This window comes from Pecten maximus, chromosome 1 (assembly GCF_902652985.1).
Source record: "Pecten maximus chromosome 1, xPecMax1.1, whole genome shotgun sequence".
In the NCBI taxonomy this organism is placed as follows: Eukaryota; Metazoa; Mollusca; class Bivalvia; order Pectinida; family Pectinidae; genus Pecten; species Pecten maximus.
The window spans coordinates 14,418,626-14,545,373 of NC_047015.1; the positions used below are offsets into that span (position 1 = coordinate 14,418,626).

At 35.8% G+C, this 126,748-nt stretch overlaps 3 protein-coding genes and 1 long non-coding RNA gene across 7 annotated transcripts in view; 1 reads left to right on the plus strand and 3 right to left on the minus strand.

Annotated features, from left to right (window-relative positions):
• The window catches only part of LOC117325689 (cytokine receptor-like factor 3), a 14,479-nt gene extending 13,648 nt beyond the window's left edge, over positions 1 to 831 (plus strand). For both annotated transcript variants that reach the window (XM_033882118.1, XM_033882110.1), the window contains exon 8: positions 1 to 831. This exon is cut by the window's left edge and continues 2,432 nt beyond it. The gene's annotated coding sequence lies outside the window, so the exon portion shown is untranslated.
• Positions 832 to 4,910: 4,079 nt separating this feature from the next.
• Positions 4,911 to 61,776, minus strand: LOC117325704. Of its 2 annotated transcripts, none has more exons than XM_033882129.1 (9): positions 61,345 to 61,776; positions 43,884 to 44,012; positions 42,633 to 42,741; positions 26,075 to 26,188; positions 23,803 to 23,879; positions 23,098 to 23,303; positions 19,442 to 19,505; positions 17,104 to 17,139; positions 4,911 to 11,620 (listed from the first exon to the last, which is right to left on the minus strand). In XM_033882129.1, the coding sequence occupies exons 2-9, from the start codon at positions 43,891 to 43,893 to the stop codon at positions 11,532 to 11,534; spliced, it is 705 nt and encodes a 234-aa protein (XP_033738020.1). In that variant the 5' UTR covers positions 43,894 to 44,012; positions 61,345 to 61,776; the 3' UTR covers positions 4,911 to 11,531. The 2 variants fall into 2 exon arrangements, with proteins under 2 accessions (XP_033738020.1, XP_033738028.1); XM_033882137.1 differs by having other exon boundaries at positions 11,505 to 11,615.
• Positions 61,777 to 65,909: 4,133 nt separating this feature from the next.
• On the minus strand, positions 65,910 to 82,124 carry LOC117325717 (recQ-mediated genome instability protein 1-like). 2 transcript variants are annotated; one of them, XM_033882150.1, is made up of 13 exons: positions 81,932 to 82,124; positions 81,178 to 81,324; positions 80,846 to 80,956; positions 78,645 to 78,764; positions 76,288 to 76,421; positions 75,490 to 75,641; positions 70,869 to 70,933; positions 69,509 to 70,439; positions 69,204 to 69,286; positions 68,157 to 68,270; positions 66,991 to 67,032; positions 66,710 to 66,763; positions 65,910 to 66,087 (listed from the first exon to the last, which is right to left on the minus strand). In XM_033882150.1, exons 1-13 carry the CDS (start codon positions 82,040 to 82,042, stop codon positions 65,923 to 65,925), a joined length of 2,229 nt encoding a protein of 742 aa, XP_033738041.1. In that variant the 5' UTR covers positions 82,043 to 82,124; the 3' UTR covers positions 65,910 to 65,922. The 2 variants fall into 2 exon arrangements, 1 of the variants encoding a protein (XP_033738041.1); XR_004532367.1 differs by having other exon boundaries at positions 65,913 to 66,087; positions 66,991 to 67,004.
• Positions 72,873 to 74,711, minus strand: LOC117325728. Its single transcript, XR_004532370.1, has 3 exons — positions 73,923 to 74,711; positions 73,220 to 73,890; positions 72,873 to 73,187 (listed from the first exon to the last, which is right to left on the minus strand). It is a non-coding gene; the product is annotated as an uncharacterized LOC117325728 (long non-coding RNA).
• Positions 82,125 to 126,748: the final 44,624 nt, after the last annotated feature.

Sequence of the window (126,748 nt, forward strand, 5' to 3'; positions counted from 1 at the left end):
CAAGTAATGTCTGCAGTGCTTTGGGTATAAATAAATGAGCTTTCAACAAGTAAAATTATCATTAATAGCATTTACCCTCTATTGCATGCTTGTATTTTATTCCTCACTTAGCAGTCTTCCACAATATAAAGCAATATTATTGATGTCTTACGTTTCATAGGCAATGAGAATCTCTTGTAAATCCTTATGCAGTGAATACAGTAATGTACAAGTACATTTATTTACCATAATACAAAAATGATATTATTGCAATATTTACTTGAGTGTATAAATGCAAGTAAATTATGTACATGTGGAACCAGGATTTTGACAAATAGACTCGGATATACATGTATCACATCTTGTTTATTTCAAATTCTAATTTTAATCAGTACAATTTTATGAATGTATATTAAATGATGTCACATTACTAGTCAGGACATATAGAGTTCTAAATGTTTACAGTTTTCTCATATTTAATTAAACAAGAAATCAAGAATTTGATTTGCCAGAATTTACAGAACCTGGTGATGGAACGTGGTGCTTTTCTGATTTACGTATTGATGCAGTATTTAGTTTGATATATGTTTTGTCCCTCTTTGTTCCATGTGCAAGTCTGTCATTTATATCCGTTTTCTTCTGAAAATGATTGTTAATTATTTCTTTAACAATTGTTTATATTTTGTTTACACCTGTAAAATCTTCACCTGTAGATTAGAATGACCTGACCAGGTGCTGCATAATCACGATTACTATAATAATTATATGTGTACAGGTCAATCTCATTTGAACCATAAGGATCATTACATTTCCTACAAAATGTAGTTTGTGAAGTTGCAAGAAATTGTAGGTTTTTAGCCCACCATCATCAGATGGTGGGCTATTCAAATCGCCCTGCGTCCGTGGTCCGTCGTCCGTCCGTCCATCCCTCCGTCCGTCCGTCCGTCCCTCCGTCCGTCCGTCCCTCCGTCCGTCCGTCCGTAAACAATTCTTGTTATCGCTATTTCTGAGAAAGTACTGAAGGGATCTTTCTCAAATTTCATATGAAGGTTCCCCTTGGTGCCTAGTTATGCATATTGCGTTTTGAGACCAATCGGAAAACAACATGGCCGACAGGCAGCCATCTTAGATTTTGACCATTGAAGTTTGTTATCGCTATTTCTGAGAAAGTACTGAAGGGATATTTCTCAAATTTCATATGAAGGTTCCCTTTGGTGCCTAGTTATGCATATTAGGTTTTGAGACCAATCGGAAAACAACATGGCCGACAGGCAGCCATCTTGGATTTTGACCATTGAAGTTTGTTATCGCTATTTCTGAGAAAGTACTGAAGGGATATTTCTCAAATTTCATATGTAGGTTTCCCTTGGTGCCAAGTTATGCATATTGCGATTTGAGACCAATCGGAAAACAACATGGCCGACAGGCAGCCATCTTGGATTTTGACAATTGAAGTTTGTTATCGCTATTTCTGAGAAAGTACTGAAGGGATATTTCTCAAATTTCATATGTAGGTTCCCCTTGGTGCCTTGTTATGCATATTGCGATTTGAGACCAATCGGAAAACAACATGGCCGACAGGCAGCCATCTTGGATTTTGACAATTGAAGTTTGTTATCGTTATTTCTGAGAAAGTACTGAAGGGATCTTTCTTAAATTTCATATGAAGGTTCCCCTTGGTGCCTAGTTATGCATATTGCGTTTTGAGACCAATCGGAAAACAACATGGCCGACAGGCAGCCATCTTGGATTTTGACAATTGAAGTTTGTTATCGCTATTTCTGAGAAAGTATTTGAGGGATCTTTCTCAAATTTCATATGTAAGTTTCCCTTAGTGCCTAGTCATGCATATTGCATTTTGAGACCATTCTGAAAATAACATGGCCGACAGGCAGCCATCTTGGATTTTGACAATTAAAGTTTGTTATTACTATTTCTGAGAAAGTACTGAAGGGATCTTTCTGAAATTTCATATGGAGGTTCCCCTTGGTGCCTAGTTATGCTTATTGCATTTTGAGATCAATTGGAAAACAATATGGCCGACAGACCGCCATCTTGGATTTTGACAATTGAAGTTTGTTATCTCTATTTCTCAAAGTACTGAATGGATCTTTCTCAAATTTCATAAGTAGGTTCCCCTATGTCCCTTGTATTGCATTGTCGGACCAGTCTGTCCTGAAAACAACCTGCAAACAAACAGCCATTATCGTTAAATCTCAAATTTCTTATATAGCTAGGATTCCCTTGTTTGGAAAGTACTGGAGAGATGTCTCAATTTGCACAGATTAGTAAAATGAAGGGAAAAGTAGAGAAAAGATCAATCTGACATGGAACCTATGAAGATCATTCAATGGTGGGCGCCAAGATCCCTCTGGGATCTCTTGTTAGATATTCCTAAGAAGAATTTTGTAGACAGTCATCAATCTGTTTTTTATGCAAAATACAGATCCACTTCAATTCTTGTATAGTAGCTTTAGAGATTGTAGCCATCAGTAAACTATACATTCTCCCATGAGGACCTTGGGATGCTACGCTTTGAATTTGAAAATTTGTTAAAACTGTGCAAATAAAATTCTGTAATGTGCTGTTGGATATCTGCTGTGTTAGCTTTGGAGGTTACAAATACTACAATCAGGGAGATTGATTTGAAGTCTACTGATACAGTTGTATTTACCACTATATCTATCTGACAATAAGCCCAGTAATGGTTTTTGAAGTTCAGTAACAATGCTAACAAATGATATCAATTATCCTGCATTAAACGTCTATATGGAGTCCAGAGTTAATTGATATGTCGGCTCCCTAGGCACATTACAGGATAGGGTAAAAAGCCAGTTGTCAAACTAGAGATTTAAAATGGTCATGTTTAATACTTTTGTGTGGATTGTGAGTGCATATATATACTCAAAATTAATGTGTTTGGTTTGTGTTTTTCGAGTTTAAGAGTAGTTATAAGTTACTAAATTTAAGAATTGGCCCTAAAGCAAGACTGTATACCGTATTTATCTGCAAATAAATCCCTTTCTAAATTCTGGAAGAATCATTAATTTTGAAAAGAAAGATAAATGTGGTTCACAAAAAGCTCTCCACAAACTCTTACTTCACTTTAACACTAGGGGAAAAGGCTAATTTGAGGATAGATATGGAATACTGGAAAATTTAAGGTTAAGTATACGTTATACTGGAAAATTAGTGGTTGAATATTGTATACTGGAAAAATAAGTGATGAAAATGATATACTGGAAAATTAAAGGTTAAATATGGTATACCTAAATTGTTTAAGTACGGTATAGTTAAAATCTTGGGTTAGATTATGGTATTGAGGAAAATTTAGGTTGAATATGATGAAGTGGAAAATTTTATGATGAATATGGTATACTGAAAAGGTCAGTTTTACTTTATCAAAAGCAAAAATGCTATTATTGGCACAAAATGTGAGAAAAGTGTTTTCTTTCAAGGTACACTTGCTTAATTTTCATGACTATCACTTTAATATATCCTCCAAAATTAAAAAAAAATATGAAGCCAAGGAAATATTCAAACTTTACAGTATTACATTTATTTCATTATAATAATTTTTATAGGATTGGTAATTGTTTTTTGTATAGATTCACATACTAGTTTTTGTAGGTGTGATTTTCATTATGTACACTATGGATAGTAATTGTGTTTTCTTGGAAATGCTTGGTTTATAGATATCATAATCATTACACATCACATCGAAGTGCCATTTTATCATAATGTTGGAACTAAGACTCTAAAAAACATTAATAAAATTTATGGAATGTTCTGTTGGTTATCTGTTATATATTTTTAGCTTGACTGGTGGAGATCTCAATACATGTATAGATTAAGGTCTCTAGTCCCCAGGACTGGGGCTAGGAGAGACTTGGCACAAATTCTCAACTCATGGTCCATATTGTATGTATCGTAATAATGTGAAGGAATTCATGCCAAGTCCCTATGGTATATATAATGTATGCTATGGGACAGCCTCCGTCATCTCTTAAATAATTCATTGACATAAGCTTTTCAGAGGGTGTTGAAACATAATAATGGAATGAATATAATTTAATAATTTCCATTTGACATGGACAGAAGTTTAAGATCATATTTATCCCTTAACTCACATTAAATAAAATAATATTCAAATAAAGCTGATTGATTTCGACACCTGATGGATTTTTTTTTTCTTGATAGAGATGAAATGTGCTATATATGACATGGCCATATTGCATGGTAGAACAGACCTTAGCTTTAATGGGCACAACTAGGGACCAAGGGGAGCCTACATGTTAAGTGTGAGAAATATCTCTCCGGTACTTCTCAAGAAATAGTGATAACAAACTAACCAAAGATAACTGCCTGTTGGCAATTTTGTTTACCTGATCAGACTCAAAATTAAATGGGCACAACTAGGAACAAACAAAAGAGGAATGTATATGTGAAGTTTGAGAATTTCACCCATCCAGCACTAATTTCAAGAAATTGTGATACAACGTAACAAACTTCAATAGTCAAAATCGAAGATGGATGGGTGTCTGCCATTTTGTTTTCCTGATGAGACTCAAAATTGAATGGACAGAACAAGTGAACAAGAGAAACCAACAGGTGAAGTTTGAGAAATATCCCTCTGATACTTCTCAAGAAATAGTGATAAGAATTGTTTATGAAAGGACAGACCATGGATGTAGGGTGATTTAAATTAAAAAAGTCCACCATCTGATGATGGTGGTGGGCTAGATAATAATGTACATTATTTACTAATGGATGAGTGATAAAGCTAGGTTTTAATAATATCCTCATAATAAAGGCCTGTTTAACTTTTCTTTCTTCTTTGTTTGAGGTGAACGTTTTAGCTGAAATTAAATGTTAAAAGAAAGCAATGACATTACTTGTAAATTGTACAGTAATCAAAAAGACACACAATCTTTCTCATTTTATACCAACATTTACTTCCATCTGTAATAACATATTCCAACAAAATCCTGTATACAAAAATATGCTAAAAATAGTCAAAATAGCACACAAATACTCTAAAACATACACTAACGGCAAAGTACATTCTTTACTGGTATGGACTAGAATGGTCTATTTGTACTAGAAGGGACATAACTCTACTGACCATACACCAAATACCAGGTATTATATCAATTTATACCCATTCACTATAGACCTTCTGAATCAATAAAGTAAATCTACTAACAAATACTTTTTTTCCATAGAATTTCTTCCAAATCTTGGCCACAAAATGTGCATAAAAATAATGATACATTTAATTTGTAATGTACATTTACAAAAATGCTACACAAACATGTATTGAAAATAGCATGCCTGTTTCATAAACACCAAACTAATATTACCCGAGAACTATTTAATTTCTAACCATTATTAGCTATATAAATTGTACAAAATACTTCACCATAAAAATTGAAATTATAAATAACTAATGTGTAACTGATGTAATATATCATAGTATAGATTTATCACTCTAAGGAATTTTCAATAAACAATGAATTGCAGACTTCGATGGAAAATTATGAATTGTTAAATGACCTTGTATTTTAGCAACAGGCAGTCTATGTAATAATTTAGTAAAAGGTGTGATTTATTGTGATATATATTTTATTCTCGAGCATTTTGTCATTATACATGTTTGTTAAGTACCGTATTACAAACAAATATTAGAAGTGGAAAAAATTCAACCCTTTTTGCAAGCTTTAATTTTCTAACCTAGCAAATCTGGTTAATACAATGATACATTTAGATATCTTGTGGTCATGATTTCTAGTATACACATGTATTAATTACTGGAAAGACTTTTTAATTGTACAGTGTGGGTAATGCAGAATTAATCTATACAACATACTTATTGACCCAACATACATAATTTTCCATACCAGTTAGTATTCACATTTATTGAATGAAAACCAATAACTCTAATGTAAATTTAGTTAAGATATTTTAATAATTCAAAATTTCTTTTAAATTATTGAAAACAATTATTTGAACTTGTAGAACTTTTGAGGTACTGAATTGATCACTAGACTGTAAAGCCATCTCTACCATAAGCCTATATAATACAGACTAGACGTGATGTATCTGTAGTGTTGGTTATATTCTTAACTGCTGTAGTAGTGCTTTACAAAAAGTTACTTTTACAGAATTTAAACATTTAATGGATTTCAGTGAACCTGTGTAGAAATACTTCAGACTAACAAATACATATACTCCTATCTCATTACATCAGAGACAATATAACACCTATAGAGTGGTATTGAAAAAGCACCTTCAATAAAACAATATAAAATCTTACACTTTATTTACACTCTCAGTGTACCAGACCTTAATTACAAGTCATTGGTTCAATACAACCCACCCACCAGTGTAACCTTGTGTACCCTCACTAACAGTTCTGGTTCACTGCCAACTGAACCACTTGATAAAGAGTACTAATGTCTGAACGTCTTAGGTTTAATTTGCTGTAACCTGTACACATCATATATACCTAGAATAAATTGTTCACTACAATTTTCAAAACATTAAAATACCTATTATACGTAGCCATGTAACCTGAACTTGGTCATCTAATGTATACCCAAAATGAAGGTTTCTGTACGGCTCACACACATCTGAACCATGGAACATCTAGTGTATACCCAAAATGAAGCTTTCTGTATTGGTTCACACACATCTGAACCATGGGACATCTAGTGTATACCAAGAATGAAGGATCCTGTATGACTCACACACATCTGAACCATGGAACATCTAGTGTATACCCAAAATGAAGCTTTCTGTATTGGTTCACACACATCTGAACCACGGGACATCTAGTGTATACCCAAAATGAAAGTTTCTGCATGGCTCGCACACATCTGAATCATGGGACATCTAGTGTATACCCAGAATGAAAGTTTCTGTATGACTCGCACACATCTGAACCACTGGGCATCTAGTGTATACCAAGAATGAAGGATCCTGTATGACTCGCACACATCTGAACCATGGGACATCTAGTGTATACCAAGAATGAAGGATCCTGTATGACTCACACACATCTGAACCATGGGACATCTAGTGTATACCCAGAATGAAGGTTTCTGTATGGCTCGCACATATCTGAACCACTGGACATCTAGTGTATACCAAGAATGAAGGATCCTGTATGACTCGCACACATCTGAACCATAGGACATCTAGTGTATACCCAGAATGAAGGTTTCTGTACGGCTCGCACACATCTGAACCACTGGACATCTAGTGTAAGTTATCCTGTACACCACCAACCCAGTAACTTTAAATGTGTAACATTTGTATTTCTTCAATGGGAATGATGTGTGCAAATTCCTGAAATCAAAAGTTATACATACCATGTATACACAGAACACTTAACTCTTCTGTCTGAGTCGTGCAGTACATTGGGCATAAATATATTCGTTAAAATTGAACTAAATCAAAACTCTAATACAAGAGACCAACTCTCATTTAAGTGCAATTCCAAATCATTCCCTGCAATGTAGTATTTTTGAAACTTAATTAAATTAGTTTGTTATTTTTGCATAATGAGTGATTTCCATATAAGGATAATTAATATAATTAATTTCCTTGTATGGTGTTTATGGATTATAGTAACCAGAGTTTAAAAACAATTAACAAACAAGTATAACTGACTGACATTTGGTACAGGGCCTGGTTCTCTGTGACTGCCTAGAATTCCAGTCTGTTGTGTACAAATTCCAAAGTAATAAGATCAATAATAGCTGTGGATACATGTAGCGATGACTCAAATGACCAAGTTCTCATCATGAGATGTCGTAATCTATATAAATAGCACAGGCTTCAGGATCACATGCAATGCTGGTTGTACATATATAACTTTGAGAATTAATTATCATACAATTAATAAGTAACTGACAAGTTAAATCAATATGATTATAATCTTGATACACATAGCAGTGAGGTTTGTTTTGTTTAATATGTCCTGTTTATTTGCCTCAATCTTAATTAGCCTTGTGTTGTTGCCATATACTTTTGGATTCCCTTCACCAAAAGACATATACATGTAATTTTAAAGGATTATTATGGATCATCTACATTGCCGCACTGTTAATAGAATCATTTGATGAATTCACTAAAACAAACCTTTAATTTAACCTACAAAATTTCAAACTATTTAATTTGTTCACCAACTGCTTTATTGATCAGAACATAAGTTTCTGATGGGTTAAGAAAGTTCAAATTTTGCTGTTGTTGCTGCTATTAATTAAAAAATAATTTACACGTATAACACCAGAGTAGAACAATAAATATTAAACAGATCTCAAAGCAACTTTGATATACATATAAATGTACTCCAATACCCTACTTTGATATACATATAAATGTACTCCAATACCCTACTTTGATATACATATAAATGTACTCCAATACCCTACTCTGATGAGTAAAATACCATGACACCAGAATTTATTGTCCCTTTTAGGTTAAAAACGGAGTCTATTACTGTACTTCCAAAAACATTTAATGGGCATAGTGAAGTGTGAAGTCAATCAAAATATTGACGTTTTGTCACATTTCAATTCCCCATCTGAGCTCAGGTACATATATATAGTGTGTTTTATATACAAGTTGAGATTATTTTTGCCAAGTCTTTGCCAGTCAATTACACATTCATACCCTACTTGTACTTTCATTCAATAATATGGTTAAATGGCAGGTGAAATATGTTTGACTAAATGTTATCTCGACTTCCTACAAAACAATTCTGATATTTTTTTCAATCTTACATGTAGGTACCAATTATTTCTGTTGGTGTGGTCATTTAGGGAAAAGTGAAATTTACTTTATTTGTTACAGATATATAATAAGGGTACATATATACAGTATGATTAAGTGATAATGATAATATAAATTGACAGAAGTTATAAAATCAATATCATCGTTTCTACTTTACTGTGTCACTATAAAATTACATTGTACTGTCACTATATATCTGATACATGTATATATTGTCTGCTTGACTGCGGCTCTAGATCACTGACAGCTAGTAATTTAACTAATTTTTCGGATATATGATTATTATCAATGTGTATCCCAGTAAGTAACACTCAATCCGGAACAGGAATATGATTTTCTATCTACTGATTTAAACTAATTACAATCATATACATTCTGGCATGTTTTTACCAGAGAAAAGTTGGGTCATTGACTTAACTTAAGTGGGTGGTCTGACTATAAGAACACCTACCCTTCAATAACAAGATCAAAGCCCATTAATTAGGTCTTAATGGTCATCTGACTATCGATATCCAAGTACAATGTACTCAGGTGTGGCATACATACTCAGAAGCAATACAGTGGGAGTTACAACAGTTGTTCAACTTGGTCATGAACATCATGGGATCATTGTGGTACGTTTTAACTGTCAGGTTCATCCCATTGGTGGAACTGCATGAAATATCATGTTGTTTATTAAAAGTATGGTTGTAAAATTATACTACAAAAATGTCTGCTGTACTGTCTACTGCTTAGTGATGGACCTTGGACAGGGTCGAAAAATAATAACTCTTCGTCAGAACCATATCAGAATTGTTCATCATGGCAGATTTCAACTAAATCCCATTGATGGAACTGAAGAAGACATTTAAAATGTTGGTTCTACATAAAAGCTAATAGGACTGCACAATCATGTCACAAAGTAGCCACTGTGGCTGCCATGTTGAAGTTTTGATGAAACCAAATAAAACATCTGCTAAATGGCACCAATGGGAGTGGAGAAGAAGTTTAAAATGACATGTGTTATTCAAGCTAGAGAACATACCAACAATTTTGGAGGTCAGACTCACTCGAAATATAACTATATTCATTGTCTGGACTATCTCAGAATCATTGCTGGTAAGTTTCAATTAAATCTTGGCCCCCTGCTGAAGCTCGAGAAATGTTTGATATGCGTGTTTACAAAATAAGATGATTGTTCAATAACTGGCCAGTCCACCATAACCTCCATGAAGATCCAATTAAGAAAAGCACGTTTTCAGCTTAGTCCTTTAACATTCCCAAAATGTTTTGCCTTAATCAGACTGGCCACCATCACAGCCATCGTCAATTTCTATTAACTTACCAAAAAATTATAGAACGTCTTGGGACCGTAACCCTGGAAAGATTAAGTTAATCCGGACAGTGTGACTTGGGAATTTAAAAATGTGGATGATTTCGGAAGATGAGGGATGAAACATGCATGATGACAATTAGTAGTTCATCTTTTCAAAGGTCTGAGGTAACCTCGTAAATCAAATGTTCTAATTTGTCAAATGTTACAAATACAACCTTAATACATACACATAGTCACATGTTCTTATTATGGATTCACGAGGAAAATGGAATGAAAATTGAGTTTAGATCTTTAGTAGACACGCATTCAAATCAAAAACAAAATTTAAATTTATTTTGTAAATTAAGAACTTGAAAAATGATGATACTTGTCAATATGACCTTAGAAGTCTATGACAACAATATCATGTAACACAAGAATATCGAAGCATTCCTGACACTCAAAGCTCAGTGATTATGACTTACATATACATTGTATATATAGGTTTTTCATATATATTCTATAAATGTTTGTATATATACATTATGATTATATCAGTTCAATCATATTTTTATCCTGTATAAATCACATGCATCCGATAGCCTCATTTATTTTGGCAGTCATGAGGCAGGCAAGAAAATACTTTATTTAAAATTCAACCAATATTAATATACATGTACATTTGTAACACTGTAAGGTAGCCTTCAAATTTGGGCATATATTCCAAATAATGATGACATACTATCTGTGTATGTGCATGTTAACACCTAATGAGCCAGTGATGCCATCCTGAGTAGAGATCCAGCCATCTAAGTTTCAGCATCAGTCTGTAGATCTGACCCTGATTATCATACACTGTACTTGGTGTAAGAAAAACATATCAATTTTAATTTGACCTTTCCTAACTATACAACCAACCACTTTATTGAAATTTAATCTAGTAAGTTTCTATAGTTGCTCCTTCGTGTATACATCGCAATTCATCTATTGTTTTAATATTATTTTCCAAAAGAAATGAAGATGGATTTTCACCCACTTTTTTATGAAGCCTTCATCAAGTCATTTGGCAAAAGAACTATTTTTTTCCCTAGATTATTCATTTTTCATTTATATGAACTGCTATTTTTTCACTCAAGAGCTCTCGTCTCTAAGACTCAGTGTTGATACTGTCGACATGCGGTGCCTTGACTGATCTCTAACTCTGCAAGATGGCTGTATGGCATGCATAAAGGCCATGAAGTGTGTATGAAGGATATGCACATCTCACTGCCCAGTGACCTTTCATGGTCAAGGTTGACTGCCTTATGACCTTTAAGAGTTGACTGTGTCCTCTCTGGGTAATGACTGAATACCTTGTGATGTATCAAGGCTAAAAGTAACTGCCTTTTATCCTTGTTTGTGGTCATGAGTACAACTGTAAGTGGGTTGTGACCTGTTAGGGTCACCGGTTTGATCTGTGTTAGTGCACGGCCTGAGGCTGACTGCCTCGCATCCTCCCGAACAGCCTTCGTATGGATGACCTGAAGCCTCGCCCTTCATCAGGCTGTGCTGAAAAAACAAGATAGGATACAGACAGTTGTTCTTGTGACAGTCAACACAGCTAAACAGTTGTTCTCTTGACACTCAACACAGCAAGATAGTTGTTCTCTTGACACTCAACACAGCCAGACAGTTGTTCTCTTGACACTCAACACAGCTAGACAGTTGTTCTCTTGACACTCAACACAGCTAGACATTTGTTCTCTTGACACTCAACATAGCTAGACAGTTGTTCTCTTGACACTCATCACAGCTAGACAGTTGTTCTCTTGACACTCATCACAGCTAGACAGTTGTTCTCTTGACACTCAACACAGCTAGACAGTTGTTCTCTTGACACTCATCACAGCTAGACATTTGTTCTCTTGACACTCAACATAGCTAGACAGTTGTTCTCTTGACACTCATCACAGCTAGACAGTTGTTCTCTTGACACTCAACACAGCTAGACCGTTGTTCTCTTGACACTCAACACAGCTAGACAGTTGTTCTCTTGACACTCATCACAGCTAGACATTTGTTCTCTTGACACTCAACACAGCTAGACAGTTGTTCTCTTGACACTCAACACAGCTAGACAGTTGTTCTCTTGACACTCAACACAGCTAGACAGTTGTTCTCTTGACACTCAACACAGCTAGACAGTTGTTCTCTTGACACTCATCACAGCTGGACAGTTGTTCTCTTGACACTCAACACAGCTAGACAGTTGTTCTCTTGACACTCAACACAGCTAGACAGTTGTTCTCTTGACACTCAACACAGCTAGACAGTTGTTCTCTTGACACTCAACACAGCTAGACATTTGTACTCTCGACACTCAACACAGCTAGACATTTGTACTCTCGACACTCAACACAGCTAGACAGTTGTTCTCTTGACACTCATCACAGCTAGACAGTTGTTCTCTTGACACTCAACACAGCTAGACAGTTGTTATTTTGACACTCATCACAGACAGTTGTTCTCTTGACACTCAACACAGCAAGAAAGTTGTTCTCTTGACACTCAACATAGCTAGACAGTTGTTCTCTTGACACTCAACACAGCTAGACAGTTGTTCTCTTGACACTCAACACAGCTAGACAGTTGTTCTCTTGACACTCAACATAGCTAGACAGTTGTTCTCTTGACACTCATCACAGCTAGACAGTTGTTCTCTTGACACTCAACACAGCTAGACAGTTGTTCTCTCTACACTCAACACAGCTAGACAGTTGTTCTCTCTACACTCAACACAGCTAGACAGTTGTTCTCTTGACACTCAACACAGCTAGACAGTTGTTCTCTTGACACTCATCACAGCTAGACAGTTGTTCTCTTGACACTCAACACAGCTAGACAGTTGTTCTCTTGACACTCAACACAGCTAGACAGTTGTTCTCTTGACACTCAACACAGCTAGACAGTTGTTCTACTCATCACAGCTAGACAGTTGTTCTCTCGACACTCATCACAGCTAGACAGTTGTTCTCTTGACACTCAACACAGCTAGACAGTTGTTCTCTTGACACTCAACACAGACAGTTGTTCTCTTGACACTCAACACAGCTAGACAGTTGTTCTCTTGACACTCAACACAGCTACACAGTTGTTCTCTTGACACTCATCACAGCTAGACAGTTGTTCTCTTGACACTCAACACAGCTAGACAGTTGTTCTCTTGACACTCAACACAGCTAGACAGTTGTTCTCTTGACACTCAACACAGCTAGACAGTTGTTCTACTCATCACAGCTAGACAGTTGTTCTCTCGACACTCATCACAGCTAGACAGTTGTTCTCTTGACACTCAACACAGCTAGACAGTTGTTCTCTTGACACTCAACACAGCTACACAGTTGTTCTCTTGACACTCATCACAGCTAGACAGTTGTTCTCTTGACACTCAACACAGCTAGACAGTTGTTATTTTGACACTCAACACAGCTAGACAGTTGTTCTCTTGACACTCAACACAGCTAGACAGTTGTTCTCTTGACACTCAACACAGCTAGACAGTTGTTCTCTTGACACTCATCACAGCTAGACATTTGTACTCTCGACACTCAACACAGCTAGACAGTTGTTCTCTTGACACTCATCACAGCTGGACAGTTGTTCTCTTGACACTCAACACAGCTAGACATTTGTTCTCTTGACACTCAACACAGCTAGACAGTTGTTCTCTTGACACTCAACACAGACAGTTGTTCTCTTGACACTCAACACAGCTAGACAGTTGTTCTCTTGACATTCAACACAGCTAGACAGTTGTTCTCTTGACACTCAACACAGCTAGACAGTTGTTCTCTTGACACTCAACACAGCTAGACAGTTGTTCTCTTGACACTCAACACAGCTAGACAGTTGTTATTTTGACACTCAACACAGCTAGACAGTTGTTCTCTTGACATTCATTCATTTGGTTTGCCAGTACCATCTGTCAAAGTGACTGAAAACCTATATGACAACCCCTTTGAGTGTTGTACAAGTTCGGGATTTACAAGCATTACAATGATTCCAATGACAAATGACAAGTATAATTTGTATGAAAACATTATATAACTTTACCAATATCTGCTCCAAACAATATCGTATAGCTCACCTACAACACAAGTTATGGTTCTGGCCAAAGGAAGTAAATCATTGTATCCCTCTACTATGCCAGCTAGGGTTTACATGTCAAATCCCAGAAAACTACATGACTGGGCTGGGACCCTTGATTTTTACCTTTGACCACCTGTTCCTGTATTTCTGAGACTTGAAAGTTGTATGGAAATATATTGTTCACACATGATATGCAAATCAAATATGAAATCCTGATTTATTTTTAGCAGTGGTTGAACAAGTCCTATAGTTTTTAATGTAAAACTGGAAAAAGTCTGAAAGACATACCCTATAGATGTTCCCACAGTCACACTAATTAAAATTTAGTGTCATTCTTGTTTTTTTCAATAAGCAGTAAAAATGACCATTAACTATAGAACCCAGATACACAGATTTACTCATTGAAGTTAATATGATCATACTTGTCTTCATTATAAAGTTGATAAATGTCCCTAAAAACAGCATCAGAAACACTTATAATAAGAAGTTAGCAGATTAACAGAGTGGGTGTGCTGGCAGAGTAACAGCTATAGATATTTTGTTTGGTGCTGTCCTTATAACCTTGTGTACTGCACTACACAGATCAATGATCCCGGACACCAGAGATTTGGGAGCAGGCCCAACTCAAGCTAGTCTGGTGTGCTGAACTGATGCTCTTTCCATACCAAGTCTATACACAAAGTGGAATTATGTAAGGAGTGCTTCCGTCCCACACAGGTAGTGTTAGTGTTAACTTCACACTATTGAATGTACATGCAGTGGTTTCTATCATGGAGCCACCTTATCCCACATTGAGTGTACATTTGTTACCACGCATGGAAACACATACCCCCCACTTGTTGAGTAGACACCTCATCCCACAGTACTGGTTAAATAAAATGAGTCACATTACCTCACATTAATTGAGTGTACAGTGGTTCCCAAGGAGACACTTTACCTCATACAAGTTGATGAGTGTACAGTTGTTCCCATGGAGACACTTTACCTCATACAAGTTGATGAGTGTACAGTGGTTCCCATGGAGACACTTTACCTCATACAAGTTGATGAGTGTACAGTGGTTCCCATGGAGACAATTTACCTCATACAAGTTAACAAGTGTACAGTGGTTCCCATGGAGAAACTTTACCTCACATTAGTTGAGTGTACAGTGGTTCTCATGGAGACACTTTACCTCACATTAGTTGAGTGTACAGTGGTTCCCATGGAGACACTTTACCTAACACTAGTTGAGTGTACAATGGTTCCCACGGAGACACTTTACCTAACACTAGTTGAGTGAACAGTGGTTTCCATGGATACACTTTACCTAACACTAGTTGAGTGTACAGTGATTCCCATGGAGACACTTTGCCTCACATTAGTTTAGTGTACAGTGGTTCCCACGGAGACACTTTACCTCACATTAGTTGAGTGTACAGTGGTTACCACGGAGACACTTTACCTCACACTAGTTGAGTGTACAGTGGTTCCCACAGAGACACTTTACCTAACACTAGTTGAGTGTACAATGGTTCCCACAGATACACTTTACCTAACACTAGTTGAGTGTACAGTGGTTCCCATGGAGACACTTTACCTCACATTAGTTGAGTGTACAGTGGTTACCACGGAGACACTTTACCTCACACTAGTTGAGTGTACAGTGGTTCCCACAGAGACACTTTACCTAACACTAGTTGAGTGTACAGTGGTTCCCACAGAGACACTTTACCTAACACTAGTTGAGTGTACAGTGGTTCCCACGGAGACACTTTACCCCATACAAGTTGATGAGTGTACAGTGGTTTCCACGGAGACATAAAATTTACCTAACACTAGTTGAGTGTACAGTGGTTCCCATGGAGACACTTTACCTCAGAAAAGTTGATGAGTGTACAGTGGTTCCCATGGAGACACCTTACCTCAGACAAGTTGATGAGTGTACAGTGGTTCCCATGGAGACACTTTACCTCATACAAGTTGATGAGTGTACAGTGGTTCCCATGGAGACACCTTACCTCAGACAAGTTGATGAGTGTACAGTGGTTCCCATGGAGACACTTTACCTCACACAAGTTGATGAGTGTACAGTGGTTCCCAAGGAGACACCTTACCTCAGACAAGTTGATGAGTGTACAGTGGTTCCCATGGAGACACTTTACCTCATACAAGTTGATGAGTGTACAGTGGTTCCCAAGGAGACACTTTACCTCATACAAGTTGATGAGTGTACAGTGGTTCCCATGGAGACACCTTACCTCAGACAAGTTGAGGAGTGTACAGTGGTTCCCATGGAGACATCTTACCTCAGACAAGTTGATGAGTGTACAGTGGTTCCCAAGGAGACACCTTACCTCAGACAAGTTGATGAGTGTACAGTGGTTCCCATGGAGACACCTTACCTCAGACAAGTTGATGAGTGTACAGTGGTTCCCATGGAGACATCTTACCTAAGACAAGTTGATGAGTGTACAGTGGTTCCCATGGAGACACCTTACCTCAGACAAGTTGAGGAGTGTACAGTGGTTCCCATGGAGACACTTTACCTTATACAAGTTGATGAGTGTACAGTGGTTCCCAAGGAGACACTTTACCTCATACAAGTTGATGAGTGTACAGTGGTTCCCATAGAGACAATTTACCCCACACTACAGTTCAGAGTTTATAGTCATTACTATGGTGACTGTTTAAGATACCCCGAACTAGTTAGTTTAGTTATCACTATGAGGATGCCCTTCCAAACACTAGATTTAATCTGCATGTACTTTACTGACATCATCAAAAGGATGTTTTAACTTTTAATCTCTGTCACTATTCTCACTTATTCTAAATCATATCTATCATTTTCATTACATTACAGAAAAAGTGCATTGATAATAATTTCTTTTCCTTTTAGACCCTGAGATAAAACATGTTCTTACCTGCCTCAGGTGATTCACTGTTGAGTGCAAACAGACCTGTTAATGGAATCATAAAAAAACTGATGTTATTTGGACAACAGGAAATAACTTGTAATATAACATTGATTCAGCTAGAAGAAACCAATCATATAGTTGCATGAAGTAAATACAACATTGTATAAATTGCATTCTTAAAGGAACTGTTCATGAATCTGTCAACTTCAACCAACTTTGAAGTTTGCAATTTTCAACTATACATTTGTACAGTATGTATCATGTACATTTTTGAAGTTTTTCTTAATTCCTTTCTATACTATCAATTTGATTCTTTTAGTATGTCATAGAAGATTTGCAGAGAGCTTAAATTGCTAGGTTGGAGCTTTCCCGATCACTATGAAGAGGTCTCTGGCCTGTATCCTGTGATATTTTTACCGTATTATACACTGTCTTGAAGATATATTTAATCATCTCTTGTTTTAGAAAGAATGACCAAGTTTATATATGTTATGTACTGGTACATGTAATTTACAGAAACATAACTGATATTATGACGGCACTACAAAATTGCATCACATTTTATTGTATAATGTGTCACATTATCTCGCCTTCAGTGGTCAGCAGGATACAGGTAAGAAGCCATTGCCATTGTTCAAAGATATTACTAACTAGAACTGTCGTCCAGAGGGCCAACTCATACCCCCCACCCCTCCACTCTGGTGATGATTTTCCAACAAAAACCTATTTCTAGTGAACGGGTTACCATGGCAACCTAAATTTGTGGGGTAAAAAACCTGCATGCATATGTACACATTATGAGTCCTTAGCATTCCTGTGTATTTCAAATGAAATCGGTTGATAGCTATATAGGAGTTGTCCGAGTTGTCTTGACAAAGTTTTCCACAAGAATATGGGTATTGAAACCTGGTAACCATGGAAACCAAAAGTTCTGTAGAGAAATATCATGCATGCACATTAAATACACATGGTCCCTATCACTTCTGTGTAGTTTTACTTGAAGCAGTTCACAGGTTTATGAGGAGTTGACTGGACAAAATTCCCCCTCACCCAAAAAAACGAAGTATAGTTACCTGGTTACCATGGTAACCACAAAATTCCAACATGGTATAGATTACACACATCTACAATGTATAAGGGTTATTGCCATAATGTTTCGTTGAAATTCCCTCAGTAGTTTAGGAGCAGCTGGTACATCGTTGTGTCTACAGACAGGCAGACGGACAGATGGACGACTGATGGATGAACGACGGACGCTAAGGTATGGACAAGGTGAGCTAACAAGTGCCATTTAATGTAAATACGAGTGCCCATGAGTGTTAATTCTTATCACAGGTGTCATGTATTTTAAATAATTTATGGGTGTCCATGGGTGCTAATTACCAGTGTCCCTATAATGCTCATTACATGTGTCATGTAATGCTATTTAGGACTGCCCAGAAAAGTTTATTACTAGTCTCCTCGTAAATGACATAATGCTAATTACAAGTACCATTGAATGTAAGTACGAGTGCTAATTACCAGTGTCCCTATAATGCTTATGACAGGTGCGACCGTGCCATGAATTGCTATTTACAAGTGCCCAGAAATGCTAATTATATACCAGTCTCCTGCAATGCTACTCATTCAAGTGTCATATACATTAATAATGCTAATCATGATTGACCAGCTTGCTAACTAAATAATATAAACCTCCAGTGTTGCTCATTTTGAGTCTGAATTCTTGTACAATGTAGTTATGAACTTCCTGTTGTGTTAATTATGAGTCTTCTTGTACATTGTAGTTATAAACCTCCTGTTGTGTTAATTATGAGTTTTCTTGTACATTGTAGTTATAAACCTCCTGTTGTGTTAATTATGAGTCTTCTTGTACATTGTAGTTATAAACCTCCTGTTGTGTTAATTATGAGTCTTCTTGTACATTGTAGTTATAAACCTCCTGTTGTGTTAATTATGAGTCTTCTTGTACATTGTAGTTATAAACCTCCTGTTGTGTTAATTATGAGTCTTCTTGTACATTGTAGTTATAAACCTCCTGTTGTGTTAATTGTTGGTCTTCCATGAGTTTACACATTTGTGTACAGGCAGCCTTTTTCACACGAGAAAAAGATTTTGATAACAAATAAGATCTGTTTTGTAAATCACAATTTTACGTTCTGATGGACATATACTTATCCTATATTTCCCCAATGTTTATTATTGCAGTGTTAATGGATGAATGGACAAGCAAGCTGATGGAATTGTCAGCTATATGATGAATTGCCCCAATGGGAAGCATAGGAGATGTGATTAGCTATTCATTTGTAACTTTCAATAATGGGAAATTCCACAGTAATTGCCTTACCTAATATAGCTATAATTGCTTTATCCTCATCATCTTTTATCAGATTTCTGATGAAACCAGCAACCTGAAATAAACACAAATTGGAATGAGTTTGTTAATAAGAGTGAACAAATTGTCGTGGAGAATACAAGGTGTATCTGGTAAATAAAGAGCTCATAGGAGTAATACATTGTAAATCTTTTAACCAGAATTTGGAACACTGGTGGTCTTATATTACAGTCATTTTGTAAATAAAGAGATTTGTATTTTGCCACAGATAGTTTTTCTTGCTGAAATCTGAATCTGCCGAAAGCCAGGTTTTAACATATTATATGAACTAATGTTATGGACTTAGTGTCACATGTATGTTTATTACCCTTGTAAAATTTCAGGATGATCCGAGGGTACCTCCCTCAAAATGAAAATCATTCTGGGCCCATCAATATTGTGTATGCACCCCATGAGCTGTACTGGTTATATGAACTCCATTTTGCCTGGAGTTGATCAAGGTGTTGACCCTCCTCAATGGTATACAATTCAATTTTTCATCGTGTGCAAATGTCAACTGAGGGATTTGGCCTAGATATTATTATCCTTCTGTCCAACTCGTCCCATAAATGTTTTATCGGGGAGAGATCAGGGCCATATGGAGGCCAGAATAGGGTGAGGATATTGTTTGCTGTGAGATAAACAGGACAAACTCTTGCTACATGTGGCTGGGCGCTGTCTTTCTGGAATGTCACTTGCTATATTAGAGGAACAACATGCAGCCCTAGAACTTGATCTCTAACCAGCTGCTGTGAGATTTCCTTCATTAGTGACTATAGTCTTGATACCATGTGTAATCTTTCCCTACACCAAGACCAATCCTCCACCAAAATGATCATTTTCAATCATGCAAGCATCCACATACCGCCGGTGGGCACATCTATATTCACGATGTTGGCCGTCTGCTCAATAAAGCCAGAACCCTGACTCATCCGAGAACAAGACCCTCCTCTAACATTGCATTGATTCAAGCGATTTATGGAATGTGCATTCAGCCAGTGCATTTGTGTGACGCGTTGTGGGCCGAGGTATGGCCATCGTGGTCTCTGACCGAATGCATGCAGTTGATTACGAACTGTTTCTGGAGAAAGCGGTTGCCCAGGTGTGAGAGTTTCATTCCCTGATCCTGCCAATGCGACATCACCGGAAGCTCAGAATGGTTCGGAAACGGTGTGCTTAAACCGGGACCTTGTGTCTCCGGATAAGACAACAATTGCAAGTGAGCGATAGATGGACTCCAAATTAATTTTTGATCTGATCTTATGAAGTGCAACAGTACACCCCTCTCAACTTTTGAAAGTCGTGGCATTTTTGTGTTTAAAATATAGACAGACATTTCTTAAGAGTTGCGCATTGAAATTTAAAACCAATTCTTGGCTGAGGATATCATGTTTTTACTTTTTTATATTATTTGAACAGTCAAAATGAGTATAGCTTGTGTTAGGCATTAGTGAATTCAAATAATGTACCCTTAAGCATGCCTAATGCTTGGCAGAACTTTGTCAAGTTTCAAGGAGTTAATCTGCAATGCAGACTTTTCGTTAGTTGCATTTCTTTATCCTTCGAGTATACTTTATGCAATGCTACTTAACACTTCATATAATGCCACTAACACTTCATATAATGCCACCAACATTTTATATAATGCCACTTACATATTATATGATGCACCACTTAACATTTAACACAATGCCACTTTAACACTTCATATCTAATGCCACTTAACATACTATTTAACACTTATATATAATGCTATACATTTTATAAAATGCAACTCAATATTTCATGCCATGCTACATAGACATTCTCTTAATTAATAATACATGTACTTGATAACAATTAACATTTAAAACATTGCCACTTGACAACATCAGCTTCGATTACAATGCCACCAGACACTCCGTGTAACTGGGCTACTCGATGACAGTTAAATAGATCTCTTGACTTTGATAGTACATACTTTATCACTCTGTCACTTCCTACAAAAACACTTTAAGTCTGACACTTTTTACAAAGCCAGAAAAAACAATGCCAGTGTGACTCATCAACGTCTTCAGCATAGTAAATCACGCACAACATGTATTGAGCTTAATTAGCTTGGCATGGAGCACTAACAGCCAAGGCTTGCTGCAATGCTGGTAGTAAAAACACGATTGATTGCAAAGCCAGTGACAGAATGGGATATCGGTATGAATGGGGTCATGCTACGGAGGGAGGATGAAATTGAGCGACAGAAGAAACTGTTTCTCCATCTTTTTTTTTTTTTTTGCAAAGTTATGATAGTCTCAACATTTTGATTGACATTCATGTACATAAACTGTAATCAATTGTAATCAATTGTAAAGTATGATATCAGGATCCAGAAACAGATAACGGTACAAACATATATAGAGGTTACACAACGAGTGGTTGTTGGATATGGAATTTATTTCACACGAGGCAGTTATTTTTTTAAAGTTACAAAAGACACGAGCTTTAGCGAGTGTTTTTTGCAACTTTAAAAAAATAACTTACGAGTGGTATAAACAGATTGTTAATCAACAGCTGTAATGATTAACTGATGGTCTGAGAGTTGAATAACACATGGTATTGTGGTAGAAATAGGTTTCTACCACAATACCCTGCGTTATTCAACTCTCAGATCATCAGTTAATCATTACAGCTGTTGATTAACAATCTGTTTATACCACACGTGGTATAAACTCTGTACGCATTTCGATTGGCTAACACGGTGAACTTTGACCCAAGCTGCAATTGTTATTGACGTCATCAATAATCTAATGACGTCACATCACCGGGTCCCGGACGTCACCGGTACACGTTATTTGCATACGCGAAATTATACTTGGCCACGTTTCCCTTTGATTCAAGCCGATATTATTGTGGTAGAAACAGGTCACACGACTCGAAATTGTTGGATATGGAATTTATTTCACACGAGTAAGTTATTTTTTAAAAGTTGCAAAAAACACTCGCTAAAGCTCGTGTCTTTTGTAACTTTTAAAAAATAACTTACTCGTGTGAAATAAATTCCATATCCAACAACCACTCGTTGTGTAACCTCTATTTATATAATGCATTCCCCCAAATCTACCTTGATTTACAAATTTCTCTTTCTTTAAATGAAAGTAATGGAAACATCCAGTTAGTACAAAAAATGGGGAAGAGGAGAATCACATCTGATTAAAGAAAACCTAGATGAATGTGGTCCATTTAACCACACCACAGCCTTATTGAATGATGATCTGATTCCTTTCTCAGCACATATACAAATCTTTGCTGTTATTCTTAAACCTACCAGTAATTTTTTGTCTGTCCGTCTTACAAACAAATTTCACCATAACATAACATACCATGTTCACTTCTTGGGTTGGATACAAATATGATATGACACTGGTATGATTTTATAAGCTCTGATGAGAGAAATTTGATTTTATTAATCCTCAATGAATTATGGTCCTAATGATTCAGAAGAAATGGCTTAAATTTAGAGATCTTCTATTTGGAATGAATTTTAGGCTTTATATAGGGTTTCTTCCTGTATAGGTAAAAGCAGATAGATCTTTCCCAGTGACAGAAGCAACAAATTAGATATGTTAAAGTATGTGTTCCAGACCGAATAAATCTACCTGGTTTTCTATCTGTGTCCTCATGGCACGCAGTAAAAATTTGGACACAAAATGACAGAGTCCTGCTGATCCTCCATGGAACTTGGCCTTAATTTTGCCTATCTTACACTCTATGCGTCCTTGTCGTATAAAGGCCACGATCACATCCTGGTCTACATCCCCTGGGTTTATGGCTGCTTGCTGCTGTGATGTTGAATTGTAATTTCCTAACAAACAAATTTTAAAGTTAATGATGGTTTGAAAAGCCAGAGTTTTAATTTTTTTTTCTATTTTTTTGGATAACTCAATAAAATTAAGGTATAAACATTTGAAAGTATATATTTCTTTATTTAAGACCTTTCAAATTCACAGAGCAACATAAACAAATATATGAGCTAGATGCAATATGAATTAAAAAAATAAACACTTTTGTTTTCCTTATATCTTATCGGATCAAATTCACAAAGTTAATATCGAAACTTGTCATAAAGTTTTAAGTTACAAGGTTTCATTGTTCTAACTGTCTATTGTCATTACACTTTAAAGGTTACATATCAGTTAAAATCACCGTCCTGTAATTTTTAGCCTGATCATGCTCCTAATTTGAGAAGTTATGTGTTGGCCTGGACTTATTTCAAGGATAATCATCACTGCACTGGTGAAAATAAATATCCCATATCAGGACACCTGTACCATTGATCTCAGACTCTCGAGAGATTTACTTACTTGATGAAATTTGTCTGAAAATGATAGACAGCTCTGTCATGTGCACTTCAAAATCTCCTTCTGCAAAGTGTGTCATGCTGTAAAACAAAGTGGGATCATCTAATTAACAAACTTGATGGACAACTTTTAGAATGAAGAATGTAAAGTCCAACAAGAGGCCAATGGGCCTTAACGGTCATCCGACTCTAAAGGCACCTGTACACAGGTACACATTGAAGTATACACTTGTACATGTACATACTCATTAGCAAGTATAGTGGTACTGTTGGCCATGGCAGCCATCTTGAATTATGGACTGACCAGAAAAATAATAACACTTGGTCAGGACCATCTCAAGATCATTGTAGCCAGGTTTGAGGTGAATTCCACAGGTGGAATTGAGAAGTTGTTTCAAGTACAATGTAGGTGTATGTTGTTCAAGATTGGTTTGGTTTGGTTTATTTTGTTTAACGTCTTATTAACAGCTAAGGTCATTTAAGGACGGCTTCCCGTGCGTGCGACATGCATGTGTGTGGTGAGTGCGTATGTGTGTTTTGGGAGGCTGCGGTATGTTCGTGTTAGGTCTCCTTGTGATAGGACGGAACTTTTGCCGATTTATAGTGCTAACTCACTGGAGCATACTGCCAAAGACACCCAGCAGCACACCCCACCCGGGCACATTATACTGACAACAGGCGAACCAGTCATCCCACTCCCAATATGCTGAGCGCTAAGCAGGAGTAGCAACTACCATTTTTTAAAGACTCTGGTATGTATCGGCTAGGGGACAGAGCTCAAAGCCTTCCTCACAGCGGCGAACGCTCAACTAAAGGCCAAAAGTGAGGCAGTGTCAAGGGAGACATTAGGAAGAAGAAAGTTGTTCAGAAAGAAAAGAAAAGATAAGATCCCAAGTTTAGTCGCCTCTTACGATCATGCAATGGGGGCAGCAGGTACAATTCTTACGCCCTACCTGCAGGGCAGTGTTGTTCAAGAAAACCATGATTGCACAATCATGTAACAAAACGGCTGCTATGGCTGCAATGTCAAAGTTTTTACCAGGCTGAAAAATAACAACACTTCGTTGGCTCCCATATCTTAACATCCTCACCAATTTCCAGCTCAATGGCACCTGTGGACCTGGAGAAGAAGCTTATATTGTGTTTTTCAAGATAGCTGCCATGGACCATCAGGACCATCTCGGGATCATTCTAGGCAAATTTTAGCTAAATTCCACCTCTGACATGTACAAAGCATAATGACTTAGGTCAATCTGACAGCCAGCTAAAGATCTGTCTTCAATATTGATCGGAACACAAATACCATGGTTTTTTTGCAATATATCAAATATTTCTATAAATTGAGAGCATTAATTATTCCACGAAAGAAAATAGGTTTTGGGTGGATTATTCTTATACATGTATTTAAGTAATGTATTACATATTCTCATTGTTTGGTATGCTTACACAACAAGGTCATATAAGGATAGCAAAATTAAATGATTTAATGATTAAATGATTAGATGAATACAGCAGTATATAGTGCTGTCACAATGATATGCCATACCTTAATGGTATCACAACACCCTATTATAGTCACATTATACGGACTCAGGCCAACAAGTCCTTTCCAACTTCAAAACTACATGTACATGTTAAGCAGACAGCAGCATGTCTTAGCCTCTTACTAATACATGAGGCAGTGTCAAAGTCGCCTCTTACTAATCATGTAATGGTTCTTACCAGAAAGTTAGTAGGACTGAGAAAGAAAATGAATCTGTTCAGACTAACAGATATTTTCATGAAGCTGAGTGGCAAAATTGCTAAAATGTACCTTGTATTTGTCATATTGACGAGTCAACACTTTTTAAGACACTGGTAGATTAAATCTATTAAGCCAAGAGTGAGGTTCTGTTGCCCTTTAAGTTGATAACATTAACACCCAAGGCTGACTGACAGGCCGTTAAGAATTTACAAGTCAATGAAGCAAAGGTATACTAGATCTAAAAACAATTGATTTGTTTAGCAATACTAAGCAGTGATGGTTCTGCTTCTTTCATTAATCTGTATATAAGCATTGCTACAACCAAAAGCTTTCAGCACTCGGAAATGATACAACAGACATTTCTATAAATCCTACAGAGCACGTCAGCGTCTAAGGTTCCTATGCTTGTTCAATACTGACTATGGTGCCAATGGTATCCGCCATCCATACTGTGACATGTCCTGAGCTCAGCCAACTTGAGCAGCCTCAATGGAGTGCTAATCCCTGATTGATAGAAAGCCAATACACTTACAAGGAATTGTATTGGAAGACATATTTTCCTATAATCGTCAGCGCCCCTCTCTGCGTGAACAGTGCCTCCGGGTAGAGGGACGCTCTTGGCAGCTTCGCACTGGTCAGACGCATCCTGTTGTAAATAGAAATCCAATTAGGTTTACGAGATTTAATGGTATACTCTTACTTGGTCGGTGATATCACTGGTGTAAGTGCTAAAGTAATGTGATAAAAATCAGTTCTGTATTGTCTAAAATGTTTTCTGTTGTCACAAAGGTAACAATCTATTTATCTAAAACGTTTTTGTTGTTTGACCTTTTGCTGTAATTGTAAAGTGTGTATTTGGTAATAAAAGTGGAGATTCTATTCAGTATACTATGGATAGACAACATTAGAAGTCCTCTTCAGAGGGAATAATTATGTTATTGATTACTAAAATGTTGTTGTTGTTTTTTTACAAAATGATGCATTGTAACTTGTGAGGCAGGAAATATATTGACTTTTCACAATAAAATTTCAATTAGGTTCTTCAACAAGACATTTAATTCTTAATACTTCAGACTACATATACCCAGCTGTATAAAGAAGTACCAAACATAATTGGGAAGTAATTCAGTACAAGATCTAAAGATTGGCATCCTTCCATATGTGTATTATATACTCTTACTTACTCTTACAGAGTGTCAGACATCAATATATGTCTTATTAAAAAAATAAATAATTTGTATGTAGGTCATATCTGTTTAAAACTGTTGGCTTTTATTCTGAAACTCCAACTCAATAGAAAATACATCTCATGAGTTAATGTGGAATGTACAGCATTTATTAGAATTATCTTCTAGTACAGACAACAAAAATACGTTGCAACACTATAGGGTCAATATTCATTAAGGTATACGATTAAAATAACTTATTTCAAATAGCTTATTGAGATAAATACTCAATAAAACGCTTACATACTCCATTATATATTTAATCGGCAGTATCAATGTCTTCCTTTGTCAATCTATCCTATGTAAGTAGCTGATGGACCAAAGGAATGAGAGATGAGGGAATAGCATGCACTATATATATACAATAAGCTTAAATAATGTAGGTACATTTCTCCCCCTTTGCTTAACCTACACATTAAATGTGAATGTTGATATATGGGCTGGGTTGTTCAAAAGCTTTGGTAGCTTAAGCTTTAAATTTACAGCATGCTATTTAACTTTTTTAAAAATGATACAGCGTTGAATTTTTTTAAAACTAATTTCTATTATTTTTTAACATTCTATCTTTTAAATGACAAATATAGTTTGAAGGAATAAGCTAAGTGATTTTTTTTCTTTATCACACCTGGAAATTTGTGGGCAGATTTATCAAGCTATTAAGCCATGAAGAATAGAGACCAATGATAGATGCTAGAGGTATGATATGAGAAACACAGCTACCATAAATAGTCAGTGTGTAACCTAATGGTAGCCAGGGATTATTGGATTAACTTGTCAACCCTGGTGTTGAAATCATCCTAATGATCACCTCCTGGCCCACATGGTATATCACCACTAACCAAAGCTAGCCTGATTGATGATGCATTATGTGACCTCACATCAAACATTTCTCTGATTTGTGGACAAAGGATTATGGTGGTGGGATTCTTGCAACATTGAAGTTATGATAAGTCTATTGTATCTTAAAAACACATCATGTACTTTTGTGATTTGTCTAATAAGATTAATTTTGATATTTTATAAAAGACTTGGTGATGCAGGTACATGTATAATTGTATCAAAGAATCTGTATACTAAAATAATACTGTCAAACAGTAATGCACCGGCCGTTTAGACTGTCATAATTACTGAACAAGTTAGAAACTAAACCATCTTTGTGAAACAGTTATATGCCCCTGCCCAGGCCTGCTGGGATGGAATGGAAATATTTCATCCCAAAATTTAGCCAAAGTCCAATCTTAGAGGTTTTTTCCCCATAAAACTGTCATCCTAATAATCATATTCATGAGCGCTTGGCAAACTCTGCAAAGCTAATGTGTCGTTATTACAGACAATAAACCCTTCAACCTACAGACTAAGTTTAAAATGATAAGCCCAACAGGAAAACAAAACGGCCATGTAACGAGTCTCTCTCAACTCATGAATTTTACGTACCAGTAATATAATGACTATATCATTAATGCCTCTAATCTAAACCAAAGTAAAATCATCACACTTCAATCAACTATTTTCTAGAATTTATCCAGATTTATTTTTATTTGTTTTGATTGTGTAGGAACTACATTCATGTACATGTAGGTATGACAGCCAGTCCTAATTATTATGAGTATTTTATTGTTGTGGTACATCAACAAGTCACCAATATGAATGGATCGAGGGCCCGCAAAAGCATTTATCTAATGTTAGGGAATGATCCATTAAAATACTTCAGAGAAACAGAACAAGGAAACTTATTTTGTCCTACAGTCGCCAGTCTTTTCTAAAGTGGTGGAATGGAACTGAAGACATATATAACACTGTGCCTATAACAGATACAAAGCCATTTTGAAATTACTATATCTTGTCAGAAATCAAGCACTGACAAAGAAACATGAAAATATGCCAAAAAAGTTTAAGTTAGTAGTCTGTTACAAAGACAAATTATTACCATGAGGCACAAAAAAAAAAAGAAAAAAAATGATACAGCGTTGAATTTTTTTTTAACTAATTTCTATTATTTTTTAACATTCTATCTTTTAAATGACAAATATAGTTTGAAGGAATAAGCTAAGTGATTTTTTTTCTTTATCACACCTGGAAATTTGTGGGCAGATTTATCAAGCTATTAAGCCATGAAGAATAGAGACCAATGATAGATGCTAGAGGTATGATATGAGAAACACAGCTACCATAAATAGTCAGTGTGTAACCTAATGGTAGCCAGGGATTATTGGATTAACTTGTCAACCCTGGTGTTGAAATCATCCTAATGATCACCTCCTGGCCCACATGGTATATCACCACTAACCAAAGCTAGCCTGATTGATGATGCATTATGTGACCTCACATCAAACATTTCTCTGATTTGCGGACAAAGGATTATGGTGGTGGGATTCTTGCAACATTGAAGTTATGATAAGTCAATTGTATCTTAAAAACACATCATGTACTTTTGTGATTTGTCTAATAAGATTAATTTTGATATTTTATAAAAGACTTGGTGATGCAGGTACATGTATAATTGTATCAAAGAATCTGTATACTAAAATAATACTGTCAAACAGTAATGCACCGGCCGTTCAGACTGTCATAATTACTGAACAAGTTAGAAACTAAACCATCTTTGTGAAACAGTTATAGCCCCCTGCCCAGGCCTGCTGGGATGGAATGGAAATATTTCATCCCAAAATTTAGCCAAAGTCCAATCTTAGAGGTTTTTTCCCCATAAAACTGTCATCCTAATAATCATATTCATGAGCGCTTAGCAAACTCTGCAAAGCTAAACCCTTCAACCAACAGCAGACTAAGTTTAAAATGATAAGCCCAACAGGAAAACAAAACGGCCATGTAACGAGTCTCTCTCAACTCATGAATTTTACGTACCAGTAATATAATGACTATATCATTAATGCCTCTAATCTAAACCAAAGTAAAATCATCACACTTCAATCAACTATTTTCTAGAATTTATTCAGATTTATTTTTATTTGTTTTGATTGTGTAGGAACTACATTCATGTACATGTAGGTATGACAGCCAGTCCTAATTATTATGAGTATTTTATTGTTGTGGTACATCAACAAGTCACCAATATGAATGGATCGAGGGCCCGCAAAAGCATTTATCTAATGTTAGGGAATGATCCATTAAAATACTTCAGAGAAACAGAACAAGGAAACTTATTTTGTCCTACAGTCGCCAGTCTTTTCTAAAGTGGTGGAATGGAACTGAAGACATATATAACACTGTGCCTATAACAGATACAAAGCCATTTTGAAATTACTATATCTTGTCAGAAATCAAGCACTGACAAAGAAACATGAAAATATGCCAAAAAAGTTTAAGTTAGTAGTCTGTTACAAAGACAAATTATTACCATGAGGCACAAAAAAAAAAAAAAAGAAAAAAAAAGATAAAACTGTTTGGTTTGTATGTGACATAGAAATCCTCTAGTTTGCTTACAATTGGGAGCCATTCAAGGCCAAATCTTTCTCATACAGCATCGCTCTATTTGAGACTGGCATGAATGCCATATTTTTCAGGAGGTACATGTTCCCAATGATATCATTGCATAGAGAACTGGGTAAATTGTCTGCAGGTAAAACTACAGAGGGATCTTGGTGCCCACCATTGAATGATCTTTATAGGTTCCATGTCAGATTGATCTTCTCTCTATTTTTCCCTTCCTCTTACTCATCTGTGTAAATTGAAAAACATCCCTCCAATCCTTTTCAAACAAGGGGAACCTATATATGAAATTTAAGATTTAGCGAAAATGGCTGTCTGTCGGCCAGGTTGTTTTCAGATTGGTCCCAAAATGCAATACAAGGGACCAAGGGAAACCTACATATGAAATTTGAGAAAGATCCCTTCAGTACCTTCTGAAAACAGCGATAACAATCTTCAATTGTCAAAATCGAAGATGGCTGCCTGTCGGCCATGTTGATTTTAGATTGGTTCCAAAAAAAACATGCATAACTGTTGGGATAAGGGCAACCTACCTATCAAATTCTAGAAAGATCCCTTTGGTATTTTCTGAGAAATAGGGATAACAAACTTCAATTGTCAAAATCCAAGATGGCTGCCTGTCGGCCAGGTTGTTTTCTGATCAATCTCAAAATGTAATATGCACAACTTTGGATCAAGGGAACCTACATTTTAAATTTCAGAAACAACCCTTTAGTACCTTCTGAGAAATAGCGATAACAACTTCAATTGTCAAAATCCAAGATGGCTGCCTGTCGGCCATGTTGTTTTCTGACTGGTCCCAAAATGAGATATGCACAACTAGGGATCAAGAGGAACCTGCATGTGCAAGTTGAGAAAGATCCCTTCAGTACTTTCTGAGATCTAGCGATGACAAACTTCAAATGTCAAAATCCAAGATGGCCGTCTGTCCGCCATGTTGTTTTCAGATCGAACTCAAAATAGAATATGCACAACTAGGGACCAAGAGGAAGGTGCATGTGAAATTTTGTAATGATCCATCAGTACTTTCTGGGAAATAGCGATAACAAGAATTGTTTATGGATGGACGGAGAGACGGTCCACGGTTGCAAGACGATTTGAATAGCCCACCATCTGATGATGGTGCACTAAAAATACGGTATGTGTACATACAATAATGTATTTTAGCACAAAATTATGATTGTGCTAATACTTTCTGTGAATTATTTTCTATAGTTAGAATTTTAATATGTCAATTCATTACCACACTTACCTTTTTCTTTAAATTCATGCAGTTAAGCAAGAAAATTTCTCAGACAATTAATGGAATGGTTCTCAGACTGTAGGTAACTATAATGGAACAGTGTTCAGATTGTAGGTGAACTATAATGGAACAGTGTTCAGACAGTAGGTAACTATAATGGAACAGTTCTCAGACAGTAGGTAACTAATGGAACAGTTCTCAGACAGTAGGTAACTAATGGAACAGTTCCCAGACTGTAGGTAACTATAATGGAACAGTTCTCAGACTGTAGGTAACTATAATGGAACAGTTCTCAGACTGTAGGTAACTATAAGTGAACAGTTCTCAGACTGTAGGTAACTAATGGAACAGTTCTCAGACAGTAGGTAACTATAATGGAACAGTTCTCAGACTGTAGGTAACTAATGGAACAGTTCTCAGACAGTAGGTAACTAATGGAACAGTGTTCAGATTGTAGGTAACTTAATGGAACAGTTCTCAGACTGTAGGTAACTATAATGGAACAGTTCTCAGACAGTAGGTAACTAATGGAACAGTGTTCAGATTGTAGGTAACTTAATGGAACAGTTCTCAGGCTGTAGGTAACTAATGGAACAGTTCTCAGACTGTAGGTAACTAATGGAATGGTTCTCAGACAGTAGGTAACTAATGGAACAGTTCCCAGACTGTAGGTAACTATAATGGAACAATTCTCAGACTGTAGGTAACTATAATGGAATGGTTCTCAGACAGTAGGTAACTAATGGAACAGTTCCCAGACTGTAGGTAACTAATGGAACAGTTCTCAGACAGTAGGTAACTAATGGAACAGTTCTCTGACAGTAGGTAACTATAATGGAACAGTTCTCAGACAGTAGGTAACTAATGGAACAGTTCTCAGACTGTAGGTAACTAATGGAACAGTTGTCTGACAGTAGGTAACTTATGGAACAGTTCTCAGACTGTAGGTAACTATAATGGAACAGTTCTCAGACAGTAGGTAACTAAAGGAACAGTTCTCAGACAGTAGGTAACTATAATGGAACAGTTCTCAGACTGTAGGTAACTAATGGAACAGTTCTCAGACAGTAGGTAACTATAATAAAACAGTTCTCAGACTGTAGGTAACTAATGGAACAGTTCTCAGACAGTAGGTAACTAATGGAACAGTTCTCAGACAGTAGGTAACTATAATGGAACAGTTCTCAGACAGTAGTTAACTAATGGAACAGTTCTCAGACAGTAGGTAACTATAATGGAACAGTTCTCAGACTGTAGGTAACTAATGGAACAGTTCTCAGACAGTAGGTAACTAATGGAACAGTTCTCTGACAGTAGGTAACTATAATGGAACAGTTCTCAGACAGTAGGTAACTAATGGAACAGTTCTCAGACTGTAGGTAACTAATGGAACAGTTGTCTGACAGTAGGTAACTTATGGAACAGTTCTCAGACTGTAGGTAACTATAATGGAACAGTTCTCAGACAGTAGGTAACTAATGGAACAGTTCTCAGACAGTAGGTAACTATAATGGAACAGTTCTCAGACTGTAGGTAACTAATGGAACAGTTCTCAGACAGTAGGTAACTTTAATAAAACAGTTCTCAGACTGTAGGTAACTAATGGAACAGTTCTCAGACAGTAGGTAACTAATGGAACAGTTCTCAGACAGTAGGTAACTATAATGGAACAGTTCTCAGACTGTAGGTAACTAATGGAACAGTTCTCAGACAGAAGGTAACTATAATGGAACAGTTCTCAGGCTGTAGGTAACTAATGGAACAGTTATCAGACAGTAGGTAACTAATGGAACAGTTCTCAGACAGTAGGTAACTAATGGAACAGTTCTCAGTAGGTAACTAATGGAACAGTTCTCAGACTGTAGGTAACTATAATGGAACAGTTCTCAGACAGTAGGTAACTAATGGAACAGTTCTCAGACAGTAGGTAACTAATGGAACAGTTCTCAGACAGTAGGTAAGTAATGGAACAGTTCTCAGACTGAAGGTAACTATAATGGAACAGTTCTCAGACAGTACGTAACTAATGGAACAGTTCTCAGACAGTAGGTAACTATAATGGAACAGTTCTCAGACTGTAGGTAACTAATGGAACAGTTCTCAGATTGTAGGTAAACTAATGGAACAGTTCTCTGACTGTAGGTAACTATAATGGAACAGATCTCAGACTGTAGGTAACTAATGGAACAGTTCTCAGACAGTAGGTAACTAATGGAACAGTTCTCAGACTGTAGACAACTATAATGGAACAGATATCAGACTGTAGGTAACTAATGGAACAGTTCTCAGACTGTAGGTAACTATAATGGAACAGTTCTCAGACAGTAGGTAACTAAAATGGAACAGTTCTCAGACTGTAGGTAAATAATGGAACAGTTCTCAGACAGTAGGTAACTAAAATGGAACAGTTCTCAGATTGTAGGTAAACTAATGGAACAGTTCTCTGACTGTAGGTAACTATAATGGAACAAATCTCAGACTGTAGGTAACTAATGGAACAGTTCTCAGACTGTAGGTAACTAATGGAACAGTTCTCAGACTGTAGGTAACTAATGGAACAGTTCTCAGACAGTAGGTAACTATAATGGAACAGTTCTCAGACAGTAGGTAACTAAAATGGAACAGTTCTCAGACTGTAGGTAAATAATGGAACAGTTCTCAGACAGTAGGTAACTAATGGAACAGTTCTCAGTAGGTAACTAATGGAACAGTTCTCAGACAGTAGGTAACTAATGGAACAGTTCTCAGACAGTAGGTAACTAATGGAACAGTTCTCAGACTGTAGGTAACTAATGGAACAGTTCTCAGACTGTAGGTATTTATAATGGAACAGTTCTCAGACTGTAGGTAACTAATGGAACAGTTCTCAGACAGTAGGTAACTAATGGAACAGTTCTCAGACAGTAGGTAACTAATGGAACAGTTCTCAGACTGTAGGTAACTAATGGAACAGTTCTCAGACTGTAGGTAACTAATGGAACAGTTCTCAGACAGTAGGTAACTATAATGGAACAGTTCTCAGACTGTAGGTAACTAATGGAACAGTTCCCAGACTGTAGGTAACTAATGGAACAGTTCTCAGACTGTAGGTAACTAATGGAACAGTTCTCAGACTGAAGGTTACTAATGAAACTATTCTCAGACTGCAGGTTATGAATCAAATAAAGTCCAATCAAAACTATAAACTAACCAATTTTTGGAATGATCAGGCTTATCTCTGTTGGCAAGAGAATCAATATCACTTTTTTATGCATATTCAATGCAGTTAATTACATGATACTTGAATAGACTTTCTGATGGACAGTAGCTCTTAAAACAAATGAAAGGGTTCTGGCATAGTTATAACTAACTGCATTGTTGCTAATATTTCTTCAATATTGTGGCTTCTGTCAGATTTTGTATTCAAATTCTCTTTGTGGTGCTATATTATTAGGCTGTACAAAAGCTGTTCATTTTGCATCATGATTTGTTGAGGTAATGATGTGACATGAAGGTTGTACATTTTTTTTACTACTGAAAATCACTGCTCTGCTTTGTGTTTGCAGTTTAGCAGAAAATAACTTTTCTGGAATCTTGTATTTTTATATCAGCCATTTATTGTCCTTTTCTGACCTTTGAAAGACCATCAGATATATGGTAATGTTTATGGTATACAAATATTTTATTACGTACAGCATCTTGGATCTTTCAGTTATATTGAATAAATGGGTAATTATTGAATTTTTACCCATGATCTTGGACCCTGTCAGGAGTGCAGCTTAAGAATGATATTGTACTTTGATGATCTATATACAATTATCAAGTACTTAAGCCTTGTTAATCCATAAGAAATGGACTTTTTACAACATACATGATGCTAGACTTTACATAGAAATTAGATTTAGACAAGTTGGAAAAGACATCAGTCACCTGTCCTGAAGTGTTTCTTTGTTGTACAGCAGACACCCACCATCTCAGTGAGGTTAGTCAAATGTCAATTGAAACTAATGCCAACCTTGGTCGTAGATCTGTATTGAACCACAATATCTTTTCAAACACAGAGAGGAAGATGAAGCAATCAAGCGCGATAGTGGGCAGTCTTTGCACGGAAACACATAATTTTTCTCTCTCTTTGAAAGGTCAGAACCCTGCTGGAGTATTACCAGTAATCCTTCCACCATTAACAGAATGGTGCTACCCCATTTATCAAATCTAGCAAATTACTCTCTCATAATTAACTCTGCAAGAGACCTGGTGCTTTTTCTACATTTGTACCACAATTCTCCTGCCATGAAACCTCATCCACACTGATTTATGCTGACAGAGGTGATATGTTTTTCATGAATTATAAAATCTATCACAAATGAATCAATATACTCTAATTCAGATTGAATGGTTCATGCTTTTAGTGCAGAATGCTTTTACTGTTAATGTGTATATTATGGCATATATATAATATGATACACAACACATTTTAGCATAGGAAGAATTATTTACAGATAACGGCCTAGATGAATTGAAACCTCCGTATCAAGGTAGTGGAGAACCTAAATATAAACTAGAACACTGACACGTCAGAAAGGGCCCCGCTATGTGTCTGACCCTTCAGGGTAAATGTAATAATTATTGTCAGTGTTTTTCCTGCCTATATAACTGGGTGCGCCAAACGACCCCATTCTCAATGCGTTTTAGCCTGATTTTTTCCCAAAATCAACTCGAAAATTCCAAATAACATTTGTATGACGACTTTTCACAATCAATGAAAAAATTCCCAGTTTCGTTTTTAGGAATACACTGTGCACTGTAAAATTGGTTAGCATAGAAAATTCAATGTGTGTGTTTGGGTGTCATTTACAGTTTGCGCTCAAATTTTCCCAATTTGGCATATTGAAGTTTTCCCAAAATACCCAGGAAAAACACTGATTGTAATATATTGACATGAAACTATTAGATATATGTTTTTGATTAACCTTTGCTATTGTTTCATTAATGTTAGCATTAATAGGGCCACGGACAATACTGCTTATTATTATTGTATGGAAAAGCTAGCTAAAAGAATTCTACAAGCATTACACTTTTCAAATTTGTTTCAAATCTAATATCAAGGAGCACACAAACTGATATAAACTCAATGCAGTTATTCTAATAAGGTAAACTTGAGAGGGTTTTCTGAAAAACAAAACATACCAAATGTGAAGAAAAGGGGAGAAAAAAAGGATTTTTTTAAATATTTTAATAATGTCTTTTTTTTGTCATTTGAGGTATAAGAAGTACTTTTTTCACCTTTTTTTGTTTTAAAACTTTTTATATTTAGACCCAATCAACTTCAAAATTTGGTCGCTTGACACCAACTTACCTTCATAATGTCATAACAAAATCTTTAATACCATTTAAAAAATGTCAATCCGACCTTAACATATGACCCATTGACTTTGAACTTTGGTCAGTTGATACCTTGTTTGATTGTGACCAACTTAAGATTTACCATTTAAAAAATGTCAATCCGACCTTAACATATGACCCATTGACTTTGAACTTTGGTCAGTTGATATCTTGTTTGATTGTGACCAACTTTGCATAAATCATAAATTATGCTAATGGAAGACTGTAATAGTATTGTATATCATATGTATGTGTGTATTGTGGTTTTATGTCAATATGTAAAATGTTACATCATCGAAAATCGGCTTCCCTCAATACCTGTATGTACCAATTTTCGCCGCAATCAAATAATATCAAAATTTCTACCAATCAGAAGCCTCTGTTTCATTCCCATGACAACACAAGTTTTGGAAAGGTGAACCATTGTTCCCTCAAAACCCCTATATACCAATTCTCTCACCAAAATCGAACAATAACTAAATTTTGACCAATCAGAAACCTCCATTTGTTACCATGGCAACAGACGGTTTCGTAAGTGGTACCATTGTGTTTGGCTTCCCTAAATACCACTATGTACCAATTTTCACCGAAATCGAACAATATCGAAATTTCAACCAATCAGAAACCTCTATTTGTTACCATGGTAACAGACGGTTTCATAAGTGGTACCATTGTGTTTGGCTTCCCTAAATACCACTATGTACCAATTTTCACCGAAATCGAACAATATCGAAATTTCAACCAATCAGAAACCTCCATTTGTTACCATGGCAACAGACGATTTTGTAAGTGGTACCATTGTGTTTGGCTTCCCTAAATACCACTATGTACCAATTTTCACCGAAATCCTCCAACTCTTGTCAATAATTTGGCGCAAAAGAAAAAAACGGACAGACGGACAGACAGACGGACAACCTGATTACTATAGGGCACCCATCTTTGATGTGGGGCCCTAATAAACAATTCTGCAATCTGCTATAACTAATGTTTCATATTTATATAAAAGCATATCAAAAACAAGATCATTCATTGATAAGAAAATGTCAAAATTGTTTTGACTGCTAAAATCCAAAAGGGTCGATTACCTGGCATTTTGAAGCCGACCCAGGATGACCTTGACCGTTGACCTTTGAACTTGTGACCTTGAACTATGAGTTTGATCATTCTGTCAGTTAACTCTTGGTTTATTTCTTGACAACTTTGCATAATCGAATAGTGAACAGTTAAAAACAACAAAGATCCAGTATTTTCATGTTAATGTTAAAATCCAATATGGCCGCCTAACAGCCATTTTGAATCCGATTTGCATGAAATACTACACATCTGATCTAGGATGCATGAGGAATCATCAGTTCCAATTTGATACAAATTCTTCATCTCCTTCAATCATTTTTGTGCAGAAGAAAAAAAACGGACAGACGGACGGACGGACGGACAGACGGACAACCTGATTACTATAGGGCACCCGCATCTCTCGATGCGGGGCCCTAAAAAGATTACCTGATCAGAAGTAAGTGTAATAATCTTTAAAATTATAAAGTCTAGTTGAGGGAATCTCATGGTCTAATACTAGAAGAGGTCCAGATGACCTTTGAACTATGAAGGTTATGAGTTGTTGCCAGAGGTTAAGAACACTTCTGTATCCCTGATTTCATGTTTATTTTAGGGAAGGATTCTGAAATTCAAAACCTTAAGGACTTAGATTATGGTATTCATAACTTTATAATATCACTACAAATACCTTCATAACATATTATTACAAATAATATAAAGTTAGTCTATTTCCAATAAAATGTTTTATTCTATAAAATCCCAGAGGGATCTTGGTGTCAAACTGTGAATAATACAAACTGGTTCTATATGGTAGACTGATCTTCTATTTTTCTTTTCCTCTAAATACTCTGACAACAAGAACAAGTAGAACCTTCACATGAAGTTTAAGGAATATCCTTCCTGTACTTTTCAAGAAATAGCGAAAACAAACTTCAATTCTCAAAATCCAACATGGCATCATGTCGCCTACTTTGTTTTTCCGATCAAAAAAACAAAATTGAATTGGCACAACCAGGGCCGGAGCAAGGGGAACCTTAATTGAGAAATATTAACCTCCAGTACTTTTCAAGAAAGAGCGATAACAAACTTCAATTCTCAGATACTAAGATGGCTGCCTGTCGGCCATTTTGTTTTCCTGGTCAAAAAATCTAAATTGAATTGGCACAACTGGGGACCAAGAGTAATCTTCACATACATAAAATTTGAGGAATATCTCTCCAGTACTTTTCGAGAAATACCGATAACAAACTTCAATTCGCCGATTCCAAGATGGCCACCTGTCAGCCATTTTGTTGTTTTGATCAAAACCAAAATCAAATTGGCACAACTAGAGAGCAAGGGGAATCTACATATGAAGTTTGAGAAATATCGACTTCAGCACTTTTTAAAAAATAGGGATAAGAAGGACTGTTTATGGCTGGACCATGTGCCAATTTTAGCACACCATAATCAGATGATAGGCTAAAATTGTTCTAAAAAAATTAAAGTTTTACCATTCCATGTTGATGTTGTGTATCTTGGACATGCACGCATGAAGGGAATTAGAATCCTTATTTGCTGAAATGATGACCCCCTACTGCTTTAAGTATATTGAATTTAGTCTCCAAATAAAGGATTATATCTGTGAATAACCATGTGTCATGTGTGATAGATTAAGGAATTCACACTGGGCTGCTTAGGAATGCATTGATTTTCTCTCCCCATCCCTGCGCAAGGCCAAAGATGAATGGCCAGGGTGAAGACATGGAATAGCCAGACAAATTAAAGGCCATATACAGAACACTGAAAGGCCATAGAGACATCAATCAGCCCTGAAATAGGATCCTCTGACATTCAGGGGACATTTATAGCAAATATCATACTTATCGGAGCTATGGGCAAACATATACATATAAACTAATTACAGAGTCACCAATGACAGAGTGAAATAGGATACTCAGACATTCAGAGGACATGTATAGCAAATATCATACTTATCGGAGCTATGGGCAAATATATACATATAAACTATTACAGAGTCATCAGTGACAGAGTGAAATAGGATACTCAGACCTTCAGAGGACATTTATAGCAAATATCATACTTATCAGAGCTATGGGCAAATATATACATTTAAACTATTACAGAGTCATCAGTGACAGAGAGCACATAATTAGAGAATGAACAGCTAGAATATTACAAGGGTAAAATTAATTAGACAAGATGAGAAGAAAAAAAACACCCACGTGGGTTATTAGGCAAAATATGAGACCACACTACCAAGGTAGACTATTTAGACCAAAGATGATACCCACCATCCAGTATGCAGGTGCATTTTGAAATCACCCTGGTGGACTATTAAAGCAAAGATGAGATAACATCATATGCATGAGGCCTATGCAAGGCCAAAGATGAGAGCACACCACCCAGGAGGACTAGAGGCCAAAGCTGAAATACATCATCCAGGTGGATTGAGAACACACCACCCAGGTAGACTATTAAGTTGAAAGATGAGAAAACACCACCCAGGTGGTCTATCTGGCCAAAGATGAGAACACACCACCCAGGTAAACTAATTAAGGCCAAAGATGAGAACACACCACCCAGGTAGACTGATTAAGGCCAAAGATGAGAACACACCGCCCAGGTGGTCTATTTGGCCAAAGATGAGACATTCAGTATTGGGAAGGTGGTTAACCATCTATTGTCTGGAAATCTATTGACACTCCAATAAGAAATTTGGACCTACATTGTAGGAAGGTTTACAAATCTCTGAAGGCTCTCCGGGATAAAAATAGAACTCTGCCTTAAGTATGTACCTCAAGGGATGCCAGTGCATGTATTTGGGATGTTAGATCTACAGAAACGAATTATGAACATGTAAAATAAATAGCCTATCAAGCATTACAGCAATGCTCCCCAAATTTGTTGTTACTCATGATCAATAGACTTTCCAATTTACATTGTGTAAAGGTCTATACATATATTTAGAAATATCTGTGAGGTCTTACTTCTAAATTAATGAGTTTAACAATATCAAAGCATCAAATGTTTGTATATATAACTTTCTTCAAAGAACAATGATAAAACATTCTTTGTTTGTTTCTTCATTAAACTTAAACATCAAGGCAACATTTGCACTACTTTGGTACACTAAATTAAAAACTTTCTTGTTTCTTCATTAACAAAAACAACATGCGCAGTTGCATGTGACCTTGTAAGTCTGATATTATCAACTTTATTTCTTCATTAATGACGTACATTCCAATTGAAACTAGAACTGTCTCAGAATGGCTGATGAATAACTTAACCAACTTGCAAACTTATCCTGATCATATTCACCTTTTATTTTCAGACTGAGCATTAAAACTTTCACAAATGTACACTGTGTATATATGATTACTTCTATATTGTAATCCTTCACTCAGTTCTTTAATGTCCCTATAAAGCTGGCAGTCTGTATAGTTCCCATTTTTACAGCTGTGTAGACTGTAACAAGTATGTTTATCTATACCATTTACAAACAAGAGTCCCAGAGAGCCTGTATCGCTCACCTGGTTTATTTGAGCAAACATCAAAATAATTATGTTCCATTTGTTAATAGCTTTATTCGTGATGTCTTACAGTGCTATAATAAAAATGATTATGGGGTAGATCTAGAAATGTCAACTGCTTCAGAGATATAACCCAGAAACGAAATCAAGATTCAACACGGTTGTGTTTGTTTAAAGAAACTATCAGTCCCTCAGGATGGGGAAAGACCCCTGGTCCTATTTTTACATCAGGAATGTGTTCATCTCTTGATGCCCAGCAATGCTATATACGGTTGCGAGGTGGGGATCCACCATTTGTACAATTTTGAATCCCCACCCCATGAGGATGCTACTAGCCAAATATAAGCAATATCCATCGCTCATCATCAGAAGTTGTTTATTTCAATATAGCCAAATGGACCACTTTTGCCCCGCCCCTCAGGACCCTGGGGATCAGCCTCACTATTAGTACAATTTTGAATCCCAGTCCCATAGTGATGCTACCAGGCAAATAGGAGCAATATCCTTCGCTTGGTTTCAGAGAAGAAGTCGTTTATATCAATAGAGCCAAACTGACCCCTTTTGGCCCTGCCCGGTCGGGGGGTCAGCCCCATCATTTGTACAATTTTGAGTCCTCACCCCACACAGATGCTTCTGACCAAATTTGGTCAAATTCCGATCGCTATTATGAAGAAGAAGTCAATGGTGACGGATGGATGGACGACGGACGTACGACGGACACTACGGTATGGCATAAGCTCACCTTGGTCCTTCGGACCAGATGAGCTAATAATTAAAGATACATGTACAAATGTATATGCTACATATTTTCAGTCAGCAACATCAGATTATATCAGCCATTTTATTCTGGAACATTTTTCTTTGGGTTCGTAAAGTAAACATTATAGAAGTTATAAGTCTATTTTAATTTTACCATCTTGTTACACTTTTTTCAAACTTGGTGTCAATAGGATCATGATAATGATGAAACATCATTTTGAGTAGATTAAATCTTTTACCATTTCTGACACTACATAAGACAGATGTATATACCTTTAGTGTCCTATAAGTAACCTTCATCTTGGTCATTATAGTCTGATGAAGCTGACAGTGTAGTCAACAAAACGTCACATTCTTAAATATCATATTGGTTGTGTCATATAACTTCTATCATATCAGCCATTTTAATTAGTCGATTCTAAAAATATTATCTGTTATACTTCGGACATAATTTTGTGAAAATCTTACCCTGTGAGGCTGTAGTTGAAGTTGCCATAGGCCCCTTCTTGGTCTGGGATGTTCTGTTGAAGCAATCGCTCCACCAGTTGTTTCAGGTGAAAGCCAATACCTTCGTATTCTGGAAGGAAACAAATTATTGATATGTAACAGCTAGTATTTCTATAACCATTTTATATGCAAGAGACAGTCAATGTTTAACTAGAAGGAATAATTCAATAAATAGTTCAAATCCTAATATGGAAGGACTCTTGATGTAATTCATAAAAAAAAACTATGAATACATTCTCTACATCTATATGAGGAATTCAATATATTAAATCTGTAGTCTTTAAGCATGCATTATTACAAAGACACATTGTCAAATTAACCATGTCTTAAAATGTTGCAAAATTTAATGTAGAAATAATATTCAATAATCAAATTCTGCCTATATTGTCTCAAACAGGACTGTTGAATTTCCATATTATCTTGGTTCAAAATTTAATGAAATTCCTCATCAAACAAGAAGCGCAGAGGGTCCTCATGGCTCACCTGAATATTTCAGTAAGTATGGCAAAATACTAGCTCTCATTTAAGTTATATTTCAAATATTTACTATCTCTTCCAACAATTTTTGGTTCAAACTACAGGTGGACTAAATCCTGTCATTCTTGAAAAAGAAAAAGATTTTAAAGGTTTATTTGCTTGATCTACCCTATTGGGTCCCAATCTGTGAGTGTAACATCCTTCATTCATACAACATTAAATCTCATTTGCCCAAAAATGCTACAGACCAAATACCTCTTTTTGCCCCTGCCCCCTAGCCCCAAGGGAGCCACACCTTCTATCTATACAACATTAGATCTCCTTTGCCCAATAATGGTCCAGACCCAATTTCATCAAAATCCATTGAGGCATTCAGGACTAGTAGGGATTTAAAGTATTTACCTCAATTTTACTTTTGGGCCCTGCCTCCTGGCCCAAGGGAGTCACATCCTCGGTTTATACAACATCAGATGTCCTTTGCCCAATATTGCTCCAGACCAAATTTCATCAAAATCCATTCTGACATTCAGGACTAGTAGGGGTCTAAAGGATTTACCCTTGAGGTTGGGTGAGTCAAAAAGTGAGATTTGAATTCCACATTCATTCCACATTTTTCTAGGTTCACTTGAACTATTGGCAGCATTGTCATCATGAGATGAGATGTTTTATTTCAACCACTGTGTCTACTGAATTTCACCAACTGATAACATAATGAAAATAATTACAAGTACATACCTGCTGTCATGTTCCCCTATAAAACTGCCCAAACACAGACCATAATTCCACAACTAGTGTGCCACTGCTTACTTCGGGGTCCAAACTCCCTACACCTGATCTCTTTTCATTGCCAAATTGTTATACCACCTGAAAAAATTAAATAATCATTCATAATTAGCAATCAGTTAAAAATATTTCTCTCAAAAGATTTCTGTTCTTACTAGATGGATTGAAGTGTGAAATCAATTTAATATCATGAAGTGACTTGTACATGTAGCAGGCTGTGTTTGTGATCATTGCAGACTAAGGTAAAGCATTTAAATGATCCAGGGCAACAACTCTGTTTGTAGTGCAGCAAAGATACTTCTGAATCAGTTAAGTAACCATCCTGCGAGAATAAAACAAGATGATAAGTTCTGGGCGACATGACTAAGGTTTGAACAAAGGGCTATAACTCTGTGTATTGTTGATCGAAGACCCAATTCAATATAACACTCCACTATCCCAAGAAGTAACTCATATACCTACAAGTCACTACATTAATGGATAGGGACTTAAGTAAACCTTAATTTATAGACCTCACATACTAGCTATCGCTTCCAAACAGCCAAATAGTTTACCAGCCTCTAGTATTTGGGATTTGGTTTTCAAGAAAGAAATCATCTCACTGTCAAAGCAAATCTATTGAAAAGATTTCTAATTACAAAACTACTTCATTTACTCTTAATCAAAGCATTTCTCTTTTCTGTTCCATATATAATGTTGCTAGTTCTAAATTTAGCTGCTAAGTGGTGATTTTGTGTAGTCTTCATTACTGAACTTATTTCCAAAGTCACCTAGCTAGTAATGAATTGTTAGGAACCTCAAAACTGAAAAGAGCTATGTGTAACTAATTCTTTCATCTTTAGTAATCAGCAATGCCCTAGATAATGTACTGAGTATTCAAGTCATTATAAGAAATATGAAGACAAATAAACAAGATGATAATTTATTTTAGTAATATTGGGTATGTTGCATGGGCATCATGAATTCAACTAAAAAAAATCATTTCAAAGCATATATGACAATGAAATAATGGCCATGATTAAGTACATCTTAGCATGGCTGCATGTGAAGCCTTGAAATTAATACACAGCCTTACAATTGATACACTGGCTTCAGTTTATACACAAATGTAGTTATTTTTCATAAGTTATCTAAATAAATTCTGGTTTAAAACTAATTGTTATTAAAAATAAGCTCCCAAAATAACACTCCAAAGTCCATTCAGTAAATCGGAGTATTTTCATATATCACACTTGCAGATGACACTATAAGGCTCCAAATACCAGGTAAACTAGAACATACTGTCTTCATGCAAGAGGTGATTCTACACAACACCGTTAATTAATTAATTTGTATGAGATGGAGGACAGTTCATCAGGTTCAAGTTGTCTGCCTACCATTGATTTTTGAGGATCAATGTTAATTTCCTTATGGAACAAAATACATTCCATTCTTCTACATAAATCCACTAGTTAACCTTGCATGTACACCTGTAGTCAAAAAGTCCAATTTTTTCCATGAAATAACATTATCATTCAGATTGTAAATATACAGTACACTCAACCTTTTTCATCTTGTTTCAAAAAAAGAAATATTTAAGTTGATGGTGGGCCATGCAATTGAAAAAAACAACATTGCATATACAGCAAGTGTATTGATCATACAAAGTACATCTTGAAACACTATAATTCAAATATCCATCAAAAGACTACACTATCAGCTAAATACCAATTTAATACAGGTACAGGATGAGTGTTACAGAAGTATAACAAAAAATTACTCAAAAATCATTATCATGATCAATATATATATGTATATTGTAATAAATCCCCAATTCTAGAATTTGAGAACACACAATTGTAACGGTATATTTTAGAACACCAAGAAAAGTAGGAGGAAGGGGAGGGCGTAACCCTCTTCCATATGAATCTCCCAATGGATATTATGTGACTATGGCAAGCTAATGTTTGATATGGAAATGGAACTGATTCTATAATCCCTTCAGTAAATGACATCATGGATAGTACAAGCTGCACTTTCTCTGGTTATAGGACTTTGTTGGTATGAATAATTCAGTATTTTAGCTTTCATTCAAGAATGCACATATTGTACCAAAATAAATCAATCGATTTTTAGTAGATTGCACCATCTAGGTACTCTAATCACAAACATCTATATTAAATGGTGTCTATTACACACAAGTCTATGGTATAGGTAGCTACACAGTATACAGTATTATATACCAGTTGGTCTGACAATACAACCCACAGGTGATTAGATCTGAGGCATGTGCATGGTATTCATTGAATATTCCCACCCAAGACTGGTTTTTCCTAGAAGATTACATCATGAACCATCCAGTGTATCAATTTACAGATACATGTATAAGATTACAATCTAGGTGTTCTGTGAACATAGGTGTCCATTTGATGCAGGTATTTATTCTATCAGTTGTTCATTATACCACATGATTATTCTTCTATTAGGTGTCTGGTGTACACCAGTGATTATTCTTCTATTAGCAGTCAATTGTACGCAGGATTTTCTCTTCTAAGGTGTCCATTGTACATAGGTGTTATTCTTCTCAGGTGTCCATTCTAAACAGGTGTTTATTCTCTAAGGTGTCCATTATATACAGGTGTTTATTCTTCTCTTCTCTAAGGTGTCCACTGTATATAGGTGTTTATTCCAAGGTGTCCTCTGTATACAGGTGTTTATTCTTCTAAGGTGTTCACTGTATACAGGTTTTTCTTCTCTTTTCTATGGTGTCCATTGTATACAGATGTTTTTTCTTCTCTTTTCTAATGTGTCCATAGTATACAGGTGTTTATTCTTCTAATATAAGTTTGATAACTTGTGCCCAATTCCCATGTACACAGTGTTTGAAAGTATGTATGAAAATTCCTTAGACAATTGGTCTACAGAAAATTTAAATCCCTTAGCCCCAATTCATTTTTCGATAGACCTATTTTGTAAACATATATTGTTTAAAGTAGCATAACTGCATCACGCAAAAGCTTGCATCATCAAGTTCATACTCACTTAAATGTTTGAAGCCAATAACGCGCTATTCTAAGTAAAAACACCTTGATTGTAAACTCTGATTTCATATGATCGTTTGTCAGAAAATATAGGAATGTTGTTAACATGAATTAAAATGTATGTCAGGACTCAAACTTTTCATAGCCATTGGGGCCAACACTAAGAAATTTTACATAGACCGGCCAGGTTTTCTATAGCCTCGGGCCATCGGACCACCTTTACTTTCGAACACTGTGTACAATGTATATATTAAGATACAATAAAATATGTTTAAATCAAATTCTTTTAAGGTGTCCACTGTACACATGTTATTCTTCTCTTCTATAAGGTGTCCACTATACACAGGTTTTTCTTCTCTTCTATAAGGTGTCCACTATACACAGGTTTTTCTTCTCTTCTCTAAGGTGTCCACTGTACACATGTTTTTCTTCTCTTTTCTAAGGTGTCCACTATACACAGGTTTTTCTTCTCTTCTATAAGGTGTCCACTATACACAGGTTTTTCTTCTCTTCTCTAAGGTGTCCACTGTACACAGGTTTTTCTTCTCTTCTATAAGGTGTCCACTGTACACATGTTTTTCTTCTCTTCTATAAGGTGTCCACTATACACAGGTTTTTCTTCTCTTCTATAAGGTGTCCACTATACACAGGTTTTTCTTCTCTTCTCTAAGGTGTCCACTGTACACATGTTTTTCTTCTCTTCTATAAGGTGTCCACTATACACAGGTTTTTCTGCTCTTCTCTATGGTGTCCATTGTATACAGGTGTTTTTTTCTTCTCTAAGGTTTCTGTTGTACACAGGTGTCTATTTTACACAATATGTATCAAATGTGTGAGTACTGTGCATATATAGATATACAACAGAGATCAAACCCGTGATCAGGACATTAGCACAAGTATAGCCACTCAAGTGTAACCTTAGTTACTCAAGTGTGACCTTAGTTAAACAGTTGGGTTTTGTTTATTATTGTTTGAGGTCCTATCAACTGCTATGGTCTTTTATAGACGGCCTCCCATGCGTGCAACACGCATGTGTGTGGTGAGTGCGAATGTGTGTTTTGGGAGGCTGCGATATGTTCGTGTTAAGTCTCCTTGTGATAGGCCGAAACTTTTCCCCGATTTATAGTGCTATCTCACTGAAGCTTCCTGCCAAAGACATCACATTATACTGACAATGGGCAAACCAGTTGTCCAACTCTCAAAAAGCCAACTACTATTTTTAAAGACTCTGGTATGTCTCAGCCAGGGGACAGAGCCCAAAGCCTTAAGCTTCCTCACAGAGGCGAACGTTTAACCAAAGGCCAAAAACTATCAAGGGAGACACTATGAAAAACAAAGTTGTTAAGAAAGAGGAGAAAAGATAAGACCCCAAATTTAGTCACCTCTTATGATCGTGATTATGGCGACAGCAGGTACAATTCTTACACCCTACCTGCAGGGGCAGTAGTTAAACAAAAAATCCCTCTAACAAAGCTCTATAAGGTGAGTAAATATACATGATGTTCTTACATGTATTTAGATTTTAACAGTAACAAGTATTCACTTAACACATTAATCTTCATCACAGTCAGACATACTTCCATAGAAAATTCCAAAATGATTACAGAAAATATCTGAAACTGGTAGTCTAACTTTAATTTGTTCATCACAAACCACCTAAGGATGGAGAGTCTGTTAGTGAAATTGTCAACATTCAACTAGTAATATTGCAAAAAGAGAAGTCAGGTCGTTCACTATTATTATAAAAGAAGGTGGTTAATATATGATTTTTAGCAAAATGGCCATTATTATTTTGTTTTAGTATAATCAAACAAATACAAAATTTGTAAAGTACTTATAAATCACACTTCTAAATCATATATAATATGTATTATGAATACGGGATGTACTTTGTTTGTCAGACAATGTCTATTTCAGTGTTAGCAATAGTGTATCATGTACAATAACAAATACACCGGATGCTGTACAATAGAAACACAAGAGGTGATGTGGTATGTTTTATTAACCCAGGTGTGAAGCTGACACATGTCTGTTATAACCCTATACTGCTAGAATCCATTACCACCACCTCTTTGGCCTGATAATAATGATTACCTTCACCTTCTTTGAGGAATCTGGTCAAGAACAATTGAGTCTGTTGTTATCAGGACACCCAGCAATTAGACATCATGATCTCCCAGCACACAAAAATGAATGATTACTTGCAGAATAGAAAAACAAGCAAACAGATATCACATACCGAACATGATCAAAAAGCACCTGATCATTATCTTTATATCAAACAATCTTCATCAGTACATGTACCAATCAGTGAAGTCGGTCATTTAACAACATTTCTTCATCAGTACAATGAAGTCAGTAAAACTCCACTTAACTTCATCAAACATTAAAACCAAACAGATCTAGTTGATTGTGAACTATTACTTGGTCATAAGGTATAATGCTCTATTGATTCTAATCAAACAGAAGAGTAGACTGTCTATATATAACTTCATCATACACAACACTAAAGTCCATCAAAGGTAGACAGTCACAGGCGAGTCTCCGTAAAGGACACTTGTTAGGTCACATATATACATGTATTTCTTTGTAAGCAAGTGTCTGCACACATAAAATTATTAGATGTATAAAATGATATTTTTAAGTCTCTTAGCTCACCTACTCTAATTCCTTTTATTATATATATTTAGATATGATATATCTTTTAACATAAAATGAAAAAAAAAACAAGCATATGTTACATATTTTTCATATATCAAAATGCAAAATCAAGGGATTATGTAGTTTTCTTAAACTTACTATTACACCCAATATACCGTCAATATATACAGGTATCCACATTTAAATACTTACCTACTAATTTCAGTGCAACGCATTTGCAATGAACCGTTTACCATTAGATCTACAGCCTACAACATATAGTTTCTATAACAGTATAACATATGTCTAAAACGTCTATTCAAAACTGTTAACATATAAACAATTATGACCTACCTGAAAGCCGTCGGTCTGTACCACAAGATATAACCATAGCCACATTTATCTTTTTAGGATACATTATGTATATACGTGTGAGTACCAACATAGTTTATGTTGTGTTTCCGATGTTGTTTCATTTAATACCTTTATTGCTCACCATTTATTGGCTCTAATGACCTGTTGATATAAAAATATAATGACAATAATAGATACTAACCTGTTCCTCTATTGGTGTTTATAAACGATTATCCCTAAAATGTCTTTAGATCCTGGTATATTCACCAAACAGACAAGCAACAACCTCCTAAACCATTATCCTCCTAATATCCACAGAACCTATTTCTGCTACAAGGTGTACATGGTTTCAATCTCTTCCATATTACATCAATATTCCTATATACATTTGCGTGTGTTTTAGTCAATTTCTAATTATAAAATCAGTGTAACTTATATGAGCGGCTGTTTAACGAGACTGAACTATTGTCAATGGGTAAAAATCAATCCCCCACTTCTAGGTATGCAAGGCAAAACATTATTAACCCTTTATAAACAGAATGAGGTGATGTATAACAAAACCATCCATCTGTCAAAATCAGCAAATCTACAAAAGAATACATATGGCTAGACCCAATAGACATTCAATAGAATGTACAAACAGGTCTGCAAATATTGGGTATTCCCTGGCTCAAATCAATGCTTGGATCATCTAATGTTCACTGGGCAACGCCATATTTCATATATTCAAGAACAAAAACCACAATTACATCCATATTTGTTAACATAGCACATCATTTCTACAATAGCTTTAATGACAGCCATTATCTTATATTGACAGTAACCATGGGAACGCCTGGAGAGTTTATGGATACGTTTTATTGGTCTGTGATTTCAATTTCATTACACAGAAATATGTAGGCGTTTTATACTAATTGTGTTGAAAATTGCATGTATGTACATAATTAATCAGGTTTGAAATGCCAGATAATATACTGTTTACTACTTCATTATTACAATCAAATAATTTGTTTTCAAAGCTCATCTGCAGTCGTTTATATACAAAAATGTATAATGCATGAATCAAGTATTTTCCTGTAAATTTTAGTTTTTGTCTAAATGTAAGGTTTTAGGTAATGTTGCTATGTATAGACTACATGTATAGTCAATATAAATCTCTCAGGGGAGAAACAGGATTAGGCTCAGGTTAATAAATTCAAAATTTTGGAGTTTTTATATTGAGATGTTGAATAAGAGTTATCAGAATAGCTTGCAGATTGGGGCGAAAGTCAGAATTATTTCTTTTTTAAATCGTTGAGGTCTGTCAATGTCAGCATGTCTGCAAATATAGCACCAATGGAAATTAAGGTGCATGTTGTCACAAGGAACAGGCATGTCAAATATAAAGGCCCCTATCTCATACTAACACACTCAGTGGCCAAGGTTTAAGTTTTTAAAAAGTAAAGGTCAACAGGTCCTGAGTATCTCATATGGTTAAAATACAGTGGCCAAGGTAAAAGCTTTTTAAAAGTAGGTCAAAGGTCACAGTCAAGGTCATTTGATCCACAAGTACCAATGGAAATGTCTTGTCACAAGAAACACATGTCAAATACTTTGAAGCTGTTTTCCTCATTCGTATTGACACAATACTCTATAAAACTTTCACCTAGCCGTCTAGCGACACTGATTGATGCCAGGGGTACAGCAATTGTTCTCCTGGACTTTATCCTGGCAGATAGATGACAGCGGGTCATCCTGATCTAACAATGCCAGTACAATTTATACTATTTCATTGTCCTGCAATATAAGCAGTCATCCTGATCTAACAATGCCAGTACAATTTATACTATTTCATTGTCCTGTAATATAAGCATATCCTTACTTAACCGAATCTATAAGCTGATGTACTGTTCCCCCTAGTTTATTTATATTTTAAACACAATAGCATAAAAATGATAAATTAAGGAATCAAAGATCAACATCTGTGAAACACGGACACATGTCTGAAATTTGAGCTACTGCTGCAGGATAAACTAAAATTCTCATTAACAGTTATCTCGATCTTTGGCCTTAATTGATCTAAATTGTAATTGAGATCTTGGAAAGAAGAGAGTCATGTTTTAAACTCGCCTTCAGCTCCTGCAGCAGACTACTGACAGTACATGTAATTGTGAACTTTTCAGGTTTCTTCGATCTCATTGCTCTGGTGCTTTTTCTCTGCATCGGCCAAATGAGATTGTCACATACTTCCTAAGTTGTGACTTTTAACCAGTGGAGAGCTGATATACAGACAGTGTGTGCTTAACAATTTAAGTTCATGTCTTTTTAATGATTCCTGAAACACAACAAGGAAGTAGGTCTACATTGTGTATGTAGGACACACTAATAGATCTGATAATTCATTTACCTACAGAAAATTAGATTTTATACAGTTTAAATTGCACAGATGCAGTTAAAGTGTCCTATACAATAAGCTTTTCATGATAAAAGTACCTGGGAAAAAACTGAAATGTTATAGACATTAAGTTTAATAGTGCTAAATTCCACAATATAAAGAAATGTATTAACACACTCAGCCTTGCTATATGGCAACTCAACTGATTAAGAGGTAAGTATTTTTTGTAGTACATTCTTTTTAATTGTTAGTTTATACGGTGGCATTTCCCTTCAAATGCTACTTTCTAATTTCAATTTTTTTTATTGATTCAAAGCAACCATTAACATATAAAATACAATCAACTAAATGCATCATCTGAAAGCAAACTTGCCTCCAAGAAAGAGCAAGTTGTGCCAATCCCATAACAGATCCATTACACTGATGACAAGGTTTCAAATCAACATACGCCCATTCAGAATACACTTGTGTCTTGTGTTGTCCATATTAGATGGCCTTTTACAACAGCTCCCAGCCATACTCTGTCAACATCTACTGCTGAAGGCAGAAATATATGAAAGCTTGCCTCAGATTTCAGTAATCCATACAAGTAAAATAATCAAATATCATTTCATTACACAGGTATTATGAATGTAACTTGAGGTATTTCCTCTAGGTATACTTAATTAATTAATCCAGGTGGAGTTTTAAGTTATAGGAGCATATATATATCATTCTGAACAGATTCAGATTGGGGTTTTGGTTTTTACAATAATCAGTATTTGTTTTCCACTTGGTAGGATGGGTATAGGTCAATTTTAAAAGATTAGTTGACTTTTGTTCCAGGGAAATTAGGAAATTACCCATGGAAGGTACACAATTTAACCTAAATACACTGTAGATCAATCAAGTCCTACATTTTGTTCTGCATTATTAAGCATTGTTTAATTTGCTGAGATTATACAAAATCAAAAATTAAAACATCTTAACTTGTGCCACTCACTGTTATTTGAAAAAAAATGGGTTTCCAAAGGTATATCAATTTGAATGAGCTAAATGTAATATTCCTGACACTTGACACAAACTTGAAGGTATCTAGACTGACATCACTTACAGAAACACAGTCAGGCTAGAAAACAATTGATCTATTTTCTAGCCTCATGCTTTCCTGACCTTTCCATGCAAATCTAGCTGTCTATTATACACATTGATCTGGATTTAAACTGTACAGTAGGGCACTTTGATCTTTGAAACAAGATACTTAAGGAAGTATATATGTACAGTGAAACACCCAGCCATGCTTTGTGGCCTCTGTGAAACCAATGGTGACAGATATTGATGCACAAGACACATCCACACACTTAGATATATCAAAGCTGGCCTGATCATGCAGCAGATTTACAATCAAGATAAAACAAACTGATACTGTATGTACACGCTATATATAGTCTTTGCTTGTACCAACTGAATCAAAGACATTCCCAAAAAAGGCCCCAAAAAACATATATCTAAAATTTAATAAGACAATTTTTTTTATTTGATAGCTCATCTGGTCTGAAGTTGCTGACAGCATCCATTCTTCATCAACTTTACACTACTCATAATGAATCTATGCATGACTGAGCAGATTTCAACCAAATTTCAGAAGAACCAATCTTGTATAAATGATGGGCAAGGGCCTGAGTCAAGGCAGGCTCAACAGAGGAAATATGCATCAAACTGGCTAAAAATGATGCCCCCCTCCCCCCAAAAAAGGAGAGCCTGAGGGGCTGGACCCAAATAGGGGAAGAATCCGTTTTCTTCTGTTGGAACGAAAAGATTTGGTCCATATTTGGTCTGAAGTATCATTGGGTGTAGGGAAACCAATTTTGTATAAACAGTGGGTCTCCAATCTTAACCACATAAAGTGTATAGTGTCCTCAATCTTAACCACATATGTCGATCCTCAATCTTAACCTCATATATCCTCAATCTTAACATAGCCTCATATATTATCAATCTTAACATAGCCTCATATATTATCAATTTTAACCACACATTTCCTCAATCTTTAATAACCTCATAATATGTCCTTAATTTTAACCAATGACATTTGCCCTCAATCTTAACATAACCTCATATGCCCTCAATCTTAATGCCAGCTTTGGGTACAGATTACACGGAAATAATTTTTTGTTTTTTGCCGATTTTGGTAATTTTTTCTTTCTGAAGACTGAATAATTCACACTGCAAATAGAAAAATACAAATGAGAATTCTCTGTATTTTGAACATCTCTCCAGAAATTTCCTGTGATAAACACAACACATCCAATTATGTCCATATAGGAAATTGCAGAATACAGGATGTCCACAAACCACCATGTTGAAATAAACATTAACCTGGTGTAGCAATCAATCATGATCCATTTTCTGACTGTCAGCACTACAGCTGAAACAAGGAAGGTTTTTTTTTGAGTATTTGAAACAATGTGTATTGGCCTGCAAATAGCTTTTGAATTCACAACTGGAATTTAATTTGTTAAGAGTGCAGAGGATGTATAATCATTTAATGTGTGGCAGGGTATTAAACAGCACAATCTGAAGCTCTCAGCTTATCAGCTTGACAAAATGATTGAGTATTGCATGAACTTTAAGATATTCTAGGTAGTTTCTCATATACTAGTAGAAAAAAGAAACACAAGTTCGGTTTTTCAAATATAACTTTTAGACACCTGATCTAAAATCAATTATATTTCACACTGTGCTAACTTCTTGCACTGGGAAAATGTTCTTAAGTTAAAAATTCAGTTGACTATGACCCTTATACTTAATGCTGCATGCTTTCAGCAGATGTTTTGGTAAATCACTACAAATAGAACATTGGAACAGTACAGATTAGTTACACAACATTTCTTTTGAAGCGATTACACAGCAAAATGCTTTGTTCTGACAAGTAAAGTTGATAGTGGCTAGGGCCATTGCTCTTATAATGCAGGGCGATTTGCAACGTCACGTAGCAAAGAGGCAACATGAGACAACAATATCCCCTTTAGTTGGGTGCCTCAGCCTCAGTAACAGCGAGATTGGGTGACCGTCCCAAGAGCGGATGCCTGCACATTACATTGCGATGTCAAGATAGAGGAATACTTCTCTCGGACCTCCTAAACGATTTCAGACGGAGACAGCACATTAAGTTGTAGGAACTCATGGTTGGCCAGTGTGTTGAAGAAGGGTTAGAAATTGGTAGCTAGAGTTTCATTTAAGGTCACAGCATACCTGTGTTGGTCTACCACTTACGCAAAGGCGACACCAACGTCAAATGCAGTGGTTGCTTGCACAGGCACGTAATCTGTTTCATTTGGCCCACTAGAGATGTGTGTTGTTCACTGACAAGTCTCGCTTTACAGTTCAGATGGACAATAACTTGTCTATCTATGTCGTGGTGAGCGATATTCTGACACATGCCTAACGGAAAGCGACAGATTTGGGGAGGGTAATTGTTTGGGCAGCACCTCTTGTGGTCATAGGTGGTAATCTTAGCAGCAAGATATTGGGATCAGGTCTTGAGACCATATGGTCTTCCTCTTATCCACCAACGTAACCTTAAGCTGCAGCAGGACAATGCAAGGCCCTGCATTGGAAGGTTTTAGTCATGACTTTCTTGCTCAAAACAATGTTCTAGTTCATGATTGGCCACCATACAGTCCAGATATGCCCCTAAACACCTTGATTGGGTCAATGTTAGGGAGAGTAAGAGCAGCGACTGATGCCAGGGTGGGACACACGCTACTGATTAGGATCAGGAAATGGCGTATGGTACCCTTGTTTTAACAGTATTCACTCAAACACCATTTATGATAGGACAACAAAAATCATCAAAATGTATCCAGTAATGATGAAGTAATCAAGAAATCCACATTATGAACACATCATCGAGGAATCATGTAAAATAATAACTATCGAAAAGAACTTTAGTTTCTGTTTTCTGCTAGTATAATCCTAGGCTGCTGTTACATTGAGCTTACTGATATAAAGCGGAATCTACCATGATTGCAATATATAAACCTGCATAAACATGTATACACTAACTGTCAGGTTCCATTAATTAAAAACCTTTATTTGTTTGGAGAAATTGTGTTGAAATGTGAACTATATTCTAGACCATTTCATACAGATAATTAGAACCAAATTCAAATTTATCCCAATGCAAATTAAACAAATGCTGATAATTTTTTTTAAAAGTAAAGTTAACCTTATCCCCATGGGGAAATGTGAGAACCTAATGTCATGAAATTCAAAATTTTAGTAAATTAAAAGCACTTAAGACCCTTCAATCTATAAGACAAATTGTAGGCTCAGATGACCAAAAGTTGTACAAGTTATGCAAACAACTCGAACTGGCTTTATTCTTAAGAAAAGAATATTTTGAACAAGTATTTTTTCAAGTTTTTTAAGCTATATGGGATGAGTTATATGTTTATATATATTGTCTCGACACATTTTGGGCAAGTAGCATTTTTGAAATTGTCTCATGATGATTATCGGTATATAATGGGACCGTATTTAAAATAAGTGTCAAGACTGTCGAGTTGATTATTGATCTAGGGGCTGAAGTTTCATATTTATAATGGTCCAAATGGTCAATGGACCTGGGTTGTTTGTTCATGAAATAACAAAACAATTTCAGTGGAATATGACACTATCAAATGCAGCCTTTGAATTCGTCCTCATCACGTTTTTTATGTGACCTTAACCATTGATTGTATAACATGTACATTCTGTATACATGTATCATACTGTTGGTTCACCAAGAATTTAGCAAAGACAAACAATTTTCTGTCTTCCTCCGAGTATTTTACCAGCCATTTTATATTGTATACAATACAAACGTATATTATTCAGGTTGTTTACAGTCTCTAGAGATCAATACATCAATAACTAAGTGATGGATATTCACTCCCTGATGTCCATTAATATCCATATAATATAACAACCCAATAATGTATCAACAACTTAGACTAATTCCCAAACGTCCATATCAGGTCAATATGCCATTATTAGTTTGCTCAATTCCCAAATGTCCACATGAAGAAATGATAACATGGCCTGTATCATTAAAATCCAAATACTGATGAGGTTTAAGGTATAAATCTGTAGCAGAAGAGAAATTCTATTTTTACTTAATAAGTATAATCAACAAGAACAGATTTGAAGGATGATAATTTAATATAATCAATCAATATTTGTTTATAGGCAAGGTTGATAGCAAATGAGTTACGAATAACTTCCTTGTGTGGGGGACATGTCACTGTATCAGGTATAGAGTGTGTTATGCATGTGTGCGGGACATGTCACTGTATCAGGTATAGAGTGTGTTATCTATGTGTGGGGGACATGTCACTGTATCAGGTATAGAGTGTGTTATCTATGTGTGGGGGACATGTCACTGTATCAGGTATAGAGTGTGTTATCTATCTGTGGGGGACATGTCACTGTATCAGGTATAGAGTGTGTTATCTATGTGTGGGGGACATGTCACTGTATCAGGTATAGAGTGTGTTATCTATGTGTGGGGGACATGTCACTGTATCAGGTATAGAGTGTGTTATCTATGTGTGGGGGACATGTCACTGTATCAGGTATAGAGTGTGTTATCTATGTGTGGGGGACATGTCACTGTATCAGTATAGAGTGTGTTATCTATGTGTGGGGGACATGTCACTGTATCTGGTATAGAGTGTGTTATCTATGTGTGGGGGACATGTCACTGTATCAGGTATAGAGTGTGTTATCTATGTGTGGGGGACATGTCACTGTATCAGGTATAGAGTGTGTTATCTATGTGTGGGGACATGTCACTGTATCAGGTATAGAGTGTGTTATCTATGTGTGGGGGACATGTCACTGCGCATGTGGGTTAATGTTGCATTTATAATTAAAAAGAACAAAAAACATCATGTTTTAATAGAAATTCAATATTTAATGATTTCCCGGTTAGTTCTGTTTTTTTTTTTTATCGGATTTTAATGTTAGGTGTCCAACGTCTTTATCGGGATGTTTTCGTCGTTCCTCGTGTTCTCGCGTGGTCACGTGACCGGCACGAAGGACTACATTAACACTTGGTCGGTAAATATGGCCAGAGCACCCGACCAACGTATTTTGTCATACAAACAAATATGATACACTTATTCATCGTGCTAAGAAACCGATAAAAAGTGCTGTACATTCTTCTATTTATTCAAGTATGGTTACATAACGGCGTTATAAACTGGTGTTAATTGAAGAAATGCCGATTAATTGACTGCTTTTTAAGTAATTTTGACGATGTTTGTCATTTTCGTAAGAATGTACAGCACTTTTTGTTGCTCTCGTACAATTACCTTCACGCTCGTACCTGTTTCATCAGTATTGATTTAGGGTAGTCGGGTGCTCTAGGACGATTCATAGAGCAAGTGTTAATGTTCATTCTCCAATATTGGAACTCTTCAGTGTTTTAAGTATCGAAATCGGCATATAGAAACGAACAAACGTTAATAAACGAATGCAATGGATCGTAATTAATTTAATTAATTATTTACAGATGATTCCCAAAGACATAAGGTATAGTTAGAAGTTTTCGGCTGTACACATGCAAGTTTGTAAATTCGTCACTGTGATGAAACCACCGTCCTCGTCGTTGCCATGACAGCCGATCGAAGCTGCGATCACGAATGCACTGACAAAGTGAAAGTTGAAGTATTTTTCGCAACATGAGGTTTAAACTTAAAATTACAATCACACCTCGTGTTGATTGGGGTTGTTTAATCATACCTGATCAATTGAATTATCAGAAAACTAACAAAAACACTAAAAATCACAGAATGAAGCCTTCGTGTCAGGCAGTGCAGACACAACGCCGGATCTGTAAACAATGTGACGTCATTGGAATGTAGAAATTGCAACAATGTACAACAATGTATATTTTACATGAATACACTAATGAGCAACAAAACGGGACGCAACATTAACCCACATGCGTGTATCAGGTATAGAGTGTGTTATCTATGTGTGGGGGACATGTCACTGTATCAGGTATAGAGTGTGTTATCTATGTGTGGGGGACATGTCACTGTATCAGGTATAGAGTGTGTTATGTATGTGTGGGGGACATGTCACTGTATCAGGTATAGAGTGTGTTATCTATGTGTGGGAGACATGTCACTGTATCAGGTATAGAGTGTGTTATCTATGTGTGGGGACATGTCACTGTATCAGGTATAGAGTGTGTTATCTATGTGTGGGGGACATGTCACTGTATCAGGTATAGAGTGTGTTATCTATGTGTGGGGGACATGTCACTGTATCAGGTATAGAGTGTGTTATCTATGTGTGGGGGACACATCACTGTATCAGGTATAGAGTGTGTTATCTATGTGTGGGGGACATGTCACTGTACCAGGTATAGAGTGTGTTATCTATGTTTGGGGGACATGTCACTGTATCAGATATAGAGTGTGTTATCTATGTGTGGGGGACATGTCACTGTATCAGGTATAGAGTGTGTTATCTATGTGTGGGGACATGTCACTGTATCAGGTATAGAGTGTGTTATCTATGTGTGGGGGACATGTCACTGTATCAGATATAGAGTGTATTATCTATGTGTGGGGGACATGTCACTGTATCAGGTATAGAGTGTGTTATCTATGTGTGCGGGACATGTCACTGTATCAGTATAGAGTGTGTTATCTATGTGTGGGGGACATGTCACTGTATCAGGTATAGAGTGTATTATCTATGTGTGGGGGACATGTCACTGTATCAGTATAGAGTGTGTTATCTATGTGTGGGGGACATGTCACTGTATCAGGTATAGAGTGTGTTATCTATGTGTGGGGGACATGTCACTGTATCAGGTATAGAGTGTGTTATCTATGTGTGGGGGACATGTCACTGTATCAGGTATAGAGTGTGTTATCTGTTGTTGTTTTTATTTGGAGGGGGTGGGGTCACTGTATCAGGTATAGAGCGTTTGATATCTGTGTTAGGGAATATCCCTTTATAAGGTATATAATGTTATCAGGTATAGAGTGTGTTATCTCTGTGTGGGGGACACGTCACTGTATCAGGTATAGAGTGTGTTATCTATGTGTGGGGGACACATCACTGTATCAGGTATAGAGTGTGTTATCTATGTGTGGGGGACATGTCACTGTATCAGGTATAGAGTGTGTTATCTATGTGTGGGGGACATGTCACTGTATCAGGTATAGAGTGTGTTATCTATGTGTGGGGGACACATCACTGTATCAGGTATAGAGTGTGTTATCTGTTGTTGTTTTTATTTGGAGGGGGTGGGGTCACTGTATCAGGTATAGAGCGTTTGATATCTGTGTTAGGGAATATCCCTTTATAAGGTATATAATGTTATCAGGTATAGAGTGTGTTATCTCTGTGTGGGGGACATGTCACTGTATCAGGTATAGAGTGTGTTTTCTATGTGGGGGACATGTCACTGTATCAGGTATAGAGTGTGTTATCTATGTGTGGGGGACACATCACTGTATCAGGTATAGAGTGTGTTATCTATGTGTGGGGGACACATCACTGTATCAGGTATAGAGTGTGTTATCTGTTGTTGTTTTTATTTGGAGGGGGTGGGGTCACTGTATCAGGTATAGAGCGTTTGATATCTGTGTTAGGGAATATCCCTTTATAAGGTATATAATGTTATCAGGTATAGAGTGTGTTATCTCTGTGTGGGGGACACGTCACTGTATCAGGTATAGAGTGTGTTTTCTATGGGCGGGGGACATGTCACTGTATCAGGTATAGAGTGTCTTATATGTTGGGGGGGGGGGGGGGGGGGGTCACTGTATCAGGTATAGAGCATGTTATATCTGTTAGGGAATATCCCTTTATAAGGTATATAATGTTATCCGAATGTGGCAAATGGGACACATATCTGTTCGGGGTTGAACAGAGGACATATTATATGCCCTGATAAATAGTCATTCAGCCACCTGTGTGGAAAAGATAACTGCTGCTTAATCATCAGATAAGCCTATTTAGTATCAAGCATACATACCCCTATATCTGCCACGAAGCGCTAATATAATCCATTTTCCCTCCTCTGTCAGTATTAGACTCTGATCAAACGTCTTTCATGATAACAATATACCACTGATATTTCCCCATGATATTTCTTAGAAAACTGCCAGATGTAGGTCTTTGAAGATGGAACACGGCGCGATTCCTTTCACACAACGTGTCGTCTGCTTGTCTCGTTTGGCGGCAGACTGCTGCAGTCTCCACATTTCACATTTACACAGGAAATGCACACTCCAGAACGCCACATGCCAAGCGTTCACTCGCTCATCGGAAGGAAGGGACTTTTTTTAAAGCTCAAACTGGACCACGCCAAACTGATCAGTGTTACGTTTCCAAACCACCTTGGTCATTGGAAGGCCATCATGTGGGATTTAATTACAACCGACAAAAATACTGAATAAATCATGTGTACTGTTAGAGTAAAATCGATAGTATCGATCAAAACAGCCCGTGCTGTAATGTGCGAGCACACTTGTATGACAGTATAGAACTGCAAGGCCCAACAATGTATAGCATCACCCCAGTCTCCCACCACTAGACTGTCGATCAGCCTCCCTACCCTAGCGACTCCTCCAAAACGACCCGACACGATAACGTAAAGTTTGTCGTGGAACTTCGTTAAAGGGAAAAAATCGAACAAAATCTGCAGTCCAGTTAGACTTAAACGAAGACAAGTTAAAACGAATTATCCTGATGATATCTTAGTCCGTTATCATTACACCGATGAGGTACTAACATGTCATTGCCGATTATATAGCAGGCCAGTATGTGGGATGTACATAGATATAATTATACAAGTTACACAGCGAAATGCAAGAGGTTGTCAAAACTTTATTTGCTAGACTGAGCTATCTTTCAAAAGTGACAAGGACACGAGCTTTAGCGAATGTCTTTGTAACGTTTCGCATGAAAATCTGTTCTTAACTAATGATAATTTTAAACAAAACCATTTAAGATGTGATATTTTAAGTCTTATGATAATTACATAGTTCGTGCTTTTGAAAAAAAAATATCCTCGGGAACTATTGAATCAAACACACACATGGCGTTATCAGTTCTTTCCTGATGTAATAAAACTGACCATATAAAGTGGACATCGGCCAAGTGGTATAGTGCCTGGCCAATTTGAAAATCGTAAGTTGACTAAATAAATTATTGTCCATTGAAATCGGTTAAACGTGTTCCGATATCAAATTACACAGGTGTACTAGCTACGATTTGTTTCCTATGCAGGATCGGCTACTAAATCATATACATGTATACATAGGAAAATAAATTGTGATATGTTACTGGTACGGTGTTAACGAATGAAATGTGGTTTCTTCAGACATTCACAAATAAGAGGAGTCTAATTCTGTCTAAACTGCATGAAACTAAACTCAATCCAATTCTCCTCAATAAATGTTAATAACCACATTTCAACAGCAAATTGGAACTACCATAAGAACGTATCCTCACCCTCGGGTCCCAAATAATACCCTTCTGGAGTATAACCTTACACCCGATGTCGTTCCCAATTCTTTTCCCATTTAATTGACCAGATCGGTTTTCAATTAGGCGCGTCATTCAACTTGCCTCCATGGCACTGTTAAATGTAATTAACGATCACGGCACTACAAATTTGTCAACAATTCCCAAATGTCACCAAATCTCGTGTCAAAATAAGACATAAAACTTAGCACAGACACGACCAGCCGATCACAACTGGCTCGGAGCGTCTATATAATGACGCGCCATAAAATGTGTTCCCGACTGCATCCTATATCATCACCAAATGATTCACAAAGAAATGGTATAGTATATATATATGTACATGGAGCGGAAATAAATAGGTTACGTTGATCCTGATACCAATTAATATTCCCAGCCCTGGTGCCATAGTAACTAGATCTATATGGTAAAAAAAAAAAAAAAACAAGGGAGGAAACTCGGCGAACTTTTCCCTATATGCTTTACGATGTAGAATATCTAAATACATATAACCATTTGAACACCCCAAACATAGTGTTCACGAGTCCCCAGGGAATTGCTACCAATTCTACCAGTCCCAGTCCATATGTTACATTTGATACATTTATGGACCATGCACATAGGGTAGGAATGGCATGTGTGCCAAGCCCATTTAGATGACACAAAAGGTATGTGGTCACCTGCCCGACCACGTGGGTTTTCCCTGGGTACTCCGGTTTCTTCCCACAGTAAGACCCCTTGCGCGCTTCCATCCGGGCCAACAAAACCGTGATTGATATAAATAAGTTAATATAACTTGTTTCGCAATTGTTGTAAAATAAAGTTCTTTTATACGACACCAATTCTTACTTGAATGTTCTGTAATGGTTCCCTTACCATGAATAGTACACACGTCATATACGGCCCTCCGTATATTTTACAATACACATGACTATGTCTTCTATGGGCTGTCGTATTCTATAAGCATATAATGTCTTGTAGGGCCTCCGTATTTTATACACTACTGAATGTCTTGAGCCGACCTTCGTCATACAAGAGGCCCACAGGGTCTGCATCGCTCATCTTGATATTTCGGTAATTATGACAAAATACTCTAATTTAAGTTTATTTAAAATATTTTCCTACTTTTGAACTTTCACTCCCTATAATTGTTGAAACTGCATGGACTAAATCCTGTCATTCTTGAAAAAGAAAAAATACCTTAAAGTCTTGTTTTGCGATATTTGCCTCATTTCTTCTGTCCAAGGGTGTCACATCCTTTATTTATACATCATACCACAATGCCAAATACTTTTCCAGACCAAATTCTATCCAAATCCGTTTAGTTGTTCAGGGCTGGTAGCGTTTTCAAGATCTACACTTCAGACCAGATGAGCTATATAAGAACTGTTGATGATATATTACAAAGGGCAATAACTATGTAAGTTACTGTTGAATCATTCCCATTCTCGAACTCGTTCGTGATATTGATGATATATGGCTACATACAAAGTTTCATCATCCTTGGTTGATGATTATTTTCTACTGTTATGGTGTTCACAAGGTCATTGTTGACGGACTAATGGATGCCGTACGCCATGGTATGGCATAAGCTCATCTTGGTTCTTTGGACCAGGTGAATTATACACAGCATTTGAGTGTCTTCTACAGGTTTCAATATTTTATGGTTTTAAATGTTTTCTACATGCATCGGTATTGTACAGGCCATATTTTACAAATGATTAATGTATACAAGCGTCCATATTTTACAATTATTGTGTTCAAGCACAGCATATTTTTCATGGTATTTGGATGCAATTCTCTTCAGAAGGTGTTTTCTGATAAAGATTTTTCTCCCTTGCATATTCAAGTAAAGGTAGCTGTTTTTTCTGACTAAGTTAGTTTTCTTAGTAAGAAATTTATCTTTCATTTTAATACTCTCCACGGGAACAAAATTTTGGTACATGAAGGAGTTAAGATTTTGATCCGAGTTTAATTATCTTCAACAAGAGTTTAGATATTAATAAGTAACCCTCAATAGGTATGTAAGTAATACATGTAGTACCTTAAGTTATCCAGATATAGACATCTAAACTAAAGGTTGAATTCCACAGCTCCAGCTGTATAAAGGACACAATTAAAGAAGTTTAATTTGTTAAAAGTTTCAAGGTCAAACATTCAGAAAATGAAAACATTTCATTTTAAGTAGAATCAACTAGAACTGTCGCCAGGATGGCTGACTAATACCCCCGCAATCTGCACGAGTCAATGGTGAATTGGAACTGTTAATTAGAGGCTAACTAAGATAACGCAGTAATAAAGTGACCAGTTGCCATAGCAACTATAATTATGAAAAAAAAAGAAAGTGGCATGCACATCTACACATGGTCCTCTATATTTTTGTTAAGTTTCATTGAAATCGGCCCTTCGGTTTAGGAGGAGTTGTCCGGACAAACTTAAAGATATGTTTCTTATTGGAAAACCTGTTTATAGTGACCAGTGCTACCAGTCGCCATAGCAACCATAATTTTGAGAAAAATAAAGTGGCATGCACATCTACACATGGTCCTCTATATTTGTGTGAAGTTTCATTGAAATCGGCCCTTCCGTTTAGGAGGAGTTGTCCGGACAAACTTAAAGTTATGGTTCTTATCAGAAAACCTGTTTATAGTGACCAGTTGCCATAGCAACCATAATTTTGAAAAAAAAGAAAGTGGCATGCACATCTACACATGGTCCTCTATATTTGTGTGAAGTTTCATTGAAATTGGCCATTTAGTTTAGGAGGAGTTGTCCGGACAAACTTAAAGCTATGTTTCTTATCGGAAAAACCTGTTTATAGTGACCAGTTGCCATAGCAACCATAATTTTGTGAAAAATAAAGTGGCATGCACATCTACACATGGTCCTCTATATTTGTGTGAAGTTTCATCGGAATTGGCCCATCGGTTTAGGAGGAGTTGTCCGGACAAAATGCGTCTACAGACAGACGGACGGACGGACAACCTGATTCCAGTATACCCCCCCCCTAACTTCTTTGCGGGGGTATAATAATGTTATACATTTATCAGACTAAAAAGCAAAAGACATATGAACAGATAACATATTATTTATTGTCGATGACTTGAGTGACCCTTGTCCTGAGAGCATTGATCCTGCTAGGGGTCATCTCATGTAGGGCTATGACCTCTGGCCTGGCTTTAGAGGGATCTGTCCGTATCTCCATGATACAGAGAAGCTCTATCAATTTCTGCTGACACTGTTGAATCCCCTGGAACAAATAAAATAAATCTTCATGTTATCATGTGTAAAACAGGCCATAGGTAAATTTCTCTTGGCAACTGGAAAACAGAATATTCAGAATCTAGATTATGCTACAGTACTGTAAACTTTATGTAAATCTGTTTCGTCCAGGATTTAACATCCCAACAATAGATAGAGAGGTACTATGACAACAATAGATAGAGAGGTACTATGACAACAATAGATAGAGAGGTACTATGACAACAATACATAGAGAGGTACTATGAAGGTAAGTCCCTTGGAAGAAGCCACAAAGAAGGACAGACTAGAGACAGGAGAGAAAAGACGAACAGAATACATGTATCTCGTCACCCTGCATTTTGTTATAGATAACGGGATAATTTATTGCTCCAAGAGCTTGTTGAATTTGTTCTGAAAATAACATATCAAATCATGGTTTTATTTGATATCAATATACAATAATGCATATATCATATGGTGCCAGTGGATGATGGGGCCTTCCAACGGCTGCTTACCAGACTAAAATAACACAACCTTATATGCCCCAAAAGCTAGCCATTCCTTACCATTACTCATGATACATTCACTCAGAGAAGACACACAAATCATTTACTTGAGCGAGTACTTACCTCAACAAGTATATCCTTGATACTGGGGTCATGTTTAGCTCTTTTCTTCATCACCTGCCAACATCAAATCAAAATGTCAACAGAATTATATTGCACCTTTAATATCAATAGATAACATTTTCATTTACAGAATAAAATATGCAAATAAAATTTCAAATTGCTTGGTCTTTTTCTCAGTTTAAGGAACAAAGCAACTCCAGGTTAATTATTTCCAAAGAAATTAATATATCTTTATTTTTAAGCATCACAATCATTTTTGAAGTCATATGTTAGCTTCTTACCATGCTGTCAGGAGCTGAAAATCCAATAAGACTTGTTAAGACCTAAACGACAGAAAAAGGAAATGGCTTCTTACACATGAACACCTGGGTACATATAGCATTTTCTGTTATAATAACGTGATATCAGCATGAAAATGACTACCATTAATACCTCACTAAACTCAACCTATCATCACTTGGATTCATAATTAAATCTTGGCTAATGTGGTTAACATCTAAAATTCATTTTATTTCATATGAGATTGTGTAAATATCCTGAAAGTTTCACTATTTCATATGAAGTGGAAATTGAGTCAAGATCTCTTACTGATAAAATGGGGCCAGAACAGATTTGAGTATGAAGTGGAAATTGAATCAAGATCTCTGACAAAATGGGGCCAGAACAGATTGATTCAATATCTCTTACTGATAAAATGGGGCCAGAACAGTGTTTATCACTCCAGCCTTCCACGAACACAAATGTAGAGGTATGTATAGTTTGGCAACATAGTCCCAGATGTCAGTACACTATTATAGTACACATGCACAGAATGTATTGACAAAAGAAAGAGGTTTGTAAAAGTAACTTTACAATAATACAAAAATAGTTCATTGTTCAGTCCATTATCCAGGTATATTCTATGATAGTTGTACATTTCAAGCTGGATTCTCAGTTAACATCTAATACATGGAACCTCACACATCCAAACACTTCCTTTCTAATGTTTTAATACAAAAATGACTGCATGGTATTCATGTATCAAAAAAAGAGAGTTAGCATGGCAATTTGACCATTGATTGTCAGATTTTGTGCGATGGGAGACAACTCATCTTCGGGTGAATTATATTATGTAATCACAAGATGTCTAGTTTAATCCAAACTTAAGTAGTAATGTTACCAAGATGGTTATTAACTGTAATTAGTAGAAAAAACATGTTTTTCTCCTTAATATATTTTATATACATTTATATGGTTTCCAAATCCATTTTCATGAATACAAGACTTTTCGTGCAAGTACACTGACCGGAACTATGCAAAGACAGATCACATGCCGTTGGTATTGATGATAAGACATAGTTAAATTTCATGATCAGCCTAAATATATTACGGAAAACAATTACTTATTTGTTATCTTCTCGAGATCTACATTCATTACATTATATTTTTGCAAGAATCTGTAACCTACACCACCGGAAAGGTCCACATCAAGACTGTCTGATCCATCGTTGATCTTACAGGCCAGTTTCCATACTATCCCACCAGAGCTGTCCAGTCGACCAATCAGAGTTGAGATGTAGGCCTATAGCAAGATTTTGAAATAAACTTCCTGAATCACTTTTAATTTGATGTACATTTTTCTAACATTAATTTCACTCAAATCATTCCCTGAAGGATACTGTAAACTTTGACCTTGCCTCCCCACAGTACTGATACATCCGCCCCACCCCCACATATTGATTAGTAAATTATACCCTATCCGCATGGCACTGATACATCCACCCCACCCCCACACATTGATTAGTAAATTATACCCTATCCGCATGGCACTGATACATCCGCCCCACCCCCACACATTGATTAGTAAATTATACCCTATCCCCACAGCTAGAGCATTGATAAGTAAGCAGGAGGAAATGAAATCAACACTTTTTTTATAATTCATTTTTGGACTTCATGTTCAAGAATATAAATTGATTATCAGATTCCTATGTTGTTAAATTTTATTTATTTATTTATCTATTTTTTTTTGGCAAAACTTTGACAAATAGAATTTCAATGAATATTTTTTATGTAAAGTACAAGTGCCATATTTTGAAGCTGTCTAACACATTCTTGTAAAATAATTGAAATTCTACAATTTTGAAAGGCGATAACAAAAACATTGCACAGAGGAATTCACTTTAATATATCGGTGTTTTAATTTGGGTTTGCCTCCCTTGGACCATGCATCAAACTAGGTTGTGCTGCATGAATCATCATTTCAATCTAAATGAATGCTATGCAATTTTTCGATATGGAAAAAAAATGTCATTAGATCAACACACATGGAATCCCTGAAGACTTTTAAACAATGTAAATAGATAGTTAGAAGGGTGACATCATCACAGAGGTTTGACACATACCTATGACCCAGAATGAAAAATTAACACTAAGTGATCTACAAGCCTCTGCAATTTGATATATATTCTATTTATTGTAGAATTATTATATTAGTTCAATACATTGAACTGACCTTGACTTTGAATGTAACACTGTCCAGTGGGGTCAGTTGTTTCTTCACAATAGCCAGGTAGGTAAATGGTTCAGCATCAACCCCTGAATTAAGTATGAAATTAACTATACTGTATATTCACCAATCTACACAATAAATTGATAATATAGTACATAAATGGTTTTAATCTATTGTATTGATCACAACATGTAGCAATTATAGGACATGAATTTCTGGTAATCAATGAAATACAAGATTAAGAAAGCTTGGGAATGAATGGCTAGTAGTACAACTGAGAAAAAAATTGTGTGAAAATGTATATTTACCATAACAAGGTTTTACCAAAGTGAAGTCTGTTAATTTTTTCTGTCCATCAATTTTTTTTGCCAAGTTTCCATTTTGACCAACGGGGGATTTGTTACTCCTCTGACCAATGGTGGGTGTCCTTACAAACTTGTCCATAGTAATCTGGTCACTTCTGACCCTCTTATCCACACCAGATATAGGACATACTGTACTGACCGGCGAGGGAGGTTCTACTTTGACTGCTACATTTTTTGCACTGTCAATAACTGATGTTCCAGTTGAGTTTGAAAACAAAGACTTTTTACCACTTATCCCAACACCTATGCCCACTGGGCTCCTATGAATATTTTGAGAGTTTGTTTCAAGGGGAGATAACAATTTTTTAACCTTTTCACCAGCATTTTCTCCAACAGAAATTCCACATGAATCCGATTCACTTTTACTTGCTGGTTTGAGTATTGTATTTGAATTCTTAGCACCTTTACTCTCAACAATTGAAGATGGAATATCTTCAAAATCATCCTCAAATTCATCATTAAACATGGAATCATAGTTTGATAGCACTGAAGCCTCTTGTACATTAGAACTATCACTAAGTTTTTGCCTCTTCCTATTAGGCATTTCTCCAGAAGACTTCCTACTTCCTGATCTCGATTCATAAATCAGATTCCTCAAGGTAATATTTTCATTGTGATTTGGTTGACTGAATTTTTCCTCTTTCAGTCCATTTGTATACAATCCACTGTGGGCCGAAGAGTTCCTGTTGTGTGGGACAGTGGTGGAGACATTATTATTTCTGTTTTGTGCTGTAGTGGAGGACTGACCGCGGCTGGTTGTCACTTTGTCTGGTATGACCTTGCTGGTATTACTGTTGAGATTACCAGGTTGTGTCATCTCCATACTGTCTAGTTCATCCATCATCTCATCCATAGCCAAATCTTCCATGTCCCACTGTAACCAAAAGTCCTCAACAGATACTGTGTACACTAAACATCTACAGCATGATATATGTAACCAATAAAACATCTACAACATAACATTGGTGACAAATAATATATTTACAGTGCTGAGTAATCCCCGGAGAGTAAAATTTACATCTTGTAAGAATTCCATTTGAGCTGGAAAATTGACAAATGATTCTATTTAATATTACTTTTCTAATTATAACTAAATCAATTAATTAATAACACTTCATTTTTTGTTTTTGAGAACGTTCATATTGCAGATATTAAAAATCTTTGATAAACAAGAATAAGTTAGCTTCAAAGAATTATCTTTGATCTTACCATAAACAGGGTCAGTTCAGTTGCTTCTGAAATTTGACTTTTACATATGAATACAGATTATCAAATGATCACACATTAGTCATTTGCCACCTACCTCGTCTAGGACAGCATCATTGACTGATGTTTTGGTACTAGAGACAGGTCTAGCAGTCGAAGAGCCTATGAAATTATAGTGTTGACAACATAAGAACTTATTTTGAATACTGGTATAAACAAATGATATATATCCCCCAGCTCTCACCTATTTCAATATTAAACATGTAAAAATTATTTTTCATTTAGTATCAAAAAAGCCGTTTGCATATAAATATGGTATTATCATTACAGGGAAAGTGCGTATACTGTTTTACAAGATTAGCTAAAAGTTATAAGACACAAAAGCTACAGCAAATATGTGAAGAAATTTTCTGTGACTTTAAATCACATACAGTATGTATCACATAAAGTAAGTTACCCTGATTCTCTGTATCACATAAAGTAAGTAACCCTGATTCTCTGTGGCTCCATATCACATAAAGTAAGTAACCCCGATTCTCTGTGGCTCCATATCACATAAAGTAAGTAACCCTGATTATCTGTGGCTCCATATCACATAAAGTAAGTAACCCTGATTCTCTGTGGCTCCATATCACATAAAGTAAGTAACCCTGATTCTCTGTGGCTCCATATCACATAAAGTAAGTAACCCTGATTCTCTGTATCACATAAAGTAAGTAACCCTGATTATCTGTGGCTCTGTATCACATAAAGTAAGTAACCCTGATTCTCTGTGGCTCCATATCACATAAAGTAAGTAACCCCGATTCTCTGTGGCTCCATATCACATAAAGTAAGTAACCCTGTTTCTCTGTATCATATAAAGTAAGTAACCCTGATTCTCTGTATCACATAAAGTAAGTAACCCTGATTCTCTGTGGCTCCATATCACATAAAGTAAGTAACCCTGTTTCTCTGTATCATATAAAGTAAGTAACCCTGATTCTCTGTATCACATAAAGTAAGTAACCCCGATTCTCTGTATCACATAAAGTAAGTAACCCCGATTCTCTGTATCACATAAAGTAAGTAACCCTGATTCTCTGTATCACATAAAGTAAGTAACCCTGATTCTCTGTGGCTCTGTGTCACATAAAGTAAGTAACCCTGATTATCTGTGGCTCTGTATCACATAAACTAAGTAACCCTGATTATCTGTGGCTCTGTATCACATAAAGTAAGTAACCCTGATTCTCTGTGGCTCCATATCACATAAAGTAAGTAACCCTGATTCTCTGTGGCTCTGTGTCACATAAAGTAAGTAACCCTGATTATCTGTATCACATAAAGTAAGTAACCCTGATTATCTGTATCACATAAAGTAAGTAACCCTGATTATCTGTGGCTCCATATCACATAAAGTAAGTAACCCTGATTCTCTGTGGCTCCATATCACATAAAGTAAGTAACCCTGATTCTCTGTTGCTCTGTATCACATAAAGTAAGTAACCCTGATTATCTGTGGCTCTGTATCACATAAAGTAAGTAACCCTAATTATCTGTATCACATAAAGTAAGTAACCTGATTATCTGTATCACATAAAGTAAGTAACCCTGATTCTCTGTGGCTCTGTGTCACATAAAGTAAGTAACCCTGATTCACTGTGGCTCTGTATCACATAAAGTAAGTAACCCTGATTCTCTGTGGCTCCATATCACATAAAGTAAGTAACCCTGATTCTCTGTATCATATAAAGTAAGTAACCCTGATTATCTGTGGCTTCATATCACATAAAGTAAGTAACCCTGATTCTCTGTGGCTCTGTGTCACATAAAGTAAGTAACCCTGATTATCTGTATCACATAAAGTAAGTAACCCTGATTCTCTGTGGCTCCATATCACATAAAGTAAGTAACCCTGATTCTCTGTGGCTCTGTGTCACATAAAGTAAGTAACCCTGATTATCTGTGGCTCTGTATCACATAAACTAAGTAACCCTGATTATCTGTGGCTCTGTATCACATAAAGTAAGTAACCCTGATTCTCTGTGGCTCCATATCACATAAAGTAAGTAACCCTGATTCTCTGTGGCTCTGTATCACATAAAGTAAGTTACCCTGATTCTCTGTGGCTCCATATCACATAAAGTAAGTAACCCTGATTCTCTATGGCTTCATATCACATAAAGTAAGTAACCCTGATTCTCTGTGGCTCTGTATCACATAAAGTAAGTAACCCTGATTCTCTGTGGCTCTGTATCACATAAACTAAGTAACCCTGATTATCTGTGACTCTGTATACCATAAAGTAAGTAACCCTGATTCTCTGTGGCTCCATATCACATAAAGTAAGTAACCCTGATTATCTGTGGCTCTGTATCACATAAAGTAAGTAACCCTGATTCTCTGTGGCTCCATATCACATAAAGTAAGTAACCTTGATTATCTGTATCACATAAAGTAAGTAACCCTGATTCTCTGTGGCTCCATATCACATAAAGTAAGTAACCCTGATTCTCTGTGGCTCCATATCACATAAAGTAAGTAACCCTGATTATCTGTGGCTCTGTGTCACATAAAGTAAGTAACCCTGATTCTCTGTGGCTCTGTATCACATAAAGTAAGTAACCCTGATTCTCTGGGGCTCCATATCACATAAAGTAAGTAACCCTGATTCTCTGTGGCTCTGTATCACATAAAGTAAGTAACCCTGATTCTTTGTGGCTCTGTATCACATAAAGTAAGTAACCCTGATTATCTGTGGCTCCATATCACAAAGTAAGTAACCCTGATTCTCTGTGGCTCCATATCACATAAAGTAAGTAACCCTGATTCTCTGTGGCTCTGTATACCATAAAGTAAGTAACCCTGATTCTCTGTGGCTCCATATCACATAAAGTAAGTAACCCTGATTATCTGTGGCTTCATATCACATAAAGTAAGTAACCCTGATTATCTGTGGCTCTGTATCACATAAAGTAAGTAACCCTGATTCTCTGTGGCTCTGTATCACATAAAGTAAGTAACCCTGATTCTCTGTGGCTCTGTATCACATAAAGTAAGTAACCCTGATTATCTGTATCACATAAAGTAAGTAACCCTGATTCTCTGTGGCTCTGTATCACATAAAGTAAGTAACCCTGATTATCTGTATCACATAAAGTAAGTAAACCTGATTCTCTGTGGCTCTGTATCACATAAAGTAAGTAACCCTGATTCTCTGTGGCTCTGTATCACATAAAGTAAGTAACCCTGATTATCTGTGGCTTCATATCACATAAAGTAAGTAACCCTGATTCTCTGTGGCTCCATATCACATAAAGTAAGTAACCCTGATTATCTGTGGCTCTGTATCACATAAAGTAAGTAACCCTGATTATCTGTGGCTTCATATCACATAAAGTAAGTAACCCTGATTATCTGTGGCTTCATATCACATAAAGTAAGTAACCCTGATTCTCTGTGGCTCTGTGTCACATAAAGTAAGTAACCCTGATTCTCTGTGGCTCCATATCACATAAAGTAAGTAACCCTGATTATCTGTATCACATGAAGTAAGTAACCTGATTCTCTGTGGCTCCATATCACATAAAGTAACCCTGATTCTCTGTATCACATAAAGTAAGTAACCCTGATTCTCTGTGGCTCTGTGTCACATAAAGTAAGTAACCCTGATTATCTGTATCACATGAAGTAAGTAACCCTGATTCTCTGTGGCTCTGTATCACATAAAGTAAGTAACCCTGATTATCTGTGGCTCCATATCACATAAAGTAAGTAACCCTGATTCTCTGTGGCTCTGTATCACATGAAGTAAGTAACCCTGATTCTCTGTTGCTCTGTATCACATAAAGTAAGTAAACCTGATTCTCTGTGGCTCCATATCACATAAAGTAAGTAACCTGATTCTCTGTGGCTCCATATCACATAAAGTAAGTAACCCTGATTCTCTGTGGCTCCATATCACATAAAGTAACCCTGATTCTCTGTATCACATAAAGTAAGTAACCCTGATTCTCTGTGGCTCCATATCACATAAAGTAAGTAACCCTGATTCTCTGTGGCTTCATATCACATAAAGTAAGTAACCCTGATTCTCTGTGGCTCCATATCACATAAAGTAACCCTGATTCTCTGTATCACATAAAGTAAGTAACCCCGATTCTCTGTGGCTCTGTGTCACATAAAGTAAGTAACCCTGATTATCTGTATCACATGAAGTAAGTAACCCTGATTATCTGTGGCTCTGTATCACATAAACTAAGTAACCCTGATTATCTGTGGCTCCATATCACATAAAGTAAGTAACCCTGATTCTCTGTGGCTCCATATCACATAAAGTAAGTAACCCTGATTATCTGTATCACATAAAGTAAGTAACCCTGATTATCTGTGGCTTCATATCACATAAAGTAAGTAACCCTGATTCTCTGTGGCTTCATATCACATAAAGTAAGTAACCCTGATTCTCTGTGGCTCCATATCACATAAAGTAAGTAACCCTGATTCTCTGTGGCTCTGTATCACATAAAGTAAGTAACCCTGATTCTCTGTGGCTCCATATCACATAAAGTAAGTAACCCTGATTCTCTGTATCACATAAAGTAAGTAACCCTGATTCTCTGTGGCTCTGTATCACATAAACTAAGTAACCCTGATTCTCTGTATCACATAAAGTAAGTAACCTGATTCTCTGTGGCTCCATATAACAAAGCAACCACAACTTCTGTACTGTATACCTAGATTTGATTGGTTCCTGTTTAAGGTTGCAGATCCTCCGACATTGTTGCGAGGTACGACTGAATTTCTTCCAGACAGCTTGCTAGGTTTGATGTCCGTGTCACTAAACTCCTGTCTATGTGTACTGCCAGTGCTCTGCATACTTGAATCCCTACAAGTAGAAATCCTACACAGTGTACTAAATATGTACATTAGAAAAGGAGGTAAAGTGACATCTATTTTAACAATTTTCTATTGTATAGTCAATTTATTTTTGAAAAAAATGTATTAAAAGTACTGAATATATAGAAACTGTTTTGCGAAGATCTTACCTCTGAAGTATCTTTCTTAATACTTGAAAGCTTATACATCATTTGAATTTTTTTCCTTTTAAAGTGACCCGACAGTGACCCCATACCTCAGTTTGACCCAATGACTTACAGTGCCTCCTGTATCCGACAGTGACCCGACAGTGACCCCATACCTCAGTTTGACCCAATGACTTACAGTGCCTCCTGTACCCGACAGTGACCCGACAGTGACCCCATACCTCAGTTTGACCCAATGACTTACAGTGACTCCTGTATCCGACAGTGACCCCATACCTCAGTTTGACCCAATGACTTACTGCAGTGCCTCCTGTATCCGACAGTGACCCCATACCTCAGTTTGACCCAATGACTTACAGTGCCTCCTGTATCCGACAGTGACCCGACAGTGACCCCATACCTCAGTTTGACCCAATGACTTACAGTGCCTCCTGTACCCGACAGTGACCCGACAGTGACCCCATACCTCAGTTTGACCCAATGACTTACAGTGCCTCCTGTAAGACTTTGATCTTGGTATTTTCCTCAATGAGAGTGTCCACTTCACCTCCCAGCACTTTTAGATTATTGTTAGTCAGAAACAACACCCCTCTCCTACACAGCACGGAACCATTGACCATCACCTAGGTGTAGACAAGTCAAAGTTAATTAGTAACTCCTAACTGATTGTTTTGCTCTCATACTATTTTTCTGAAATGCTGGATTACACTGAATCAGCATCAGCACCCATACAAAAGCAAATGTGTCATCAGGATGGCTGACTAATGTGTCATCAGGATGGCTGACTAATAACTAATATTCTAGTCAATTTGACCCAAAACATGGGATTTACATCCATCTGATGGTTGCTTTTATACGCTATACCTATGTTTCTTTTCACTTTCTCTTCACTTCAGTTCTTTGACCAGTCATCTGATTACTATGACCTTGAACTTTGTTGGTCAAGATCAATGATCACAGCCTCATTTGACCCTGTGACCTAAGGAAAGTTAAGGTCAAAGATAAGCATAACATTTGTAGCCAGTGCTATCAAAGTGCCAAAAATCAAGCCTTCATATGTATACTAGATAAAGGAGCGGAAGCCTTTTATGTGCAATTTGCAGTGATTTTTGAATTTTGGCTGGAAAAACTTCCAAGTTTTTTTTTGAAAGTGCCATATCTCGGTCATTTTTCATCTGAGGATCACAAAACTTGCTTATTCTGTTGCAGTAGTTCGTGTTTTTTCATATGCAGTGATTAAAATTACTCAATTTGAGATTTCTCTGATAACATGTCACAAAGAAAAATCAACCCTGACCAAATGCTAACCAATTTCTAATGAAAAGAAACACATTATGCTAAATACATGAGTTTCCCATATACATTGTAAACTATAGTAAAATTTAGCCCGTCCTCAATTTTAAATTTGATAAAGCACCTATGAACCTTCAATCCAGAGTATATCATTCTGCCATATCTGGGTATTAAAAAGAAGACTTTTGAAATATCAGTCAATATCAGTGTAGGATAACTACATCCAAACAGTTTTGATAAGTTTGGCTGAAACTGTAAAATCTGAGACAATTATATTCTGTCAGTTTTAGCAAATGCTGGTAGCCAAAAACTTGTGATGAGGAAATAGTGAAAGACACAAGACCTGAGAATAGCGTCTATAAGTAGGGATGTGAGAACAATGTCTATATGTGGTGATACGTTAGAACAGGGTCTATATGTAGTGGGATGTGAGAACAGGGTCTATATGTAGTGGGACATGAGAACAGGGTCTATATGTAGTGATACGTGAGAACAGTGTCTATATGTAGTGATACGTGAGAACAGGGTCTATATGTAGTGATACGTGAGAACAGTGTCTATATGTAGTGATACGTGAGAACAGTGTCTATATGTAGGGATACGTGAGAACGGTCTATATGTAGTGATACGTGAGAACAGTGTGTATATGAAGTGATACATTAGAACAGGGTCTATATGTAGTGGGATGTGAGAACAGGGTCTATATGTAGTGGGACGTGAGAACAGGGTCTATATGTAGTGGGACGTGAGAACAGGGTCTATATGTAGTGATACGTGAGAACAGTGTCTATATGTAGTGATACGTTAGAACAGGGTCTATATGTAGTGATACGTGAGAACAGTGTCTATATGTAGTGATACGTGAGAACAGTGTCTATATGTAGTAGAACGTGAGAACAGGGTCCACATGTAGTTTAATGTGAGAACAGGGTCTATATGTAGTGGGACGTGAGAACAGTGTCTATATGTAGTGATACGTGAGAACAGGGTCTATATGTAGTGATACGCGAGAACAGTGTCTATATGTAGCGATACGTGAGAACTGTCTATATGTAGTAGGACATGAGAATAGTGTCTATATGTAGCGATATGTGAGAACTGTCTATATGTAGTGAAACGTGAGAACAGGGTCTATATGTAGCGATACTTGAGAACTGAGTCTATATGTAGAACGTGAGAACAGGGTCCACATGTAGTGGTATGTGAGAAGTGTCTATATGTAGTGATACGTGAGAACAGTTCACGTGAGAACTGAGTCCATATGTAGTAGAACGTGAGAACAGGGTCCACATGTAGTTGAATGTGAGAACAGTGTCTATATGTAGTGATACGCTAGCACAGTGTCTATATGTAGTTGGACATGATAAAAGTGCCTATATGCAATGGGACACAAGGTAAAGTTTTTGGTTCAAAACATGCCTCAGACTTGTTTTCTAGAAGGACTCCTCAATACTTCTACACGAAATTGGATGTTCGTGAGATAATTAAATTAATTGAGTTTTAGACAAAGTGATCAAAGTGATGATCTAGAACTGTTAGTGAGGGTTAAAGACCTTTGTGCCAGGCTGTAGTTTCCGGTTCAGACATGTTATAGGTTTGTACTCCATGCCTTTGATGTTGCTAGTGCCATCAGTCAGGTTCAACATCATCATCTGGGAAGGTTTGGGTTCCCACTGAAATACAAACAGAAGATTTATCTCAGTGCAGTGTTTTGTTACACTTTTATAGGTCTTGTATATTCAAAAATAATTTTGTCATTTTCAAATTAAGAGATTGTTAAAATCGCACATTCTTAAGTTTGTAAATACTTTTTGGTGACTAATTTTCTTGAAGGAATCTGATGAAAGTCGACAGATTTAACTACAAACAATTTTATATTTTCATGAATCACTTTGATACAACTTTATGAAAAGCATGCTGTTTTTGGCTGGTGTCAGTTTTATCACCCAAGTTTTGATATATTTTAACATATTTGAACCCATGATGGTCAAGGCCATTCATTTGAACAATCTTTATAGCCCTTTACCTCGGAATGCTATAGGCCTAATATCAGGTCTGTGGACTCTTTGTTATTGAGAAAATGTCCTTTAAATATTTTAGCACATTTGACTCATGTGACTTTCAATGAAGTTCAAGGTCATTCATTTGAACAATCTTGATAGCTCTTCATCCCGGCATGCTAAAGGCCCAATATCAGGTCTCTGGGCCTCTTGCTATTAAAAAGAAGTCATTTTAAGATTTTAGCATATTTCACCGCTGTGACCTTGAATGAAGATCAAGGTCATCAATTTGAGCAAACTTGGTAGCCCTTCCTCATAGCATGCTACAAACCCAATGATAGGTTTCCAAGCATCTAATTGGTTACCAAGAAGAAGTAGCCTAAATATTTTAGCATATTTCACCTAGGTATTTCAACCCTATGACATTGAATGAAGGTCAATGTCATCCATTTGAACAAACCTGGTAGCCCTTTATCCTAGTATGCTACAAAACCCAACTCCCTGGGCCTGCTTGTTATTGAAGTGAAGTTGTTAAATTTTTTAGCATATTTAATCCCTGTGACATTGAATGAAGATCAAGGTAATCCATTCAAAAAAAATGGTAGCCCTTTAACCCAGCATGCAACAGGACCAATATTAGGTCTCTGTCTCATGGTTATTGAGAAGAAGTTGTTTAAAAGAAAAAGCTGATGCCAGGCGGCCAGACGCCACACCACGACATAGCTCACTAGCCCTTCAGGCAGGTGAGCTTAACATAATGTGCAGATAAACAAAGGAAGTATTTTTTTCCTTTTATCTTATTTGAAACATTGCTATAGATGCTTCACAATAACAATTATTCGAAAGATGCAAACATTTCAGACAATGATTTTAACTTTGACCAGATTTGTGACTGCTGTTCCAACTCATCAGCTCAGATTCTGATAACCTCACATGGTGAAAAGCTAAATTGTTTGAGAGGTCTAGAACTCTCCATACACCTCACGATAACAGGAACTGAAGAATATCTGTTAATTTGTGGAATGAAAATCAAATATGAAAAGCATGTTAGACGTCAAGCACCAGTCCCATTCGAGGACTGGTCACAGGTTACACTGGTCACAGGTTACACTGGTCACAGGTTACACATTTACAGTAGGTCTAATATATGTAGAAGTAGCATACATATCTCGAGTTGTTCTCGATTACGTCTGCGATGTGTGATTTTAAGGTCCAGATCAGGGGACATGTCTTATATCTGTGATGACATTTGTGAGAAATGTATAAATTATTGTTATTTATCTCTTAAGGTTTACACAAATTTCGGTCATAATCTTCACAATGTGACTTGAAACAACCTGTTCTAATAAAAATTGTTCACTATTTCCTGATCATCAATCCATTATTTTGTATAAAATATTGATCCAACAACCAAGCTCTTCAGTATAACACAGTTCAATGTTGAATATTAAACATGGTGATATCCCACTCTATCACACGATGATATCTGATCTTGTGCTTCATCCGTCTCATTTGTTTATATACATTATGGCAGATATTACACACTTGTGATGTCACAGCTAGATAAGTCACTGTCTAGGACATATGATATTTGCTTACAGGTGTTCACGAAATCGGGAATATCTTGAAAACAATACAATATTTTAACATTATTTCTTCACAGTACTTTATTTTATAACTTTATCTAACAATAAGAAACCATGAAGAAAAACATTTAGCCAAGTGAGCGTAGTTTAAATCTTGCTGTGACCTACCGGTTTTTGGTCACTGGCTTCAGCAGACACCTCCGCATTGGCATTTTCGGTACCTTGTAGTTTCTGTAGCTGTGAGTAAAATGACTTTCCCACATCCACCATGGAGTCAATCTGTATAACATAATCAAATTAATTAACAAACTCATAAATGATGATTTTTTAGTGTCAATACACAAAGGCATTTTTTCTTCCCCAGATGATGTCCATGTCAGAGACAATCTAGGTGAGACAGGGTGGACATTGTAAGATTTACCCAAACTCTCCCGAAATGCGGACAACAGTGGACATGAATCCATTAATGATACTTGACAAATTTTTGTTTTGGCACATACCTGGAGAGCATAGGAGCCTGAGAGCTGGTATTTCATAGCCTCTGTAAGTCCATTTGGTAAGCAATGAGTACCCAGCTCATGGAGATCTGCCAATAGCCACTGTTCAAATACGAGTTCATTGATCCGCGACAGCGTGATTGTGTTACCCTTCAAACAGAACAAGGAAGCATGCACAAAACATAATATATATACCTGTGATATGACATTGGGAACTATAACTGACCCTTAGATGCTAACTTTAAACCTTTCAGCTATGGGTTAGTCCAGTTAAATGTCTTCCCTCTGGCCGTGACACCAGACATTTATCTGTACTCCAGGTTTGTCAAAAAGGGACCAACCCCTGAAAGAATTAATTGACTAAATTAAAACATAACCTCATATTACGTGAACCATTTTCTAATGCACCCACGGCCATGGCCACCATGCATAGAATCAGCTTCATCTTCTCGAGTCCTCCTTCATGTTAACGTAAATTGAACAGTTGTAATTTCAATACTTCAAACATTGACATAACAATTTTCAGACTTATCAAATTCAATGGGTCAATGGTTTTTCACTATTCAGAAACTTCTATTTTTGTAACCACCAGTACAACTATCCGAGGGAAATGAGATGCACAAGTACGTAGTATGCAGTTTTCATACAACAACATACGAGGTTTTTACAATGAACAAATTTAAGGATTTTCAAAATGACAATGGATAATAAACAAATTAAGAAGACATTTCAAAATAATAAGAGGGCAAAAGTGTACCTGGTTTTCTTCCGTGATCCATTCCACACAGGCATCCAACCAGTCATCCGGAACCAGTACAGACTTTGCTCTTAGCCAAGAACGAGTCTGACAGATCATCGCCCCTGTCATCTTCCATTAAAATTAACACTCATCACTTCTTGTCGTTTAGTGTGACACCATGAGTTATTCATCCTGAAAATAAACTCAAAATTAATGTAAATCCATACCCTATAATCCATACTAATCTCTCTCGAAGATATTTTCGATCAGTCAACAGTTACGCCCTTTCCATGAATGCACGTGCGAGCGCATACTATCGTTCATGATCACATATTGATCGTCATGCGAGCGCTTTGGCAACCGTGCGCCATCCTAAACACACCTCTGACATGGTAGGGACAGATCTGATGGTCCAGCTCTGGACGGCGGACGCATGAGCAAACAATTTCTGACTGACAGTCATCATTTGAAAGTAGGCAGGATATGAACAAATGGTAGTCCATTAATAGTTATAAATAATACAGCAAAGCAAAGATTTCTGATGTTTATTGGACAATAAAACAAAAATCTTCGGATTATTACGGTCGTCCCAGAGTGCTGCTAGTTTTATTCGGATTATAGAGGTGTCCCCTAGTGATGTCCGGATTACATAGTGTCATGTGTCCCGTGGTCAGCGGGTACTGCTAGTTTTATTAGTAGTCCTATAATATAGGACTTTGAAGCTTAAGTTCATATCGTTATTTTTCGAGGTTCAGCAAATAACAAAAATGTAAATATCCTATAATAAAGGTAAAAAATAATATGAATTTCCGTAAACACACAGTTAATAGTTAATAAGGCAAACAGCCTAGTCGGACTTATACGGAGGTCTTTTGTGTACTTGGATGCATCAATTTTTTAATTACTCTTTAAGTCATTAGTACAACCTTATTTGGAATATGTCGCACATGTTTGTAGTCAGTTAGTCATTATAAAGCCAAGGATATTGAACTACTGGTAACAGTACAGAAGCTCTCTCTCTCTTTTAATTTGCGCCCCTGTGCACCCAACACTCCACATTAATCGTCATTATTGACGGAAGGGAGTTATGATAAGAAGCTTCGAAGTATAAGGACTAGTTTTATTATTTATGATTACCGTTGCCTCTGTTTATAAGTTCTGACGATTACTATGCGCTCTGTTTTGGAAAATTAAGTGCTTAAACTAAATTAACTACTGGTTTCCGATTTCACTGGTTGGCGATTTCATTTGAGAGTGTTTTACTCACCATTTTCGTCTGTTTCCCGCGGATTTTGGGAGCATCAGTAAAGAAAACCTAGACCATCATTGTTAAAAAAATAAAACAGTTATAATTATAGAAAAGGGATTTGAAATCATAGCGGAATAATTATGTTTTTTTTTCAGTTATTCTGTAAAAAAATGTTGACAAAAAACAAAACACCTTCAACAGTTTTATAAATCACGCTATTTTCAAGCAATGATAGGTCCAAAAACTTCTCTTCCGGTGAGTGAACAATGGGGAAAGGTATAGAGCGGATTTTTTGCACCATGATCGGTCAATATTGATGACGTTCACTGTGCCCATTTGGCAAATAAAGTATATAAGAGCTGGTGCTGATATAAAAAGACGAATTTAGTTTGCTTTACTGAAAATGTGATGGCTGTAAATATATTTTAAAGCTCGTTTGTGACAGCGAATAATAATAGCGATTTCCAACAGTCAAAGGGAGATAACTCGAGAAACAAAAGCCGCTAAAGAACAAAAGAGGCATTTTAGTTAATGTAGCTGTTTTACCATGCAATATACTACAGGCCGTATTGAAAACTAAACGAAAGTCTTAATATGAAATCATCTTAGATAAAATAATTGATTATTATTATTATTATCATAATTATACCCACGTCATTAAACATAATTGAAATAGCACAATTATGCTATAATATTGAATAAACAATTAATTGCTGGCAAATGAGGAAATATTATAATAGCTTTATTTTGTTTTCAATAAAACACCTAATGATACGTGTATGGTAAACACCAGATACCTCATTGGTTGATAGAATCAAGGCGTTATAAAAATTAAAAAAAAAAACAACAACAACAACAACAACAAAAAACAAAACACAAAACTATTTTTTTTTATTGATCTATTAAAGGCTAAACGTAGAACAGTTTTAAATAAGGGAGAATTAATTATATGAACCAGATTAGTTAACTGATGGATACAATTATTATGAAATGATTTATCAACATTGTTTACCTGTGTTACAGTAAATAATTAATTGCATACGAGACATTATCAGAAATGTTCCAAATCGCTGTTAATATTAAATATCTAAATAGGAAAAGATTTATGTTTGTGGCATTAAACTGAAAAGGTCAAGAAAACCAATTTTAAAATAATTATGTATTTAAAATGAAAATGGTAATGAAAATGAACTGTTTAAAAAAATTAAAATGGGTCAACCACAGTAAATCGGCTTGTCACAGGTGAAATGACCGAAATTTAAATTAACACAAAATGTCCCCAAAGTATGATAATGTACTGAATTAGTGCTTGCTTAACAGATAAGCATCAAGTCTTTCTTTTTTTTTTACTTTTTTTTTTTTATAGTTTTTTGAAAGGACTTGCAGTTACCGCTCCTCTACGTTACACTGCAATACAATACTGAAATACAAGAATTTTATTACATTTTTACCAGTGAAATATCAAAAAATATTCATTCTATAAAAGTGATATTTTTCACTAGTGACAAATATCATATTTTTCACTAGTGAAAAATATCACTTTTGCTGATTTGACCAATCAAATCAATGATTAGAAAATACCAAAATAATTGACCAATCAGTAAGCCCGACATACATGTCAGCACCTGGACAGGGGAAACTACTTTTTTTGTTTACAAATTATCGCTGTAGTCCTAGTTAGCATACGGGGTAGGGTTTTCGTTGATAAAAAATGTAATAAACAGAATATCTAACAGTGTCTTCAGTAATACCAAATATATTTCACTCGTGTGGCTAATATTTTAATATTTTTCACTCGTGCTGCGCACTCGTGAAAAATATCAAAATATTAGCCCCACTCGTGAAATATATTTGGTATTACTGAAGACACTGTTAGATATCCTCTATGTATTGCAGTGTATCGTAGAGTATCGTAGAGGAATGGAAATTACAAGTCTAATTTGAATTAATTGGTTTTGCAATAAAATTATGCTTTAATCCAATTTCAATGAAAAACGCACCTTACCCCTGTAGAAATGCCTGTGGTGTTACCACATGAATTTGGTTCCGATGAAAAGTTGAATACCATCACCAATAATGCTTTTGATTAACATCCACTTCCACTAACTGCCATTGATGTTCATTCGAGATTCCACGGGGTTACCAATGTTTTGAATCTTTATGGCGTAATTTCAATAGGACTATCTGCTGTTTTGAATGGGATTAAAAATATTAAAAATGTGCCCAAATTGAGACATTACACCATGTACTGTGATGCAGGGTTGAAATAAAAATCTTTAAAATGCAGAAATATCCGTGTGTTCAAAATATTAGAACGACGAAAAACCCCAAAGAATTACACATTGTAGTGATTATATGGAGCACCATCCGTGCCGATATTACTGATCATAATTGAGTTCACAATCACTTTGTTCCTGATTTACCAATAGACCGTTTGCATGATGTTGTGCAGATGTAAATTGAAGATATGTTGGTAGAAAATGAAGATAACCAAATATTAATTGAAAGTACGCTGATGGACAATAAAAGAGAGAGAGCCGGAGAGAGAGAGAGAGAGAGAGAGAGAGAGAGAGAGAGAGAGAGAGAGAGAGAGAGAGAGAGAGAGAGAGAGAGAGAGAGAGAAAATGGACACACAGAACGACATACAAGGCAACAGAACGAACACCTTGGTAAACAAAGACATGGACAATGAAGAGGGATACAAATTGAACAATAAGACAGGAATGGATGATCCATAGAAAAATGAAATGAACACTTCAGAAGGAAAACAAATTGAACAATCAGATAGGAATGGAAGATCGACAGGAAAATGAAATGAACACTTCAGAAGAAAAACAAATTCAGAAGGAAAACAAATTGAACAATCAGATTGGAAATGTCGATCTAGTGAGAAATGGAACGAACATTCGTGAGAGGAAAATTGATTCGGGCAGAAAACAAGCTGAACGCATCGGAGAAAAGGGGAAGTAACTGTCAATAAGATATGGAAACTGCTGAGGAAAAGAACGAAGACACTGCCAGGAACGGTACAAAAAGTAATCAAAATGAAACGAGAAATCGTGAGGAAAACGACTTCGAAATAGATCCTTACAAATATGTTGTGGTGCTGTACGAATAGGAACCATTTTCTTGTATTATTCGGAAAGCCAGTTCAATTGATGTGTTTGTGGAATGTATGTAAAAACAGGAGATGGAAAGTAGCTTTCTTGGCTAAGACTAAAGGATCGCTCTGGTATCCACTGTCGCAAATCAAAGCTTTAATACCTCTAACTGTTAAAATTACAAGATCTGTGTACTGTGTCAAATCATACAAATGTTGAGGAAAACTTAGCTATTAAAGTGTTTTCTCCATGTTTTGCGTTTTAGTTTGTTTGTTTTTTACTTAAATGGATAATCTTCCAAAATGTGAAAGATGAAAAAAACAACCAAACTATTTACAAAATGTATTAGTTTATCATTGTTTAACGTCTTATCAACAGCAAAGGTCATCTAAGGACGGCCTCCTGTGCGTGGGACTTGCATGGGTGTGGTGAGTGTGTGTTTTGTGAGACTGCGGTATGTTTGTGTAAGTCTCCATGTGATGGTCCGGAACTTTTGCCGATTTATAGTGCTACCTCACCGAAGCATACTTTTTTTTATAATGATTTTTTTATTCAAGTTTTTCGTCAATGCAAAGTACATAAAAATACAAATACTCCTTTACATACTCGCACATACATATACAAAACCCTATTTATAAGACTTGTTTGCTGTCTCCCACATATATATATATATATACCATACACATCCTATGACACATTTCTTATTTCATAACCATTAAAGTAACATGTACATCATCTATGAGAAATAAATATCTCACTTGTATGCTCACACAATCGTATATAAACATATATCTCATTTACATACTCGCCTTTACACACATCCTATGATATGCTTATAACATGTACACATATCCAGTATGGAATATATATATATGTATCTTAATTGTATACACACAAACATAAACAAACATATGTCGGATCTAACATTCTAAAAACACACGTAGTACATACATCTCAAAGTTTTCATATCTTATTAAGCACACAGACGCATAGCACACTAGGGAAATCTCTGCTAGGGGCATATTTATATTTCCATGTATATATCATAAGTATATACATACAACAGCATGATAAAGATAGAGAGAAAAAAAACCCGAATAAAACACACACATGTCTACTATCTATGAATCAGAATAAATGAGAAGTACTGAGATATCAGTAAAGAATTAAAATAAGGAAATTCATTAATTAATTAAGTAGCGGAAAAGGGTTTTTAGTAGATAAATACAGATTTAAAAAAAAAGACAAAAAACAATAAGTACATTGCATTGCATTTATAAGAGAAAAGGAATTGGAGTTGATAACTGCCAAGGAAAACAAAGAACAAGAGAAAGGACAGCATAGAGAAATGGGAAAAGAAAGAGACAGGGTAGGTTGGGGTGAGGTGGAGATGGAGGAGCAGTACTAAACAAACACTCACACAAATAGATGTTCATGTATACATTGTATTTTACATTATAGAACTATATTACAAAGGCTAAGACTAAAGGATCGCTCTGGTATCCACTGTCGCAAATCAAAGCTTTAATACCTCTAACTGTTAAAATTACAAGATCTGTGTACTGTGTCAAATCATACAAATGTTGAGGAAAACTTAGCTATTAAAGTGTTTTCTCCATGTTTTGCGTTTTTGTTTGTTTGTTTTTTACTTAAATGGATAATCTTCCAAAATGTGAAAGATGAAAAAAACAACCAAACTATTTACAAAATGTATTTAGTTTATCATTGTTTAACGTCTTATCAACAGCAAATGTCATCTAAGGACGGCCTCCTGTGCGTGGGACATGCATGGGTGTGGTGAGTGTGTGTTTTGTGAGACTGCGGTATGTTTGTGTAAGTCTCCATGTGATGGTCCGGAACTTTTGCCGATTTATAGTGCTACCTCACCGAAGCATACTACTGGAGACACCCAGCAGGACACCCCATCCTGTCACATTAAACTGACAACGGGTAAACCAGTCGTAGCAGACGAAGTACCATATGAATATTGATTAAAGTTAATTTCATAAGAATCAATTACTTTGATACAGTATCAATTGAAATGACCAGCATTCATAACACTAATATAATCATTTTATAACAAGAAATTGTAACATTTATTTATGTAAAACACCATCGACTTTAAACCATGTAACGTGATATTTGAGCTACCATAGTAACCAATTAAGTGCTAATTAATAAATACAAATAGTATTTTTGTGATCTAATATGTTAATTCTGTAACCTACTGAATTAAAGTAATCAACCTAAGAAAGCTTCTAGATTTACTCGTATTGCATTCAAATAGCACACATCTCTTATTGAATATCCAAGGCTTGATTTGTATAGTGGTCTCTTGTAAACACAATAAACAAGCCTAAGTCAAAATATAGAATCAAAATGGTGTGACAGAAAATGTATGTCAAATAAAATAAAGTCAGTTTGAAACTAGACAAATGCTATATGAGAACGTGTTTTAAATAATTTCATTTGTTTTTCAGTTAGTCGCTCACTACCTCACAACATATTCATCTGCAACAAGAGGTTCACTATTATAAATCATATAAAGAAAATGTCCACTTTACGTTTCAGTACATAGCACAGAAATTTCGAGTCTCGCATTTACAACAATTACGAAACAGGTTACATTGTACATCGTCTTATACGTTGGTTGGTAGGAATTAACTACATTGGATGAAATTCCCAGCTACATATATCAAACACAAACATCTTATGACGCAAAAACAGCTGACAAGTATTTACAATAAGTGCAAGAAGTAACACACACATATATGATCTCGTTGAATAGTAGCTGGTGAAGTACACCAAGACATAACATTCCGGCACACCTTATTTTACATTTAGCAAAAATAAAAAAAGAGGAATGTATTAATTATATGACACTAATGTATACCACTTTTAATTAATTTATTAACATTATATTAGGCACGTGTAGTATCGTAAGTTCCCGATGATATGAAATAATTTATAATTATATATTGACTATGGATACCTTGCTGTAATAGTTCCATACGCTACACTAGAAGTCGATGGAGATGTCCCCCCTTCTGAATGGTCAAATGCAGTAATAGTTTGAGAACTTGTCCCTTGGTGCGACCAGCACATTGTCTCGCTGCTAGATGGTCACAAAATGCTCATATACTGATTCATGTTTTACATTCAACAGGAACAGAGTATATTACAACCTTTAGATGTACCACTATGATAATACATAGAATTGACTTGGACAGATGATCCTATTTTTTATCAAACCCGCGCTGTATAAACCAGTAGCGTTGGAGAGAGAACTAGAAGTTGCCACATGAAAGGTTATGTAACATCTGTGAGCAACGTCATGTTGCCACTGACTTACCCACAACAGCAATAAGTCATATCGGAATATACCCACAATAGCAATAAGTCATATCGGAATATTACCCTACAATAGCAATAAGTCATATCGGAATATTACCCACAATAGCAATAAGTCATATCGGAATATTACCCACAACAGCAATAAGTCATATCGGAATATTACCCACAACAGCAATAAGTCATATAGGAATATTACCCACAACAGCAATAAGTCATATCGGAATATTACCCACAACAGCAATAAGTCATATAGGAATATTACCCACAATAGCACTAAGTCATATCGGAATATTACCCTCAATAGCAATAAGTTATATAGGAATATTACCCACAATAGCACTAAGTCATATCGGAATATTACCCACAATAGCAATAAGTCATATCGGAATATTACCCACAACAGCAATAAGTCATATCGGAATATTACCCACAACAGCAATAAGTCATATAGGAATATTACCCACAACAGCACTAAGTCATATCGGAATATTACCCACAATAGCACTAAGTCATATCGGAATATTACCCACAATAGCACTAAGTCATATCGGAATATTACCCACAACAGCAATAAGTCATATAGGAATATTACACACAACAGCAATAAGTCATATAGGAATATTACACACAACAGCAATAAGTCATATCGGAATATTACCCACAACAGCAATAAGTCATATCGGAAGACTACCCACAATAGCACTAAGTCATATCGGAATATTACCCACAATAGCAATAAGTCATATAGGAATATTACCCACAATAGCACTAAGTCATATTGGAATATTACCCACAACAGCAATAAGTCATATCGGAATATTACCCACAACAGCAATAAGTCATATCGGAATATTACCCACAACAGCAATAAGTCATATCGGAATATTACCCACAACAGCAATAAGTCATATCGGAAGACTACCCAACATTTCACATTAATAATGTCGGTATTCTCTGTTGTTTAACACTACGGGAAAGCGTCTCCGTCATGTTACATGGACTGAACAGGAGACGCAAAAGTCAAACAACACCTTTGGTTACCATGGTCTTCAGGACCTAATTATGTTAAACATTAACGGGGAATAAGAGATAGTCAACCAAATCTTACCCGAATCATTCGAAACAAGATGTCAAGACCAAAGCTTGTAATGTTTAATTAAACAAAATGATAATCAAAACGCTAATTTAAGGTTAAGATGAATAAACAATCATGTTTAAACAAGCTGCAAAAATCTAATTGTTGACATCTAATACCGTTTTACCCTTACGTACATGTAGTACTTTGATATAGAAATAAACTCCTTTTTAGTACTTCGGTGTCAGCATTCACAGCAAACAAATATATATGGACCTCCTACCTAGTAACAAATGTGCCAGTGAACAAAAACAGCCAACATAATGTAGACATCCATGTACATACTTATTTGTCGTTTCTCTGTTAATAAAACATAATTCGAGCGAAAAATACCTATCATGCTCGGTTTATTGCTCGACCAGAGATATATCGACATTTGAGAGAGGACAGGCAAAAAATAACGACATGTAAGCATTTCCCATGGTGCGTCACATAGATTTCATGGCTGTAGTATCACAGAATATGTTTATGATGTATTAGGAATTTTAGTTACAGTATGAATAAATGAAACAAGAAATTTTGACGTATTACAGACCCCCCACCCGCACCTCCCGGCCCTTTCCGCTACGTGCCAAATGTTTATATCAAGATAAAGAATTCGGGAGGTGGACACAGGAAGTCATATATAGTATAATAATGATACAGTATCAAAACTACATCAAATAGGAACGTAAAGCTTTGGTATATAAATTGCATCAAACCCGGTGAACCAACTGACAATATAGATTTTATTATACAAACTACGTTTTTATCATTAATGTTGTGACATTTTTCAGGGATATGCCGAAAATCACCAGACTGTGTTTAACAGTAAAAGACATAGCACGCCATACAATCAGTTGGCGTTTGTTTCTTTACAGCACACATCTGTTCTGTAGAAACACAACTGCTAATCTTGTATTCTGTAAGGAGTACAAAAAAAATATCGATGTTTGAGACAAAACTATATGTTTTAAGAGTCGAGTTATAAAAATCAGTAAATTTGAACTGAATTGCCATCTTACATAGAGAAATAATCCCACCGCGAAACATTTCACAACAGGACATAAATCTTCCTGTGTGTTCAACAAAAAATACGCCTCTGTATCTGTCAACTCCCGAGTGCTGGCGTACGGTGAGCTGTTTTAATCATAACTGCATGATTAATGTTATAGAATCTGACATCTTGGAATTTCCAAGGCCGATATTCACGCAGAATAATCGCTGTAATCAAACCTCTTTTGCTTGAAATTTCGACAACAAAAATATCCAGAAATGAACGCACCCTCAACGACTGTAAACTACATTGTAATAAAGATAATAGCAGGTTTGGTGGGATACTTCACCTATTTACACTGATTTGGAACATAAATTGAGAGGAAGAGTTGGTTCAGATTGATATCGTGTAACCCTCACACATCGTGACATGACTCGGATACTTTACTCGAGTGCGAGCGTGTTTCATTCCTGTGGACGATAACCATCCTAATGACGTTATAGTTAATCCGGCGTCACGTGCCATCATTGTGTGAAAGAGAACAGGAATATAATAACAATATTGTTTGATAATTTCAACTGGAAAATGACACAAAGTATGTGTGCTCTTTGGTAACAAGTGAGGCAATATCAAGTACAAAGGAGTTTGAACCACACAATATCAATCTCTATGAGAGAGATACAGACCTTTAAATACAGGTTGGAAATTTCAATAATTACCAATGTCAGCCTATTCCTCTTGGTACAAAAAGGAAGGAAGGAACATCAGCACATTCTTCATTAAACTGCAAAGAATAAGAATGGATACGTGTATAGTCGGTCCAGTACCCACAGCATGTATGTCAATATGTAGGAGGGTAGGTAGGCAGGGAAAATAAATCTGAATCACACTCATATCTTAGGTACTAATCAAGTGTTTCTCGTTCTGTTTATTAAATTTGGATATGAGAGCAAACAGCAAAGTATTGCTTAGGAAAAGGTACCAGGATATCATATAAAAACTTCTGAAATAATCTCGATGAAAAAATCACAGGTCTAGTTACATCGATCGTGTCTGCGAATACCCCGGGTAAAATGGTAAAGGGAATAACACCAATAAAACATGTATGTGTTTGTGGAGATTGCGATATGTTTTCAATTTGCCGTGGTTTTTTTTGCGATTTTGAGTAAGAATTATGGTTTCGTTATTATGTCGGTATTCTCTGTTATCCCTCTTTATGATAGTGTGGTACTGGTGCCGAGTTTATAGTGCTACCTCACTGAAGTGTACTAGCGTAGACAATCAGACAGAAGATAAACACACTCGGTCACATTATACTGACTATGTTAGAACTAGTCGTCCCACTTCAATAATTCTGAAAGTTCAGCAGGTAGCAACTATCATTTTAGAACCCAAACCCTTCCTCAAAGGGACAATCACTCAACTAAGACCAAACGTGAGGCAGTCTCACGGGATATATTAGGAAGAAAAAAGTTGTTTAGAAAGAAGAGAACAGATAGTATCCTAAATTGGTTCTCTCTTACCAATTATACGATGAGGGGCAGCGGATACAACTCTTTTATTGTATGTTAAAAAATGAAGATGGCTTACATCTGTGAGTTAGTTTTAAGCGGTTGATGTTAAAAATCCTGTGTGTAAGTGATCGACATAGTCAATATAGTTTTTTATTGCATTTTTGCCAGTGAAATATAGAAATTTATCAAACTAATAAAACTGATTTTTTCACCACAGCGATGAGCACTGAAAATATAGGATTTTGCAGTGAAAATATAAGTTTTGCAGTGAAAGTATAAGTTTTCCGTTTTTTACCAATCAGAGCGAACCTTTGCATTCATTCACCTCATTGAAACTTGCCGATTTTTCCAATGGAAGCGAAGATAAATACATTGGTTATTTTGCTGTATTTCTGAAATATTCATACTAGCTTTTGACAAAATATTCGCTTGACGTTAGCTATCTATGCACAGATTCTCCTATTACAGCAGAAAACGCTTAAATTGTGTTGATCAGTCCTTTCAAAATGGCGCCGTCAAGTTGACGTGGAGTAATGTCACAGAGAGATGACGATATAACTGATTCCCGCACTTTTTGACAATATTGATTTTTCGATGTTTTTAATTTTAAGTATATGAATTGCAATAAAAAGAAAATTTTTGAATGGTTTCCCGTTTAATATAACATTATGTTTCACAAGTATGACAGAATATTTCGATATTTTTCACTCGTGCTTCGCACTCATAAAATATCGATATTCTGGCATACTCGTGAAATTATGTTATATCAAACGGGAAACCATTCAATTCCTCTGTATTTGTTATTTGAAAACAACACGAAAATCGTTACTAGTCTGAAGGAAACCTGACAATAATCCGTATTAACCTGCAGGCTTCATGTCATTTTTCTGACAGGGTTTCATTTAGTTATCGAAACAGCAGGTTGTAAAGTGTTGATGAACAGTCTATCAGGAGAAATGAAATCTCGAATTACTTATCTGTTGTACAAGTAACGTTAACGAAGTGGTTCGTTACGAGACTTTTATATTGATATACAATTTGAAAAAAAAAAAAAAAAAAAAAATGAAAAGAATATGCGTTGACGTGTTGTATTTTTATTGTTGATGATGGACAATCTTTCCCGTCAGTCAGAGCCAACATGTACATATCATCAAAGTGTCATCCCATGTTGATACTGTCAACCAAGTAAGAACGAATTCCCATAGAATTCAAGCAAATTATGGTCAAAATGTGATTTTCCTATATACAAGGATATATATATTTGTAGAATTAACCCCTCCCCAGGGGCATGAAATTCACAATTTTGGTAAAGCACCTTAACATCCTTCCACCTATGAAGAGTATTTGATTCTACGTACTTATCTGGGTCTTGAGAAGACTTTTGAAATTTTAGCCAATTTGAACCCTTTTAGCTCCGCCCATCAGAGCCTTGAGGGACGGGAACGATATAATTCTTATTGGCTGACTTTCGTCGGCTATGAAAGGTTTCTTCAAAATTTTACTCCATTCGTTTAAGGGTTTCGAAAAGAAATCGAAAGTGTAAATTGTTTACGGACGAACGACGCATTAATTGAACCTATTAATTGTCAATTTGTAAATCAACTTAAATTAGTTTTCCTGATATTATTTTATCATCAGGACTATTTTATACTGCATAGTTGGAAGAACACAAAGAAAATGACAGAACGAAAAGAAACGAACGACGCATTAATTGAACCTATTAATTGTCAATTTGTAAATCAACTTAAATTAGTTTCCCTGATATTATTTAATCATCAGGACTATTTTATACTGCATAGTTGGAGGAACACAAAGAAAATGACTTTACAGTAAATAAATCACATAAATCAGGAGGAAAACTACCATCATCTTGGTCAATGATGACAATAGTCACCTTTAATATATATACTGGATTGTTACAATAATGACAATAGTCACCAGTGATATATAAACTGGATTGTTACAATAATGACAATAGTCACCTGTGATATATAAATTGGATTGTTACAATAATGACAATAGTCACGTGTGATAGATATACTGGATTATTACAATAATGACAATAGTCACGTGTGATAGATATACTGGTTTATTACAATAATGACAATAGTCACCTGTGATATATAAACTGGATTGTTACAATAATGACAATAGTCACGTGTGATAGATATACTGGTTTATTACAATAATGACAATAGTCACCTGTGATATATAAACTGGATTGTTACAATAATGACAATAGTCACCTGTGATAGATATACTGGTTTATTACAATAATGACAATAGTCACCTGTGATAGATATACTGGATTGTTACAATAATGACAATAGTCACCTGTGATATATAAACTGGATTATTACAATAATGACAAAAGTCACCTGTGATATATATACTGGTTTATTACAATAATGACAATAGTCACCTGTGATAGATATACTGGTTTATTACAATAATGACAATAGTCACCTGTGATATATAAACTGGATTGTTACAATAATGACAATAGTCACCTGTGATAGATATACTGGTTTATTACAATAATGACAATAGTCACCTGTGATATATAAACTGGATTGTTACAATAATGACAATAGTCACCTGTGATAGATATACTGGTTTATTACAATAATGACAATAGTCACCTGTGATATATAAACTGGATTGTTACAATAATGACAATAGTCACCTGTGATAGATATACTGGATTGTTACAATAATGACAATAGTCACCTGTGATAGATATACTGGTTTATTACAATAATGACAATAGTCACCTGTGATATATAAACTGGATTGTTACAATAATGACAATAGTCACCTGTGATAGATATACTGGTTTATTACAATAATGACAATAGTCACGTGTGATAGATATACTGGTTTATTACAATAATGACAATAGTCACCTGTGATATATAAACTGGTTTATTACAATAATGACAATAGTCACCTGTGATAGATATACTGGTTTATTACAATAATGACAATAGTCACCTGTGATATATAAACTGGATTGTTACAATAATGACAATAGTCACCTGTGATAGATATACTGGTTTATTACAATAATGACAATAGTCACCTGTGATATATAAACTGGATTGTTACAATAATGACAATAGTCACCTGTGATAGATATACTGGATTGTTACAATAATGACAATAGTCACCTGTGATAGATATACTGGTTTATTACAATAATGACAATAGTCACCTGTGATATATAACTGGATTGTTACAATAATGACAATAGTCACCTGTGATAGATATACTGGTTTATTACAATAATGACAATAGTCACGTGTGATAGATATACTGGTTTATTACAATAATGACAATAGTCACCTGTGATATATAAACTGGTTTATTACAATAATGACAATAGTCACCTGTGATAGATATACTGGATTGTTACAATAATGACAATAGTCACCTGTGATATATAAACTGGATTGTTACAATAATGACAATAGTCACCTGTGATAGATATACTGGATTGTTACAATAATGACAATAGTCACCTGTGATAGATATACTGGTTTATTACAATAATGACAATAGTCACCTGTGATATATAAACTGGTTTATTACAATAATGACAATAGTCACCTGTGATAGATATACTGGTTTATTACAATAATGACAATAGTCACCTGTGATATATAACTGGATTATTACAATAATGACAATAGTCACCTGTGATAGATATACTGGATTGTTACAATAATGACAATAGTCACCTGTGATATATAAACTGGATTGTTACAATAATGACAATAGTCACCTGTGATAGATATACTGGATTGTTACAATAATGACAATAGTCACCTGTGATAGATATACTGGTTTATTACAATAATGACAATAGTCACCTGTGATATATAAACTGGTTTATTACAATAATGACAATAGTCACCTGTGATAGATATACTGGTTTATTACAATAATGACAATAGTCACCTGTGATATATAAACTGGTTTATTACAATAATGACAATAGTCACCTGTGATATATAAACTGGATTGTTACAATAATGACAATAGTCACCTGTGATATATAAACTGGATTGTTACAATAATGACAATAGTCACCTGTGATAGATATACTGGATTGTTACAATAATGACAATAGTCACCTGTGATAGATATACTGGTTTATTACAATAATGACAATAGTCACCTGTGATATATAACTGGTTTATTACAATAATGACAATAGTCACCTGTGATAGATATACTGGTTTATTACAATAATGACAATAGTCACCTGTGATATATAAACTGGTTTATTACAATAATGACAATAGTCACCTGTGATATATAAACTGGATTGTTACAATAATGACAATAGTCACCTGTGATAGATATACTGGTTTATTACAATAATGACAATAGTCACCTGTGATATATAAACTGGTTTATTACAATAATGACAATAGTCACCTGTGATAGATATACTGGTTTATTACAATAATGACAATAGTCACCTGTGATAGATATACTGGTTTATTACAATAATGACAATAGTCACCTGTGATAGATATACTGGATTGTTACAATAATGACAATAGTCACCTGTGATAGATATACTGGTTTATTACAATAATGACAATAGTCACCTGTGATATATAAACTGGATTGTTACAATAATGACAATAGTCACCTGTGATAGATATACTGGATTATTACAATAATGACAATAGCCCCCTGTGATAGATATACTGGATTGTTACAATAATGACAATAGTCACCTGTGATATATCAACTGGATTGTTACAATAATGACAATAGTCACCTGTGATAGATATACTGGATTGTTACAATAATGACAATAGTCACCAGTGATATATAAACTGGATTGTTACAATAATGACAATAGTCACCTGTGATATATAAATTGGATTGTTACAATAATGACAATAGTCACGTGTGATAGATATACTGGATTATTACAATAATGACAATAGTCACGTGTGATAGATATACTGGTTTATTACAATAATGACAATAGTCACCTGTGATATATAAACTGGATTGTTACAATAATGACAATAGTCACCTGTGATAGATATACTGGATTGTTACAATAATGACAATAGTCACCTGTGATATATAAACTGGATTGTTACAATGATGACAATAGTCACCTTTAATATATATACTGGATTGTTACAATAATGACAATAGTCACCTGTGATAGATAAACTGGATTGTTACAATAATGACAATAGTCACCAGTGATATATAAACTGGATTGTTACAATAATGACAATAGTCACCAGTGATATATAAACTGGATTGTTACAATAATGACAATAGTCACCTGTGATATATATACTGGTGTACGATAATGACAATAGTCACCTGTGATAGATATACTGGATTATTACAATAATGACAATAGTCACCTGTGATATATAAACTGGATTGTTACAATAATGACAATAGTCACCTGTGATATATATACTGGATTGTTACAATAATGACAATAGTCACCTGTGATATATAAACTGGATTGTTACAATAATGACAATAGTCACCTGTGATATATAAACTGGATTGTTACAATAATGACAATAGTCACCTGTGATATATAACTGGATTGTTACAATAATGACAATAGTCACCTGTGATATATAAACTGGATTGTTACAATAATGACAATAGTCACCTGTGATATATATACTGGTTTATAACAATAATGACAATAGTCACCTGTGATAGATATACTGGTTTGTTACAATAATGACAATAGTCACCTGTGATAGATATACTGGATTATTACAATAATGACAATAGTCACCTGTGATAGATATACTGGATTATTACAATAATGACAATAGTCACCTGTGATAGATATACTGGATTATTACAATAATGACAATAGTCACCTGTGATAGATATACTGGATTATTACAATAATGACAATAGTCACCTGTGATAGATATACTGGTTTATTACAATAATGACAATAGTCACCTGTGATATATAAACTGGATTGTTACAATAATGACAATAGTCACCTGTGATAGATATACTGGTTTATTACAATAATGACAATAGTCACCTGTGATAGATATACTGGATTGTTACAATAATGACAATAGTCACCTGTGATATATAAACTGGATTATTACAATAATGACAATAGTCACCTGTGATATATAAACTGGATTATTACAATAATGACAATAGTCACCTGTGATATATAAACTGGATTGTTACAATAATGACAATAGTCACCTGTGATAGATATACTGGATTGTTACAATAATGACAATAGTCACCTGTGATAGATATACTGGTTTATTACAATAATGACAATAGTCACCTGTGATATATAAACTGGATTGTTACAATAATGACAATAGTCACCTGTGAATAGATAAACTGGATTATTACAATAATGACAATAGTCACCTGTGATATATATACTAGATTGTTACAATAATGACAATAGTCACCTGTGATAGATATACTGGTTTATTACAATAATGACAATAGTCACCTGTGATAGATATACTGAATTATTACAATAATGACAATAGTCACCTGTGATAGATATACTGGATTGTTACAATAATGACAATAGTCACCTGTGATATATAAACTGGATTATTACAATAATGACAATAGTCACCTGTGATATATAAACTGGATTGTTACAATAATGACAATAGTCACCTGTGATAGATAAACTGGATTATTACAATAATGACAATAGTCACCTGTGATATATAAACTGGATTATTACAATAATGACAATAGTCACCTGTGATATATAAACTGGATTATTACAATAATGACAATAGTCACGTGTGATAGATATACTGGTTTGTTACAATAATGACAATAGTCACATGTGATAGATATACTGGATTGTTACAATAATGACAATAGTCACCTGTGATATATAAACTGGTTGTTACAATAATGACAATAGTCACCTGTAATAGATAAACTGGATTACTACAATAATGACAATAGTCACCTGTGATATATAAACTGGATTGTTACAATAATGACAATAGTCACCTGTGATATATAAACTGGTTGTTACAATAATGACAATAGTCACCTCTAATAGATAAACTGGATTACTACAATAATGACAATAGTCACCAGTGATATATAAACTGGATTGTTACAATAATGACAATAGTCACCTGTGATATATATACTGGTTTATAACAATAATGACAATAGTCACCTGTGATAGATATACTGGATTATTACAATAATGACAATAGTCACCAGTGATATATAAACTGGATTGTTACAATAATGACAATAGTCACCTTTAATATATATACTGGATTGTTACAATAATGACAATAGTCACCTGTGATATATAAACTGGATTGTTACAATAATGACAATAGTCACCTGTGATATATAAACTGGATTGTTACAATAATGACAATAGTCACCTGTGATATATAAACTGGATTGTTACAATAATGACAATAGTCACCTGTGATATATAAACTGGATTGTTACAATAATGACAATAGTCACCTGTGATATATATACTGGTTTATAACAATAATGACAATAGTCACCTGTGATAGATATACTGGATTGTTACAATAATGACAATAGTCACCTGTGATAGATATACTGGATTATTACAATAATGACAATAGTCACCTGTGATAGATATACTGGATTATTACAATAATGACAATAGTCACCTGTGATAGATATACTGGATTATTACAATAATGACAATAGTCACCTGTGATAGATATACTGGATTATTACAATAATGACAATAGTCACCTGTGATAGATATACTGGATTGTTACAATAATGACAATAGTCACCTGTGATAGATATACTGGATTGTTACAATAATGACAATAGTCACCTGTGATATATAAACTGGATTGTTACAATAATGACAATAGTCACCTGTGATATATAAACTGGTTTATTACAATAATGACAATAGTCACCTGTGATAGATATACTGGTTTATTACAATAATGACAATAGTCACCTGTGATATATATACTGGATTGTTACAATAATGACAATAGTCACCTGTGATAGATATACTGGTTTATTACAATAATGACAATAGTCACCTGTGATATATAAACTGGATTGTTACAATAATGACAATAGTCACCTGTGATAGATATACTGGTTTATTACAATAATGACAATAGTCACCTGTGATATATATACTGGATTGTTACAATAATGACAATAGTCACCTGTGATAGATATAACTGGATTATTACAATAATGACAATAGTCACCTGTGATATATAAACTGGTTTATTACAATAATGACAATAGTCACCTGTGATATATAAACTGGATTGTTACAATAATGACAATAGTCACCTGTGATAGATATACTGGATTGTTACAATAATGACAATAGTCACCTGTGATATATAAACTGGATTATTACAATAATGACAATAGTCACCTGTGATAGATATACTGGATTATTACAATAATGACAATAGTCACCTGTGATAGATATACTGGATTGTTACAATAATGACAATAGTCACCTGTGATATATATACTGGATTGTTACAATAATGACAATAGTCACCTGTGATAGATAAACTGGATTATTACAATAATGACAATAGTCACCTGTGATATATAAACTGGATTGCGCCATGTCACCCAAGTTAGTGGCACCTTTACACATGAAACTTGATACTTAGTATCTAAATTGTGATCAATCAATATACACGCGATAGGACTCGTCATCACATTCGTCTGCACAGACATTAGGAAACCAAGATGGTAAAATCGGACATGGGAGGTTATCAACCCCATACTTCAATCAATTTGGTAAATGCTGGATATTGCATTTTAAAAAGTACGTGTGTTTATATTCTGAACTACTTCGGATTTATAATGGTTTTTGCCTTGTTCCAGATCAAATTCATAACGGAGGTTGCAATTGAGAACAGTAATTGTGGAAGTTTCTACGAATACACATATACACAATAGGGAAATGTCCGAGTATGGTTTCATTCAGAAAGGTTTGAATAGAGACCGTTAGAAGATCGCTGTTCAATTGCTGAACTTGTTGCCGACTCCGGGAATAATCAAGGCATTTGCTGATTTCTTTCGGAAATCTTTTCGCCTTTCTATACATTTCATTTGTAAGGTCCCCATCATATTTTGTAACTCACTTACACCTTGGCATTAACCTTTTATATAAGCATGGTCAGCTTGTGCTAAACAGATCCATACTCATTGATAACATTTTTCTGTACGTGCACAAGGATGTATTAGTCATCGTACTACAGAAGACTTTTAAAACAGTATAATTTGATTTACCTCGTTAGAGAAGGTATTTTAACGGGACAGAAATGGCCATTAATACTCTAAAATAAGACAACGAAGCGCCGAGACGTTCCAGACACCAGTGATTTGGTCATTGGTCTACTGATCGCTGATGTCTAGGAGAGAATGTATTTTCAGACGGTCTGTCGACACGGGTCAAAAGGACGAACATTTCAAACATGACAAGTATAGTTTAGTGCCGTAAAGTAAATGGCTGTCCATCCCAACTGGTAAACAAACATTACTTTCCACTCATGTTACGCTCTTAAATACCACTGAAGCATCGGTTACTCATCTCCGGATCTTCCAAAAGTGATTTTTATTGGTGCCAAAGACAAGGTTCCCATCGTCGGCATGATTTGAAGACTCAGATAATGGTATTGATATTTCCCGCAGTTGTACTTTTCAACCGTCACGATTATTAATTACATCACAAACCCTTAATTACTGCGGATATGTAAAAAAAAAAAAACCAGAAACAAACAAACAAAGATAAACAACATTCATATACCAGTAAACATGCGAAAGTTCGTTTGTCAGCCTTTTTTGGTTTGTTTTACGCGTCAATTAAGAGAATTAACACTTGAAGATAAATAACATAGCAAAGAACTGATTACAAATTACATTACTACTAATGGCCATAATGTAGATCTTGAGGTGAGATGATACATCTGTTACTAGTACATATAAAGGTCATTTAAGGACGATGTCCTCGATTAAAGGGGCCACTGACAGGACAGTATTATAGCATAATAATACCGAAATGCCCCTCCTTGAAATGGCAGTGTAGCATCCAAACTGGTCACATTTTTTATTGTCAACGAGCGAAGCAGTCCTCAAAAACTTTCAAGCAAAGACCAGAATGTCTTGACCAGGGGACAGAACTCATAACCATCCCAAGCGATCGCTCAACATAAAGGCCAGAAGTGAAGCAAGGGAGACATGAGGATATTTACTTTTTATGCTACTGCTACCTGGTGAAGACATCATTGTGTTGATGCTGGGGGTTAAACGTCCTCGCAGTGACAAGCAAGGACAAGATAGATAAACAGCATTTACCGTATGTGTGAATCATCATTTACCGTATGTGTGAATCATCATTTACCGTATGTGTGAATCATCATTTACCGTATGTGTGAATCAGCATTTACCGTATGTGTGAATCATCATTTACCGTATGTGTGAATCAGCATTTCCCGTATGTGTGAATCATCATTTACCGTATGTGTGAATCAGCATTTCCCGTATGTGTGAATCAGCATTTACCGTATGTGTGAATCATCATTAACCGTGTGTGAATCACCATTAACCGTATGTGTGAATCAGCATTTACCGTATGTGTGAATCAGCATTAACCGTGTGTGAATCATCATTTACCGTACGTGTGAATCATCATTAACCGTATGTGTGAATCATCATTAACCGTATGTGTGAATCATCATCTACCGTATGTGTGAATCATCATTTACCGTATGTGTGAATCAGCATTTAATGTGTACCATAGATACCTGTATATGGGTTTACCAGAAACATCAACAATTTCCACTGATGTAATGGGGGACCACTAACTGTGTTTTTAAAGCCGGTTGGATTCTGTCAGGAATATTCTGTATAGTTTTTTTTCGTGAATTTATTTTGTTCGACATGATGCACGTTACATTTTCAAGAAGCGATTTTGGTCAACGTTTAAATGTTACCGTGATAAAAAATACAGTCGCTGCATCTTTGTAATTTTATGAAATTGTAATTGAATACTGCAATAGAAACCTGTTGTATTGCATTATGAGTGCAGCCAACTGTACCTTAAATCCTCCAGAACTAATTAAGAATCATATTTGCTCGGTAGTATTATCACGCTTGCCTTGCACTTAATGACCCAAGTGTGAGGTACACGTGTGCCAAGGGTTTCAAAGAATGTTCGTATGAGCAGTTTAGTAAACTTGGCTAACACTGGTACTATACTACAGCGAGGTGTTGTTTTTGGTAAGTATTACCCCACCAAATAGTGGCGGACAGCATACAGTGATCACTGTTTCTTCGAGTCAGTGTGTCCATGCGTCCAAATCTAGTTCGTGCCCGCTTTATAATTTTGTCAGTAGTTCTTGGAACTTCACACTTGGAATATAGGTTAACTTTGGTGAAGCGATATGTCATGCATCTAAAGTAGGTTACTTTGACCTTCATTTTCACCTTTGAACTACACCAAAGAAAAGTTGTACGGGTTCTATTTCCAACACTACTTATCATTGGAACTTCATACTTAGGGTATGGATTCACCTTAATTGTTATTAATCAATTATCTCCGCATTCTTGGCATATTATTCCACATTTAGTAGGGAACTGTAATTCGCCGAATTGTCTTTTGCTTTGTCCTTCAACTTAAAAGGTAAAGGTTTCAGACATAGGGCTTGTCATTATCCCTTATATAATGAGCTACAAAAGGTGTCCCCGGTGTCCTTAGAGATAGGTTTCCATATCCATGTCATATATTTTATCCTACATCCCGAAAGGAAGGCTTAGTTAACGTGATGTGCGAGTTTGTCGTTATGTCTGGACAACAACCATTAAGGTAATCCAGTCATTCGCTCAGGTCCCTAGGGAACCGGTGTAAGTAGTTCACTTCGATAGCAGACGAAGTGATCCGTAAAATAAGAACCATGGGCCCTGATGGACCACTCACTGCTAAATGGCTTCCAAAGAGCTATTCACGTTAAAGGCACTGAAGGGCTCCAAAGCGTTTCACCAGTTAGAACGCTGCTTTACAGGTGTAATGTACATGTAATCAATTTTCTTTAACACGACCTATTTACGACTAAAGTCTAATAAAACAAAGTGAAATCAATGCTTGCTTATAAGCTACAATTTACTTTGTCTTTGAATCATTTATTCGTTCCAATGATTACAGGCAAACGCGATTCAATGCGGCTACACGCCAGTGTCCACCACACTTAGCGAGGCTATGTAAAGCGTATTTCCCTTCCTGAAAGACTTGTCTTCCAAACACATGTAGCATTAGCTAAAACGTAAAAAATATATTGTTCTGAATGATCCCTCATTTCAATATATAAAGTCAAATAAATCATCAAGTCTATCGATAACCAACGATGACCTTCTCTCTTTACATTGCTTTCTCCTTAGGGTATTTACACCCTCGATATTTCTACTGTTGTCTTCTCTACCCTTTTCTATAGCGTCCTTGCTTTCAATCGACCGTGGAGCTTTATGTACACCCGTACACACATGCAGATTCGGGAGAACGTTTGTAAGACGCGCGACAACCTATTCTGGTTCAAACAAAGAATTTGCCAACGGAACGCTTTTGTATCTCGATGATAGAGGCCATTCAAGAAACAAAAAATGGACAAGATGTGAACATATTTGCACTAACGAAAGATTCCTTGTGGCCCGCTCTTGTATACAAGTCATTAGACAGAATAGTTGCCATATGTCTGTTACAAATATACATAATTTTCCCATGTTACGTCGCTATGAAAAATAAATGTACATTGTATATGGAGGTGACTTCCCGGGTTAGGCTTATGCACTTCTTCTGAATGTTTCCGGAGATGTAGGCTGATGGAGACCAGGATGACCTCCCCTGTGTGTGAGATACATGCCTGTAGTGTATGTGTGGAGAATAAAGGGTGGTAGTATTTGTTTCCCTGAAGTATCGAGGAAAAAGTTTGTATCAGGTGGACGAGTCTCGACACGGATGATACAGTGTCACCCGTCAACAGATACCTTGTTATTGACAGCTACCAGACCCATACTTAACAAGCTGGTCGTTGAACCCCGCGCTGTATGCACACTTAATTTGCTCAGCTGTTTGGTTAGATATTTCATTACAATCGACAATATATGCCCTTCACCAATAGGCAGGATGACCTTCATTTTGGGTATAATTAATTCGAAATTTTGTATTATTGAGTCGGGTCAATATTCTATGTGGCATGTAAATCGGAACCGACGGTGGTTCCTGATTCCATGATGCTTTATTGGTAGGATTCAAGAGAAGGTAGATTTGATCCATCATTGGACTCAAATATACATGCATAGCGGAGAGTGAGTTGTTCTATCAATTTATAGTTAAAGCAAACATTATCAAATTTATCTGAACCCGGAAATATAATAAAATGTATGTATGGATACACTACTGGGAAACAATAAGATTACGGTTCTCAGAAGTAAACACGATAATATGATTTGTGTGTTATTGCCAGAAAATGGAGGAAGGTATCGCTATATTGTTACCAACAGCGGTATACATTATACATTAGACTCCGAAAATAAGCCATAACTTTATATGTAAAGCGACAATAAGATTTACAGTATACTATTATGTACACAAAATTGAAACAGTTGAAATGAGATCATGGAGGACACGGCAATGTCAATATTGATACCGTATCCTGGTCGTATGCTTACTGGCTTCATCCCCCTGGTCAGGAAACTAACTTTGCTTTGCTTCTCCCATTGCAACGCCGTAGGTCTGGCATTGTTCAGTTTCATCCAGTCTCCTTAAACAGCTGAAGTTTTGATGACTTCAAGTGGACAAAACCCAATATGGCCATGTACACTAGGAACCCATTTTGATTAGATGAACACACATATTGTATGGTGATTTTCTTTCTATTCATTGCTTGGTGTTTACTTTAGCGTGCAGAAGCGGGATGGTGTTTAGCAGAAATTGAGATTCCAATGTTGTGTTTAATTGTTTTTTAACGTCTATTGGCACATTTTGATTGAGGACAGTATGTACAGCTAAAGGACTTACATTGACAGTGCAAGTTTAAAAGCTTCCAATTTAAAAATATACGAAGTGTTCAGAACTCGAGATATTCCCTTATGATAGCAGTATGCTCCGGTCCTCGTGTCATCAGGAAGTGGCGATATTTTAGTTTGTGCCTTGCTTGCAGACGCAACACCTATATATCAAGGCCCGTGAGGTATCAAACCAGTATTAATCTTTCAAGATATGCGAAAAACGATATATCGACAAAGATATTTACATTCTAGATAACCTAACGCGAGAGAAAGCAATCTGAATATTTTAACAAAAACGACTAAGGCTCCTACCTTGGGTGTTCCAGTTTGACGTCCCTATAAGTAAAGAAGAATGTAAAAAAAAACATTGATGTTTCCAGGTATATACATAAAAAAACGAAAACAAATATCACAAAATTAACGGCGGACACTTTGTACATGTTTAACCCGGTTAGCGTTAACACGATGCAAATCATAACAAATACAAAAATGTTGTACCACAGGGGCTGGCAACGATATATATATATACGGGTAAGAATAAGAAGAAAAAAATAAGTAAGCGCTCATAACATAACACGATATATTATGTGCTCCTACATATTTAGCCTTGTTTTTTTTTTTAATTCTTAATCATATCGTGATTAAATAGAGTCAATCGAATTCAACGGCATGCGATAGTGACGAGCCCCTGTGGTTATACTACATTTTCAAACGCTTCGTTGATCGTGCGTTGTCACGATAAGCACGTACATGTACATGGAAAATGGATGAACTTTTTTTTATCCATACCTTGTTTGCCTCTTACCATTTGTTTGGTGAATTTCACTTAGAGAAAAATCAGGAGATCAAAGAGGTGCTGACCATCCACCCTACTCTATTACGACCTCAGCTAAGTGTCATTTCTCGGTGTCTTCCCACTCAGCCAACATATCCTATTTTAACATTGGGGGTAGGAACAATAGAGAACAATAGGCACTAATTACAGGTAAGTTATAGCCTGTTTTGGAGAAGTATTTGATTCTCAGGTTACCTGTATTACCTGTGCTACATGCTGTTAACAGTTTATAGATAATGTATACTAAATATATATATATATATATATCACAAATACTTTTATATAATTAAAAAATATTAAAATCGAATAACTCAAATTTTCATAAATTTCTATATCTTTCATTGTTATAAATTTCACACTTAATCATAACTAATATGTGTTATAAATAAAACAGAAAATAGTTTTGTTCAATTTTAACCTTTACATTGAAATGGCACATTATCAATAAGTTCAAGTCAACGTTACCTCAACGTTACTTGTTTCATTGTGATATATATCAGGTATATATAATCATAGACTTGTATATTGTTTGTATATGTGATATACAAGTCTCTGATATAATGTACTTAATAGAAAACGATTAAAAACAAAAACACTTTAAATGACATTTTAATAGTTCAAGTAAAACAATTTAGATAACGTATGATCATGAAACTGATTGAATAATAAAGCATAAATCAGTATAATCCTAGAAATCACGGATAAAGTTCACAATATCACCAAAGTCAATGTTTAATCATATCGGTGGTTCTCATATATGCAGTCTTCACATACGAAATTATTCACGTAATAAATAGTTTAATCTTGTTATTACAAAGAAACACTAGTCTATATAATTGTCACTTCCTTTAACACGAGTATATGGTAATCATAGCCCTTGCAAGTTCAAGTTACTTTATGAAATCGAATGTTAAATTACACTTGTATATAATGTTTAGAATACACAAGTTCCATTTCTCAAAGTATATCATAATCACTTAGGTCGCTTTATGATATTGATATTAATGTTCAGGAAACACAATTGCAAGTATATGATACACGTGTATATAATTGTCATTATCCTGGATTTATTACTCCAAGTGGATAAGATGTGAAGTTGCATCAGCATATGCAGTCACATCCATGGTGTTGTTTCGTAGTCTCATCTTGAGAGTCTGGAGTCTCCATTCCAGTTGGCGATTTTTTCTCTTCTTTGCGCATGGTTTACCTCCAGCTTGATACTCTACCATTCTCCAAGAAATCAACCCTAATCTGGGCATTTGCCATTGCAATTGCAATCTATAATCTATTTTCAGTAACGTTAAGTACAGTCAGTGTTCAGAGAAAAATAACTAATGGAATTGGTAAAATGTTTTGACTACATATCATTGAAGTTTATGCTGTTAACTCTTTATGTGATTATAAAAAAATGCACCTTTATTTTTTTTTTTTTTTTGAAACAATAATTCAATTAGTAAGAATTAGTTGCTTATTATAATATAGTAATCATATCTAATTGAAAGGGGAAGGGGAAAAAACCAAGAAAAAAATGATTGAAAGTACACTGTATATCATTGTTACCTATACATGTATATGGTGCATTTTTATTATGAATTTTTTCCCCATTATTTCATTTTATAGTAATGTGTAATATCATTATTAATATAAGTGACACATTATCACTATATGTATTCTGTTATTAATACGTAAATATCAATGTATATTTTTAAAGGTATTCTTAAACATTTTCTTCAATTTTATTGTTGTTAGTCACCTTTGAATCCCATGTATACGTATACATGTACTGAAACAGACTATACCTACATTTTCCACAGGTAAACTCAGGTAATGTTTATATAGCAAAAACAACATGTTGGCTAAGTGGGAATGAACCCATTTCTCCCGGTCCATCGTACTTACATCGTAATATATCAGTTTTGTTTCCCTACCAGTGTTGAGCGTCAAGCAAGAAACTTCACGTACCATCCTTCTTGTAGTATAAATTTAATGTAATATTTCAGCTACGAAAAGAAAGCAGATTTCTTTGACGATATCACCAGTTAGGACTTCGATGTCTGAACAAGATCAACTAAAGTCACATAAAATAAAGACTGGTGCCCTGGGGGAGAACCACAAACACTATTTGGGCTGTGTTTTACGCCAAATTCGAGCATGCTAAGAACAGTATCACGTTATCATTAAAGGAGAGCCAATGTATATTTATTCCTTTTCCTTCACTAGGATCCATCAAATTGTATTCATTCGTGTTATACAATTAGCAGACAGGAAGTAAACATTGCACTTGCTGCCCCAATTCTATGAATTGCAGGAGGAAACTAAAAATGGACTCACATTTGATTTCTTTTACTGGCCGATTGCCCTGTAGACAGGGCGTGGAAATTATACCTACTTCCCCATATACCTACTTCCCCATTGCATAATTGCAAGAGGCGTTTGAAGATTCTATTATCCGTTATAAAACGAACGGAAACATCTATGTTACCGGTGACCTTAATGCTAGAACAGGAACTAGGGACGATTTTATTGCAAATGATGGTCTTAACAGGTCAGATATCAATAATGTTTTTAACTATAATAACGATTCAACTACTTCTAAACGTACGAACATGGACAAAAACGTAAACACTTATGGAAGAAAATTATTATCCGTATGTAAATCTACCAGCATACGCATTGTAAACGGGCGTCATGCAGATGATAAGCAAGGGAGTTTTACTTTTTATAGCACAAATGGCACAAGCCTAATTGATTATCTGCTTGTGGACTGTGAATATATGTCACGTGTTCGACATTTTTCTTCCGGCGAGTTTAATACTCTGTCTGATCATTCACCATTGTCTTTTACTCTTGAATGTAGTTATTTGAATGAAAATGTAAACCATGATGATAAATCATGTACAGGTAGTACTCTACCAAATGTCCGATGGAATGGAGATAATGTTGATAATATATCTAATGGTCTTAACGAAATGGCGGAAGTACTTATGAATACCTGTGGTATGCCTTTTAATACTAAAGAAGATGTTGATGTATGTATAGCCAGCTTTTGTGGCATTGTAAATGATATAGTATTACCTAATTGTGATATTAAAACTTCGAACTATCAATCGAAATGTAGTGCATCAAATAAGGCGAAAACAAAGACAGAGGACAAACCATGGTTTTCAGAAGAGTGTAAAAGAAAATACGGGGAATATAAAAAGGCCTTATTTGACTATAATATATGCAAGTCTGTTTCAAATCACACTATTCTCATAAGAAAAAAGGCTGCGTACAAAAAATTAGAATTTAGATTAAAAAGGCAATATATGCGTCAAGAAGGTAATATGGTTGAGTTTCTCAGAAAGTCTAACCCCAAACAATTTTACAAATATTTCTCAAAACGTCGAAATAACGCCTCAAATTCTAATATTAATATGGAGGAATTCGTAGAACACTTCAAAAACTTGGGCGGAGACAGTAATTCTATTTTAGACAATATTCCTCTAGATATGTCAAATGAAAACACAGATTTCGCTGTGTTTGAAGAACTAGATCAACCATTTACTGAAGATGAGGTACATATCGCCATTCGAAATCTAAAAAGAGATAAAAGTTGTAGCGAAGATTGTATCTTTAATGAGTTATTTTTAGAATTTGAGGAAATTATGCTTCCGTGTATTACGAAATTATACTCTAGTTTATTTGAATTTGGTTATTTCCCGGAAATTTGGTCACGTGGTTGTATAGTACCGATTCATAAAAAGGGGGATGTTAACGACACAGGAAATTATAGAGGCATAACCCTGGTTAGCTGTATGGGGAAACTATTTACATCGGTCCTGAATAGAAGACTTTTAAAATGGGATAAAGACAATAACGTTATTTCTGATGCCCAATTTGGTTTTAAAGAGGGTAGTTCAACTGTCGACGCAATATTTGCGCTCCAATCTCTGGTTAACAAAACATTAAAAAATAAAAAGAGATTGTATTGCTGTTTTGTAGACTACAAAAAAGCATTTGATCTTATTGACAGAAGTAGTCTTTGGTGTAAACTTGTAAAGCAGGGAGTCCAGGGGAAATTATTAAAGATTATAAAATCTTTGTACGATAATGTAAAATCATGTGTTAAGTACAATGGTCATATTTCAGATTATTTCAATAACCAAATCGGTCTCTTTCAAGGGGAAGCCCTCTCGCCGATTTTATATAGTCTTTTTGTCAATGATTGTGAAATGAATTTTATTACTGAAAACAGTCCATCTGTTGAAATAGGTTTGATTACAATATTTTTGCTTATGTACGCGGATGACTCGGTTTTATTAGCAGAATCACCAGGTGATTTGCAATCTATGTTAAATGCACTGCTCCTGTACAACAACAAATGGAAACTTACACTTAATGTAAATAAAACGAAAATATTGATTTTTAGAAATGGTGGACGGGTAAGAGAAGATGAAAAATGGTTTTATAATAACATTGAAATTGAAGCTGTAAATGAGTTTAATTATTTGGGTATGCTTTTTAATTTTAACGGCAAATTCAACAAAACACAGCAACATGCGGCAGAAAAGGGAAGAAAATCATATTTTTCATTATTAAATAAGATGAAAAATCATAACTTTAATGTTGAAACTTTATGTTCAGTTTTTGACACATATGTAAGTAGTGTATTAGGGTATGCAAGTGAAATATGGGGTTTTCACAGAGCTGTAGAAGTTGAGAGAGTGCATACACGCTTCTGTAAATATGTCTTAGGTGTTGCCAAAAATACATGTAATGACCTAGTTTATTTTGAATTAGGTAGACTGCCAATGTATATTGTTAGAAAATTAAAAATATTGAAATATTGGATCAAAGTTAAAGATACAGATAATTGTGTGGTGAAAGCATGCTATGAGCAAAGGTTGTTAGATAATGATGAATGGACTGTAAATATCAGATTAGAATTGGATAAGTTAGGGTTGGGATACCTATGGAACAGTAATTACGAAGGGAAAACAATGTATAAATTGATTGAAAACAAATTCCATGAAATTCACACACATGACATGTTGTCAAATATTAGAAACTCTCCGAAAGGTGTTTTGTATCAACATTTGATAGATAATGACGGTCTGCAATTTTATTTAAGAAAACCTATTGATAAATTATATAAGAAAGGTATTTCAAGAATACGATTGTCCTCACATCAGCTTAATATAGAAAGTGGAAGATATACGAATATCGCTAGATCAGATAGATTGTGTACGGTATGTAATAACCGTGATATTGAGGACGAGTTTCATTTTATTCTTAAATGTCCTTTTTATTCAAATCTACGTGCTAAATACCTAAAGCCATACTATTTTCGTAAACCTAGTGTATTTAAACTTGTCCAACTACTTAGCGTAAATAATGCCAAGGAGTTGAATAATCTGGGGAAATTTATACATTTTGCATTTAAGCAACGCTCTGATGCATCATAATTTAGGTAAATTTATTTATGAAAATCTTGAAAAATATTATCTATGTACATCTTAATATCTATAATATTAGGACAATGAATAGCCATGTTACTCTCTTGTGCATTCACTACAAGTACTGTTTGGTATAATGTATGTGTATTGGTGTACGTGGGCGAGGATGCGTGCGCATGCGTACCCGTGAGGATGTGATCATGTGTGAGTAACTGTGTAGGTATCCTTGTAAGGGTGCGTTTATATATATTTGTCACTCTCCTGTTAATTGCTGCATCAATTGTGTACTATTATTATCATGTTATATGTCATGAATCTCATAAGCCGTAAGGCTTACTGAATAAACAAAATTGAATTGATTCCTGAAAATTGAATTGATTCCTGTTTGAGTTTGGAATGTTATCATTTTAAAGCTGTCTTACTAATTTTCCCATGATGCTGCCTCACTTTTGGCATACTGTTGAGCGCTCACCCCTAAAAGGAAGGCCGACATGCTAGAGCCTATAAAAATGGTTAGTTAACTCTGCTTAACGCTCAACATATAGGGATTGGAATTGCTGGTTCGCCCGTAATCAGTATAATGTGACAGGGTGGGGTGTCCCGCTGGGTGTCTTGGGCAGTATGCTTCAGTGTTGTAGCACTATAAAGATAGCATCAGTTACACAAGGGGACAGAACACGATGATATAGCAGCCTCAAAAAGGCATACACACTCGCCACACGCATGCAGCTTGCACAATGAAGGCCGTCCTTAACTTAAATGACCATGACTGTTGATAGGACGCTAAAAATACAAACAAGATAAAATAATAGGTCTGTTTATCCTGTTTTCAGAGTCCTGGTCATGGCATTCATGATTCCAATACCACCATGATGTTACTTTAAAATCACAGCATCAGATTTTTCTTTTTCCTTTTGCCTTTTGTAAGACTGGTTAACCCTTAAGGAAAACAAAATGACAGATGCACCTTGTTGGTGATGGCACCGCATTTGTGGTTTTAATGGAAACATTGACGCCTTAATAACGCCTAAAACACAAAAGGAACATTTTTAATTTTGCAGAAAGCACATATCAGTCAATTTTCGTGACACGCAACGGGATAGAGTAAGTATCCATTTTTTGTTAACCACAGAGATAGTTGTAGAATGCAATTTGACGGGACTAGGTACTTCAGAAGGACAGTGATGAACAATCCTGATCGATTCTGTAATTAACAGAATTTTACGGGTAATTCTAGCATCGGCTTAATATGCATTGACTTTACAAAAGGTTTCAATTTTGAAATGGAGATGTTGATTGCGAAAGCTAGTTTATTAGAGGGAAGAAATATTCAAAGGCTTTTACGAGACGAGTGCCATCTCACATACTCTACGACGGAGTGCTGAAATTATTCAGAATGATGCAATGGAGAAACGCTTAACGTTCCACAGTTAGAAAAGGCTGATTCCAGTAGTTCTTATGGAATATTTGAAAATTGATAGTTCTCAAGTTCTTCACAGTAATTAATACTACTTTATCAGTGCTTCTCTACATAAAAATAGCAAAGTCAGTATCTCATTTGGTTATGTAACGCGTGTTTTACATGTAGTTTACAGTGACAATATATCTCGAGACGGAACAAGACGGTAAAATGTATGACAGTTAGAGGTGAATAATGTTACTGAAGTGCTGTTGTAATCAATTTCCTTGTGGAACGGGAATCTGCATCATTACGGCGCTTGTTAGGGTATTAATGATCTTAGTATGATAGTCGGAGGACATGACATCAGAATCTGGTGCTTGAGAGCTTTGAATTACCTCATTTTACTTGATAACAGTGTATCGTGTTATTTCCCGTGATTATTAGAAATGAGATGCTCGATGGGCAAGTAACCCCAATCAAATATGCAGGAATCGTTATTTTTTCTATCACAGGGGATTTCAAATATGTTAATTTTACAATTGTATCTGGATTTAATTAACGTCGCCGCAACGAGCATTGCCACATTAATACCGATGTAGAAAAGGATAATTAAATCTATTCAATACAGTAACCCTATTGCTATCATCAATGTCATCCGAGTAGAAAATTCTGCAAAGGCCGCACATTAGCCGCCTCGGACCGTAACCATATTAACATGAAGTCGGGCCTGTTCTTGCTTTCTCTGTTCTGTTAATTCCGAGCGTACTATTAGAAGGAAGCTTAGTATTATCCGATATAGTTGGGTACTGGTATAGTTAGTGTTTTTAGAGGTTCAACTTCCTAGCAACAGACAAGGCCATACAATGAGAAACCTATAGAAGAAAGAATTGCACAGAAAGGCAGAAAAGAAATGTAAAAAAAAAAACAACACAGTACTGCAATGGGGTCAAAAAATCCGTTTCGGTCCCCTCAATGTCCCCCTAAGAGAGGACACATTAGAAAATCCTCGATTATGTAGGATTGACTCGCATAGTTTAGAGGAATGGATAAAATCAATCAGTTATGGAAGGAGAACTCCCTTTTATATCAACGATATTTCAATTAATCAAAAACTAATTATCTAATTCAAAATTGCCTTCTTACATTCCATTGACAAAAAATATTATTTTAGATCTATTGCGTTCCGACTCTGGTATAGGGTATTAGGGGACTTCACTACCCATCTGAATTTAGTTATGAATATATCAAGGTTACCTTGTAGGTCGCCATGTTGAGTCTGTCCAGGGTTTAGATAAGACGGAATCTTTGTTGTCAAACCACGTGATTCCAAATCTGCCAAAACAACCCTAAACCCTCGATCAACAACAATGAAGAATGTCCATGATGGCTTTTGTAGTTATGAGTTTGGCTGCCATAGTAACCACATGCAAGCTTCTAATTGGTAGAAATTGAGATATTATTTGATTTCAATGAAAATTGGTTTATAGGTGTGTTAGGGACTGCAAGGTTTTTTTCTGGCCACAGTAGGAGTTTCTCTGGATCTTGTGAGCAGAACTCTTAGCAATAAAGATATATGTACCGTCAAGTATGACAGCCACCCGCTTCGGAAAAACGCTTTGGTGAAGGCTATAGTGTGCTCCAGAATGTTTCCTACGTCCACAATGAAGCAATAGTTATGTCTAATGCTTTTACTAAGGAACGTTTTCTGTACACTGGAATTTGACATGTTTAAAAGATATGCCAGTCTTCACTTTTACCCAGAACAGCAGTAGTGCATCCTCGTGGTTTGTAGTGTAAATACCAGAGTGAATTATTGTCCAACCGGTCCAGGCCTTACAATCTGTACCATCCAGAGAGGAAAGACGCTAAACACGGGAGACACTTACTTTGATAGCTCGTGTGATATCTCTAAAAGATCGTTGATAATTTCCATTGATCTGGAAGGTGGCGGGCAAGTCAACATTTCTCTTTAATCAGTGCGAATTCCAACGTTAGTGTTAAGATCTTTCCCTGTGTCTATTAATATGATGTGAAAAAAATACGTGAGGACCAAGGAAGCCACAATTTGTGATGAAAGATGAGCTGGTGTTTTGTGCGCTTGGACAAAATGGTCGAGGTTTGATTGGACTGTTTTTAATTTAATGTCTCACCTACAGACAACTTTAGCCACACCTACACACCGATCTCCCATTGTGAGAACGGTACTGTATTATATTATAATATCTCCGTCATACGCGATTTTATAGATAAGATAGAAGTGATTCAATCTGATATTTCAAATCATGGACACAGATAGCTATTTATTTCAGGAAAATGTTAAAAGTAATGTCAAGGGACATTGAGATTGGGGTACAGTATAGTGTTGCAAAATTTGTTTAGTCACTATGGGCCATGTAATATATCATATTCAACGTCCTGATTAATAGTGATGGTCATTTAAGAACGTGGCAGACACATGTCAGATTTCCCTGTGTGCGTACTATGGGTTGTTCTTTATTAGGAAGACATTTAAAATGTCCTTTTGTTAAAAAACAATAAATAAATAAATCAGTATTTTGTTATTACATTTATGGCTAAAAATTCCTATTTCGTTAAACTAAATATTTATTGTTTCTCTGTTTTGTTACAATCTTCGTCCTTATATAAAGTTAAATAATTTAGTCACGTAATTAGTTAGGCAAGTACCTCATCGATTAATTTAAGTTAAATACCAGTACATTGTAGGTTGACACCTAAAATAGTGTCACAAAAATGATGAAGTGTAGTGAGGGTGACACCATACACGGTACAGTAAACATGATAGTACGGGATACACGGTACACGGCACGGATACACAATACCCGGCACGAGATACACGATACAGGGTACTGGATACACATACATGGTACGATAGTACAATGAATCAAGCATCACTTACCGAGTATCGTGTATCCTGTACCACGTATGTGTATCCCAAACTGAGTTTTACCGTGTATAAAGTACCAAGTACCGTGTTTCATGTACCACGTACCGTGTATTCAGTACCGAGTATCGTGTATCCTGTACCACGTATGTGTATCCCAAACTGAGTTTTACCGTGTATAAAGTACCAAGTACCGTGTTTCATGTACCACGTACCGTGTATTCAGTACCGAGTATCGTGTATCATGTACCACGTATGTGTATCCAAAACTGAGTTTTATCGTGTATAAAGTACCAAGTATTGTGTTTCATGTACCACGTACCGTGTATCTAGTACCAAAGTATCGTGTATCACGTTCCACGTATCTGGTGCCCTGTGGGATGTATGTGTATTCCGTACCGAGATTCATGTAACATGTATCCTGTACCGAGTATCGTTTATCCCAGTCTGAGTTAACGTGTATACCATACCGTGTATCACGTAAAATGGCATCAGGAAGTATACTAAGTAAGCCTATTTACGTTTGATCATTGTTTTCTGCTTTCGAGTCAGAAGGCTTGAATACATCTATTCGAATATAATAATATAAATGAGAGAAGGAATTGCTGGGATGATCACCCCGAGAATAGCCAGAGTCATTTTGAGGTGAGGTCTCCTTGTAGTAGTAGATGACTACCTCACTGAACAACATACGGGATGCCCATCGCATGCAATCCAGAAAATGAGAGTAAAGTGTTTTGCCCCATTAAACAACTACGACAGCACAGACCGGTCTGTTTCTTAGCTTCCATTCTGTACTAATAAACTATCTCTCAGTTGCATTTGTAACAAAGAGGTGAACATTGTTGAAAATAATGTTTGCTCAATATCTAAATAGCTTGAAATTGAGAGTATAATTCTACAAAATGAAATGAAAACCATATTTTGTGAAAAGTTTCATGATTTTTTTTAATTTAGTATAACATAAAGGGAAATTTACTATGGTCTAGCAATTAGAAATCAAATCCTTGGAATTCATTAAAATATCATTGTCACTTCGGGTTGAAAATGAGGATTTGTCATATTTTGTGTCTATGTTGCTCTTATTTGATTTGTCCATGATTAACGTTTCTACTTGATATATACAAACTTCAGCTGATCAAAATATCAAAACATAAATATTTCATCAAACAAACAAACAATAAAGAAAAGTAAATATGCCTATTAATATTTTAACGTCGTCTTTCTCTAAAACGATAACGCACATGTATAACGGTTAGGAATAAGTTCCGAGTTTAAATTTGTTATAGAAATGGTCTAGCTTGACGATGAATACTGATCCTGTTTAACAATAAAAGTTACCAAAGCAGAACAGCTGTAACTATCATCAACTTCAATAATTCTACTGCCGATCTCTTTAAAAGACTTTCGGTTCAAACATTTTTTATATATGTAACATTCATGGTAGTTGTTGAAATCCAACTTTAATTGGGACATGTTACAAGGTTTCCAGCATGATGTCCCTCATGTGTTTTGCTACCATATTATTACATAAAATATATAAAATTTAAATAATGAATTACCAATGCATATGTATTTAAAATACTAATCATTTATCATGTGACAAAAACTCATATCCTTTCATTTCTTGAACTCAACCGCTCTATTTTTGCTAAAATTTAAAAATGAAACATGTTAACTAGCTCCGGAACTGTTGCTATTCGACACTTACCACGAGCTCCTCATTGCTGCAATCGAATCCACCGAGGGACTCCGAAAGAGATGAGAGTGACGAGATAATCAGGATAAAACATTGGAGAAGGAGGTTAAGAGTGATGAGAGGGTATCAGGATAAAACATTGGAGAACGAGGTTAGGGGTGATGAGAGGGTATCAGGATAAAACATCGGAGAACGAGGTTAGGAGTGACGAGATGGTATCAGGATAAACATCGGAGAACGAGGTTAGGAGTGACGAGAGGGTATCAGGATAAAACATTGGAGAACGAGGTTAGGAGTGACGAGAGGGTATCAGGATAAAACATTGGAGAACGAGGTTAGGAGTGACGAGAGGGTATCAGGATAAAACATTGGAGAACGAGGTTAAGCGTGACGAGAGGGTATCAGGATAAAACATTGGAGAACGAGGTTAGGAGTGACGAGAGGGTATCAGGATAAAACATGGAGAATGAGGTTAGGAGTGACGAGAGGGTATCAGGATAAACATCGGAGAACGAGGTTAGGAGTGACGAGAGGGTATCAGGATAACACATGGGGAATGAGGTTAGGAGTGATGAGAGGGTATCAGGATAAAACATGGAGAATGAGGTTAGGAGTGACGAGAGGGTATCAGGATAAAACATCGGAGAACGAGGTTAGGAGTGACGAGAGGGTATCAGGATAAACATCGGAGAACGAGGTTAGGAGTGACGAGAGGGTATCAGGATAAAACATTGGAGAATGAGGTTAGGAGTGCCGAGAGGGTATCAGGATAAAACATTGGAGAACGAGGTTAAGCGTGACGAGAGGGTATCAGGATAAAACATTGGAGAACGAGGTTAAGCGTGACGAGAGGGTATCAGGATAAAACATTGGAGAACGAGGTTAGGAGTGACGAGAGGGTATCAGGATAAAACATTGGAGAATGAGGTTAGGAGTGACGAGAGGGTATCAGGATAAACATCGGAGAACGAGGTTAGGAGTGATGAGAGGGTATCAGGATAAAACATTGGAGAACGAGGTTAGGAGTGACGAGAGGGTATCAGGATAAAACATCGGAGAACGAGGTTAAGAGTGATGAGAGGGTATCAGTATAAAACATTGGAGAACGAGGTTAAGAGTGATGAGAGGGTATCAGGATAAAACATTGAGAACGAGGTTAGGAGTGATGAGAGGGTATCAGGATAAAACATTGGAGAACGAGGTTAGGAGTGACGAGAGGGTATCAGGATAAAACATTGGAGAACGAGGTTAGGAGTGACGAGAGGGTATCAGGATAAAACATTGGAGAACGAGGTTAGGAGTGACGAGAGGGTATCAGGATAAAACATTGGAGAACGAGGTTAGGAGTGATGAGAGGGTATCAGGATAAAACATTGGAGAATGAGGTTAGGAGTGACGAGAGGGTATCAGGATAAACATTGGAGAACGAGGTTAGGAGTGATGAGAGGGTATCAGGATAAAACATTGGAGAACGAGGTTAGGAGTGACGAGAGGGTATCAGGATAAAACATTGGAGAACGAGGTTAGGAGTGATGAGAGGGTATCAGGATAAAACATTGGAGAACGAGGTTAGGAGTGACGAGAGGGTATCAGGATAAAACATTGGAGAACGAGGTTAAGAGTGACGAGAGAGTATCAGGATAAAACATTGGAGAACGAGGTTAGGAGTGACGAGAGGGTATCAGGATAAAACATCGGAGAACGAGGTTAGGAGTGATCGAGATGAGTATCAGGATAAAACATGGAGAACGAGGTTAGGAGTGATGAGAGGGTTCAGGATAAAAATATGGCGAACGAGGTAGGGTGATGAGAGGGGATCAGATAAACATTTGAGAACGAGGTTAGGAGTGACGAGAGAATCTGAGGATAAAACATTGGAGAACGAGGTCAGGAGTGACGAGAGGGTATCAGGATAAAACATTAGAGAACGAGGTTAAGAGTGACGAGAGAATCTGAGGATAAAACATTGGAGAACGAGGTCAGGAGTGACGAGAGGGTATCAGGATAAAACATTGGAGAACGAGGTTAAGAGTGATGAGAAAATCATATAATAAAACATTGGAGAACGAGATTGGGAGCGATTGGGATGAAGACGTGTTAAGTTTTGATAATTATTTTCTTTCTCTCTCTCTCATACTGGACATTGGAAAGCCCAAAAATAAGGCTCGCTGTATTTCTCTGTATGTCGTTCGTTGTTTGTGAATTAACTGGTCCCCGAAGAAGAATCGGGGATTTTCTTCTGTGTCTCATGCTAAGGGATATTGAAAAGACCCAAATACTAAGTAAATCTTTTCTCCCCATTTCAACATATGGGATCTTAAGTTTATTATTTCTTTCCTTATTGATTTGTCATTCTGTGCATTATTTTCTTGTCTCCCTCTTGACACCCGTCACCATATGTCCCTAGCTATTGCGAGGATATAATATTATGAATATATTCTTAATGGACCAAAACATGGCATGCAAATGTTTAAAATGAACTCAATATGTAAAAATATATTGGTACACACACACGTAAATACTAAAAGATAAATGACGTTAAACCATAGGAAAACAATAAGAAGATAATAAGAAAATAATAAGACGTCTATCATGATTGATGTAGTTGCCATGAGGTAAGGTATGTAAGTTGAACCGCCCTCACGATACATCGATCCAAGACCCGCAACGCAGAGTTATCATTAGTAACACGAATTACTCATTTGTCCCTCCCTGTATGGTCAGCTCATCAGCTACGAATCATAATGTCTACATCACTACTAACCTGTCTCGAATATCGTGTCTGTATTAATCATTGTCTAACCTTACCATTGAGATGTTTTGGTATGATTTCGCCTTACATTGTTCTGCTGGGAACAAGAATTGATCTTATTTTAAAGTCTTTGTCAAAGAACCAGGCTTGTTCGAAATGTTTCCAGTTGTGTAAGCGGAAATGAATGAGCTTGGGGTCAGCTTTTTAAGGAAGTAGTGTTGCTGTAGGAAGAGACGTTATTGACAAGGTGACGACACGAGGCTAACAGGAATTGGCCCTTAGAGAGACCACGCCGCCGTAAAGCATTCTATAACAGTACATTTAATTGACAAATTCACAGGACCTGCACGATAATGATGATAGATGATCACGTTGGTGAAGTTTGTATTAGCAATTAAAAAAAGAAGGCTTATTTTTTATAAAATAAAAAAATAAACTTTCAGAAATATTGAGGAGTGACATCATATTTGTATCAATCAAATTAAGTCCATCGACAAGTGTTTGTGATAACAATGGATTTCGTCATCAATTCCTTGATTAAAGGAGATATATTGTTTCGTTATACCTACCAATCAATACAAATACTGTTTTCTGTACTTTGAACTCTGTCTCCGGCGTAGTATTTCAGTATGATAGCACTAGGCAGTAGACACTGATTCCGCTTTATTGAAAGGGACATAAAAAGCACTTTCGAGGCCAAAATCATGATCTTATAATCTATCATGGTTTGTCGTAACATGGCTTAGCTGTCGATCGATCGCTTCACACAAATAAAGTATTTCACCAGAGTTTATCTGTTGGTCGAACAAAATAATGAAATCGATAAGCTTGGTTCCTTGACTTGTATGTCTTCTTAAAAGTAAGCTCCGCAAAGTCAACCGTTACAAATTAGCAGCATCAGCATTTTTAGTGCCCCCCCCCCCCCCCCCCCCAAAAAAAAAAACATAACAAAAAAAAAAAAAAAAACGAAAAAAAAAAAAAACGAGCTTCAAACGGAACTGCACGTTGGCTTATGGATATTAATCATTTATCACAAATGGTCATGTTTGTTATTATCAATCCACGCGTTCATGCCGATAAACGATAAATCGCAATTTTGTCCGATTAACAGCTGACAAACAGGTTCGATTAACAGAAGCAACAAGGCACCCAAGAGAGACTAATTGCAACTATTCTTTCACGGAGACAAGCAGCAAACACGTTGGACCATGGCACATCCACCGGACTTAAAGTGATGGAAAATGACAAGGACATTGTAATTACCTGCCAATCACGCTGTGAACAATAACACTGTGAAAAACGTTTTTTTGGTAAAGTGACGCCTGCTTATAACAAAAAACCTATCAATGCAATTTTTTACGGTATCCAACGTAACGCAATTCGTTTCAAACCAACCTGTGTATAAAGGTCTCCTGACTGTAATATACTATTTCCCCCTGTTCCATTGAGTGACCTTTATGGACACATTGGACTGCGTTTTATACAGTTACTGAAAGCACTGACCATGATTACGCAATTTGTCTAGCATATCATTGTTAGCTGAAGTGACATAATATATATATTGCTTCTAATTAACTCAATACTGAGCATGACAAAACACTCTGAAACAAATCCCATACATCACCTATGTGTGTGAAGGACGCGGAAAAATATTTTCGGATGTATCCAACTGAAATCGTCATATGAAAAAACAACCAAACCTGGGTACCGCCTCGCATACAGTAGATGTGAAATATGTTGACAACAAATGAGAGTTGACACATGTGGAATATTTAAAAGAGTCCTAGACTAGTGTTGTGGGAAGGATTTCCAATGTACACTGTATAACCAAGCACGATACTGGCATAAACCAGACATAAAGGTTGTGTAGTTTTGTGTTTTTTATGGAAAAGAAACTTTTGATTGTCTCGTTTTAAGTAAGATCATATCACACAGGTAATTCATTTGTAACCCGAAGCGTTTCGTGGGCAGTATATTTATTTATATCGTTTTTGTAATACTACCTGGATGCAAGTGTTCCTCTGGAGAATGTTGACGTCAAGAAATCAGTTCCAATTAGTTTTTTCTCGTACTGGATTTCAACTTGCCTCTTTATCAAAATGATGATCTCTAGAAAAGCTATTCTTTTGTTTGTTCAGCGTTTTCCTGTACACGTACCTTTGACGTTGATAAACAGTCATAGGAGGTTGTTTGAATCTCTTGTGCCTTGTCACGTCTTCAGTAACTTTCCTGTAAAGCAGGCTGTAACCAATTTCTAAAACACTCACTGCAGGTAGGGCGTTAGGTAGCAGACCACAGAAAGACTGCCTAACTAAGGATGATTTTTTTTAGCAAATAACTCCTGTATTATGATGCATAAAAAAAACGAAAAAATAAATGTACACTAATATTAGTATATTCATTATGAAGTAGTACATACAGGCTTCACGTTTGTTAAAATTGAAATAAATAAATTAGTTCCGAATTTTAAATTTCTGGATTTTCCAAAAGTGTGTTTACACCGGAAATTAAGCGAACAATTGTGCCTAACAGAGAAGGTAAGATTGCGGGAAAACTTAATATACACTAAAAGGCAAATGTCAAAACTAGATTAATTCTGTCTTTGAGATAGAGATATTCCATTTCAAATAGGTTTCAGTAAAGAAAAGAAAAATCATGAAGAGAATTGTGTCATTTTGGTCAAATATAATAGAGAAAATAAGTTCACTTATCCTTCAGAGCTGTATTAAAATTGCAAATGTTGTATAGATAACAAATATATATACTTTACTACATTTGTATATGTTTTAAGTAAAGTTAACTGGCTATGTTCACATAACTAAAACATGTGCCTTATTTTTCAGGATAGGGCATTTTTATTGTAAACTGCTACCTTAAAATGGTATCTTTTGGAACAACAATGAACCGAAGCAGTATGGCAAGCCAAAACACGAATGTGTAACTCTTAACTTCTCTTTGCTTTAATTGTCAGCATTTCTGCGATGCTTTTTATCAGACAATAAACAAATGTGTATTGATTATATGCTACTCAACACTTTGAACATTATAGGAAGGACTCAATTATTTCTTCTTCAAGATATAGATATAGAGGCCAACGACCCGCGTCCAATATAACTATAACTTAACTACTAAACGTATAACCGATTTTGCCTACTGCCTCCTTTCATGATTCGTAAGAGGCGACTAAATTTGGGATCTTATATAATTTCTCATCTTTCTTATCAGTTTTCTTCCTAATGTCATCTTTCACATTGTCTCACTTAGTTGAGCGTTCACCCATGTGGAGAAGAGTTTGGGATCTGCCCTTTGACAGGGACATACTGGATTCAATACACTTGGATTGGTAGTTAGTTGTGAGTTGGACAACTGGGTCGACCGTTGTCAGTTTATTTAGACCGGGTGTGGTGTCCTTTAGTTTGGTTCTGTATTGTTTAACGTCCTATCACCAGCTTTGCTCATTTAAGAACGGTCTCTCCAGCCGGATGTTTTCGTCAGTATGATTCAGTGAGGTAACACCATAAAGCCAGCATCAGTTCCGCGCTAAATTTGGGATCTCAACTCTTCTTTCCTAACAACCTTTTTCTTCCTGATGTCTTCCCTGATACTGCTGCACTGTTGTGGTTTTGTTGAGCGATCGCCCCGGTTGGGAATGCTCTGGGTTATGTCGCCTGGCCAAGATATGCCTGCTTAACGCTCAGTATTTTAGAAGTGGGACTTATTCGCCTGTTAACAGTTCCAAGAACGTTTTGAAATCCTTATTCAGATGATTTATTTATCTCAAACCAATTTAACAAATTTTAAAGCGAAGAATTTCTTCAATTCGCATGTTAACAGTTTCAAGAACGTTTTGAAATCCTTATTCAGATGATTTATTTATCTAAAACCAATTTCACCAAATTTAAAGAGAAGAATTTCTTCAATTCGCATGTTAACAGCTCCAAGAACGGTTTGAAATCCTTATTCAGATGATTTATTTATCTAAAACCAATTTAACCAATTTTAAATCGAAGAATTTCTTCATCTGAACTACTACCGGGTAATACATTACTGTCATTAGCATCTTTCATTGGCGTGATGGCAATTTTCTATTGCAACTCAAATTTCTCCTCTTTGGTTTCAGCAACCACAGTCTTGCCTTTTTCTGGTCATTATCTGCAACATAAGCAGCAACATATGAACAAAGTTAGTTTTCCAAATGAAGACGAATATCGCCATCAATTATTTTCTATTAGGGTTTGGTTGAAACGTTGGTTAGGTGCAATTAGAAGATTAAGTAAGAGGTAAAACTGAGTTTAAAACCAACGGTCTCAATTGGGGCAATAATTGGTCACTGGCATGACAATCATATTCACAGAACAACCCAAAAAGAATATATAGAAACAACGCTTAC

What these genes read in the sequence shown, in the direction of transcription:
- LOC117325717 (XM_033882150.1), bottom strand. Translation starts at nt 82,042, where the DNA reads ATGACAGGGGCGATGATCTGTCAGACTCGTTCTTGGCTAAGAGCAAAG. An exon ending in AACTACAGCCTGGCACAAAG is followed by an intron (nt 76,422 to 78,644) that starts GTCTTTAACCCT and finishes GTCTACACCTAG; the next exon opens with GTGATGGTCAATGGTTCCGT. An exon ending in GTGTTACATTCAAAGTCAAG is followed by an intron (nt 68,271 to 69,203) that starts GTCAGTTCAATG and finishes ATCTTGCTATAG; the next exon opens with GCCTACATCTCAACTCTGAT.
- LOC117325704 (XM_033882129.1), bottom strand. An exon ending in TTCAACTACAGCCTCACAGG is followed by an intron (nt 26,189 to 42,632) that starts GTAAGATTTTCA and finishes TATTTACAACAG; the next exon opens with GATGCGTCTGACCAGTGCGA. An exon ending in AGCAATTATAGCTATATTAG is followed by an intron (nt 17,140 to 19,441) that starts GTAAGGCAATTA and finishes TTCCATTAACAG; the next exon opens with GTCTGTTTGCACTCAACAGT.